Source organism: Erythrolamprus reginae, chromosome 2 (genome assembly GCF_031021105.1).
Source record: "Erythrolamprus reginae isolate rEryReg1 chromosome 2, rEryReg1.hap1, whole genome shotgun sequence".
Lineage (NCBI taxonomy): Eukaryota > Metazoa > Chordata > Lepidosauria > Squamata > Dipsadidae > Erythrolamprus > Erythrolamprus reginae.
The window spans coordinates 191,025,571-191,169,749 of NC_091951.1; the positions used below are offsets into that span (position 1 = coordinate 191,025,571).

The following is a 144,179-nucleotide window of genomic DNA, read 5'->3' on the forward strand; positions in this document are numbered from 1 at the left end:
TGTAGGAATGAAGTTTAACATGGTATGTATTCAACCAATAATAAGATCCACTAAGTCTTCACAATAAGCAATATAATTCTTGCATATGTTTCAATGAGTGACAATATCTGATGGCATTGCAAGAAATGGAACTTGTGTAGAAAAGGATAAATCATTTCTCAATTTTGTTTTAATACTCACCTTATGACCATACAAAGCATAGAGACAGAACTGCATTTCTGAAAATGAATGGTGAGTATGCCCTGCACAGTGGCTGCAAATAGCTTCTCTTCTAGTGTTAAGTCATAGATCATAATGGAATTACACAATAGAATAATGTCTAAAAGACTGCTCAGTCCAGTGCTTGAGCTGGTTCTCCCTTCATCAACGGAGATAAAAGTGGACAATTCTTATCCAAATGAATGATCGAACCAGATATATGTTTTCCTTTCCTTTCCTTTTTTAAAACTATAACTTATTAATTTAGGGATGAATATTCTGTTCGGGGTGGTTCCTCCTGGTTCAGACCAGTTTGCACAAACCAGAGGTGACCTGCTGGTAATGTCATGAAGATATTACTGAACCAGTTCTGTTGGTGCTGGTCCATGGGTCCCACCATCTCTTTTTTTTTTTGCATTTTTTGGGGGAGGAGATTTTTTCCTGGGGTTTTCTTCTTTTGCACATACCCAGAAGCTGAGTTTCTGGCACTGCGCATGTGCTGCCAACTTGTTTTGGGCTTTTTTGGGGGAGGTGGTGTTTGTGAACTTTTGGGACTGCATATGTCACCCCAAACAAGGTGGGAAATCATCAAAGAGTGAATTAGTTTTATTGATCCAGTGCTGGGGTGAAATCAGGTAGGTTTTGACAGTTTCTGGAGAACCGGTGGCGGAAATTTCGAGTAGTTCAAAGTAGTTCAGAGAAACGGCAAGTAGCACCCCTGGCTGGCCCCAAAGGTAGTTAGTTAGTTAGTTAGTTAGTTAGTTAGTTAGTTAGTTAGTTAGTTAGTTAGTTTATTTGTTTGTTTATTTGTTTGTCCAATACACAATACATATGGAAGAGAATAGACATGAAGTAATATATATAAAGATAATATGTAAAAATAGAGGAGAAGATATATGAAAGGAAGAAAATATATATGATATATGAGATAAAGGAAAGACCATTGGACAGGGGACGAAAGGCACACTAGTGCACTTATGTACGCCCCTTACTGACCTCTTAGGAACCTGGAGAGGTCAATCATGGATAGTCTAAGGCAGTGTTTTTCACCCAGTGTGCCGTGGCACACTAGTGTGCCGTGAGACATGGTCAGGTGTGCCGCGAAGAAGGAAGCTCAGGTTCTGGTCTCACAACTTTTTGCAGAGAGAGAGAGTGTGTGTGTGTGAGAGAGAGAAAGAAAGAAAAAGAAAGAAAGAAAGAAAGAGAGAAAGAGAGAGATAGAGAGAGTGTGAGAGAGAAAGAAAAGAGAGAAAGAGAGAGAAAGCAAGTGTCAGAGAGAAAGAAAGCAAGAGAGAGGGAGAGAGAGAAAGCAAGAGAGAAAGAAAGCAAGCAAGAGAGAGAGAGAAAAAAAGGAGACGAAGGGAGAAAGAGAGAGAAATGAGCAAAAAGGGGAGGGAAAAAAAGAAATGAGAAAATGATTCAGAGAATGAGAGGAAAGAGAGAGAAGCAAAAGAGAGAGAGAAGCATATGATAAAAAGTACCCAAAGAATAAGAGAGAAAAACCCCCCAGCCCTCACTTGTTTTTGGAAATGGTTCAAAAGTGTGTATACAAACATACACACAAGGGTGGGGAGGAGACAGGGATGGAAAAAGAGAGAAGAGTGTGCCCCAGGATTTTAAAATGTAAAAAATGTGCCGCAGCTCAAAAAAGGTTGAAAATCACTGGTCTAAGGGAGAAATGTTGAGGGTTAGGGGTTGACACTATTGAGTCTGGTAATGAGTTCCACGCTTCGACAACTCGATTGCTAAAGTCATATTTTTTACAGTCAAGTTTGGAGCGGTTAATATTAAGTTTGAATCTGTTGCTTGCTCTTGTGTTGTTGCGGTTGAAGCTGAAGTAGTCATTGACTGGTAGGACATTGCAGCATATGATCTTGTGGGCAATACTTAAATCATGTTTTAGTGGGGTGGGAATAGAGATTTTGCAGTATCCCCAGCCATGGCCACCAAGCCATGCCCCCAAGCCACACCCACAGAACTGATAGTTTTAAAAAAGATTGGATTTCACCCCTCCGATCCAATGGCTTCTAGGCTGCATCTGTTGTTATTATTTCCCTGACAAGGACACCCATGCTGGCAATTCACCCTTGCATAATTTTCCAACTGGACTATCCTGGTGAAAAGTTCCCCTCTTGCTGATGAAACTTTTTTAATAGAGTTTTCTGCCATGTTTAATCTTCAAATGGCATTATGTCTGAAACTGCGTTTTTTGTTTCTCCTATTAAATTACATAAGGAAGTCTACAAAAACTATTTGTACTTGTATATAGATACTCATGTATACAGTGCTGGGCTTTCACGTATAATATTAAAAACATATATATATAATTTAAATAAGAGAGTCATGTGAATCAGCTTTTATTTATAGCAGGAGACCATAGGCTGATAACAACATTTGTTCAGACTGCAGCACAGGTTTGGGGTGCACAGAATTTCTCATGGGGCTTAACCAGGAAATACCTGTCATGCAAGATGTTACAAATCGATTAGGTGCTGCAGGAATATAGTTGAAATTGAGTTATTCTGACCACCCGCTTTCTCTAAACTTCTAAGTAATGGCCCAGCCAGGAAGAGATGCATACAGTAAAACCTTTTAATCATCCTCACTGCTTACTCTTCCAAGAAACAGAACCATTTGGGCAGATATTGCAAAAACAGCAGAAATTAGAGGAAACACATGAAGATGTAACGCGAGCAGAAGTGCAGCAGCTTTTTTGCAGCAGGCAAGAATACAAGAGCAGAATAACTACCATAATGGGCAAAGAAGGTTCTTTTTTCTCCCAGATGGCTTGGACTAAATGAAGCTTTAAAAAGAGGTGATTGAGGAAAGAGAGGTAAAGTCTGTGTCCTGCTTGCAGGTCTTTGAGACATCGGGTAAGGATACTGAGGAAAACACCAGATAGAATTAATTAAATGGCCCTTCTTCTGATTCAATCTGGAATGATGATTCTTATGGTATTATGGGAAGCAGGGATGGGCCCCACCCAGTACAAATGGAATCGGGAATCCGTTAACACTTTTTGATAAGTTCCAGAGGCTGGCCCGGCCAGGCGCACACCCGACACTTGTGTGCGTGCCCCCACGTGACACTTTATTATCACTATTATTATTAGATTTGTATGCCGCCCCTCTCTTTGCTTCTGCGCATGCACCCGAAGCAAAATTTCGCATGACGATGTTTGCACGGGCAAGATTTTGGCAATTTTTGCCCTTTTTTTTGCTTCTGCGCATGCAAAACACATGTCAGGCGCATGCGCAGAAGCAAAAAAGGGCAAAATTTGCCAAAATCTCACCCGTGCAAGCATCCTCATGTGAGATTTTGCTTCATGCGCATGTACAGAAGCAAAATCTCATGTGGGTGTGTGCGCACACATGTTGGGTGCGCACGCAGCAACTCCAGCCTCAGAATATCATATTTCCTCTAAAGGAGAAATGGAAAAAAATATTAAGGGAGGCAGAAACCAGAAACCCAGTTTCCCTGCCCCAAAAGGAAACTGAGAAGGCCAGCTGTTAGAAATGCAGATTTGGTAATCCATTCAGAAAGATTGGGTCAAGACAGAAACTCAGATAAGTAACAAATAAAAGATTGACAAAATTAGCTCAGGCAAACACCTAGGATTTGCATTCCCTCTTTTGCCTATAGAGCCAGCAATGACCCTTACATGACCCCCATAGGAATCCAGAAGGTATAAAAACCCATCCACTCTAAACTCCATTTTGTCAGCTGCCCAGAATCACATGTGGTTGGTGGTTCTCTTCATCAATAAATGGAACTTTTATTTCCAATCAGCTTCCAGTGTCCATTTTGTTTCTATTTTTTATTTTTATTTATTTATTTATTTATTTGTTTGTTTGTTTGTTTGTTTGTTTATTTATCCAATACACAATACATATTGAGGAGAATAGACATGAAGTATTATATATAAAGATACGAAAATAGAGGAGGAGATATATAAAAGGGATAAAAGATATATGATATATGGCATAAGGAGAGATAATTGGACAGGGGATGAAAGGCACACTGGTGCACTTATAGTACCTTTCTCCCAATTTGGAACTGAACCAGATGGATTTTCCTTCCAACAGTATATACAGTGCAGTATATACAGTGCTGCATATTCAGTGTCATATTTTAGCACAGTAGCCATATGCTGCAGCATTAAACAGAGGAATGCAGGGCACTAAAAAATAATCAGTTTGACGACAGACAAGGACTGAGGAGGCCATGCTGAAACTGCTGCTCAAGAGTTACAGATAACTGAGAGAATTGGGGCCTCGGGATAATCTGCCCCACAGCATTGCTTTGAGCTATGCATGGAGAACACAAAATGGTACTTTAGTCTCCCTGAAGGCCAGTTAGATATATGTAACATACGTGTTATATGTAATTTAGATATTGTATTTGCATATAAGTATTTGGAAAGAAATCACACTCTATGGACTTTGCTCACCTTAGTAGTTCAAGAATGGAAGCAATGAAATGCTTTCATTTGTTAGCAAACCTTACAAAAACATCCACTGAATTTGAAAGGGTTTTGTACATCATGTGTGGACATATTGCAACAATGCTTAATGTTAAATCACTGCACCGGAGACTGCTTCAACTCAACAGGTTTATTTCATTAGGCATAATCGGAGGAACAGCTCTCTTTGACAATCAACTCCCAACAAGGGCAACGGCTAATCCGTTGCCCTATATATACATTCCTTTTACGCGGGAACATTTTCTGACAACCGTTTATTTTTGGCAGCATTCTAGCTCAAGCCGGGTTTTAACCAATCAGCAATTTTACCGCTTATTTCTTTTTTACAGACATAACACTTAATATGTAAATTGTCAATTTTATTATTGTCAATTTATTTACACATTAAGCATTATTTTAAAAATGTAACCACAACCTATTAACTTAACTCTATCCCCAAAAGGAGTTTGAGAACTACATTTTAATCATTTTACATATTTTTCATTGATATATACTTGATTCCCAAGAGATTAAAAATGTTAAAATGATCAAATGTTTACCTAGTAAAGACCAATTTAGTGCAGCTGGAATACTGAATGCTGAAAATTAAAAACAAATTCAGTAAAGAGCAAAATTTGAATATATAATGCAGGAAGTACTGGAGACTTAATTGGATAAATGCTTTAATTCTATCTATATCACATATAAGTATACAAATGTGTATGTCTATAGTGAACATATAAATAGTATAAATTGTTTGTGCAGAAAGGGAGCTTTACAAAACCTTGAAAGGAGATGTTTTGTTTGATTTTCTTTTTCATCAGCAAAGTGAAATGGCTATATACTGAATGGAGATGCATGTGAAAATTGCCATGAGCAGTTTAAAAGCAGTCATGTGAAACTGAGAAGAGATGCAACTCCTTTAACAATTGAAGAAATGTTTCATATGCGTTCCCGCACAGATACAAAACCTCATATTTGTACAGCTCGACAATGTGTTTGCACATTATGCATATTTAGAGAAAATGCATATGGTTCTCCAAGAGCCAATTTGGTGTAGTAATTAAATCACCAGGTAGAAATGGGGAGAGGGTGAGCTCTAGTCCCACTTTAGGCACAAAACTATATGGGTGGCCTTGGGACAATAATTCTTTCTCAGTCCTAGGGAGGAGGCAAGGGCAAACCATTTTGGGGGGGGGGGACTTTACCAATAAAACTACAGGGATTTTCCAGGCAGTTGCCAGAAGTCAGCTATGATATGAAGGTAGATACATACACACATAAATGACCTATCCAGATTCCTAAGAGGTCAGTAAGGGGCGAGTACAAGTGCACTAGAGTGCCTTCCATCCCCTGTCCTATTGCTCTCCTATATCTCCTATTCCTTTCTTCTATTCCTATATCTCTTCTTCTATTCTTTCATTGATATGTTCTATTACTATATCTTTTTTTCTATTCTTTCATAGATATATTTTACTATGAGTATCTCCTCTATAACCTTCGTCATGTATTTTACTATGTGTATATATATATATATATTTGTTTTCGTAAATTTTCACGGGTATATGTATGTAGATTGTTCTGAGTTCGGGTTTTGCCCTGTGTAATATTTTGCATGTCTATGCGACGTTTCGGTGAAATCACATTCACCATCATCAGGCTGAAGTTCCAAGCTTCGTGTTGTTGTAAAATGGAATGTTTGCAACTGTCATTTCTTCCTAGTATATAGTGTGGGGGTGGAGATTTGGTTTGAATGTAGCAAATAGATTGGGTGATTATGTTTTAGTGATCTGATTGGTTGGTGTAATCATAATTATTAGAAGGATTGACATGGTGATTTTTATGAAGTGTTTTTTGTTTAAGGCTGGTTTTCAAATTTCAAAATTCCAAAATCATAATTATTAGAAGGATTGACATGGTGATTTTTATGAGGTGTTTTTTTTGTTTAAGGCTGGTTTCCAAATTTCTGGTAGGCGGGACGTGTCATCTCTTTTATTTATGCAAAGGGGGCTCCTCTCAATTTCTATGGCTTCCAGAGCAATTCTTCTATATAAATTCTCTGTTTTGTGAAGTAATTTAGTTTTTTCAAAGTCAATTTCGTGCCCTGTTTTTTAAATGTGCTGGACAAGGGAGGAAGTCTTTTCTTCTTTTTTAACTGCATTCACATGTTCTGCAATGCGTTGGCTCACTCTTCGGTTGGTTTGTCCAATGTATGTGGCTGCACATGTTTTGCAAGGCATTTCATAGATTCCTTGGTATTCCAATTGGATTTTATCTTTGGGGCTCCTTAGGATATTAGATATTTTTTGGTTAGTGCAAAATGAAGTTTTGATGTTATGTTTGTGCAGAATTTTACTAATTTTGTCTGTGGTGCCCTTGATGTAAGGGAGGATGGTGGTACCATTGTCCTGTTCTTGATCTTGTTTTTTTGGGGGGGGGGGTGTCTCTTTTTTGATTAAGTTTGTGATTGTTTTCCCTTTGAATCCATTAGAAATTAATACATCTTTGAGTTTGTTCAATTCAGTTTTTAAGTGCTCATGGTCAGCTAAGCGTTTGGTTCTGGTGATGAGAGTTTTGGCCACTGAGGTGATTTGTGCGGGGTGGTGGTGTGAGTGTGCATTTAGATAACGGTTGGTATGGGTTTTCTTTTGGTAGATAGTGTGTCCTAGGCTGCCATTGGGTTTTTTATAGACCAGTACATCTAGAAAGAGAAGTTGATCATTGATTTCTGTTTCCATAGTTTGGGGGGTTTGTGTTTGTCCTGGATAGCTGTCAAGAAACAGAAACCCAATACAAGACAGACACACATAATAAAAAACTCCAAAAACTAGAAATACAGCAGAAACCCAGCCATCCACAACAACCCCCCAAATATATCCTAGACCTTACCAACCACTGCCTGACCAATACATACTTCATCTATAACGAACAAAGATATAAACAGATAGAGGGGGCCCCCATGGGATCACCTCTCTCACCGGTCATCGCCAACCTCTATATGGAATATTTCGAAAATAATGCATTAGAGCAATCCAAATACAAACCTAAACTCTGGCTGAGATATGTTGATGATACCTTTGTAATTTGGCCACATGGTAAGGAAAAACTAGACAATTTCCTCACACATCTTAACAGCCTACACCCCAAAATACAGTTTACTATGGAAACAGAAATCATCACCAGAACCAAACGCTTAGCTGACCATGAGCACTTAAAAACTGAATTGAACAAACTCAAAGATGTATTAATTTCTAATGGATTCAAAGGGAAAACAATCACAAACTTAATCAAAAAAGAGACACCCCTCAAAAAACAAGATCAAGAACAGGACAATGGTACCACCATCCTCCCTTACATCAAGGGCACCACAGACAAAATTAGTAAAATTCTGCACAAACATAACATCAAAACTTCATTTTGCACTAACCAAAAAATATCTAATATCCTAAGGAGCCCCAAAGATAAAATCCAATTGGAATACCAAGGAATCTATGAAATCCCTTGCAAAACATGTGCAGCCACATACATTGGACAAACCAACCGAAGAGTGAGCCAACGCATTGCAGAACATGTGAATGCAGTTAAAAAAGAAGAAAAGACTTCCTCCCTTGTCCAGCACATTTAAAAAACAGGGCACGAAATTGACTTTGAAAAAACTAAATTACTTCACAAAACAGAGAATTTATATAGAAGAATTGCTCTGGAAGCCATAGAAATTGAGAGGAGCCCCCTTTGCATAAATAAAAGAGATGACACGTCCCGCCTACCAGAAATTTGGAAACCAGCCTTAAACAAAAAAAAACACCTCATAAAAATCACCATGTCAATCCTTCTAATAATTATGATTTTGGAATTTTGAAATTTGAAAACCAGCCTTAAACAAAAAAACACTTCATAAAAATCACCATGTCAATCCTTCTAATAATTATGATTACACCAACCAATCAGATCACTAAAACATAATCACCCAATCTATTTGCTACATTCAAACCAAATCTCCACCCCCACACTATATACTAGGAAGAAATGACAGTTGCAAACATTCCATTTTACAACAACACGAAGCTTGGAACTTCAGCCTGATGATGGTGAATGTGATTTCACCGAAACGTCGCATAGACATGCAAAATATTACACAGGGCAAAACCCGAACTCAGAACAATCTACATATATATATATATATATACCCACTAAAACTCTCACTGTGTATTGGACAAAATAAATAAAATAAAATAAATAAATAAATAGGGATCCCCAAATGTTGTCAGGAAATGAATCTGGAATTTTGCAGGCATTTTCTGGCAATGTCTGTGGGGTTTTCCTTTTCATAAATTACTGGGTTACTAGGGGAGTTACTGGTTACTAGGAGAGACATGGTTGATGATAAAGCATAGACGTATCAAAGATAAATGAGTGAAGATGATCTCCCTTGCTTCTCTCTGATCCCTGTTTGTCATTCCCATCAATGTCACAGCAGCTACTTGACATTTTAATTTGTTGTTAAATGTCCCTGAGGTTTATATAGAATAGAAGATTATACTGAATATTAAGATTTTGCTTTGCTGCATAACAGTTTCCTGATTTTTTAAATTAAAATCCAGGCATATTGTTAAAAGTTCAGCTGGGCCAGAAAGCCCTACATGTATTAAGGGAGGTATCTCTTGGTACCTTGGTGCCAATGAGCACCGTGTTTGGGGTACATACAAGCCAGAGGTGAGTTGCTCCCGGTTCAGACCGGTTCTATGGAACTGGTAGCAGGAATTTCCCCCTGCTCGCCAAACTGGGAGCGATTGCTGGCTGGCCACACCCCTGAACCAGCTATAATGGTGGTACCATATTGTTTTTGGCTTCTGTTCATGCACAGAAGCTGAGTTTTCAGCACTGCGCATATGCACGCCCATATGAAATGGCCATGTGGTGCGCATATTACTCATGGAGCCACACGGTGTGGGAGGAAGGGAACTGTTGGTGAGATAAATTAGAACTCACTCCTGATACAGGCCCTTTCCTTATATTTTTAACTAAAATTCCAACTTTCAACCAAAAGTTGGAATTAAGATCTCTGGGGAAAATGTCAACAACTTCAGATATGCAGATGTTACCACTAATGGCAGAAAGTGGAGAGGAACTAAAGAGCCTCTTGATGCATGTGAAGAAGGAGAGTGCAAAAGTTGACTTGAAATTCAACATTAAGAAAACCAAGATCATGGCCTTTGAACTTTGGTGCTGAAGAAAACTCTGCAAGTCGTTTGGAATGCAAGGTGATCAAAACGGTCAGTCCTAGAGGAGATCAACCCTGACTGCTCCTTAGAAGGCCAGATCCTGAAGATGAAACTCAAATACTTTGGCTGCCTAATGAGAAGGAAGGACTCACTGGAGAAGAGCCTAACACTGGGGACAATTGAGGGCAAAAGAAGAAGGAGATGAAAGAGAATGAGGTGACTGGATGGAGTCACTGAAGCAGTAGGCATGAGCTTAAATGGACTTCAAAGGATGGTAGAGCACAGGAAGACCTGGAGAAACGTTGTCCATGGGGTTGCAATGGGTCGGATATGACTTGTCAACTAACAACAACAATTTCCACTGAATTAAGACTTGCATACTGAAACAAGAAAAGATTTTCAAAATAAGCAGAATGTTGTAAGAATATTTATTTCTTATCCTGCTGTTCCATTTAAAGGACAATCAAAATATCTCACAAAATTTGAAAAAAAATCAAACCATATAACATTAAAAAAGATACAAAAATGTTTTAAAAGTTTTAAACATTTAATGTTTTAGTAAATTTTAAAATAGTAAATCATATATTTTTTAGGGTTCTATTTATGACCTTTCCATTTGACTGATTTTCCCCCCAAGTAACTGGATAAGCAGCTGCAGAGTCAATTGTTTAAAAATCATGTGGAAATATAAAACTCTATAGCTACTGGGCTTATATAACCTCAGCTTATTTGTCATCAGTAATTCACTTTTAACGTATTCTCTTGCTATGATAAATAGGAGCATATTCACCTTTTATTCTTATAACTTACAACAAATTTGCCTAATGAATTATTTAGGTTTACAATAAGGATGTTGAAATGGATTAGGTGTACATACTTAATAAAAAGGCACAATGAATTATTAATATTATACAGGCATAAAAGATGCAACCTCTGTATACTGCACTTATTATTTGCTGCACTTGCAGCAAAGCAAGATTCTGCAAGATACAAGGAAGACCTGTAATTCTACTAAAGATGGGTGAGGAAAGGATAAAGACTGGTGAGATAACCATCACCATTATTCTCTGTTTCATGAATACCAGGCTTGGCCCAATCTATTTTGCAGCTCAAGGCTAAGAATTATGTGTTGCCTTCTCTTTCAATGCCCAGATGTTGGCTGGACCGGCAGATAAGTATTCTTCTACTACAATTTAAATATAAATATACTGCTCAAAAAAATAAAAGGGAATACTCAAATAACACATCCTAGATCTGAATGAATGAAATACAGTGATACCTTGTCTTACAAACTTAATTGGTTCTGGGATGAGGTTCTTAAGGTGAAAAGTTTGTAAGACGGAACAATGTCTCCCATTGGAATCAAGCGATTAATGCGGGCAAGCCCAAAATTCACCTCTTTTGCCAGCCAAAGCACCCGTTTTTGTACTGCTGGGATTCCCCTGAGGCTCCCCTCCATGGAAAACCCCACCTCCAAACTTCTGTGTTTTTGCGATGCTGCAGGGGAATCCCAGCAGGGGAATCCCAGCAGCGCAAAAATGGGTACTTCGCTGGCAACGGAAGTCCGGAGGTGGGGTTTCCCAGCGAAGGGCGCATCAGTGAAATCGCAGCATCGCAAAAACACTGAAGTCCTCGAAACCCCACTTCCGACCTCTGTGTTTTTGCGATGCTGCGATTTTACTGAGGCTCCCCTCGCTGAGAAACCCCACTTCCGGACTTCCATTGCCAGCGAAGCGCTCATTTTTGTGATGCTGGGATCCCCTGCTGGGATTCCCCTGCAGCATTGCAAAAACACAGAAGTCCACAGAAGTTTCCCATGGAGGGGAGCCTCGGGGAAATCTCAGCAGCTCAAAAACGGATGCTTCGCTGGCAACAGAAGTCCGGAGGTGGGGCATCCCAGTGGCAGCAGTGGGTTTGTAAGGTAAAAATAGTTTGTAAGAAGAGGCAAAAAAATCTTAAACCCTGGGTTTGTATCTTGAAAAGTTTGTATGATGAGGCATTTATAAGGTGAGGTATCACTGTATTCTCATTGGATACTTTGTTCTGTACAAAGTTGAATGTGCACAACAGCATGTGAAATTGATTGTCAGTCAGTGTTGCTTCCTAAGTGGACAGTTTGATTTCACAGAAGTTTGATTTACTTGGAGTTATATTGTGTTGTTTAAGTGTTCCCTTATTTTTTTTGAGCAGTGTTTATTTAAATATAAAATATTTTTCTCTAAGCCAACATTCCTTTTCATACAACTCAGAGCTCATCCTCAAATCCTGTCCTCCGTGGTGTGAAGCTGTCTTGCTAACCATTTTGGAGGAGTTGTTCTCATAAATATAGCCCTTGTCTCATCCAGCCCACTGAAAAGGCAGCCTAAATTTAACTGTTACACTTTAATGATTTGCTGTTTTTCTGACCCAAATCTTAGCATCCAAATTATCACATGCAGTCTTTGTGATGACATAGCCAGTGACTAGCATCTGCTGTGCTTCTATTGGGCATCTGAAACTACTTTGGGCAACCTCCTTTCCCTGGTCACTGTTTTGTGCTTTCTATGGCTATTTTTACTTATAGGAGAAACTTAATTGCAGGTATGTCTCATGTTTCACCCATGTTCATCAAATGTTATTCAGGAATACCCAGTGAAGGCCTACCAAATTTTTTACTACCACACTGTGGGTGTGGCTTATGCAGGACACCCTGCATTTTCTTTCAACATCTTTCAGTGCAAATTGGGTACTCTGGGGTGGAGCTCCATTTTCATTATCCCACTGTGCCCACCCACCCAATCCCGTCCGGGCAGTAGCCCACCCCTGGGTACACTCAAGTTTTTAAAATACAGTGATCCCTCGATTTTCGCGATCTCGTTCTTCGCGAAACGCTATATCGCGATTTTTCCCACCCGATGACGTCACTCTCTTCCTTCCTTTCTCATCTTTCTCTCTCTCTCTCTTTCTCTATCTTGCTTCTTCCTCTCTCACACTCTCTTCTTCCCTCTCTCATCTCTTTCTTTCCTTCTCTCTCTTTCTCTATCTCTCCCCCTCTTGCTGGCGGGCGGCGGGCGGCGGGCGGGCGAGCGGGGGCATCAGCGAGGAAGACCCAGGGAAGGTTCCTTCGGCCGCCCAGCAGCTGATCTGCTGGGCGGCCGCAGCAGCAGCGAGCAGACGAAGATCGGGGTTTCCCCGCCGCCCACGCAAAGGGGAAACCCCGATCTTCGTCTGCTCGCTGCTGCCGAGCAGATCAGCTGCTGGGTGGCCGAAGGAACCTTCCCTGGGTCTTCCCCGCCGCCCACGCAAACTCCACCATCTGCGCATGCGCGGCCATGAAAAAAGGGCGCGCATGCGCAGATGGTGTTTTTACTTCCGCAACCCTACATCGCGAAAAATCGATTATCGCGAGGGGTCTTGGAACGGAACCCTCGCGATAATCGAGGGATCACTGTACAGTGAAAGTAAACCAGCCTCCTACAAGCTACTAGGCCTGTTATTAAATATTTGTTCAATAGTTTTTCAAAAGGCAAATAACCCTGTCTGGAAAAAAATAATAAAAGTTTTGTGCTGATAGTGGGTCAATTGCATTTGGAAATAGATGTTTTGCTGATTCTGTCCTAAATGTGTGCATGAAGGTTTTCTGCTGCTTCCACTAACAAGGAATTAGTGTTTAACATAAATCTGGTACCACTTTCTTTTTGGTTTAAGATTTGGATTTGGAAAAGGCTTTTATACAAGATATCTGTATGTGCCTTTAAAAAAATCTCATTGTAACAATAACAGAGTTGGAAGGGACCTTGGAGATCTTCTAGTCCAACCCTCTGCTTAAGCAGGAATCATATTAACTGCATCATATTAACATCTGAGAGGCAAAATAACCTGCCCAGAACGAATAAAGCATTTCCTTTCTCTGAGCGGTAGGAGACGTTTATTCACTCTCCCAGCGCCCAGATAAAGGAAACATGTTATTTGCTCTGGACTGCCCAGAGCGAATAAAGCATTTATTTTCTCTGGCTGCTGGGAGAAGTTTATTCCCTCTCCAAGCGCCGAGAGAAAGGAAACACTTCGTTCACTATGTGAAGATTGCCCAGAGCGAATAAAGTGTTTCCTTTCTCTGGGTGGTGGGAGAAGCTGGGCAGTCCAGAGAAAGGAAAATTTTAAAACCCTGTGGGACAAATTATTAAAAAGCAGGACTGTCCCATTAAAAGTGGGACGTCTGGTCACCTTACTGTTGGTGCCATCCAGCAAAAGCGAGGAACCCATTCCCTCTCTGCCGAGGCCTCTGCTGGGGTCTCCATTAGAGCTTTTGCTGAAGCTGCTCACTGTAACTTTGGTATTAGGTGGCATAGAAGTCAAACAGGCAAGCAAGCAAGCAAGCAAGCAAGCAAGCAAGCAAGCAAGCAAGCAAGCAAGCAAGCAAGCAAGCAAGCAAGCAAGCAAGCAAGCAAGCAAGCAAGCAAGCAAGCAAGCAAGCAAGCAAGCAAGCAAGCAAGCAAGCAAGCAAGCAAACAAACAAACAAACAAACAAACAGTTAAAGTCAATCTACCAGCCTCCTGCCTCCTCAGTATTTATTTATTTATTTATTCATTCATTCATTCATTTTTTTAATGACTCCCTTCTCCTTAGACTCATGGTGGCTTACAGCACTTTTTTTTAAAACAGAGCCAGCAAATTACCCCCACAATCCGGGTCCTCATTTTACTCACCTTGGAAGGATGGAAGGCTTAGTAAATTTTGAGCCAGTGATGAGATTTGAACCATTGACCTGCAGATCTACAGTCAGCTTTTAGTGGCCTGCAGTACTGCACTCTACCTGCTGTGCCATCTCGGCTCTTCTTTAGCATCTCTTCCCCCAAAGAGTCCATCCAAGAGCAGTGGTATGGAGGATGGGTCAGGAGGAAATGACAAGGAGTATATGCTGGAGGAGAAGAATGTAGAGTTGGATTCAGAAGAAGTCTAAGGGAGAGGTTCCTGGGCCACATATAGCTTTTCTAGGTAATATTTAGCTGTTATAGCTTACCTAAAAAATCCAGTATGAGGCCCTGAGTGCTAATTCCACTTTAAGTACAAAGCCAGGTGAGCAACTTTCGACCAGTTACAAGCAAATGGCAAACTATTGCACTGATAAGGCCGCACTTGGAATACTGCATCCAGTTTTAGTCACCATCGTTACTACTATGTACAAGACAGTTGAGTTTGCAATATATAAATGAATGTTTGTTTGTATTGAATCACTATAGCTTTAAGAGATAGTGTTGCAGGTTGCCATAAGAGGGAGCCATAAATAATGATTTTCTCTCTCTCTCTGCTTTCTCTGTTCTTTCTGCTGATTCACTGTGACTAATGTAGTAGGCTCTACATGTGTTAAATGATAGTTTAATGTATTTGTAAGCTGTAATATGTGTCTGACATGTAAGACAAAGATGGGCTTGTAATATTATTATTATATTGAGAGATATTGACTGGTTTGAATGTGTATGACCAGACTGTTTAACTTGACTTTACTATTTCTAAAGCAAACACTATTTTATACACTTTAATGTATCTGTCTTGTATGACTGAATAATTACTCATATCTCCTGGATATCTGCTGGAATCCCACGTTTTTCTCTGTACATGTCCTTGATAACTCAAGAGTTCTGCACACTCATTGACAACCATGATACAAAAAAGATGTTGAGATTCTAGAAAGAGTGCAGAAAAGAATAAGAAGATGATTAGGGGCCAGAAGCTAAACCGGACAATGAATGTTTGTGAGAACTGGGAATATCGAGTCTAATGAAAAGAAATACTAGAGATGACTTGATACCAGTCTTCCAATATTTGTGTTTTTTCCAGAGAGGAGGGGTCAACATATTCCTCAAACCAGCTGAGGGCAAGACAAGAAGTAATGGATGATTAACAAAGAAGAGCCAACCAAGAATTAAGGAGAAATTTTCTGTCAATGAGAACAAAACAATTGGTGGAATGGCTTGCCTTCAGAAATTGTGGATGCTCCATCACGAGATGTTTCTAAGAAGTGATTGGACAAATATTTGTCCAGAATGCTATAGGTTCTCCTGCTTGAGCAGAGAATTGGACTAGAAGACAGAGAACGAGAGAGGCGGGGAGAGGGAGAGAGATTCAGATGATATACAGTACAGTACATCTTCTTCCAGACCTTTTAAATGATTGGAAAAATCATCACATTATTATTATTATTATTTTTTAAAAAATATTTTATTATTTTTCAGAAACAAACATAACATACAACATTTAGTGGAGCTACATTCGCTCTGCTCAAAGTGAAAGTCATCATTGTAATAAAAAGGAAAGAAAAGGAGTCATTTTATTATTTAACATCGTCTATAAGGTGTTGTGATTCCGTCTGAGGCTCCTCAGGGAACGGCTGAACCTCTGCCGGCTCCATGCTCAGAGGGGGAGGATGAGGAACAGGAGGAGGAGGAGGAGGCCCAGGCAGACGGGGAGGAGGAATATCAGGCCGAGGGAGAGGGAGAACAGCCTGAGTCCCCCGGGGTGGAGCTCTCCCCAGCAGCCTGGAGTCCTTGGATGAAAATGCACAAGCCATCATCGATCTCAGGCAGAGAAGAGCAGCACAACGAAGGGGACAATTAGCCAGGTATTTCCAGCCCTAAATAGGCAACAGCTGGGTTTGGGTGTGGTTCTCCCCAGAAAGGCTGAAAAGGCAGACCCACCCTTCCTGTATTGTGGAGTATTATCTTTGGGAGTCCTGGGACCTGGCTGTGATCTTTGGCGTTTCTGACTCTGGCTTGTGGCCCTGAAGGCTGAAACCTTGGGGGGGAAAGACGTGGGTCTTATTCTCTACAGTGGTGTGTGTGCCAGCAAGAAGTCTGCTGTATTGTCTGGCCGTCATGACTCTGCTGTGAAGCCTCATAGCCTGTCTGTTGGGAAGAACAGGTTTTTCTCTGTGTTTGTTTTTCCAACTATAAAGTGCCTTTGCTTTTACCAGTGTGTCTGGCTGCTTTTTTCAGTTGGTGTTGAAGTCTGGGGGCACCCAGACAGAACAATAAGGTATATGAAAATATCAATTTTCACATAGTGAATATAAACCTATATAAGAGTTTATATAGATATATATAGAAATTTTTAAGAGAAGAATTTACATTTATGTTGTAAATAGTCACCATCTAATACAGTTTAACTACTAAATTCAAATATTCAAAGTAATATAACAACACTTATCTCTTATTGTTTCCCACCAAGTGTATACCTTCTGCCAAATGTCATAAAATTCTGATTCTTCTTGGTTATCATCACATTATTTTTTATAAACCTTAATTATATTTGTATCTGGGGAATCCAGCACATGATACCATGGTCTTTCAAGACTGAAGGATGCCAATGCAATGCAAATTGTATTTGGTTTTTTTTTTTTTAATTTTTTTTATTTATTTGTTTTGGTCAAATACATATTAGTGGTATACAAAGATATAATATTTATATACATGATACTAGTAAAAGAGAAACATTAGGACAGGGGATGGAAGGCACCATGGTGCACTTATGCACGCCCCTTACTGACCTCTTAGGAATCAGGAGAGGTCAACAGTGGACAGTCTAAGGGTGAAGTTTTGGGGGTTAGCTGATGATATTAGTCTGGTAGTGAGTTCCATACATCAAATTGTCTATGTTTCTTGTCGAAGAATTAGGATACTAAATGAAAACTCAAGCGCAAAAATAAAAACAGAAAGCACCAGGTCATAAAGAAGGCTAATAATAGCCAATTACTAATAATAAAAACAGAAATCCTTCCCCCTCCCTGCCCCCCGAAATTTCTGATTTTAACTTTGATGAGAAGCTTCCTGTGTACTTTTGCAGTCTTAAATGAAAACAAAATTAAAACCAATTCTGGAGAAATTGCAGAAATTGTATGCTAAGAGGATTCCCAGTAACGACGGAACTGAATGTCCTTCATCCAAGCAATGGATGACTACCGTCTCTAAGACTACAGCTCCCAGAAAGCATAGCGCGGTAAAAAAAAAACCCCAGGGTCTTCCCATCGCATCTCTCGGTTGTTCTCGCGATACTTGTTTTTTTTTTTTCTTCCCTGCCTCTTACCGGCCTAGGTGGCTTCAACCCATCCCTGCACCTGGCTATGGCCGATCCCAAGTATGCGGACCTGCCCGGCATTGTGAGTGACGAGGAAGAAGCCCCTGCGGGGGAGGTGGTGCCGTTTTAAGGATGGAGGGGCATAAACTGTGTGCCTAGGGAGAGGAAAAGGGTGGGGTCGGATAGGCTAACTAGTAGAACTGGAGAGATGGGGCTGCGGGGTGAATGGGTGAAGAAGTGGGTGGGAGATCTGCTTGTAAGAAGAGGAGCTGCTGAACGTAAAGTGGGGCTTTTGATCCGCGCCGGGGAATGGAGCTCCTTCGTCTTGGCTGAGATTAGAGGGGTTTAGGGGGAAGCCTCAGTCAGAGCTCAGCCTGATCCCGAGGGAGGTTTTTATCTGGCTGCCGGGGTTGACGGGATGCCATTAAGAAAGGAGTGCCTCTGAGGTTGTGCAGAGAGGTGGAGGGATCCCCTGCAGAAAGAGCAGGGAGTATTGAGTAATATCTCTGGAGGGCAGATGTTGCCAGCTGCATCCCCACACTTTTCAGAATTGCAAGGTTCCCTCTGTGTTTTGATTGCCAGTTTGTATCTGCACTCATTAAACTTGTACTTGGTTACCAGGAAGAGAGCCATAATGGAAATTGGAGAAAATAATAATAGCATTTAGAATTAGCATTTAGACTTATATACTGTTTCATAGTGCTTTTACAGCCCTCTCTAAGACAGTGTTTCCCAACCTTGGCAACTTGAAGATATTTGGACTTCAACTCACAGAATTCCCCAGCCAGTGAATGCGGGCTGGGGAATTCTGGGAGTTGAAGTCCAGATATCTTCTAGCTGCTACGGTTGGGAAACACTGCTCTAAGAGGTTTACAGAATCAGCATATTTCCCCCAACAATCTGGGTCCTCATTTTACCCAGCTTGGAAGGCTGAGTCAACCTTGACTCAACTTAATAAATGTTAAATAAATAAATGTTAATAAATGTTACATGTGATTTTGTGCAAACATAGAAAGTACAGTATAAGCAAAATGTTTCTTAGTGTGCTCTCTACACTCTAACATTTTATTTTAAAAATATTACACTTCTCTCTGGCTTTTCCCCATCACTGCCAGGTAGTGATAAAACATGAAAATTAGATACTACCATCAAAAGCGATTCCAGAATCAAAGGGTCCATTAATGATAATATGCTGTGCAAATCCTATGGCAGCTTTCTCTAAAGACAAGTCTGATGACTGAAAAAGCTGAAGACAGAAGGATACATTTGTTCCAATGTCTTGAACGCAGGGTATGAGAGTATGAAAAGCCGCTGCTGTTGGTGGCTGACTGAACAATAATCAATAAATTGTGCTTGTTTCAGTTAAAGAAAGGGCAAGTGTCACATTGAAGGGTATAGCCTAAGGTGTGGATTGCAGATTCTTTATTGGTATTTTATCTGGAGTGGACAGAAAGCATTGGGATGGCACATTCCATGCCCTGTAGCAACATCTATTTTGTTATGTCATTGGAGTAATTCAGCATGTTAATAGGTCTCTTCGGAATCTGGAGTAATATTTTGATTTTCCCCTCTTATTGTTTATCAGGCCAGGAATGAGCCTGATGTTTATGAAACAAGTGACCTCCCTGAAGATGACCAAGCAGAATTTGATGCGGTAGGAACATATAACATTTCTATTGTTTTTTAAAATTATGAGTACATTAAATGTGGGTATCTATTCTTAGACTATTTCCAAACATGTCATTTCATCAAACTTGTATTGCCTATTATTGTTATATAGAGTGACCAAGTGAAAGGAAATATGGAAATTGGAAAGTGATATAATTTGTTCCTTTAAATCTTTATCAAAGAGACCTGGATTTCATTGTTTCTTTTAACCTGAATAAACTGAAAGAAACATTCTTAAAAATATTAAACTGTTAAACTGTTGATCTCCTTGACTGCCTCCCTCCCTCCTTGCTTAATGTGACCCCACGAAATAATTATGAATTGTAGATTTTCTAAGGGGAATATTTGTGGTTTTGTAATAATAATTTTCTAAATTTAGACTTTGGAATTTGGAAGATTAGATATTAGGCTTTGGAATTTTTCAAACCAACTCTTATTCCTTCTTGCCTGAAAAGAGTTGTTTTTTTGCTTTTGTATATGTGTTAGATTTTTTAATGTGTTTTTTTATTAATTACATATGAACTTTAGCCACTTTATACTAAAGTGCAAGGTTCTTTTGATGTTTTTTTAAAAAAATATTGGTTGAAAACCATCAGCAAAACTAAACTAGGCAAGCGTTAATTGACTTTGGTGATGAGACCTTTGCTGTAATGAACAATCAATTCATTTTATATTTGTTGTTTTATTTGATTGTTGCACGCTGGTCAGAATTGCTATTTATTAGATGGCAGCTATACAGATAAGATTAGTAAGAAAAATAAATAAATCCAAGCTTTTACAATTAGATGCAATAGTTAGTAGTCCCAGTCTGAAAGAAAGAATTCCAGAAGTTACAGCAAAAAAATAAATAAATCTTAAATGATTCAGAAGGGCTGGCATGGATTTTAAACCATTGTAATATATATAGTGAGTTTGATATCTGGAACTAGGCATGTATTTCTTTTCATTAAATATGTGTAACCAAAAATATAACTGAAAATATTAGAAGTGTCATTTGATTAAGCTAGACTTTTTAATACTATATGCACTCTTTCATATTTATATTCTATATTTAGAAAAGAAAAATACTTGAATTTCAAGAGACAATCTCACAAGTTTAAAAATCCTATTATTTCTATATGCCCCAAATATGTGAATGAAGAAGCTGTTTGTGAATTCAGTATTACAAAACTTACTTTTTTGCAGTTGCATAAACTTTCATTTACTTAACTGCACAAGTTGTTGTTGTTGTTGTTATTGTTATTATTATTATTATTATTATTTATTGGATTTGTATGCCGCCCCTCTCCGCAGACTCGGGGCGGCTAACAACAGCAGTAAAACAGTACAACAAAATCCAATACTAAAAAACAGTTAAAAACCCATTATATAAAAAACCCCAATCATACATACATACAAACATACCATACATAAAATTGTAAAGGCCTAGGGGGAAAGTGTATCTTAGTTCCCCCATGCCTGGTGGCAGAGGTGGGTTTTAAGCATCTTACGAAAAGTAAGGAGAGACCTAGAGGTCGACCTCTGACCCCCCACTAACACCGACTGCAACCGACCGGAGAGGTAGGAGGAGAACCACTGAAGAACAGTGCGTCCCACTCCCAACCCCTCTAGCCGGCGCAGAAGGATACCATGGTCGATGGTATTGAAAGCCTCTGAGAGGTCAAGAAGCACCAGGACAGAGGACAAGCCCCTGTCCCGGGCCCACCAGAGATCATCAATGCGACCAAAGCAGTTTCCGTGCTGTAACCGGGCCTGAATCACCACCTTCTCAACAATCTTCCCCATAAAGGGAAGGTTGGAGACTGGACGGTAGTTATTGAGCACGGCTGGGTCCAGGGAAGGCTTCTTGAGGAGGGGGCGCACAAGTACCTCCTTATAAGGAGCCGGAAAGGACCCCCTCCCCAAGGAGGCGTTGACAATCTCCTGGACCCAGCTCCGTGTCACCTTTCAACTGGCTGAAACCAACCAAGAGGGACATGGATCCAGTAAACAGGTGGCAGAGCTTACAGCTCCAATGGCCTTGTCCACTTCCTCAGGTGTCACCAAGTCAAACTCCGCCCAGACAGATGGACAAAGACGTTTAGCCCCAGTCACCTCGACTGACTCGTTGTCAGTCGACTCTGTTTTACAATTGGAGTCGAGGTCTGCTCAGATCTGAGCGATTTTATCAGTGAAAAATGTGTTAAAGTCCTCGGCACTACTCTGTAAGGGCTCCCCAACTCCCCCCTGGTTAAGAAGGGAGCGGGTCACCCTAAACAGAGCGGCCGGGCGGGATTCCACTGATGCAATCAAGGCGGCATGATATGCGCATCTTGCCGCCTTGAGCGCCATTTTGTAAGTCTTAATATGAGCTCTTACAAGTTAGTCCTTGTTTAGAAATTGTCTTGTTGCTAAGATTGCTTTTGATTACCATGGTGATTACAATTGAAAAGAAAGCTTATGACTTAATCATGACATTTACGACCTTTGCAGGTTTGTAAACTAAAGCTGAAGCAAGATCAGTTACAATTTTACTTAGTGACACTTTGCTTAACAACCAAATGGCCAATCCCAGTTGTGACTATTAAATGAGGATTACCTATGTTGTAAATATATTTAATTGCAAACACAACCAATAGCTTCACCAATACAAGTTTATTTCTTACAAATATAGATCTGGGTTGTTGTTGTCTTTTAATGAAAAAGAAGATAATAAGGCTGACCTCTGTGTTTGTTAACATTCCCCAGTTCTACTTCATCCATCCTGCTATATTAAATACACCCCCTTTCCGAATTAAGTGAATTGTTACAGTTAAGTGGGATTTTTTATGCATACATAATTAAATTAGTCAAATGTGAATTTCCTAATTCTCATTTTGCTTCAGGAAATAATTTTTTTTGTTATTACAAAGAATGTATAGTTTCAAGTTTCAAGTTTAATCAGATTTGTATGCCGCCCCTCTCCACAGACTCGGGGCGGCTCACAGCAATAGCAATACAATGGAAGACAAATCCAATACTTAAATTACTTTAAAAAACACCACAAATTAAAACCAATCATACACACTAGCGTACCATGCATAATTTTTTATAAGCCTAGGGGGAAGAAACATGTCAATTCCCCCATGCCTGACGACAGAGGTAGGTTTTAAGGAGCTTACAAAAGGCTAGGAGGGTGGGGGCAACTCTGATATCTGGGGGGAGTTGGTTCCAAAGGGTCGGGGCCGCCACAGAGAAGGCTCTTCCCCTGGGTCCCGCCAAACGACATTGTTTAGTTGACGGGACCCGGAGAAGGCCAACTCTGTGGGACCTAACTGGCCGCTGGGATTCGTGCGGCAGAAGGCGGTCCCGGAGATATTCTGGTCCAATGCCATGAAGGGCTTTATAGGTCATAACCAACACTTTGAATTGTGACCGGAAACTGATCGGCAACCAATGCAGACTGCGGAGTGTTGGTGTGACATGGGCAAATTTAGGAAAGCCCATGATAGCTCTCGCAGCTGCATTCTGCACGATCTGAAGTTTCCGAACACTTTTCAAAGGTAGCCCCATGTAGAGAGCATTACAGTAGTCGAGCCTCGAGGTGATGAGGGCATGAGTGACTGTGAGCAGTGACTCCCGGTCCAAATAGGGCCGCAACTGGTGCACCAGGCGAACCTGGGCAAACGCCCCCCTCGCCACAGCTGAAAGATGTTTCTCTAATGTGAGCTGTGGATCGAGGAGGATGCCCAAGTTGCGAACCCTCTCTGAGGGGGTTAGTGACTCCCCCCCCCAGGGTGATGGACGGACAGATGGAATTGTCCTTGGGAGGCAAAACCCACAGCCACTCCGTCTTATCCGGGTTGAGCTTGAGTCTGTTGATACCCATCCAGACCCCAACAGCCTCCAGGCACCGGCACATCACTTCCACTGCTTCGCCGACTGGACAAGGGGTGGAGATGTAAAGCTGGGTATCATCTGCATACCGATGATACCTCACCCCATGCCCTTGGATGATCTCACCCAGTGGTTTCATGTAGATATTAAATAGTAGGGGGGAGAGGACCGACCCCTGAGGCACCCCACAAGGGAGTAACCTAGAGGTCGACCTCTGACCCCCCACTAACACTGACTGCGACCGACCAGAGAGGTAGGAAGAGAACCACTGAAGGACAGTGCCTCCCACTCCCAACCCCTCCAGCCGGCGCAGAAGGATACCATGGTCGATGGTATCGAAAGCCGCTGAGAGGTCAAGAAGCACCAGGACAGAGGATAAACCCCTGTCCCGGGCCCGCCAGAGATCATCCATCAGCGCGACCAAAGCAGTTTCCGTGCTGTAGCCGGGCCTGAATCCTGACTGCTGAGGACCTAGATAATCGGCTTCTTCCAAGGACCGCTGGAGCTGGAGCGCCACCACCTTCTCAACAACCTTCCCCATAAAGGGAAGGTTGGAGACTGGTCGATAGTTGTTGAGAATGGCTGGGTCCAGGGAAGGCTTCTTGAGGAGGGGGCGCACAAGTGCCTCCTTGTAGGGATCCGGGAAGGACCCCCTCCCCAAAGAAGCGTTGCCAATCTCCTGGACCCAGCTCTGTGTCACCTCCCTGCTGGCCAAAACCAGCCAGGAGGGATACGGATCCAGTAAACAGGTGGCGGAACTCACAGCTCCAATGGCCTTGTCCACTTCATCAGGTGTCACCAGATCAAACTCTCCCCAGACAGGTGGACAAGTACGTGCCCCAGTCACCTCAACTGACTCGTTGTCAGTCGACTCTGTATTCCAATTGGAGTCGAGGTCCGCTCGGATCCGAGCGATTTTATCAGCGAAAATCGTGTTAAAATCCTCGGCACTACTCTGCAAGGGCTCCCCAACTCCCCCCTGATTAAGAAGGGAGCGGGTCACCCTAAACAGAGCGGCCGGGCGGGATTCTGCTGATGCAATCAAGGCGGAATGATACGCGCATCTTGCCGCCTTGAGCGCCACTTTGTAAGTCTTAACATGTGCTCTTACAAGTGTTCGATCGGATTCAGACTTACTCTTCCTCCATCGCTTCTCTAGACGTCTCTTCTGGCGTTTCAACTCCCGGAGCTCCTCGTTGAACCATGGAGCTCTACGGGGTCTAGTGCCGCGGAGAGGTCGCAACAGTCCAATTCGGTCAAGAGCCTCCGCTGCAGCCTTGTTCCAGGCCTCAGCCAGAGACTCTGCCGAACTGTGTACGAGTGTATCTGGAATAACCCCAAGCGCCTTCTGAAAGCCCTCTGGATCCATCAGGCGTCTGGGGCGGAACAGCTTAATCGGTTCCGCCTCCCTGTGGGGAAGGATTGGAGCCAGGAAGTCAAGCCGCAGTAGAAAATGGTCTGACCATGACAAAGGCAACACTTCTAAGCCCCTTAGTCTCAGACCATTACTCAGTTGCTCAGAGAGGAATACCATGTCGGGTGCATGCCCCCCCTCGTGAGTCGGACCCTGTACTACTTGGGTCAGGTCCATGGCTGTCATGGTGGCCATTAACTCCTGTGCCAATCCAGAGGTTTCACCGAGCAATGGCAGGTTAAAGTCCCCCAAGACAATAAGTCTGGGGAACCCCACCGCCAACCCGGCTACCTCCTCGAGTAGCACAGGCAGGGCTTGTGACACGCAGCTTGGAGGCAGGTACGTGAGAAACAAGCCCACCTGGACCCCTAAGTCCAACTTCACCAGGAGGGACTCGCAGCCCGCAATCTCTGGAGCAACGAGTCTACGTAAGCCAAGGCTCTCCCTGGCTATAATAGCCACTCCTCCCCCCCCTTCCCTGGGGTCGAGGCTGATGCCATATCTGAAACCCGGCTGGGCAAATTTCAGAGAGAGGAACTCCTCCCTCTGAGCCCAGCCAGGTTTCAGTAACACATGCCAGGTCGGCCTCCTCATCCAGGATCAGATCCCGGATGAGGAGAGCTTTATTTACCACCGACCTGGCATTGAGTAGCAGCAGCTTGAGCCCAGGGCCAGAATTACACTCATCACCAGCACCCAGGATTGGGTTCACAGAGCCGGAACAAGGAATCGTTATTAAGCAACGATCTCTCGTTCCCCTGGAACGGCTAGCTCTGTGGCCCCCGCCATATCTGCCTCTCCCCAGCAGGACCGGAATATTCCGACCCTCTACCACCTCAGATATCGGTGCCCCCTCCCCTCCTGCCTCTCCAGTGTCAGGTAGGCTAATCAAATCATTTATACCATTTCCATTTATTTCATCCATACCAAAGTTCCACCCAGCCCACCCATAACAATCATTCATTTCATACATATCATCATACCCACCCCAATAATTCATTAGTTTTAAAAAACCCTTCTAAAATTAGCTAAAATATTAATTATTAAAAATTCAATATAGATTCAATTAAAAAACAATATAAAAATCAATTACATTAAAATAGGATACCAATTAACACTAAGTTATTCTCAAGATCTTAATAGAATAACATATAATTATTAAAAAATCGTTAAAGTTATAAAGTGCTAAAGTTATAGAGTGCAAAAAATATAGGAAATAATTAAGATGATATTCCATCAGGTCAGCAATACTGCACCAGTTCTAAAGAGTGAGTTCTGGGGAGAAGAGCTCAATGACCAAGGAGAAGTCCAAGTATATTGTTTTTCAGGATCTTGGGATCTTTGGTGCCAGCCACTGCCACTGGCTGGCACTCTCAGTTCTTTCTCTGGATCCACAATCACTTTTCCTCCTCTGCTCCCAGTCTCCAGTCCCTCTACAGTCTTACATGGTTTTAATACAGACTCCATGTGGTCTCAGTAAAATGAGTTTCAATCCCTGGCTCTGACTCGGTCTCCTCCTTCCTTGTAAGTCCACCTATTCCGATGGCCCCTCCGATACCGGGCGCCCCCACCATCTGGCGCCACGGCTTCTCAGGACCATCCAGTTCAATGGGGAGGATCCGGCTGGCTTGCTCAGTTCCGATAATATTACAACCACTTAAGGCAGCAGCAGCAAGCAGAATGGCATTCAAATAATACAAATATTGTATGTTTATTACGAGGAATTTGGTTAAATCTTTCATATTTAATCATTCTATGCAGCTGCTCAAATTTGGCTTGATAAATATCTAAGATGCTTGGGCATTTCTGTATTGAAATATTTTGCAGTTCAGAAGGTGTTTTTATAGTGGCTCATTATTATAATGGAAAAATATTTTGGTCCTACTGTAAAATGTAAACCATTTCCCTGATTTCTCTTCCTAGAGGCAGAAGAGTCTTCCATTTTTATACCTAGTTAAGCAAATTACTGTCTGGACGAAGTAGGCCTTTTTATTATACTGATATCAGACTGAATTGAGTATGTGTGGGATTAGTCTGATATTTTCACCAAATCACAAAGCATTATGCATATACAGTATTTATTTTTAGTCTTTCACTTTTCCTTTGCAATGTATTATTATTATTATTATTATTATTATTATTATTATTATTATTATTATTATTACTATTTATTGGATTTGTATGCCACCCCTCTCCGTAGACTCGGGGCGGCTAACAACAGTGATAAAAAACAGCATGTAACAATCCAATATTAAAACAACTAAAAAACCCTTATTATAAATCCAAACATGCATACAAACATACCATGCATAAATTGTAAAGGTCTAGGGGGAAAGAGTATCTCAATTCCCCCATGCCTGATGGCAAAGGTGGGTTTTAAGAAGCATACGAAAGGCGAGGAGGGTGGGGGCAATTCTAATCTCTGGGGGGAGTTGGTTCCACCACAGAGAAAGCTCTTCCCCTGGGTCCTGCCAAATGACATTGTTTAGTTGACGGGACCCGGAGAAGGCCCACTCTGTGGGACCTAACTGGTCACTGGGATTCGTGCAGCAGAAGGCGGTCCTGGAGATAATCTGGTCCGGTGCCATGAAGGGCTTTATAGGTCATAACCAACACTTTGAATTGTGACCGGAAACTGATCGGCAACCAATACATACTTTGGTTCTGCGATTTCAAGACATTGTCTCTTATTCTTTTGACTTTGGGATATTTGTTATAATTATGGTCTTGCTTAATTGAGTTCCTTCTTTAGTCTAAATTCACCCAGAAGAGAATGAGTAGAACCAGAAAAGCCATGACAGCTCTAAGATTTAAACTTTACTGTAATAGATTCGTTTGGGATGGGGAATAATGAAAATCTCCAAGGACTCAGCTACTTTCTAATAGCTGAGTGCAACTAAGATACATTTGAAGAATATCACTTATTTTTAACAAAGAAGGAATTATAGTAATCCTTTAAGTAGCTATAGAACATTTGAAAGTAAAATTTCAGGGTGAGATTTAGCTATGGAAGCAAAAGTCCTAGTTAGAGTATCTGGATTCTATCGCACAATGTTGCCAGCCTGTGATAGAATGGCATTATGATTTGTCATGGTGTGATCCCATGTTGTTAAAAGTACTGGTACATTCAAATGATGGATTACTGTGCAAGTCCAGTGTAATTATATATTTTTTCTTTGGGGGGGTGCTAGTTGAATCTCCTAAAGGCTGTATAAAATGGATGTTATAGATTTTAAAGTTTAGAATCAAACAAGTTTTGACCCCTTGTTTTTGTATGTACCTGTTTGCACTATTATCAAAATACTTAAAACTCCCTCACAAAGCCTTTTCATATTGACTCTGACTTTAATAGTCCAATCTTGCATCCCCCCTTTTTTTTACAGTAACCAGAGCATTCATTAACAAATGCTGTGGCTCAAAAAATAGTGCCATAAACTGATTCCTGGACATGGCAGGCAATGCATCGTGGGCTCAAGTGATTACTCCTACTTTGGCTTCTGTGTCATTTGCCCAAGCATTAACAACTCTTGCAATTAATTCCAATTTTTTAAAATTAATCTTAGATTATTTGAAATAAACCACCATCAATCAATGTACTACTATGGAATTGTCAATACATCACAATTAAGATTAATTGCAATTTGGCCTTCCATCCTAACTTTTGATTAACTTGAAACTGATTAATTGAAAATAAATCTAAAAGCTTCAGGTCATTTTATTCTCATTAAAATAAACTATGATTTAACATGATGTCAACCTGCAGTCATTTTAAATTAGGCTCTTAGTACATCATGGTTGTCCAGAGGTTCTAATAGCAAATCAGTTTATATTCCTTTTTGGTTCGCCCTCAAATCAGGAACCTTGTTTTATCCCTCATAACATGTCAGAGTTGAAAAAACATTTTGGGGAGTGGGGTCCTTGGCTTATTAGAGAGGTAAACAAGCAATTCCAGTTTGGCTGTTCCACTTTTTGTTAAAAATAATATGTTTTGCATTTTTGTCTTAAAAATAAAAACCACTATTATTAAGGGAAAATAATGACTACAATTTAAAATAAAATTTGTGATCTATACAAGATTGGATTTTTCAGGATTTTGCAACAAAAACAAATGTCCTTGTATAAATGTGGCAGTTGAACTGTTACAATTTTTTTGATACATATAAAAACCAATATAATATATATGCCTATGATCAGGGGTTCTCAACCTTTCTTCTTCTTCTTCTTCTTCTTCTTCTTCTTCTTCTTCTTCTTCTTCTTCTTCTTCTTCTTCTCATCATCATCATCATCATCATTATTATTATTATTATTATTATTATTATATATTATTATTATTTATTAGATTTGTATGCCGCCCCTCTCCGTAGACTCGGGGCGGCATACAAATGTCGTGACCCCTTAATAAAGCTCCTCATGTTGTGGTGACCCCCAATCATAAGCCTAGCGCCAATTCTCCCAACAGAGCTTTAAACTGATTGGCAGGAAGGTCAGAGGGACACCCCCACTGTAAACGCCTGATTGGTCGGATTGTAAATATATACTCCAAAGCACCAGAATATAAGCTATAGTTCCTATCACCATGGGAAATTTGTCTTTTTTCATGGTCCTAGGCGACCCCTGTCCCGACCCACAGGTTGAGAACCACTGCTTTAGATCAAACTGCATAGATGGGAAAGCTGTTTCTCAGACAGATAAAATTTTAGGACAGCAAGTTTTGTCAGTGAAAATATATTTTTTTGTGTTGAAGAGAAATTATGAAAGATTCTGTCCTAATGTCTTAGATTAGAAGATGCAATAGGTTTGAACTGAAAAGTGGATCAGTTATTAATACATCTGTACTTTGATTCCTTACACTTTTTTACATACATACTTAACTAGAATAAACACCTTGTGGGAGTGTGCCTGAGAAAAGGGTTTGCTTTCATTTGAATCAACTGTTCCATAGTTTGAGTACATAGCACTGAGTCATTATATTAAATTATTGTGATAACCCGAAAAGAATCGACAGCAAAATAATGCATTGTCTATTGGGTTTCTGCTTTATCTACCTGGGCACATTTGCTCTGCTCTTGGCATTTTACCATATTTTCCTTCCAGCAATATGGAAGGAAAATATAGCAATGCATTTAATATGGCTTCAGAGAAGTTGCCTTTCATATATGTCAAGTTGCTGAAATAAAGGGCCTCTTATTAATCTCCCCCCTCCAATGGGAAAGAGATAGGACTCATGCAGTTTTTCATGGCTGACATTGAAAATCTATGCCCAGTTTCAGCATTTGGTATTTCTAGGTCCAAAAGGATCGGTTAATTGGGATGAAAAGCCACAGTGCCACATACTTTACTCAATATCTTTTCTTCAGGATAAGACAAACTGGAATCTTTAGGGTTGAACAGTATTGACTAGTTTAAGACGGTTTGAAGGAATTTTTTACCGAAGAGTTTCAGGCCTTCTGTCATTTCCATTTATTTAGATGCGTGAACCATTCATCAGCTGTAATTTGTGACTTTTGTATCTAAAGGTCGCAAATCTAAAAGCAACATTGGATTTGATTTCCTGAGATTATCCCTGAAAAAAATTTTCCACCTCCTACCATTAGTAAGCGTACTGTACTGTATCTGGATTGGGTGCTTCATATTAAGATCATAATGCAAAGCAATGGTGATAGGTATGGACATTATATGCCCAAATTCCTAAAGTTGCTTTTTGTTGTTGTTAAAGGATCTATTCTGACATCATTCCTGTTCAAAATACATATGATGTAGTCTTTAATATTATGAAAAATGGTGATTTTTCATAATATTAAATATTATGAAAGATAGTGACTTTTAAAATAATTTTATATCATTTATAATTTTATAAAGCCCTTATACCAGTATTTCTCGACTTTTTTCTTCATTACCCAAAAAAGAAAGGCATTTTTACTGCATATCAGAAAGGCCTTATGTAATGTATCCCTGTTGTAATAATGGGGTCATTATCATTACTAAAAAACAGTATCCACTTTTATCCAATTTTGAGTAATTTACCCAGTTTTAGGAAGCGCTGCTTTATATAGTCCTCAGTTGGACCTTTCCATAAAGTAATAGATAATAAAATGCACTGATGTAAATAAGATGCGTTGGTGCCTCAAATAGAAGATCTGCTCATAGTTGACTGAAGAAGGCACATTGCCACTGTGTTTTTCTGTTGGGTCCCCAAGTTCCTATGATTGCATGCCTTATCCTCTGTCTTTTTAGATAAATATCAAACTCAAAACCATATAGTTTGCATTTAACGTTTCCTCCCATCCCCTGCTAAAGGCTCCCCTGTTCCTGCAGTACAATATAAAGCATTGATGTACGCCCTTAAATGTTTTGCAGTGAGTTGCATAAAAGCTATTTTTCTTTCCTTGGCATGCAAGCCATTCCCAAAGGGAATTGTGGGAGGTACATTTAGTCTCATAGTAACGGGCATCGGGATGGAGGAGTAATCAGGTCAACAAAGCATTACCTGTGTAATACTAGCTAAAAGCATTCTGAAGTAGCGGTTCCTTTCTGTAGGCTTAGTAAAAATCTACAGCCAGTAATGGAAGTTATATAACAATTTAGCCAATCTTTGAGATTAATGGTGCCTGATATTCAAGCCTTAGATCTAGTGCCAAATGATATGAAAAATCTTAGCTCTGTGTTAATTTACATAACTTTAATTTGCTGCTCGTCACTGTGTGCTTTGTACATCTTTGAGCTTAATATATCATCTTTGGGTTTTATTTTAATTTAACCTTTTAAAAAAAATCAGACATTGAATCAGGATATGCATGTTTGTCAGAGGCAAAATAAAAGATATGCTGATAGAATAAAACAATAGAGACACAGTAAAAAGCAAAATGTAGGATTTGCACTTGACCTTCTCTTGGAGGAAGAGATTGTGGGTAAAATGGTCCTCATATCACATCTTCCAAATTACAACAGTCCTGACTCCCTAATTCTGGCATGAAGCATTTGTCGTATTATATTGTAATATTGTACTTTTTTTTCTTTTCACAAAACTTACCTTGCGTAAATCAATGTATGCAATCAGTAAGAGACTGGGATGCAGTTTAAAGGCTGCCTACTTCAACCGGCATATTCATTTGTATTGGATTATAGTTGCTGAAATTCCAGTCCCTGTAGCCTAGGCATTACAGATGGTCATAAAGTATGATGTCACATAACCTCGTTGCTTAGCAATGGCAATCCTGGCACCACCCCATTGCTGTTGCAAACTGAATCCTACCAGCTGTTAGCTGGGCACTACCCAGATCTAAGCCAGCGATAATTCGGTTAAAGATTAGGGTCGAAAAGTAAGTAGGAAGAGAAGAAAAAAATAAATAAAAAGAAGAGATTGTCTTGAAAACGTCAACATGAAAAGCAGTTCCTTATGTTCAATTCAAGCTTGACTAAGCTTATCTTTTAAATTTGGTTTAATAGACGCAGCCTCTACGTCAGTGGCCCCTAACTTTTTGGACATCAGGGACCGGTTTTGTAGAGCAGTGTTTCCCAACCTTTTTTGAGCCGCGGCACATTATTCATATTTTCAAAATCCTGGGGAACATTGAAAGGGGGGGTGGGGGGTGGGGGGTGGGCTAAAGAAAAGTTTGGACAAAAAAACCCTCTCTCTTCCTCCCTTTCGCTCTATTTCTCCCTCTTTCTCTCTTTTCCTTCCTTCCCTTCTTTCTCTCTCTCCATCCCTCTTTCTTTCTTCCTCTCTTTTTTGCTCTTTCTCTCTCCCTCCTTCCCTTCCTCTGTCTTTCTCTCTCTCTTGCTTTCTCTTTCTTGCTTTTTTCTCTCTTTCTTGCTCTGTCTCTCTCTCTTTCACTGTCTCTTGCTATATGTCTCTTTCTTTGCCTCTCTTGCTATCTCTCTGTCTCTCTTGCTATGTCTCTCTTTCTTTCTTTCTCTCTCTCTGCCTCTCTTGCTATGTCTCTCTTTCTCTCTTGCTATGTCTCTCTTTCTTTCTCTTTCTCTCTCTGCCTCTCTTGCTATGTCTCTCTTTCTCTCTTGCTATGTCTCTCTTTCTTTCTCTTTCTCTCTCTGCCTCTCTTGCTATGTCTCTTTCTCTTTCTCTCTCTGCCTCTCTTGCTATGTCTCTCTTTCTCTCTTGCTATGTCTCTCTTTCTTTCTCTCTCTCTGCCTCTCTTGCTATGTCTCTCTTTCTTTCTCTCTCTCTCTGCCTCTCTTGCTATGTCTTTCTCTGCCTCTCTTGCTGCCTCTCTTTCTCTCTCTGTCTCTTTCTCTGCCTCTCTTGCTGCCTCTCTCTCTGCCTCTCTTATATGTCTCTCTTTCTTTCTCTCTCTCTCTCTCAGCTGACTGCAAGCGGGAGCCCTGACGGCAGCTGGACGTGCTGTTGGACGCCGTATATGCCAAGCCCGCAGCGCCAGCAGTACGGCGTCCAGCAGCACGTCCAATCGCCACCGTCAGGGCTCCCACTTGCAGTCAGCTGAGAGAGAGAGAGAGAGAGAGAGAGCTCCCGCCGCCTGGAGCTCCCTCTCGCCGCCGCCATCTCCCCGCGACTGCCTGCGGCCGCTGCAGCCACCCCCCCCGCTCCCCCCGCCAGTGCCCTCCCGCCGGGCCCCAAAGGACACTTGCCGCCGACGCCAGGGCCCGGCGGGAGGGCACTGGCGGGGGGACCGGGGGGGGGTGCGGCTGCAGCTGGGAAAGGCGCAGGGAGGGAAGCTGCCTGCCCGCCTGCCTCGGGGAGCCGCGCTTGCAGCCGCAAACCAAAAGGGCAACCCCCGGGCGCTCCCCAGCCCCGGCCCGCCTCTGCGCCCCCGCCCGGCCCGCGCTCTCTCCTGTCCTCTCCTGCCCGATGTCGTGGTTTCCGGCGCTCTCCTGCTGGGCCCCAAAGAAGGAAGGCGGGAAAAAGGCGCAAAGAACGAAGCTCTCCTTCTTCTTCCTGCCTTCCTTCTTTGGGGCTCAGCAGGAGAGCGCCGGAAACCGCGGCATCGGGCAGGAGCCGGGGGACAGCTGCGAGCGGGCGCTCCAGGTCGGCACCGGCAGCGCCCCGCCCAGCTGGAGCTTCCGTAGCTCTGCGGCACACCTGGCAGTGTCTCGCGGCACACTACTGTGCCGCGGCACACCGGTTGGGAAACGCTGTTGTAGAGAAAGGTTTTTCCATGTACCGGAGGGGGCATAGTTTTGTGTACTACTTGCATCTTGCAGATAGGGCTTCGCTTATTTGCATGGCCAGTTTGCTGGCATGCTGCGGACTGGTGCCAGTCCATGGACCATGGGTTAGGCCAGTGTTTCCCAACCTTGGCAACTTGAAGATATCTGGACTTCAATTCCCAGAATTCCCCAGCCAGCATTCGCTGGCTGGGGAATTCTGGGAGTTGAAGTCCAGATATCTTCAAGTTGCCAAGGTTGGGAAACACTGGGTTAGGGACCTCTGCTCTAGGCAATCTTTGGTGCTATAACCCAAAAGTGGGGAATCTGGCCCTCCAGGTATTGGTGAACTATGGCTCCAAGCCTCTCTCATCTTTCAGTCCAGTTCAGCCCCATATAGAATTTTATATCTTCCCACTCCAGCTAGTGACATTGAAAGAGGATGTTAAGCTTCCCTAAAGGTCAGGCAGCTGTGCTACACTTGTTTATTGCAGAAGAATAGCGCTGTAGCTTCTAGCACTGAGTGCCCCAAGGAAGCTGAAACAGCTGCCTATCCAGCTTGAATGGGTAGCATCACGCTTTTAGCCTATCATTACCTGCTATGAAAATGAGGGAGATTTCTTTGCTTTGTGTACAAGCTGTCTAAGTGATGAAAAATACCAGATATGTGCAATTGAACTAGAAGGGTTATGAGAGAGAGAGAGAGAAAAAAAAAGAGAGATGTTTCCTTTGCCGGGGATTTTAAAAAGCTGCCATTAAGGATGTCCAAACGAAACATTGGAATAGATGACCAGTTTTGATGAGAATTATTATAAATATTTCATTATGTAACTTGTATATCTAAATGGTTCGTTCATTTGATTAAAGAAAGAAATATTGGTACTTTTTCAGTGAGGTGTGTGTTGAGTAAAGAAAAGGAGGGTTTCGGTTTTTTAAAAAAAGGGCATTTGATCAAATTTACTGAAATCCTCTGCCTTTGCCCTATTTATTCAAATACTTTCTTCACATTTAATTCGATTAATGCGTGCAAGCCCAAAATTCAACCCTTTTGCCAGCCGAAGCGCCCGTTTTTGCGCTGCTGGGATTCCCCTGAGGCTCCCCTCCATGGGAAACCCCACCTCAGGACCTCTGTGTTTTTGCGCTGCTGCAGGGGAATCCCAGCAGGGGAATCCCAGCATCACAAAAACGAGTGCTTCGCTGGCAACAGAAGTCCGAAGGTGGGGTTTCCCATGGAGGGGAGCCTCAGGGGAATCCCAGCAGTGCAAAAATGGATGCTTCGCTGGCAACGGAAGTCCGGAAGTGGGGCATCCCAGCGGCGGCGGTGGGTTTGTAAGGTGAAAATAGTTTGTAAGAAGAGGCAAAAAAATCTTAAACCCCGGGTTTGTATCTCGAAAAGTTTGTATGACGAGGCGTTTGTAAGACGAGGTATCACTGTATATATATATAAAATGTTTTTTTAGCTACATTTACATATATATATGTAAATGTAGTCTTAATATTACTTCTCTATATAATATTTTACTCTATAAGCATAAACAGAGGATCCTTATGCCAAAAGCATAAAACTTAAATTTAAATAATTTAAATAAGGGAACAGTAGAAAGATCTATATGTAAATGTTTACATACTACAAGAAATCCTTGACTTACAATTACAATTGGGACCAGAATTTCCATTGCCAAGCAAAACAATTGTTAAATAAGTTGCAGCGTATTTTATGACTTTTTTAGTGTCACAATTGTTAAAGTGAATCATTGCATTGAAGTGAATCATGCGGTTCTTAAGTGAATCCAACTTTCCCTATTGATTTTGCTTTGTTGGATGTTGCTGGGAAGTTTGCAAATGATGCTCACATGGCCTTGGGATGCTGCAATCATGCCGGTTGCCAAGAGCCTGAATGTTGATCATGTGTATGCTGCAGGGGTCATAGCTGTGAGGGATGGTCATAAATCACTTTTTCCAATGCCTTTGTACCTTTGATCACTAAAATGAATGGTTGTAAGTCGAGGACTACCATACCTCTATTCCTTTTTCTCAGTTACAGACCTTTGAATATTTAGTTCCTCTTATTCCTTTGACAAAGAGCCAAAGCTGTTTTTGCTGTAATGAAAGTTTGATGTACTAATATAGAAGCTGTAATTGTAAAGAAATGGTTACTTTATAGCCCATTTTCAGATGAACCACCCACTCCATAGCCATTACTCCGGTAATAAAAAAATCTTGTGAAAATAATGCTTAGTAAAATGAAATTTTGTTGCATTTTAGCTATACATATTACTGCATACGTATATCGAAACCCTATATTTTTTTTCTATGGAGGAATATGGATGAAAAGATGTTTATCATAAGCAAATCAAGGAGAATGAGAGATTCACCTTATTGATTGATTTGATTTGATTTGATTTGTATGCCGCCCCTCTCCATAGACTCGGGCCGGCTCACAACAACAATAAAACAATATACAACAAATCTAATAAATCTAACCTTGGCCCATAATGAAAAATAAATGACTTTTGCATTGTCTCAGAAGCTTTAACTGCTCAAGTGAGGTACACAAATATTTTGCTCTTTGTAGTGGTTATATTGAAAATTTTATTGATGCAATTACAACTGTACTGTGTAATAAATGTGCATTGTCATTGTTTAGATGTATTTTAGTTTTATAACATTCATTGGTAAGTCTGTATTTTTCCCATTTTAAGGAGTAAGAAATGAATAAGAAGTGAAGGATCATGTTTTTGCTTTGGCAGTTCTGAAACCCTGCTTTTCAAAAGCAGTTGAAAACAAAATGGAAAAAGAAAACATCAAATTATTCATGTAGATCTATTTTATTCACCTGCCCTGTATTCATAGTCAAAGACTTTCTACATGACCTATAACAAATAAACACTCTGCAGCAAAGGTCCTTTCCAAAGTCAATTAAAGGTTTTCTATTTCTAGATCTTACTCATTTTATTGATGTATTGATTATACCTGGGAGAATATGAATAGCCATTGAATAGTTTTTACTTAATTTATTTTGAGGTGTTATACCTGAGAAGAGAATAGCAATATGGTATGGATGGTAATTCTGTTCTCAGCTTCCTCACTTTCTGTACATTTGAAACCCAGTTAATAATGATTTTGATTAACTAAAATAAATGAATTTTAATATACTTCCACTTATGAACTCAGTTAATTAATTGGCAGTGCATATGTGTTAAATGAAAAACTTGCACAATCTTAATTTACATCCACATAATCAAAGTTTTTTAAAAAAATGTATTTTCATTTATATTATCAGTGATCTATATGTAGCAGTTCTATTAACTGATAGAAGTGTGAATGTTATCAACTTCTATTCAGCTGCGTTTTGTGATGGCCAAATTCTGAAACTTCCAAGCAATTTGGACACTGAAATCTTTGGTGCTGGTTATTCTTTTTTTTGCCGAAATGTGAGGTTTACGTAGAGGAGGTGGGCCTTTGGTGTCCTCCAGGAGCTATTAGATTCTAGTTCTAATCAGATCTCCTGTAGGCTAGAATCAGATCTACAGATCTTACTGTCATTTCTAGATTTCACCTCCCATACAGAAAAAGTGAGCCCCACTAAGCAGTTTGTTATAGAGTAGAATTACGAATATTGTAAATAAATAAATAAAAAGTCCACCATCTTTGCTAATTAATGCAAATCTGATTTAAAAAAAAATATTCAAATGCCTAACTTTACGTGTAGGCTGAGGTTAATGTTGGTTTTTATTCATGGGCTTCAAAATTAAATGGTATTTTAATGAATGATTTCCCGAGATGAATAACCAGGTTTGTTATATATTTGATTTTTATTATCTGTTATAAATATAAACCATAGGTCTTCAAACTTGGCAACTTTAAGCTATGCTGGCTGGAGAATTCTGGGAGTTAAAGTTCACAAGTCTTACCCTGATATCAGCAGTTGCCTAATACTGAGTTACATCAATAGTTTATGTGGTTCAGTTTTGTTTGCATTTTGATGGACAAAATTGAGGCAAAAAGCTTAAAACTTCAGAAGGAGGCTTTCTCTTGCCTTCCCTTTGCCCACAATGTCTACTTCTAAACAACTGAAAAAAAAATATCTTGGCAGCTATGTTTGGCTCAGGTATGAGTCAAGGTGCTCTGTTAGCTAAAATGGATGACAGCTTTAATTGATGATTGGCAATTTGCATCCTTCTTTGCTACCATGCCTTGGGCTTAGCAAGCGGGAGCCTAAGGCAACAGAATTAATAGTGCATGCTGGCATGAACATTAATGAACATTCAGTGTGCAAAAAACAGGGACGATGGTAAAAAAAGAACTTCCTTACCATTTTCTTAAGGATGGTTTTGTACCTGTTGGTTAGTTGCAGTACTGATTTTTTGCTTGTGTGAAAAAGCATTGCAAATTAAGCATTGCAGAGATTATATTGTCTGACATAAAGAGATCAGATGATAACTTCCCGGATTATCCCTTAAGTGGCCACTTACCCACTCTAGCCTCCAACCAACAGTTACTTAGAATCGTTTCTTGGGAATATAACGGGATATGGTCTTTTGGACTGTAATAAGATTTTCTTTTGAGTGTCATCTGCAATCCAACTGTCTCTATATAGGAAGAAATCCATTTGAGTGTTACGTGTGCTCTGCAATAATGAGCTATCTTGAATCTGAATTTTTAAAAGACTGTAGCTATAATTAAATCGTATGTTTTTACCCATAAATGCTTTAATCATTTTAGGTTCTCAAATAATGTTTATTATTAACATTAAATAATAATAATAATGTTATATTAATGTTAAATAATATTATTATTACAATAATAAATAATATTATTATTACTGGGAAGTGACCAGTAAAGTTGGATTACTTGACCAAATGCTCACGATAATGTTTATTTGTTCCACTTCTTGAGCTGAGCCTTTTTCTAGAGAAAGTCATGGAACAAAAAGCAGATTTCTGCTTTTGAATATTTTTTAATAGTAACCATGACACAAAAACACATTAGTATGTGCTGTAGAATAGTTTCTAGTAGACTTCAGATGTGAGGATAATTGGACAATGTAAATCTTCAAATCTTACTGGGAATATAATGCATCTTTGTTACAGGCATGGCTTTTCAGTGCCAAGCTAATTATACCTTCTCCATGTGCATTCTTCCAAATTATTCCAAGACTTTCTTTTCAGAGGCAAGCAATAAAAGTGTGCCTTCTTAGAAAGGGTGACGGGGAGAAGAAAAAGAGCTAGAATTCTCAGAAAGTGGAATTTATTGTATACAACAGTGTTTCTCAAACTTGGCAACATTAAGGCATGTGGGCGTGGCTGGCAGGGGCATTCTGGGAGTTGAAGTCCCTACATTTTACTTAAAATTGCTATGTTTGAAAACCGCTGGTATAAAAGGAGCTTTCCTTTCTATATTTTTGGTACTGTTGATGCAACTCCGGAAGGAGTTGGCCTGCTTATAAATCTAATAAATTTAATTTAATTAAATTAGCTTGATGGAATAAAATGTGGTGTTGTGTAGGACCGCTCATAATTAATCCTGGTTTAGAGATGTAGAAGGATAACAACAGGGGAAATATGAAGTAACCCCAAAAGTTATCACTTCAAATGATAAATAGAGAATGCCCATTTGGATTCTATGTTTTGAGCACCCAAACCAAGCTCCTCCCATAATACATCATATTTGCTAGTGTCCTCGTACCTAAAGTTGTAAATTGCTGTAGGGATGATTCACCAAGAAGATGAGTGCTAATATTCTTATATGTTTAAAGACAGTATTATTGATAGATTTGATCCATCTTTATTAAAAATCACATTTTTACCATCCACTGCTAGTTATAAGACCCTTTCTTTTACAGCCACTTTCAGTAATCGATTGGGATGTTGAGAAAAATGCCTAATTGTTTTAATTGTCTTTATATTGAATTATTGTACCACTTGAACTTATCTGAGTTTTCCTAATGCTCTTCCCCATCACCCTTCACACCACCTTGCCTGGATACTAGTTTGCACAAGTAAGACCATTAAAAATGCTATTTTGTTTCTTCTGCATGCTTCTAGAATCTGTGTTTGCATGGTACTAAATCTGCGTTATATAAAATTAAATCTGGTTTTTTTTTTACAATCTCTTATAATCTATATTGTTTGTACTTTAACAGCACTGTTATTTTTTTCATTGGGTCATGTCACAAAAGAGAGGAGAAAAACTCATTCTAAATTGTAAGAGAACTTACTTACCCAAAGGAGTTAAATTGAAAGACCAGTAAATATTTGCGTTATTAGGCCCTATTTTTTATACTTCTGAAAGTAAAGAAAGTCAGTGTGGCAGTTTCTGGAAGTTGTAGAATACCAACACTTAGTGCCCCAAGAACAAGTAAGGCAGCAACATTTTAGATTGTAGAATGACTTAGACACCCCATAACAGAGCACTGATGGAAATCTGTATTTTAACAGCAGTAATCAGCTCTGCATCAACCATGCAAAGTTATTATGACTTTTGGGACACTTACTGATGCTTGGTGCAATATTTAACTGAAATGGTCTAAGAAGGGGAAGGGGAGGTTTTCTGGAGAGAAGAGTATACACTTTGATAAGGGTAGTTCCTTATGAAAGATGCCAAGGGTGCTGAAGGTGCCAAGTCTATGGAAAGTGTAACAGCCAGCTCTGAATTTGGAGAATCTGGAACAAAAGTCTGATTAGAAGATTGCTGTACCTTGGTGTCTTTTGTTTTCCCATCTGATTTTATGTGCTTTATCAAATTACGACTGGAATTTCGAAGCACCCGATTTACAAAAATTGAATCATTTAATGCTGCTTCTTGGAAATTTAATTTGAATTGTGGGAAATAAATGATTGAGCGAAGTGGATGTGCTGAAGATGGGAGAGGCAACCCATCCTCTCCTAAACTGCTTGATTTCGGTTAATTTTGGAAAGCTATTGTCAACATCCAGCTCAAAAATCCAAATCAAACTCCAGATCATTCCATTTCTGAAAATCTTCCTGTTTATTGAATATATTCCATGATGATGTCAAAGCAAAACTAACTCTGAGGTTCCCAAAACACCAGTTCATAGACTTAAACAACAATCTCCCCAGCCAATTCCCCAATCTGTCACATAATCCATGTAAACGGTTTCACTTTGCTTCGGGACCCGTCTGCTTCAACTCCACACCTTTTATGATGTCCTTGAAAAAAGTTCCAGGCTCTTTCAGCCTCCAGCAGAACTTGTAGAAGTTTCATTTTTCCATCTCACCCATTCGAAAGCAACACCTCCCCTCCCTTTACCCTAATGGCAAGTTGAAACGAAGAGGTATGGAGCTGCCAAAAGGTTCACCCTCGACAATTATTTCGTTTTGCAGAAGCACAGAGAGGACTATCGATCTCTTAATCACCCTTGTCATTGCTTTTGTTAAAGTTTCCCCCCACCCCAAAGAAATCAATCGGGAAGTGAGTCCGCCGAACATTTTAATAAATATTTTAAAAGCTTAAAATGTGATGGGATTCACATTTAATGCCCGTAATGATTATCATGGCGGAGGGTCTGCTGGTAATATCTGGCTCCGTTCATGTTTTTAGTCTCCCATGTTTACCTGCCTTTCGTTAGATCCAAGTGGAAACCTTGTTCAGGTTCTGATTGTGACTCTGCTGAATACTTTGGGCCGAGGTGGTAGATGCTCTTTTGGTAACAACAGCCATCTAATTTGCCAAAGGAATTACAGTACTGTAACTAAGGAAAAATACCTGATGGCAACTAACGCATGAGATTCATTTGTCTGAATAAAGAAAATACGACCCCAATAAAATTAGACAGACAATAATATTTTCAATGTGAGAAAATATTATTTTACTGAAAGAGTAGTAGATGCTTGGAACAAACTTCCAGCAGACGTGGTTGGTAAATTCACAGAAACTGAATTTAAGCATGCCTGGGATAAACATATATCCATCCTAAGATAAATTACAGGAAATAGTATAAGGGCAGACTGGATGGACATGAGGTCTTTTTCTGCCGTCAATCTTCTATGTTTCTATATTTCTAATCTGATGATTTCAGTAGAGCCTTAATGTATTCATTGATTATTCATCAAGCTTATATAATATGCTGCTCTGATCAGAGTGGCTTGCTTTCCTAACAGTGCTGTTATTCAGTACAGTAGTAGGGTTCAAACAACCCAACCAAGCCAACACCATCAATTTCTCATCTACCTAACCAGGGGTGGGTTCCACTTACCTTCCGGTTTGCATCGTGACGGAAGAGCTCGCTTCGCTCGTGTGCTCACCTACATCATTTCACAGAAATGGCCCTCTGCACATACGCAGAAGCCTTTGCTCATACACAGATGGGTTTTCCCCCCTAGCCACGGGGACCGGAGGACCAGTTTGGGAGCGTGGACTACCGGCCATCGCTGCTTCTCAGTGGAGCAGATTTCTGCTACTGGTTCTAAAGAATTGGTCTGAACCCGCAGCAACCCACCACTGTATCTAACCATCCCAATCAAGCACAAAAGAACAAGTCAATCTAATTACAGACTCCTACTGGCTAGAAAAGGATTCAGGGTCAAAGGCATACATATGTATAAAAATTTGATGTGCCAGAATTCGACTCCGGCTACCTTTTACAACATGGACTTTATTTAAATGCACTGAATATAATTTTCAGTTCCCAGAATTTTCAGCAGGGAAAGTCTTGGGATTAAAAGTTCAAGTATTTGTAGGGTATCTGTGTAGGTTTCTTTGGGGTGGGGCACTCCCCTCCTTACTTGCCAGCAGATAGTATCTTCCATGTAAGACGACTTCTATTCTCAAGACAACTGTCTGCAGAATGCTGCAATTAGAAGAGGAGATGAAATGCTGATACAGTCTTGCTAGCACATCCATGCACACATCTATGAAAAGAAAATCCCATTGCAGAAAATAAGCATCTCTGAATTTTGCTGCACTTTTTGCTGTGCCGAAGATGGGAGATCCTCTCCTAAACTGCTTGATTTCTGTTAATTTTGGGAAGCTATTGTCAAGGTGATGTTTAATTAGCTAATTAATTCTCTAGTGTATCCTTGACATTTTGAGATCTGCTTTCTCGTAGATAAAGACTTTTAGATCTGCAAAATATTAGCTGGCTTTTTATAGCTCCCACTGATTTTACTTCTACCTTGAAAATCAGGTTTTTAGTAGAACTAGTATTACAAAAGGACAAATGTCTCCCTTATATAGGCTTTGGGGGGGAAATATTGACTTCTGTGTCTCAAATATGCTTTTTTCAAGAGGCAGCTGGACTTTCTGTTTTTTTCTTTGAAGACATTTCACTTGTCATCCAAGAAGCTGAAGAAGAGCTGAAGAAGCTGCTTGAATGAGAAACGAGAAGTCTTCAAAGAAAATCCAGAAAATCCAGTTGCCTCTTGAAAAAAAAATCACCTTTGGGACAACCATGATCTGGATGACCGAGAACCTCAGTAGACATTGATTTCTATGACTTGATTTCTATGTAAGTCAGTTAATCTAGGAGGAATTTCCACACAGCCAATGATACTGCCGTTCTTGTGCATTTCTGCAGGTTCGTGCCCACTGTTGCAGGAATGGTCCACTGTTGGTGTTTTGTCCTCTCACGTTGCCAGCTAGGGCCCCCTCTAGCTGTCAATGGCAGGAGGGCCAAAAAAAGCAATCAGACTGCCATGTCCCCATGTTCTTCTTTAGGAACAACTGGGAAGAAGGAAGTGTGATGAGAAGGGGAGAAAATTTGAGATACCAAGAAATGAAAGAGTTAGTCCTTGACTGACAACTTCAAGTGAGCCCAACATTTCTGTCGTTTAGCAAAACATTTGTTTAGTGAGGTTTGTCCCATTTTTTTTACGACTTCTCTTGCCACTGTTGTTAAGCGAATTACTGACAGTTAAGTTAATCAGAAGGTGGTTGCGCAAGTCTGGCTTGCCCGTTGACTTTGCTTGTAAGAAGGTCGCCAGAGGCGATCGCGTGATGCAACCATCATAATACAGAAATCAGTCCCCAGGCGTCTTGATTTTGACCATGGGGATGCTACAGTGGTTGTAAGTGTGAAAAATGGTCACAAGTCCCTTTTTTTCAATCCTGTTGCAACTTGGCACGGTCGTTAAATGAACTGTCAGAAGTCGAGGACTACCTGTAAAGTCAAATTCCTACCTATGAGAGAAGTGTTATAAAACCGTATTTGTAGACGAGCTGATTCAGCTCCCCAAGCTGCAACACAAGCCACACAGTTGTGGTGACACAGCAATGCTGGCTGGAGGGACTACAGGGAAGGGCCTTCTCAGTGGTGGTCAGTGTTCCCTCTAATTTTTTGGGCGGGTGGGCGGAAAAGTATAGTGTCTGAGCGGCAGTCCCTTCGGGACTGCGCGGCAGAGAAATAATAAACAAACAAACAAACAAACAAACAAACAAACAGCCAAAAACCCACCCTGTTTTGCTTCAGAGAATTTCAAAATAAAATACTGTACTGTGTGTCTATAACAGTGAGCTCATAATAGGGCAACTCTATCAATATCAAAATGCCACTTAAATAGTTGAGCTAGTTTCCAACTAGATTTTGATTTTCTTTCTCTCTTCCTTACTCCCATTCTTTTTCTTTCTCTTTTCCTTCCTCTCTTTTTTCTATCTGTTTCTCTTTCTTCCTCTCTTCCTCTCTCTCTCCTTCCCTCTCACTCTTTCCCTCTCGGCTTCTGGGCAGGTTTGGAAAACTCTGAGTTGATGATGATTTTTAAGTGAGCGATTGCTCACTGCTCAGCTTAGAGGGAACTATGGTGGTGGTTCCAGTCCTCTGGAACCAATTCCCCCCAGAGATTCGCACCGCCCCCCACTGGCCTTCTGAAAGGCTTTAAAAAGATGGCTTTGCCAGCAGGCCTGGGGGCATTGAGCAACAATGCTCTACTCCGGCCAGTAGCAACGAATGATAGATGGATGAATGTTTTTTAATAAACATTTTAATATTTAAAATTTTGTATTTTTGTTTTATTCTTATATGCCACCCTGAGTCCATCAGGAGATGGGCGGCCTATAAATATAAATAGATGGATGGATGGGAGTATTTTTTTCCCCTTTCTAGTTGCTTGTGGCCCTAAAATACAAGGAAGCCATTAACTTATTCCTTAGTTCTCTTCCCTGAGGTCTGAATTAAAGTTGAAATGTGCCGGATAATTTGGGAGATTGAATAGTAGTAATTTGAGGGAGCATCAAATAAAAAGAGGTTTCTGAAGGTAGCCAGAGACTTGTTTTGCCTTGCAAATAAATTGACAGTGGCTGTGTGGATTTGAACTTTCCACAGAAGTAATTGCTGACGCGTCATTGTTTCATCAGTGTGCTCCTCAATTTGAGAAGCAGCCTTCAAGGACAACGAGGGATTTAAAACTCCCTGCAACATTGCATGTTAGTATTGCTTCTTTCAGAGATTACAGGCAGGCCTTGACTTACAACAGCTCATTTAGTGACTGTTCGAAGTTACAACGGTACTGGGGGAAAAAAAGTGACATAGAACCATTTTTCACACGGCCATTTTCAGCATTCCCAATTGGTCAAATCAAAATTCAGGCACTTGACAGACACCGACTCACATTTATGAAGGCTGCATTTATCTATCTATCTATCTATCTATCTATCTATCTATCTATCTATCTATCTATCTATCTATCTATCTATGTATCTTATCTATATCTATCTATCTATCTATCTATCTATCTATCTATCTATCTATCTATCTATTATTTATTTATTTGATTTTTATGCCACCCTTCTCCTTAGACTCAGGGCCGCTTACAACATGTTAGCAATAGCACTTTTTTAACAGAGCCAGCATATTGCCCCCACAATCCGGGTCCTCATTTTACCCACCTCGGAAGGATGGATGGCATTGTCCCAGAGTCATGCACTCTCATTTTGTGACTTTCTGACAAGCAAAGTCAGAGCCACTTAACGACCGTGTTACCAATTTAACAACTGCAGTGATTCACTTAACAGAGGCGGTTAGAAAAGTCGTCCTAAAACGGGGCCAAAGTCACTTCACTAACTTTTCACTTTGCGACAACATAAATCCTGGGCTCGGTTGTGGTCGCAAGTCGAGGATTACCTGTGCTTGTTTCCTCCTGGTGGATCTACAGCATAAAAAAGCAGATTCAGTTGCAGACAGCTTGGAGTCTAGAACCTGCAGCCTTTAGACTGGCTTCAATTTAGTGAGAGTTGAGCAGGGTGATTTGGGTTTTTTTTAATTTGCCTGCTCTTAGCTGCCTCTTTCTTACGGGTAAAGAAAATGTGACCCTGATTGATTACGTATACCCTGGGAATATCTCTACAGCAGGAGTACTTAAATCAGGGGTACTTAAATCTGAGAAAGGACCATCCTGTGGTGCTTCCGGCAGCCAAAACAGATCTCCGGAGGGGAAGGGCCTGACGGTCTGCTGCACCACTTTGCTGGACAACACAGGGTGTGGGGATGGCCCCAGTGCCCCATTTTAGCCGGCGAAAGTGCTGCAGGGGTCCATCCGGGCTAAAAATAGCAATAGCATTTAAATTTATATGCCGCTTCACAGTGCTTTACAGCCCCCTCTAAGCGGTTTACAGAGAGTAAGCATATTTCCACCAAGAATCTGGGTCCTCATTTTACTGACCTTGGAAGGATGGGAGGCTGAGTCAACCTTCAGCCTACTGAGATTTGAACTGGGGAACTACAGCCATCAGTCAGCAGAAGCAGCTTGCAGTACTGCACTCTAACCACTGCGCAACCAAGGTGCTACCAAGGCGCATGGGAAAAGTGCTGCAGAAAGCATCTGTCCCATCTCCCCTTCCCTCCCTCCCGGCCTGCGAGGGGAGAGCTACAATACTGCTCTGGCCCTGGAAAGAAATCCAGTTTGACACCCCTGCCCTACGACTTTTATTCTTTGCCTTTAAAATAATCTAACTCTGCAGAACCATAGACCCTTAGACTTAAACATGGGAACTATTATCTGTTTATAAACGGTGGCCTTCTAAGCTAGAAGGAGGGAAATAACATCCTCTCCCCCCTTGGAGCGTCCAATTTCTGCTGTCCACAGTTTTACAGGGTGCTTTAGAAACCCTGAGCCATCGGCGTTTGGTCTAGCAAAGCTTCGTTTGGTGCTGCGGAAGAACCTCATTTGCCGATGAATTTTTTAAGGCTACTTTCTCACGATCTCCATCCAGCCTGCACCGCTCTCGGTGACAGGGGAATTTCAAAGCTGGAGCAGAAGGAAGAAGCGACAATCCCCCCCTTACACACACACACACACACACACATACATAAACACACACACAAGCTCTTTGCCACAGGCTAGTTGCTGCTCCCATACCTTTACACTCTCTTCCATTTTCCACATCAGCAGACATGGCGATGTCATCCTAACATCCTCCAGCTGCCATTTAATCCAGTAACCGCTTGGCAATCTTGCATGGTTGGTGGGAAGGCAATTCACCCTCTACTTTTCAAAACTTCTCCCTTTCATGGATGGGGGCCTTCCTCCCAAGGTGCTGAAAAATCGGAAACAAATTGGGCGTGGGGGCAAACTCAGCAGTAATTATTACCTTGATCGGTGAATATATTTGAATTTTTGGTGTGTAGTGCATGTGAAAGCCTTCTAATATTTTTTTTTTGTCTTTTCTTCCCTTCCTTTTCCTCGTTTCCTTCCCCACCCTCTTCCTCTTAACCCCCCCCCCCCAAATTCTTCCATCTCTGGTGGAAACGCAAGGAGCTGGTAAGAAGCCTCACTTTCCGTCTGCTTGGGTATTTGTGCTGAGGAGTGGTAGCTGCTAACTTCTTTAGCTTTGCCAGTGCTTGCTACTCTGTTGGACTGAACTGTGTGTATTTTTGGCTTACGTTATTCACTGGCTGCCAAAATATAAACAAGTGGTCCTCATTCAGAGACCAGAGTGAGGACTGGCAACTTGGTCATTAAGTGGACGTGGTCGCTAAGTTGAAACTGCCACTGTGCTGACATTCTTCCTTCAGCTTTCCTTGACTTTAAAGCAGTGGTCCTCAACCTTTCTAATACCGTGACCCCTTAATACAGTTCCTCATGTTGTGGTGACCCCCAACCATAAGTCTAGCACCAGTTCTCCCAACAGAGCTTTAAGCTGATTGGTAGGAAGGTCAGAGGGACACCCCTACTGTAAATGCCTGATTGGTCGGAGTGTAAAAATATGTTCCAAGGGGCCAGAATAGAAGCTTTAGTTCCTAACACCAGGGGAAATTTGTCTTTTCCCATGGTTTTAGACGACGCCTGTGAAATGGTCGTTCGACCCCCCAAAGGGGTCCCGACCCCCAGGTTGAGAACCACTGCTTTAAAGACTTGTGAAGATTGTAAATGCGAGGACTGGTTACAAGACTTACTTTTTCATTTGTAACTGCACAGTCAGTAAACAAGACGGGCGCTAAAGGAGGATTACCTGTATTGTCACCTAAGACTGAAATGCTTGTGATTGCTTCTTCCACACCAAACTAAAACAGTGCTAAAAAATAAACAATTGTTGCTTTGCTTGCAAGCTTTTTCGTGCCTTGTAGAAACTGCCACTCAGTTTTGATAAAGACCTAATAGGTGACATGCTCTTATATTGTCCCTTTCTGTATACCTTTTCATTAACCAAGTGAAGTGCAGAGCCATTTATGTTTTATGGCTATTATGCACTGCTCAAAAAAAATAAAGGGAACACTTAAAAAACAGAATATAAACTTCAAGTAAATCAAACTTCTGTGAAATCAAAGTTAGGAAGCAACACTGATTGACAGTCAATTCCACATGCTGTTGTGCAAATGGAATATTCAATGAGAATATTTCATTCATTCAGATCTAGGATGTGTTATTTGAGTGTTCCCTTTATTTTTTTGAGCAGTATAATTAGGCAAAGACTCCTTCTAGCCGACTGCCTCAAAATCGAAGATGAAACCCATTGCCATCTAGCTTAGTGTCAGTCTTTGCATGGTGGCCAGCTGTAGCTCCTTGAGGACTCACAAGCTAGAGTTGAGAGCAGTAGACCTCTTTGGTGGCCTTTGAACATGAAGATGCAATTATGATGAGGTCTGTAAAGAGAAACTATATATACCTTTCTCCCTTCTCAAAATTGGATAACCAGAACAGTGTACAGTGTCCTAAATTGATTGTTTAAGAGAAAGGGAAGAATTACTGGGGTGTAGGGTGGAGATCGTGGTAAAGCAGTCAGAAAAAAATCAGAAAATGATTGTGCAAACTCTTAGTGGCCCACAGACAGAAAGCAATAGGGTAGGGTAGGGTAGCTTCATCACAGGATATTTTTGGAATGATCAGCATTTGGAATATAAGACGCACCGGAGTATAAGACGCACCTTAGTTTTGGGGGAGGAAAGTACAGTGGTACCTATATCTAAAATTGCCTCTACTTAAGAACTTTTCTAGATAAGAACTGGGTGTTCAAGATTTTTTTTGCCTCTTCTCAAGAACCATTTTCTACTTACAAACCTGAGCCTCCAAAACTTTAAGCGGAAAAGGTAGGGAGAAGCCTCCGTGTGGCCTCTCTAGGAATCTCCTGGGAGGAAACAGGGCCTCCACCCTCCCTGTGGTTTTCCCATTCACACACATTATTTGCTTTTACATTGATTCCTATGGGAAAAATTGCTTCTTCTTACAAACTTTTCTACTTAAGAACCTGGTCACCGAACGAATTAAGTTCATAAATAGAGGTACCACTGTAGGGGTATTCAACTGGCTAGCATCCTTAGTTCTGGTCAGCTTCAGCACATTATTTTATCCCCTGGTCAGGGCTTTAAAAAACCTTAGAGAATAACAGTGAAAGAGCTTGCAAGCCAATAAGATCTGGGAACATCATTAGCACCTGATTGGGCCTGGAAAGAAACATTCGGAGCAAGTAGAGCAATGAAACAAAAGCCTGCAAAGACTTAAGGCTTTGAAAACATTCTTTGCAGAGAGTAACAATGAAAGATCTTGCAAGATAAGAGCTGGGAAGATCGTTAGCAGCTAGTTAGGGCTGAAAAAAAAGCTTAGAAAAAAGGTACATTCAGAGTATAAGACGCCCCAAATTTTTAGCCTCTTTTAGGGAGGAAGAAGGTCTTATACTCCAAAAAATGCAGTACTCTGGCAAGGCACCCAAGATAGAAGCTCTAGATTAGATAGTCTTTGGGCTGAATAGATCTTCTTTATAATCTTTCCAACCCAACAGATTAGAAATGAACTACTGCACATAAAGGGTTTCCGTCTAACAGCAGGGTAAGCTGTGTAAAAACGGCACATTTTGGTATATATATATAGAAAAATGTAGTTCAAAAGCGAACTGATCGGGTAATTGTTACTGGTAGAATTAAACAAATTTTGAGCCTGGAAATTTATTTTGATTACCAGATTCAAGGCAGCTTGAGGTCCTTTCATACAGAAATCTAGTCCTGGTTATCCAATTACCCCAAGCATTCTAATTTCACTAGCCACCTTATTGCAGCTATTGTTTAAAATTATGCATCAATAAACCAGTAAAATTTTGCTTGCAATCGTCTATCATAGAGCTAAAGCCATTGTCACTCCATAGATTGATGGATAATTAAGATTGTTAATTTGGCCTGGGGAGAATTTCATTTTAACTGTGGAAAGATGACTCGTAGTGCTCAGTTCATGAAGAAAGCCAGCCTATTAAATCAACTCGAACAATATTTTGGAATGCAACCTTTATTATTTTTTATATGTGGGTTTAATAATAGTGCACTCTGGGTGGTGTGACATCATAAAACACTGAAATGCCGTAAAATACATTGTAAATTACATGCATTGCGTAAAATAAATTGATGATGCGATATCAACAAAGGTGTAATTTAAAATTCTAGCTACCTAAAATAGAGAATTATCAGGCATCAAAATTACAGTGCATACAGATGGTTTAAAACACTAAGACAATCCAGGTTTTAAAAACCTGAGGAAATAGACCTATTCTTAAGTATAATAAAGGTGCCAGGCACTGTTATCACTGGAATGGCCCACAACTAAGGAGGCCCTGCTTTATTTAGCCCAAATCTGAACTCTTGAATAGATCTCATCAGGTAATATTTTTCATCCAGCTTTCTGTGTACAGTATAGTATTTAATTGGGATAATCTCTGATCTTCTACATTTGAGATGATCATACTCTACTCTCAAGAAAAAAAAAAGGATTTGAATTTTGCTGGATGGACTTAACTGTCATATTTACCCAAAAAGAAAATGAAGTGTATTTTTGTTCCACATAAATAACAGCAGTAAAATGAATCCTCTACTTTTGGGAAACATTTTGATATGGTCAGGTTGTTGGGTTGTATCTCAAATAGACACTTATATTCACACAACAGGATTTCTCTGCCCACACTCATCCCTACCCTTGGGGTTGGAATATCTTCTGAAGCAAACTTTGCAAGGTGTATTAAGAGGAAAAATGTATAGGAGAGGAGAATTGGCTCCTCCTCACCTTTCTGTCACCATAAAATTGCTTTCATTAATAGAAATATACCACTAGATGCCACTGCAGACACAAAATGTGAAAGCTAAAAATGTAAAATGTTCTATTTTCCCCTTTGCAAGTGAAACTGCTAATAAAATTGAATGAAATTTGGTAGAACAATCTGGGGCTAGATCAGTAGTTCCCAACCTTTTTTTGGCCATGCCCCATCTAAGCATCTCTAAAATTCTGATGCCCTCTTGCCCTATGACATATAATGCTTATTATTCAAAAAGTGAACTACCGGTACTTTTGCAGAAGAAACCTAAAATGCCATTAACCTGGTTTAAACACGGTTCCAATTGCCCCCATTAAAAATCAAACTGCCCCCCTATGGGGCGTGGGCCCCACATTGGGAACCTCTGGGCTAGATGAATTGCTGATTGATTTTCCAGAGAAAAATCTGTGTAAAAAGATATTAAACTCTCACCTCTGCAGCTCAAAATATTGCTGTTTTCCTTACTGGTTCAAGAAGATGGAAGCATTTTGTTTTTACTTCGTGCTTTCTTTATCAATGGGAGACCGATGTAAGGAATTCTGGAGAAATAGTTTCTTGCCAGTGTTTATAAAGTATTTTTTTTATTTCTTCATATTTTTTAAAGTTTGGGGTCTCCACTAAGCCAGCTGGCGATTACCACGTAGCTACAACTGGCTCTCCATTTCAAAACGTGTGTAATATTAATGTATAAAAAGTAATTTGCATAATTTATTCCATTACAACAATTTTCCAAAAACAAAAACAGGAGCACTGCTCTCGAAATTCCAATGGCCACAATTTTTCCGACTGCTCTTTTTATTAGTACAGGTAGCCCTTGACTTTTAAAAACATTCTTTTTGGCGATCGTTCCAAGTTACAACAGCAGCGGGAGAAAAAAGTGACTTACAACTGGTCCTTGCACTTACAATTGTTGCAGCATCTCCACGGTCACTCGATCAAAATTTGGGCGCCTGGCAACCAGCATGTATTTACGATGGTTGCAATGTTCTGCAGTCATGTCGTCATCTTCCCAACTGGCTCCTGATAAGCAGCGTCAACAGGGACACTGGATTTGTTTAACGATCATGTGATTCCTTCAACAATTGCAGTGATTTTCTGAAAAACAGTTTTTTTAAAAAAAGGTTGTGAAATTGGGTGTGACTCACTTTAACGGCCTTCCTTAGCAGTGGTGGTCCCATTTGTGGTCTTAAATTTAGGATTATCCGTACTATGGGCTCCCTTTTAACTTCAAAATCTGATTGCCTGGATATTGTAAAATAGACTTTTCCCATCTTCGTGCTCTCCACATCTGTTAACTGCAACCTGCGTAATTGGCTATGCTGCCTGGGTGTTTTACAAATTGTAAATAAAAATTTCTATTTAAAGTGGCAATGCTAAGGGGGTGTATCCAGTGGTGGGCTGCTGCATGGTCGCAAGGGTTTGGGCGAACCCTTAGCTCTGACGCTTGTTGTGCCCGCTCACTTACCCCTGTTCTGTGCTATCCATTTACAGTGTTCCCTCGATTTTCGCAGGTTCGAACTTCACGAATAGCCTATACCACGGTTTTTTAAAAAAAATATTAATTAAAAAATACTTCGCAGGTTTTTTTCTATACCACGGTTTTTCCTGCCCGATGACATCCTACGTCATCGCCAAACTAATAATTTTTGCAAATAAATAACAAAAAAAATAATTACTGTTAATAAATAATTATGTTTATAAATGTCAGGATCACTAAGTGTCTCATTCAATGGTGAGTACCAGTAATAATGATGAGTAAATGGTTGCTAAGGAAAAGGGAAATGGTAATTTAGGGGTTTGAAGTGTTAAGGGAAGGCTTGTGATACTGTCCATAGCCAAAAATGGTGTATTTACTTCCGCATCTCTACTTCGCGGAAATTCGACTTTCGCGGGCAGTCTCGGAACGCATCCCCCACGAAAATCGAGGGGACACTGTATAACTTACTTTCTGGCTCATTGGCTGGCCCAGCTGCATTCCGCGCCACTCCTCCTGTTTTCACCGGAGCTGATGCGGACCCTGTTTGAAACTCCATGTCTCTCCCAAAGGGGTACGTGCAGAGGTGGGCTACTGCCCAGACCGGGGGGACAGGGACGCAGTAGCAAAAATGGAGCTCCACCCCAGAGCACCCAATTTGCACTGAAAGATGTTGCCCCAATACAATTGGCATACATGTCACTAGGCTGCAGGTTTCTCCATATACCTATAAATGACTGTACAGTTTTAGACAGAAACAAGACAAAACTGTCCCCTTTTGATTATTCATTTTCTCCTTTTATGTTTGTGTGTGTGCCCTGTACTTCAATTTTTTCCTTCTACAACTTGCTTCCTATTTCAGAAAGCTCCTTGCAGGTTCTCCTAAACATTGTTTGAGAATTGTTGAAAGTTTGACGTTTCTGTTAGTAATGGCCCACTTCATGAGAAAGTCTAAGGAGGATGACCATGGCAAATTCTCAGAAAACTCTTAGAATAGGCCCTCCTTTCTTCTTCTATAAATTCATTAATATTACATTCACCGTATAAAGCTATTTATTCCCAAGCTTCTTTATTATTAATAATAGCATAAACGATTGCAATCGCAATTGAAAGAAATACGCATGCTTTTCTGCAGAAAACCCTGCTGGGAGATAACTCCATTTATACTCATTGGCTGCAGAAGTGAGCAGGGATGTGTGTGTTTGTGTGTCTTTTTTTGCCTCCCTTTCAGCACAAAAGTTCTAAAAATCTTTGATTATATTCAACTGAGCCAACTGTTATTAGACACCGACCGCTTTGAGGATGCAAGGGTTGGGCTAGAAATTAAACTGCTAAAGAGTGAGGTTTTTGTATTAACATGATGCAGCAACAAAAGGCTTTTAAGTGGGCAAAAACCTGGCACGGACGGCGTGCTTTTGAATGACATTGAAGTCCGCATGCAAATGCAAGTAAAATATTATTTTCCTTCAGTTTAGAATCTCTGGCAATCAATTCAAGGTTGACATGGCAATTACATGGCATTGGTACAAGCTGTTTGAGGCACTGTCTTATCTCAGTGGGACTGGCTCGCCCAACCCATGATGGCAGAGGAGGACCCCATTGGTCAGGGAATCCCACTGCTGCAGACCCCATTGGTCAGAAAATTTCGGCTGGCAGAGTCCAGGGCGTGGCATGGAAGATATCAACCTGTGGCGCTGCTGAAGTGTGATGGAATAGGGTGCTTCAATAGTGGCTTTCAACTCTTCTGCATTGTTTGGTCTCATGTCTCTCATCTTTCTCTTGGCAATGCCCCATAAATTCTCGGTGAGATTCAGGTTAGGCAAGTTTGCTGGCCAATCAAGCACAGTAATCCCACGGTCATTGAACCAGATTTTGGTGCTTTTGGCAGTGTGGGCAGGTGTCAGGTCCTGCTGGAAAACTGAAGTCAGCATCCCCATAAAGCTCGTCTGCGGAAGGAAGCATGAAGTGCTCCAAAATCTCCTGGTAGATGGCTGCGTTGATCCTGGACTTAATGAAGCACAGTGGACCAACACCAGCAGATGACATGGCTCCCCAAATTAACACAGACAGTGGAAACTTTTGCATTTCATTTGGAAACCAAGGACCCAGAGTATGGAGGAGGAATGGAGAGGCGCACACTGCTAAATACTTGAAGTCCAGTGTGAAGCATAATCTTGTTTTGAGGGATCCCACCTGCTTTTGAAACTTCACCTTTATTATTCTCTTTTTGTTTATCACAACTACCACCCATATTGTAGCACTAGACTTGCTTTAATCCAATGTGGTTGCGGGGTGGGTTTTTTGGGGGGGGGGCATTGGTATTTTGACAACAATTTCTCCAGAGGCATTTTTTAAATTATTATTATTATTATTATTATTATTATTATTATTATTATTATTATTATTATTATTAATTAGATTTGTATGCCGCTCCTCTCCGTAGACTCGGGGCGGCTTACAGCAATGATAAAAACAATATATAATGACAAATCTAATAGTTAGAATCTAAAATAACAATAATACATTTAAAAAGTCTAAAAAAGAAGAAACCCCAATATATATTAAAAAAAATAATAATGTGAGAAAGCCAAGAGAAGTAGAAGCAGTAGCTTGAGCATCTTTCAATAACTCTTCAAAAGCAGCCTGGCCTTGATGCAGCCATATATTTCCCCTCAGAATCCATTGTAGTCAAAAGGTCTGACATCTCTTAGCTTAGAGGAGGGGAATTAGGATAATAAAAGAACAGAGTTATGTTCCAATCCTGCAAGGAAGCTGCTTCTCCCCCCCGCCCCACTTTCAGTCTCTGTCTCTTCCAGCCCTCCCAAGAAGCTGCATAAATGCAGGGAGGCGGAATTAAGTTCTAATTGAGCATGCCTAGTTCCCCTCAGCCAGCATAATAAGGCCAGGAACAGGTAGTAGTCTCCGTACGACCACAGTTGCGGCAACATTTTTGCTATTATATGAGACATTCGTTAACTGAGTGTTGCCCCATTTTACGACAATTCTTGCCACAGTTGTTAAGCAAATCACTGTGGTTGTTAAGCTAATACTGTTCTGTCCCAGTGATGAGCCCCCCAAGAAATGGGCCCTCCCACACTGATTTTGCAAGATTTAAGCATGTATTTCTTATATTTTAGGAGCAGGGAGATTTGGATTTAGAAATCCAGCAGCAAAGCAAGAAATTAGTCTGTTTGGTACCAGCTGCTAATTAGAATCCAAAACAGAAACCAAAACTCACAAGCTCTCATTAACTGACTCACTCAGAGTTGGCAGAAAGCCCGGAAATAATGAGCCCAATCCCCAGTTTGTAATTCATCATTGAAATAGTAATATCCCAAGAGAGAAATCCAAGCGGGCATCTGGAAAATAACGAAAGTTGACTTCTGCACTGAAGCGTCACGTGGATCAACCTTACATAGCCTAAGGGCGTGCCCAGTTGTTCTAGAGATCTGTTCACGCAGAGACCTCCTCTTGCTTAGCCACTCGTGTCTTCTAGCAACTCTGTGTACCCTAGCATCGAGAAGAGGCTCCTCCTCATCTCCTGAGTCACTCATGTGCACTGTGGGAGGTGCAGAAGACCCTGGTTGTCTTTCAGCCTCTGACATCATAGCCTCTCTGTCCTCCTCACTATCAGACTTGGGTGCCAGGTACACGGGCCTAGGGTACCAGGCCACAAACGTCTTTCGATCCTTGGGATCCATGACCAGCTGCGTGGGACTTGGATTGGCCACAACAAATACCCCAATTGTTAAGTGATTCCGGTTTCCCCATTGATTTTGCTGGTGAGAAGGTTGCAAAAGGTGGGAATCACATGATCTTGGGAGGTAGCAATGGTTGCAAGTATGAACCAGTTGCCAAGCTTTCTGAATTTTGATCACATCATCATGGGGAGGCTACAAAGGTCATAAGTGTGAAAAATGGCCATAAGTCACTTTTCCTCGTGCCGTTGTAACTTTAAAATGAACTGTTGTAAGTTGAGGACTACTGTACCTAGGGCAGTGATGCTGAACCTATGGTACAGGTGCCACAGGTGGCACGCGGAGACATATCTGCCGGCATGCGAGCCATTGCCCTAGCTCAGCTCCACCATGCATGTATGCACTGGCCAGCTGATTTTCAGCCTTTAGACGGCAGGGGAGAGGCCCTTTTCGCCCTCCCCCGGCTTTAGGAAAGGCTCTGGAGCCTGTGGATGGCAAAAAATGGACCCAATAGGCCTATCAGAAGTTTCAGAATAACATATTTAACTTTCCTAGTCTCCAGGGAAGCCTTTGGAGCCTGGGGAGGGTAAAAAAACGGGCCTACTGGGCCGACCAGAAGTTGGGAAACAGGCTGTTTATGACCTCTAGAGGGCCTCCGGGGGGGGGGGCATTTTCTCCTCCCCAGGTATTGAATGTGGGCACTTGCCATGTGTGATAATGTGCGTGCCTGTGCTTTCGACAACTGAGGGAAAAAAAGTTCGCCATCACTGGAATAGGGCCTCACCCATGGCTTGATTTAGACTTGCTCATAATCACCTGTAGGTGGCGATATACAGTGGTACCTCTATCTAAGAACGCCTCTACTTAAGAACTTTTCTAGATAAGAACCAGGTGTTCAAGATTTTTTGCCTCTTCTTAAGAACCATTTTCTATTTAAGAACCCGAGCCCAGAAAAATTTCCCAGGAAATTTGAGAGCGACACAAAGGCCCGGCCAGTTTCCTGCCATTCCCCCTGGATTTCTCTCTCTGGTGCAGTGTATGGGAGGCAGCCTCGCGCCAGGTGCATGGGAGGTGCGTGCTCCTCCTCGCTGCCTCAGAGTCCCTCTATTTTTTTTTTAAGCCTTAAAGTTTTGGAATTTTTTGATTCCCCTCCCCTCACCTTCTTTCTTCGGCAGCAACTGTCCTCCTCCTCTTCTTCCTCCTCCTCCTCGTCCCACCCAAATTCCGAGCTTTTATTTCTTTCCTAATGAGTTTGCATGCATTATTTGCTCTTACATTGATTCCTATGGGGAAAATGCTTCTACTTACAAACATTTCTACTTAAGAACCTGGTCACGGAACGAATTAAGTTCCTAAGTAGAGGTACCACTGTATACTTAAATTGCAAAGGTTACAGATGGGCTGAGGCTCTCGGTTACAGATGGGCTGAGGCTCACACCTCCCAAATCTCAACTGTGCCCTCTATACATCCTTCCTGCTGATTGGTTGCTCCAACTTCCTGTTGGGAGGCGGGCAGAAGACAAGGCACTTAACATTGGCAGAAGTCTAAACGCAACAGCTACGAACAAGACACATAAACTCCCTGACATGTAATGATGCAGAAAGTGACGCAGAGCTTTAGTGAATGAATCCAACCACATTATTGATTTCTCATGCTTTTGTGGCAATGTGCCACCCTTCAACAGGGCATGAGCAGGGCACTGCCCTTCAACTTTGCCTCCTTCAGAGTAAGATGCCAGATTATTTAAAAGCTTGGGCCAGGCAGGCGATGCCACTGCCTTGAGGGGACCTGTTCCAAAGTGGGTGGGTTGTCACATGACACACGAGCCATTCCCTTGCAGCCTGCTCTGCACCAGCTGGGTGCAATTGCAGATTAAAAAACCCCCACTTTTTGTTCCCAGTTGGATTAACCCCCATGAAAACGTAGCCCCACCTTGTGTTTATTTTTCAGGGCATATGTTCCACTATGCTATGTAGAAAATGCCAGAAAGATTGGGGCCAAGTGGGAGGCATTTTTAAATTCCCATAAAAGGAACCACCTTAAACGCATGGGATAAACTTTTTACTGACCGTTTATGTTTACAGCCCTCTGGATGTTTCCATTATTCTGTAACCTTATGACATGTGCATGTCACTTTGTCTTCTGCAATTGGTACTGCTTTTGCAAGTTTAGCTTACTAACCTATTCTCCCTGCACCATAGAGTTACTTTGTGTACAAACTGCTTCTTGTTTCTAATATTTTGAGTGCGGAGATTGACTCTCATTGGAGGACTATCCTTCAAGACCCAGAGACAAGCAGGAGAATGAGGCTTGCTTATTTATTTATTTATTTATTTATTTACTTACTTACTTACTTACTTATTCATTCATTATTTATTTGTTTGTTTGTTTGTTTATTTATTTATTTATTTATTTATTTACAGTGATCCCCCGATCATTGCGAGGGTTCCGTTCCAGGACCCCCCGCAACGAGCGGGTTTTCGCGAAGTAGCGCTGCGGAAGTAAAAACACCATCTGCGCATGCGCAGATGGTGTTTTTACTTCCGCAGCGCTAGCGAGGAGCCGAAGATTGGGGGCGGCGCGGCTGTTTTAAAACGTTGCCGCTGGCATGGGGGGCTTCCTAGCAGCCCCCCAAACCCGGGTTGGGGGTCCAGGGGGTGCTGGCAAGCCCCCCATGCCGGTGGCGACGTTTTAAAACAGCCGCGCCGCCCCCAATCTTCGGCTCCTCGCTAGCGGGCAGGCAGGCGGCGGACAAGCCGTTCGCTGGCGCTCGCTCTCGCCGCTTTCCAGCTGAGTCCTGAAGCGAATTCGCTTCAGGTGTCAGCTGGGAAGCGGCGAGAATGAACGGCGTGGGCGGGCGAAGGGCGGGCGGCAGCGAGGAGTTTGCGTGGGCGGTGGGGAAACTCCTTGCTGATGCCCGCCGCTCGCCCTCCCGCCAGCAAGAGGGGGAAGACCCAGGGAAGCCGCCCAGCAGCTGATCTGCCCGGCGCCATCTACGCATGCGTGCCCATAGAAAAAAGGGCACGCATGCGCAGATGGTGTTTTGACTTCCGGGTTGAAAAATCGCAAATTAGCCTGTTCGCAATGGTCGGGGACGCAATAACCGGGGGATCACTGTATTTATTTATTTATTTATTTATTTAGATTTGTATGCCGCCCCTCTCCGCAGACTCGGGGCGGCTAACAACAAAATGAAAAAACAATTTACAACAAATCTAAATTTCTACTAAAAACATTTTAAAAACCCCATTTTCTAAACACACATACATACACACATACCATTCATAAATTGTATATGCCCGGGGGAGATGTCTCAGTTCTCCCATGCCTGACGACACAGTCTTAAGGAGCTTACGAAAGGCAAGGAGAGTAGGGGCAGTTCTAATGTCCGGGGGGAGTTGGTTCCAGAGGGTCGGGGCCGCCACAGAGAAGGCTCTTCCCCTGGGGCCCGCCAACCGACATTGTTTAGTTGATGGGACCTGGAGAAGGCCCACTCTGTGGGACCTAATTGGTTGCTGGGATTCGTGCGGCAGCAGGCGGTCTCGGAGATATTCTGGTCCAGTGCCATGAAGGGCTTTAAAGGTCATAACCAACACTTTGAATTGTGACCGGAAGTTGATTGGCAACCAATGTAGACTGCGGAGTGTTGGTGAAACATGGGCATACCTAGGTAGGCCCATGACTGCTCTCGCACGCTTGGACAGTGAAGGCGAGCCTATGGCACACATGCCGCAGGTGGCATGCGGAGCCATTTCTGCCGGCATGCGAGCCGTTGCCCTAATTAATCTGCAGTATGTGTGTGCGTGCCAGCCAGCTGATTTTTGGCTTGCGCAGAGGCTCTGGGAAGACGTTTTCAGCCTCTGAAGGGCCTCCAGAGGGTGGCAGGGAAGCCATTTTCACCCTCCCCAGGCTTAAAGAATGCCTTTGGAGCCTGGGAACTGTGAAAAATGGGCCTACCAGGCCCACCCAAAGTTGAGAAACATGGGAGCGGGGGTATAATGCGAGGGCATTGAATTATGGGTGTGGGCACTTGCACAGGAACAATAGCACGTGCACGCATGCTTTAGGCACCTGAAGTAAAACAGGTTCGCCATCATTGGGCTAGAATGAGAATTTTGACCTTACCTGGAACCTAGGGTGGAGGATTGGCCAAAATGTCTTTTCAGTGTGATTCCCTGCCTTTATCATCATCATCATCATCATCATCATCATCATCATCATCATCATCAGTAGTAGTAGTATAATTCTTTAAAACAGATGAGAGCTATAACAGTACCAGAATCAATCCCAGGTAGCTTTTTTTGTTTTTTTAAACATAATTCTTGTTTTTAACCATGTCCATTCCTTTGGTTTTAAAGGCCGTACAGATTTTCCAAGCTAATTCTCAGTAAATCAAACTAACGCTTGACGATAATCAACTGCTTTTCTTTTTTCTTTTTTAAATTTTATTTATTTTATTTTATTTTATTATTTTATTTATTAATTAGATTTGTATGCTGCCCCTCTCCGCAGATTTTTCCTCATCTAAAATTGTATCTTTCCTATAATGGGAGAACTAGCTTCCATCCTTTTATACCAGAGGTCCCCAACCTTTTTTGCACCAGGGACCGGCTTTAAGCTAGACCAATTTTCCACGGCCCGGGGGGGGGGGGAGCGTTGGTCATATGGGGGTGGGGTTATGGAGGGGTGGAGCTTAGTGACGCAGCCCTCCACTCTTCTCCACACGGCGGGGAGAATCAGGAGGCTCCTTTGGCGGCTGGGGGCTGCCTGGCTTTGTGATTTTGGCTGGGGGGGGGAGTTAGGAAGGTCCTACTTCTCCACCCCCCAGCCAAAAATTCAAAGCCTATCTGCTGGATACGGGCGATGAGTGGGACAGAGCGGCGCGGAAGCCTCTTGCAGCAGCTGCTACAGCCACCGGCTTCCGCGCCGCTCGTCCCACCCATCGCCCGTATCCAGCAGAAGCTGCTGCCTGAGTGCTCTTGGCCGGCGGGATTCAAAGTGCTGGGGTGGGGGGTGTCCTGACAGCCCCCCCACCCCAGTGCTTCGCCTCCCGCTGGGACACCCCCCACCCCAGCACTTTGAATCCCACCGGCCAAGAGCACTCGGGCAGCAGCTTCTGCTGGATACGGGCAATGGATGGGACGAGCGGCGTGGAAGCCTCTTGCAGCAGCTGCCACAGCCACCGGCTTCGGCGCCGCTCGTCCCGCTCATTGTCCGTGTCTGGCAGAAGCTGCTGCCCGAGTGCTCTTGGCCGGCGGGATTCAAAGTGCTGGGGTGGGGGGTGTCCCAGCGGGAGGTGAAGCACTGGGGTGGGGGGGCTGTCAGGACACCCCCCACCCCAGCACTTTGAATCCCGCCAGCCAAGAGCACTCGGGCAGCAGCTTCTGCCAGACACGGGGAATGAGCGGGACGAGCGGCGCCGAAGCCGGTGGCTGTGGCAGCTGCTGCAAGAGGCTTCCGCGCCGCTCTGTCCCACTCATCGCCCGTATCCAGCAGATAGGCTTTGAGTTTTTGGCTGGGGGGGGGACTTAGGAAGGTCCTACTTCTCCCCCCCCCCCAGCCAAAAACTCAAAGCCTATCTGCTGGATACGGGCGATGAGTGGGACAGAGCGGTGTGGAAGCCTCTTGCAGCAGCTGCCACAGCCACCGGCTTCCGCGCCGCTCGTCCCGCTCATCGCCCGTATCCAGCAGATAGGCTTTGAGTTTTTGGCTGGGGGGGGGAGAAGTAGGACCTTCCTAACTCCCCCCCCAGCCAAAATCACAAAGCCAGGCAGCCCCCAGCCGCCAAAGGAGCCTCCTGATTCTCCCCGCCCTGCCCGACGCCCCACCCTGTCCTGTATAATGTCCTCTGCCGGGAGGGCAGCGGCGCCGCGGACCGGCTGGAAAACCCCAACGGCCCGGTCCGCGGACCGGCGGTTGGGGACCTCTGTTTTATACCATTTGCGATATCTAAAATGTGCTTTCAGTACAGGTAGTCCTCAAGTTACCACCACAATGGGAGCCCGAAATTTCTGTTGTTAAGTGAAACATTTGTGAAATGAGTTTTGCCCCAGTTTAAGACATTTCTTGTCACAATTGTTAAGTGAATCACTGCAGTTGATAAGTTATTAACCTGATTGTTAAGTGAATCTGGCTTTTCCATTGACTTTGCGTGTCAGAAGGTCACAAAATGGTATCATGTCAAACACCCCCCCCCCCCCGGATGCTGCAACTGTCACAAGTATGAACCGGTTGCCACATGATCATGGAGATGCTCAGCATTCATAAATGTGAAAAATAGTCATAAGTGTCTTTTTTCAGTGCCATTGTGACTTTGAACAGTCACTAAGCAAACTCTTGCAAGTCAAGGACTATCCGTATTGTATCTTGGGTTCATAGGTGTTTTGCCTGACTGGGCTCAGGCAATGCGTAACAGTCCAAGGAAAAGAAATCAAACACACACGTGCTCTGCTAATCAGAAAACTTGTATTAGATAAACAAAAAAGGGTTACTCAAAAACAGTTCTTAGTGTCCGAAAACAATGAGAGTGCAAGGCTTACTTCAGCCGCATACAAAAACACAGGAAAAAACAAACAAAGACAACCTGGAATGAGCAAAGATGTTTCAGGAGTCCTTTTGAATCTTTGGAGCAAACAGCAAGTCCCAGAGTTTTCACCTCCCACTTGTCTGAAAAAGCTGGGTTGAAAACTCCAATGGAACAGAACAGAAACTTCAGAGCAGGAACCACAAAATAACACAGATAAACAGCCACAGTTTGCCTTGGCCTTTGTTCCCTTTTATCCCTTTAGCCCTCATTAAGGGAACCACACCCTGCCCAGGTGCTTCTTTAATGACTTGTAACATTCCTTAAAGCGATCCCTTCTTTGCATAGCTCTTCGGCTACGCAGATCGATATATTGATCTGCAGAAGAACCCAGGGACGAAAGACTGTCTGAGGGACTGCATGCCAAATCCCCTGGGCTGTCTGCTGAATCCTGCGTACCAGTGGCCTCGTCCTCCTGGCTGTCTGCCACGTCTTCCTGGCTGTCTGCCTCATCTTCCTGGCTGTCAGCCAGGCTTTCGCATTCATTTTGTGCCGCGTCTCTCCCATCTGTGGGAGCAACGCCTGGCCCAGGCCCAAACACAACAATAGGGGTACTCTTAAGTCAAGTGTTTGTTGTGATTGTTACCATCCTTGCATTAAAATTAACATGCCACTGTCAGACTCTTCTAAATGTGAACTCAACAGGACTTCTTCACTCACAGTGTGGACTTTCCCATTTTATTTATTGATAAATTTCTTTTTATGCCACCTACATTTAGGGCTGGAGGTGGTTTTTGCAAAATAGTTTTTGCAAAATAATTAAAACTGTCTCAATAATCATAATGGTTGATAGACATAATGCCCAGAATTAGAAAGAGTTTTTTTTCCTGTTCCTCTTCAAACCAAAACAATTATATGTGTCTATTCGTATATAGACAATATTTTATTTTATCCCAGGAATGGAACAACAAAGGCCTACTATGATGATGAATAACATAAACTAAAGGAAATGGCATTGTCCTTCCACCCACATATACAATAATTTCCTTTTCTCATCTTTCAAGGAAAAACAAGAAATAAAAGTTTATTCAGAAGCCATGTAGACTTGGACAATGTTAAACATCAGTGTTCATCTTGGTTTTGCAAATAGGATTCTGACCAACATTTGGAGACTTAAGCATGTAGACAGCTAGAATTGTGCCAATCTAAACACTTGAACTTTTTTTCCCAAAGAGAATGTGACAATTGGCTGTTTCCATATTCAAGAATCATTTGTGTAACCTGCTAATCTCCCACTTGTATGAACAACTCTATTTAGTTACAAGGTCGTAGATCTGAAAGGGAAACAAAGGACTGTCCAGTCCTTTCCCAGTCATGTATAAATCAGGTTGTAGTGGCATTTAAGCATGCACAGATTTGTTTGGCTAAAGAGAAACACTGAGTGGAGAGGACACCAAAATGATCCAAAATGATCACAGAGTATAGTTTCTTTTAGCAAACATCAGTAAATCAAGGTGTGTTAATGGAAGAGAAATCCTTTCCTCCCCCCCCCCAGCTGACTAATGCAGAGCTGATTTCAACCTAGAGTAGTGATGGCTAACCCTTTTCTCCTTGTGTATCGAAAGCACATGAATGTGTGACAGCACTTGTGTGCGCATGCTGGCACTTACAATGCAATGTGTGCATGACATAGATGCCACTGTGTTCCCCTGCACATGCACATGTAACCCCACTGCAACCCTCGCTCCCAATGACCCCTGCACATGCACGCATGCCCCTATGCTCCGCCTGTGCATACACTCGTTACCGCCCATGCTTCCTTACCCCCCCCCACACATGCATGCCTGACTCCCTTGCCCCATTTTGGGCCTAGCAGGCCTGACTGCAGCCTCCTGGGACCAAAAATGGCCCATGGGGGGTACGTTTCCCATGTCCCATTTTGGGCCTAGCAGGCCTCGCTGTAGCCTCCTGGGACCAAAAATGGCCCATGGGAGGTGTGCATTCCCCATGTCCCGTTTTGGGCCTAGCAGGCCTCACTGCAGCCTCCTGGGACCAAAAATGGCCCATGGGAGGTGTGCATTCCCCGTGTCCCGTTTTGGGCCTAGCAGGCCTCACTGCAGCCTCCTGGGACCAAAAATGGCCCATGGGGTTGCACATTCCCCTGTCCCGTTTTGGGTTTAGCAGGCCTCACTGCAGCCTCCTGGGACCAAAAATGGCCCATGGGGGGGGCGCATTCCCCGTGACCCGTTTTGGGCCTAGCAGGCCTCACTGCAGCCTCCTGGAACCAAAAATGCCCCATGGGGGGTGCTTTCCCCATGTCCCGTTTTGGGCTTAGCAGGCCTCACTGCAGCCTCCTGGAACCAAAAATGCCCCATGGGGGGGGGTGCTTTCCCCATGTCCCGTTTTGGGCCTAGCAGGCCTCACTGCAGCCTCCTGGGACCAAAAATGGGCTGCGGGGGCCCACCCTCCCTACGCATGTGCACGCATCTCCTGCATGCGCCCTGCCCTCCGCGCATGCATATCAGATACCTGAAAATCAGCTGCCTGGCGGGAGGCACGCGTGGCTGTGCGGTGGAGCTGAGCTGGGCGACTGCTCTCATGCCCGCAGAGAGGGCTGTATGTGCCATCTGTGGGACGTGTGCCATAGGTTCGCCATCACGGACCTAGAAATTCCCTTTTAGCATTTCAAATTATATATTCAGTGAATTGTTGTTTGGGCTGATTTTTTTGGGAGGGCGGTCCAATACAACATTGTTACTGCAACTTGATAGGGTGGTTGCTGGTGGAGCTTCTCCTCCTCTGTTCCGAGGACTTTTAAAACAAGTTGTTGGAAAGTGTTGGGTGCAATTAGGAGTGTGGATTGGATAGAAGGAGAAGAACCGAAGGCTTCACTGTCTAATACATGTGTCTTCTCTTTGCATAGGAGGAACTAACTAGCACCAGTGTGGAACACATCATTGTCAACCCCAATGCAGCTTACGACAAATTTAAGGACAAGAGAGTGGGTACGAAAGGGCTAGGTAAGTACCTGTCACCATGGAAACTTACAACAGATCCAGCGAAGACCAATAGCTTCAGATTCTCCCCTGAACCTGGAAAATGTGCCATGAAAAGGTGATGGTGGTAGTTATCATAATCCACAGAGAGGATCTAAAGGTCATGATCGAAAACATAATCCGATAGATCTCTGTCCATTAAAAGTATAATCTGGATTATTTATTGTTCAGGGTCTGTTCTGGGTCCTATTCTTTTTAATATGTTTGTGAGTGACATAGGGGAAGGTTTGGTAGGGAAGGTTTGCCTATTTGCCGATGACTCTAAAGTGTGCAATAGGGTTGATATTCCTGGAGGGGTCTGTAATATGGTAAATGATTTAGCGTTACTAGATAAATGGTCAAAGCAATGGAAACTGCAGTTTAATGTTTCCAAATGTAAAATAATGCACTTGGGGAAAAGGAATCCTAAATCTGAGTATTTCATTGGCAGTTCTGTGTTAGCAAAAACTTCAGAAGAGAAGGATTTAGGGGTAGTGATTTCTGACAGTCTCAAAATGGGTGAACAGTGTGGTCGGGCGGTAGGAAAGGCAAGTAGGATGCTTGGCTGCATAGCTAGGGGTATAACAAGCAGGAAGAGGGAGATTGTGATCCCCTTATATAGAGCGCTGGTGAGACCACATTTGGAGTACTGTGTTCAGTTCTGGAGACCTCACCTACAAAAAGATATTGACAAAATTGAACGGGTCCAAAGACGGGCTACAAGAATGGTGGAAGGTCTTAAGTATAAAACGTATCAGGAAAGACTTAATGAACTCAATCTGTATAGTCTGGAAGACAGAAGGAAAAGGGGGGACATGATCGAAACATTTAAATATGTTAAAGGGTTAAATAGGGTTCAGGAGGGAAGTGTTTTTAACAGGAAAGTGAACACAAGAACAAGGGGACACAATCTGAAGTTAGTTGGGGGAAAGATCAAAGGCAACATGAGAAAATATTATTTTACTGAAAGAGTAGTAGATCCTTGGAACAAACTTCCAGCAGACGTGGTTGGGAAATCCACAGTAACTGAATTTAAACATGCCTGGGATAAACATATATCCATCCTAAGATAAAATACAGGAAATAGTAAAAGGGCAGACTAGATGGACCAAGAGGTCTTTTTCTGCCGTCAGTCTTCTATGTTTCTATGTTTCTATATTTATATGGCTCTGGATTTGCTGAGTATGTTTTGTACGGTTTTTCATTAGGTTGTTTTTTGAAATTTGTAAATCCTACTAGCATTGCCTACAAGTACAGTGATATCTCGTTTTATGAACCCCTTGTCATACGAACATTTTGAGATACGAACCCGGGGTTTAAGATTTTTTTGCCTCTTCCAAACTATTTTCACCTTACGAACCCGCCGCCGCTGGGATCCCAAGCCTCTGGACTTCCGTTGCCAGCCGAAGTGCTCGTTTTCGCACTGGTGGGGTTCCCCTGAGGCTCCCCTCCATGGGAAACCCCACCTCTGGACTTCTGTATTTTGCAATGCTGCAGGGAAATCCCACCAGCGCTGAGGTGCGGTTTCCCATGGAGGGGAGCCTCAGGGGAATCCCACCAGCACGAAAATGGGCGCTTCAGCTGGCAAAAGGGGTGGGTTTGGGGCTTGCACACATTATATATATATATCAAAGCGCCCATTTTCGCGCTGGTGGGATTCCCCTGCTGGGATTTCCTGCAGCATCGCAAAAACGCGGAAGTCCAGAGGTGGGGTTTCCCATATATAAAGGACAATATATATATATAAAGGACAATACCCACATGATAATAGCAGTGGTACTGCATTAACTACACTCAACTACATCTACAAAATTTCTGTTGCTGAGACATTTGTTAAGTGAATTTTGCCCCATTTTGCAAGCTTTCTTGACACATTTGTTCAGTGACCCACTGCAGTTGAAAGTTAGTAACACAGTTGTTAAATGAATCTGGCTTCCCCATTGACTTTACTTATCAGAAGGTTGCACAAGGTGATCACATGACCTCGGGACACTGCAACCGTCATAAATATGAACCAGTTGCCAAGTATCTGAATTTTGATTATATGACCATGGGGAATACTGCTAGGGTGGTAAATATGGAAAATTATCATAAAGCACTTTTTCCCAATGCCATTATACCTTCAAATAGTCACTAAATGAACTGTTGTGAGTCGAGGCCTTACCTATATTTGGGCGATTATGTTGGTGATGTTGGTGATGTGTGATGACTTGTTTATGTCAGCCTCAATAGTGCAGCCAGGGTTTCCATACACATTGTGACAAGAGGAAATGATAGAAAACTTAGTCTACAAAGTTCAAAGTTCTGCTTTAAGTTAAATTTATGGAAATGTATGAGCCTGTGGTCTAAAATTAAACTTTGTCCCTTTTCTCTGTTCAATAGATTTCTCTGATCGTATTGGCAAATCCAAAAGAACTGGCTATGAGTCAGGAGATTATGAAATTGTAAGTTGTTGACCTGTTTGGACAAATTTGATTGAAAAGGGAGTCTTCCAGTCCAGTTCACACACACACACGCATACACACATACACACTCTTAGTTGATAGTGCGGGCAGAAAAATCCACGGGCTCCATTGAAAATGTTTCCATAAAGCCCTCTTTATTTGTTTGTTTATTTATTTATTTATTTATTAGATTTGTATGCCGCCCCTCCCCGTAGACTCGGGAATTGAAATAAAATGGAAGCTATTATCTAATCTTGCCTTACCATTACTGCTCTCCTGAAATCTTGCCTTTTTCATTAAGTTAGGAGAAGGACTCCATGTGAAAGAGACCCCTCAGCAGAAATATCAGCGACTACTGCATGAAGTTCAGGAGTTGACTACCGAAGTGGAGAAGATCAAGGTAAAAGCCCAAGATAAGACAAAGGAGATCTGGAACCTCCTGAGAGGGCCTTCCTGATTTGGACCTGCCATAAGGCTAAACTGGTCCAGGACTCGGTTTATTCTTTAGTTTCTGTGCGTGTAAAATTAAGTGCTCCCTCAGATCATATTCTTACATTAACGTAAATAATGGTGGATTATTAGACTTTTTAACATTTGTATTCCTGCTTCCTCAGACCAGCGTGAAGGAGTCCTCAGCGGAGGAGAAGCTGACCCCAGTCACTCTTGCGAAACAAGTGGTTGGCCTGAAACAGCAACTGGTGTCCACCCATCTGGAGAAACTGTTGGGACCCGAGGCGGCCATCAACTTGACAGACCCTGATGGTGCTCTGGCCAAGTAGGTTGTGGTAGGGCCAGGATTTTCCTAAGGGAATAGCCTGAATCACCAGCTTTTTACAATCATACCCTTTGCTTTCAAGGATCTGATGAGCTTGTGAGTGCCCCCTTCCAGGCAAGATCAAAGTCAATACTGTATTTCTTGGAGTATAACATGCACCCTTTTACCCCCCCCCCAAAAAGAAGGTGAAAACTTGGGTGTGTCTTATGTAGCCCCACCCAGCCACCTCCATCCTTTGGCCTCTGCCTCCCAGCAATTGACCTCCTTGCAGCAAACGCAATAGAACCTATTAAGCCAAGAAACTGATCATCAGCTTCCCGACCATGCTGACTGGGGAATTCTGGGAATTAAAGCACACAGCTCTCAAAGTTGACAAGTTTGGAGACCCCTGCTGTCAGGATGTATAATTACATCCACCATCTGTAATCTGAAATAAGATAGGAATTCTGGGAGTTGAAGTCCACAAGTCATAGAAGAGCCAACTTTGCCTACCCCTGCCTTAGCTCATGTGATCAGTGAGGGTGCAATTTTCCCATGCGTCCTGTAAGACTTCATGGGCTCTTCTGCCTTTGCAGGCGTTTGCTTCTTCAACTGGAAGTGACAAAAACTGCTAAAAGCGTTTCTGCTGGTGGGAAAGGTGCTTCCAAAGTCGCAGCGGGCCCAGAAAACACCGTGACGTACGAACTGCATTCTCGACCTGAGCAAGACAAGTTCTCTCAAGCTGCGAAAGTAAGAATGGGAAATGGCTTGTTCCCTCGGTCCTCTTCTTGAGACGGTGGGAACATACAGTGTTCTCTTGACTTTCACGGTCCGACATTCACCAAAAGTCTATACCACGGGTTTTCAAAAAATTTTATTAAAAAAATACTCCGTGGTTTTTTGCACACCAAGAGTTTTCCGGGACCGCCCGATGTACAGTTCTGGGCATTTTAACTCTCTTCCTCCCCTCCCCCCCCAGCCGTCCTGCTTCTTTAAATAAAAGCTCCGGCTCCGCCCCAGCCTCCCAATCCCTCCCCTTTAATTCTTGGAGCATTGGTACGCTCCACTTGAAGCCGAGTCTTACTGCTGCCCGCCACCGCTGCAGCGAGCGCAGCAAAGCCCCCAGCTTTCCGCCCCATTGCCCCTGCGGGTTCTGGGGATAAGTAAAACCAGGAATGGAGGAGGGAGGGGGAGGAAGAAAGGAAGGAAGGGAGCGTCTCTACTTCGTGGAAATTTGTCTTTTGCGGGCGGTCTTGGAACATATCCCCCGCGAAAGTCAAGGGACCACTATACATTAGAATGGTGGGATGTGAAATAGGTAGAACAGAGGTGAGTTATCTTTCCCCAGGACCATCTGGGTAACTGAGGTGGAAGGATTTTTCATGCTTATGAACTGTGTAAACGAATAAATCCTGCATTGATGGGCTGTTCACTATTTCACAAACAGCTCGCTCTCCAAAATGCTTGGACATGCATAAATGATGTTTTACTATATGTGTGTCATTTTATACATAAAAATATTTTTGTAAAGTAAAAAAAGGAATATTTATTTATTTTGTTTTTAAATTTAATAGATTTGTAAGACTGACCCTCTTCACAGGCATCTCTGGGTGGTTCACAACAATAATACCCTGAACTATAAAAACTATAAAGCATAAGAAAAACCCACTGCTTCAGTTATCCCCTTGGGATGCCCCAGCAACCAATCTAAAACAGCCCCAAACAACCTACACACACATACACATGTGTATGTATTTGTTAAAAACAAAATATGGCAGATAGTGGAAGTAACTGAATCATAAGGATTGACAAAAATTTACCTCTGAACAAGAATTACTATTACTTCTGTATGGAAACTGTTAAGGCCAGAGTCAAGCTGATAACACACACTTTGATGCTCTGCTTGCTGCTGAAAAAATAAGGTGACTTTAGAGAGAAAAAGTAACTGTCAGGGTTCCAAATTGCATCCGAAATTAAATCAGTCTGAGGCACAGCATTCCTCAAAGTCCCAATTTATTTCCAGAGCCATGTTGGCACATCTGTGAGAAACCTATGAAGGTTTCTTCACCCAGGTTAAAGTTCATTCCCTTGTTCCCACACCCACAAGTTCATCACATTGACCAGTCTTATTCTGCTAACGTGTCTGTTACTCCCATCAACTTCCGGGCAGGTGCTGAACAAAGGATGACCTTAAATATCTAGAATAAATTTGTTATGGCTGCATTTCTACATCTCTCATGCAAAAGCCCCTCCCAAATTCCCACAACATGGCTACATTCTAAAGTATAAAGTGTGGCAGGCCAAAGTCTCCATGTCCACAATGGCTTCATCCTGACAGTAACATTGGGAAACTGGGATTCTAGACTCTCCCGATTTGTGGGACCATTTCCTTATTGCTGGCACTGTGTCCATCTTAAACCAGAACCTTGGCTGATCCCATTTCTACTTAGTTCCATAAAGTTAAAGTGTATTTAACACTGAAGGGTTTGTTCATCTGTTAGAAATCCAAGATATTCCTCCGGAAATTGCTGAAGGAGAGCTTTCAGTAGCAGCAGCCAGCACAGATCTCTGGGAAAGGATGCTGGGGGGGGGATATTTCTGTGGCACATGTTTCCACTGCCTGACCCCTTAACTTGCTTTTAGTGGCATGAAACAAACAAACAAACAGCAATTCTGTTCTTCACAGTGCCTGCTTCCCAAAAGAGTCCTCTCAATTCAAACAGAATTCAAGCTGGTTCAGAAGTTGGTGATAAATTAATAGCTTGCCACACTATCTATAGAAGGCCTGATGGTTTTTTTTTTAAATATTTTTTAATTATTTTTCAAAAAAGACAAAGACAAACAACATTAAACATTTAAGGAGCTACCATTGCTCCTCTTGTCGTAGAAGTCTAACTAATACAGAAATAAAAAACTCCTAACTATTATCAGATCAATACAGAAATTTCACACGTGCACATTGCATTCTTGTTAAATTTAACTCTATATTCTTTATGTTAATTATGTTAATTAAATTTCTTCATCTATAAAATATCATATACTTATTCAAAAAGATAAAATATAAAAAATGTAAGAAAAAGGCCTGATGTTTATGGGAACTTGGGAGCGGTTATTTTGAGATGAGAACAGATGTAGCCACAAAGCATTCTTTTGAGTGGTTCAAGGACATCCTATGCCCACCCACCTGGGCGGAAGCGGAGGAAGGACTTGCCACGCTGGCATAATCTGAGTGGGCAACGGGATGTGAACTTTCAACTGGGTGGGAAACTCAGATTCAGATTTCCCAGTGTAGGTGCCAGGATGGCTCTGGAAATAAATTGGAACTTTTGAGAAGTACTTTGACTTGGACTCTGATTTAGTTTGGATGTTTCCGGGAACCTTGAAACAAAACATTAGAGGCAGTTTGTCTGCTTGAGTCCAAGCTAGCAGAGGTTTGTGGATCAAATGAGAAGAGGGGAGAAAAATATTTCAATTTATGTGTGTGTGTGTATTCTATCAGATAGCAGAATTGGAGAAGCGTCTGGCTGAGTTGGAGGCGTCCCTTCGTTGTGAACAGGATGTGCAGGTGAGAGACACAGGGCAGTTGACTGGTAGGTTACCTGACAAAGATGGGGATTTTAATCGGTTGTAATGATCCTATAGCCGTAAACCATTATTCAGGCCTGAGATTAGGTTTTCTTTTTCTTTTTTCTTATGGAGAAGCGTAGGGAAAATATTATCCTGTATGTCAACAGCTGAAACGCAGCAGTGGATGGATTGCATGAAGAAGAGCTTGCCTTGGGGTCTTTTTTTTTTTTTTTAATATTTTTATTGATTTAAAAAAAAATATGAAACAAGACAAGACAAACAACATTTAACATGTAGAGGAGCAGCTACCATTGCTCCGCTAAGCATAGAAGTCATACTAATACAGGAAAAAAATAGCTAGTTATTATATAGATCCGTACAGAAAAGTAAAAATTGTTCATAACTATTTATTAACATAATACTATAATATAAAATCTGTGTGTTTCATCATTTTCGTTATAAGATTGTAATTAAAATAATTAAAATCAGTTAAGAAAGCTTGGGGTCTTTCTAGGGCTATTCCCTTGCCTTACTAGGTGAATTCTGAGATCATCATTATGTCACAAGCGAAGCAAAAACTTGTCAGAGTTCAATTTTAATCCAGTGGAGGTGGGGAGAGGACCTCACATTGTAAGGAGGTTGTAGGGGCTCAGAAGGAGGGAAAAACTGACTCAATTCAGAGTCAGACTACCTGGCTGAGGATTTGGGGCCTCCCTAAACTCAGGGAATTTCCATCTTAGGCTCTGGATGGGGCTGCCCTACTCCGGATAGGCCAAGTTCCCCTTCAGTTTGAATAGCAGATGACAGCCATGGCTTAGAGCAGTGTTTCCCAACCTTTTTTGAGCCGCGGCACATTATTCACATTTACAAAATTCTGGGGAACATTGAGGGGGGGGGGAGGGGGGCTAAAAAAAGTTTGGACAAAAAAACCCTCTCTTCCTTTCGCCCTATTTCTCCCTCCCTCTTTCTTTCCCTCTCTCCATCCCTCTTTCTTTCTCTTTCTTTCTTTCTTTCTTCATTCCTTCCTCTCTTTTTTGCTCTCTCTCCCTCCTTCCCCCCCTCTTTCTCCCTTTCTTGCTTTCTCTCTCTCTCTTGCATTCTTTCTCTTTCTCTGTCTCTGTTGCTATCTCTTTTATTCTCTCTTGCTTTCTCTCTCACACACTTTCTCTCTCTTTCTCTCTCCCTTGCTTTCTCTCTCTCTCTCTTGCTTTCTCTCTCTCTCTTGCTTTCTTTCTTTCTCTCTTGCCCCAAAAGCTCACTTGCCGTCACCGCAAGGGAAGCTCCAGCCGGGCTGGGCTCGCGGCACACCTAACCATGTCCCGCGGCACACTAGTGTGCCGCGGCACACTGGTTGAAAAACACTGGCTTAGAGCATCTTTTGACAGTCTGTTTTATACCTCATATTGTCCCCATACTGACAGTCTCGTGCCTTAAGTCGCTGTCATCTGGATTAGCATTCTAGAATGTCCCCATCTAGCACTGGAGTCCATATATGTTGAGAGACACTGGCCGGTATTAATGGCATACCATTGTAGTGCAGACTAATGTCCTTGTTAGAAACTGAATGACATTGTATTAAATCAGCTTTTTTCCTTCCCTTCTTGTCTAGAATCCGCTGTCTGTTGGACTGCAGGGTGCTAGCTTAATGGTAAGGCATTGATTCAAGTCTTCTTATTGTGGGCCTGTTGGGACTAGGATGGAATTAAATGGGATGTCTGCTTTTTGGGAATAAGCACAAAGGAATATTGTAGATTGGTTTATACTGTGGACGGTTGCAAAACCGTATTGTGATTGTAAAAAGTCATTGGATATATATATATAAATTCCTGGAGGTGGAAGGGGTTGGAGAATGGAAGAAATTTGGGGGAGGGGCACATATTCGGAGAGGGGCGGCATACAAATCTAAGTAATAAAATAAAATAAATAAATAAATAAATAAATATTCAGCCTTTGCAAGATGTTCTAGAGCAGGCAGTCCAGATTTTGCTATGTGTTTTAGAAGCCAAAAATCAAGACATTGCCAAGAGCGTTTTAGTCTGGCAAAGTGTGCATTTTTTTTCTGATCTTGTGCAGAGGTTTGCATGAGAGTAAAATGTAATAAATTTATTGTTTCAGGAGTGTCTGCAGAAAATAGTCAAATCATAAAAGCGATGACCACAGTGGCGTAACCCAAGCTCTGCCTGTTCTTTTTATATATGAGCAGAGCTTTGAATGCGCATTCAGTTACCGTCTTCTTGAATTTTCTTTTATCCTAAAGACACCCAATGTTATTTAATAGTTTAAAAGGACCTCAACTTTCCTAAATGCTAGATAGGGATCGAAAGATTGGTTATAACCTCATACTTTGAATGACTAAGCTCTTGGTGACATAATTTCCATCATATCTGTATCTGGATATGTAGGCCTCCTCACGTTAACCTCAGACAATATTATCAATCGTAAGTATTCAATAGTATATAGCTGGCTATGGATGTGTGTGTGGGTGGGTATGGTGGAAAAAAATATACTTTGGAGCCATTATCTCTCTTTCTCTCTCTCTCCCCTTCCTTCTCCCCCTCTCTCCCAGTAAATAAATAAATAAAATGGCTCAAGGGCAGTGTTTCCCAACCTTGCCACTTGAAGATATCTGGACTTCAACTCCCAGAATTCCCCAGCCAGCATTTGCTGGCTGGGGAATTCTGGGAGTTGAAGTCCAAATATCTTCAAGTAGCCAAGGTTGGGAAACACTGCTCTAAGGCAGAGGTCCCCAACCTTTTTTGCACCAGGGACCGGCTTTAAGCTAGACCAGTTTTCCATGGCCCGGTGAGGGGGGGGGGGGAGGGGGGGGGAAGAGCTAGCTGTCAGCGGCGCCGTAAAAGGGGCGATCAAGAGAGGAATGGGTGAATGAATGGACGGAGGGTGGGAAGGAAGGAAGGAAAGAGGGAAGGGACAGGAACAAAAGAAGGGTGCAAAGGAAGCAAGGAAAGGTGTGAAAGGGGAGAGTAAGAGAGAAAGGAGTGAAAGAAGGGAATGAGGGAGGAAGGAAGGGAGGAAGGAAAAGGAAAGCAAGAAATGGAGGGAGGAAAGGAAGGAAAGAAAGAAAGAAAGAAAGAAAGAAAGAAAGAAAGAAAGAAAGAAAGAAAGGGGGAAGGGACAGGAACAGAGGAAGGAAGCAAGGAAACTTATGAAAGGGGAGAGTAAGGGAAGAAGGTAGGAAGGAGAAAGAAAAGAAGAAATAGAGGAAGGGAAGGTAAAAGAGAGAAAGAAAAAGAGCAAGAAAGAAAGCAAGAAAGAGAAAGAAAGAAAGGCAACTTCAAAGAAAGGCTCACTGAGCATCTCTCACTCTCTCTCTCTTTCTATCCCTCTTTCTTTCTTTCTCTTCCTTTCTCTCTCTCCTCTTCCTTTATCTCCTCTCTCTCTCCCTCTCTCTTTCTCTCCCCCTCTCTCCCCCTTTCCCTCTCTCCCTCTCTTGCTATCTCTCCCCCCTCTCCCTCTCTCTTTCTCCCTCTCCCTCTCTTTCTCTCTCTCCCCCCTCTCTCTTTCTCTCTCTCTCCCCCTCTTTCTCTCTCTTCTTCTCACTTTCTCTCTCTTGTTTTCTTTCTGTCTCTTTTGCTTTCTCTCTCTCTCACTCTTTCTTGTTTTCTTTCTCACGCTCTTTCTCTCTCTTGTTCTCTCTCTTGCTATCTCTTTCTCTCCCCCCCCTTTCTCACTCTCTCTTTCTCACTTTCTCTCTATCTTGCTGTCTGTTGCTCTCACTCACTCTCGTTCTCTCTCCATTCTTCTCAGCGATGACGCGCGCACGCCCTGCCCGCCTCACCTTTGCGAGAGCACTTTCGCCCCGGGCTCTCAGCAAGGGGGTTTGGAGGAGAGGCGGGGCCGGCGAAGGTGATATTGAATGTCGGGGGAGAACGGGCGGCTGCAAGCGCTCCCTATCCCCCTGCTAGCCCACTCGGAATATTCAAAATAAGAAAAGCCTTCGCCGGCAAAGGTTTTTCTTATTTTGAATATTCCGAGTGGGCTAGCAGGGAGATAGGGAGCGCGTGCAAATACCCGTTCTCCCCCGACATTCAATATCACCTTCGCCGGCCTCCGCTGAGGAAAGCCTTTGCCGGCATTTCCTCTCGTTGTCAAGGAGGCGCAGCGGCGGGCGGAGAGAGGGAAGGAGGGGGGGGCAGCGGCGTCCCTCCTGGCCTTGGCGGGCCGCCCAACCCTCCCCACCTCCTGCAAACGCGGCGGGCGGCGGGGGGAGAGCGAGGAGCCGGTTCCGGCGGGCGCGGGGCTTGGCTGGCTGGCGGGGGGAGCGCCGCTGGTGATGCGGAAAGGCCGAGGGGGCCCTGGCGCCGCGGACCGGCTGAAAAGCTCCAACGGCCCGGTCCCGGTCCGCGGACCGGCGGTTGGGGACCTCTGCAAGGTATATTATTTCCCACCACTACCAATCTGTTTTGTTTTCTAAAAATAACACAAAATAATAGACACTTGTGGGCATTGTGAGTTAGTGGCAGAAGAGAGTGTTATTTAGAAACAAAACAGGCTCTGAAAGGAAAGGGAAAACTGAGATAAATGTCATGTGAGGCCTAGAGACTGCAGGTAGATTTGATCAGAATGTTGGAAGCGGTTAAAGGACCTTTCATTCTCTGTTCTGCCAACTAAGTGATTGACACTCTTCAATTCCATCCATCTTTAGGAAACTGTGGAGCTCTTGCAGGCCAAAGTTAACTCCTTAGATGTGGCAACTCTGGACCAAGTGGAAGCAAGGCTACAGGTGGGCTTGATTCTAGGGTTTCTTTAAAAAAAAAAATTATTTTAAAAAAAACCTGAAAAGAAAGATTAGAAACTTATACAAAGTGTAATCTAAAGTAAGAAAGAAAAGAGAAAAAGAAAGAAGTCAAAGAGAAAGCTAAAAGTGAAAAAAAGTATAAATTAAAAATGGGGGTGGAGCATAGAAATGGTTTCCAATCTGCTTTACAGCAATTCTTACAATTATTAATTTATCCATTTCTCTAAAGTTATAAGGTGTCTCTCTTCTTTCTATTATCTATCCTATATAATTTTCAAAACCCCAAATTATAAGTTCAGCGCGTCGTCCCCCCCCCCGTCCCCCACTTTTCTGGAAAAAGTTTGTTTATGAGGTGTTTCCAATCAGCAATATTGCCTTTAAAAAAAATCAAAGATGATAATTTGGCCATCTTGGCCAATTCCATCCATTTCTCCATTGTAGGTATTGCTGGATGCTTCTATCTTTGTGCCTACAATAATCTGCATTAATCATATACAGAGAGCATTAATCATATACAGAGAGGAAGTTCTATTGCTTTTTTCCAACATACGCTGATTTAGATGGTTTTGGAGATGAATATATAGTTGAGAGTAGAGGTCTGTATTGTGGAAGTGATGGACAAAGAGTTGGAAACAGTTTCTTTAGGGTTTCCCATCAGGCAGTACATTTGGGATGGTATATTGCAGTGTTTTCCAACCTTGGCAACTTGAAGATATTTGGACTTCAACTCCCAGAATTCCCCAGCCAGCGAATGCCAAGTTGCCAAGGTTGGGAAACACTGGTATATTGGATGGGATATTGACATTGTGACAAGGTATTCTGATATGCTCTGTTAACATCAGTTTTTGGGTTTTGCTTTGCTTCCATTCCTAGAGTGTTTTGGGAAAAGTGAACGAGATTGCCAAGCACAAAGCCACAGTAGAGGACGCAGACACCCAAAGCAAGGTCAGCTTCTGTTTAGTTTTTCTAATACGGGACATGATAAATACATGAACTTTAAAAACAATTTTATGATAGGTTGTCCTTGGGTCACAACTATTTGTTCACTGTTCAAAGTTACAATGGTGTTGAACAAATGGTATAGGTTAGTCTTACAACAATTTAGCCCAACGCTTTTTTAAAAAAAAGTGTTTTATTTTTGTTCTCACACCGACGTTTTCACTTGTTTATCATCTCATTTCTCATTTCATTCTTTCACAAAATATTTATACATATATTCTATATTTGTCTTATAGCTTTGTTAGTTCAAGATTGCTTTTTTACCATCCTCCCTTCCCATCTCCATCCCTTCCTTCCTTCTTTCTTCTTACCTTCCCTTTGTCTTTCCCTTTCTAAACCTACTTTCCCTCCTTTTCTCCTTCTCCCCTTCCCTCCTTCCCCTCCTGCCCTCTCTACCCACTCTCTTCTCCCCTCTTCTCCGTACTGAAGGAGCGGGTCCAGCAGTCACATGGGTTGCTCATGTCCAATCCGGTGGAACTGAGCCTAGTATTAAAAAAGCTTGCCGGATCCGCCCCTTCCCCAGAATTCGCTCAGTTCGCATATCCTGCGGTTGTATTGTGATAGCTCGTTCAACATTCGTTCAACATTCTAACACCTTCCCTTCGATCTTTTCCTTCAAAAATAGTAAGACTGTTTATCCTTATTTGTTTTACTTGCACTAATAGCGCCAGCCGTTTGCGGCTCGGCTTTTTTCCCTTGGAGAAGTTGCGGTTTCGTTTTCCCCCGGCGGTTTTGCCGTGTACGATCCCCGCGGCCGCTTGTGGATTCCTTTAATCCCTTGGCCTGGAGGTTCTAGTGCAAGTATTAATTGATTGCCTTATTGATTCTAATTATTGCATATATATTAAAGGGCTTAAAATATACCTCCTGCGGAGTGAGACGGCTTTCTAGTCTCCTGGACTTAGTCGATCGCTTCCCCTTTAAGGCATATTCGGAGCGATTTTTAGGCGCGAAGGCCTTCGCGCCCTTTTTAAACTAGGCCTCTCGTGTTGGCCTCCTGCCAGCCGCGTAGGCCTCAGTCCACCGCGTGGATCCCGGAGCGGGCCTTGGGGGTCCCAGGCTAAATTCTCCACCGGCTAAGCCTCCAACCAGAGTGCCTTGGTTTACTTAATTGAAAAGTTTAGGGAGGCTGGCCCCGCTGGATTTGGGGGCACGAACTCTGGGTTTGCCCAGATTGTCCTCACGTCTCAGCAGCTTCGAGGCCTCGAAGCAGGATCCATTCCTCTTGGGAAGTCCTTAAAATTCTTCTCCTTTTCTATTCAGTTATTGGCTCAGCCTTGTCTTCTGTTAAATTTCAGACTATGGCTTCCTTTCCCAAGAGAGGCACAACTAAAGGTCCCAGAGAGGCCAGGCCTACAGGCGATGAGATTACTAGTATCCCCCAGGCCTCTTCCTCCTCTTCTCCTGGGGCCCGCCCCTCGACTAAGGTCACCAGGGCCGAGAAGAGAAGGGACCTAGCCCTACAAAGAATCCATGACAAATCAGCAAAACGTTTAAAAGTGCAGGCCCAAGTACTCAGTAGTCAAGACCCCCCAGAGGCTTCTAATCTACCTCCTTCTGGGGTCCCTGTGTTATCTCTGGATGAGCCTAACCTAGACAGACCCCAACCTAACCTATGGGGCATAGGGCCAGAGGAACCAGATATTATTGAAGATCCCTCCCAGCCAGGATCCTCCCAGGCCTTTAGGGATTCTTCTGCCATTCCTGCTGATATTTCTAATTTACCTCCTGAGTTCCAATCTATTTTTGCTGTGTTGTCTAAGGCCATTGATGCCAAACTCTCTTCCATCAATGAGCTTCCCTTACCTCCTCCTCCTCCTCGTCCCTCCCGCCCCTTGGGTTCTTCCCCAGCGGTTAGGGCTCCTATTCAGGATGATTCAGATTCCTCTCAGGACGAATATGAGGATATGGAGGATGATGAGGACCCTTTCCAAGGGCTATCAGACGATGAGGAATCCCAAATAAAGGTTCCTTCTCCAATTACCATTTTCCCTTCTCAATTATTCAAATCTCTCCTCCTCAAAGCTAGGATTTCTACGGGATTAGCGGCCCAGGAGAAACAAGCCTCCACTTCCACTGATCCCCCGGAGGAGAATTTACCTTATTTCACTGAGGAACAGGAGGATAACGAGGTAATTCCTATGCCTAAATTGTTTAAAGATGCCTTACTCAAACAGTGGGATTTCCCAGCCTCTAGTCTTAATCCCTCAACTAAAGACAGGAAGTTGTACAAACTTTCCTCTTCCTATGAAGAGCTTCTATCCTTTCCCAAACCGGATGAACCTGTCAAGATCCTTCATTCGGCAGCGGCTGTGCCGGGAGAGGCGGAGGAAGTCCTCCGCCCAGAGGACAAGCGCATTGAACAAATGCTCAAAAGAGGATTCACGGCAGATTCCTGGGCCATTAAAAGTTCTGCAGCAGCCTCCTTTTTCTCCAGAGCCACGCTGCTGTGGCTTCGCCAACTTCAACAGCATATTCCTCCCGATGACTTGAGAGGTCAACAAGACTTCAACAAGGTCTTTGCAGCTGCCCAGTACGTGGCTGATGCCACCTTGCAATCTACCAGATTTTCTGCTAAGTCTATTGCAGCTTCTACAACGGCAAGGAGACTCCTATGGATTCGCCCTTGGCAAGCGGGAGTACGCCAGAAGTGGCAGTTATCCCAGGGACCCTTAAAGCGCGACCTTCTTTTCGGTGATCTTCTGGATCCTCTCCTCACGGAAACCACGGATAAGAAGAAAGTTTTGGGTCCAACCACAAAAAAGGCTACCAAAACGCAGTCCTTTCGTCGCCCGGGGCGCCAGCAAGATCAAGCGGCGTCCTATCAGAGATCTCCAGGTCAGTATTCCCCCCGCTTTCGTTCCCAAAGTAGGAACTCCAGGGGTAGAGGTTTTCGCTTCCAAAGGGGAGCTTCTTCTAACAGGGCCTCAAAAAAACCTAGATGGTAATTTTCCCTCTATTCCCATAGGGGGCCGCCTAGCTCATTTCGCCTCAAATTGGCGTCTCACCTCCAAGGACCCCTGGGTCATTGACACTGTTCAAACTGGCCTTCTTTTAGAATTTATTTCTCCTCCCCCCAAACGTTTTATTTCCTGCCCTTCTCCCAGGTCCTCCTCAGATTGTAACCGTATGGAGGAGGCCATTTCTCATCTATTGTCCATCAGAGCCATTCAACCGGTGCCTTCCGGTCAGAAGGGCCTAGGATTTTACTCCATTTTATTTATGGTTCCAAAATCCTCTGGAGGTTGGAGAGCTATTTTGGATTTAAAGAAACTAAACCTATTCATCAAATATAGGAAGTTTAAAATGCACTCCTTATCTTCTATTTTGGCCGCCATTCACTCCGGAGATTTCATGGTCTCCCTAGACCTCACTGAGGCCTACCTTCACATTCCTATAGCCAAATGCCACAGGAAGTTTTTACGTTTTTCCTTTCAAGGCAGGCATTTCCAGTATAGGGCGATGCCATTTGGCCTTTCCTCGGCCCCTCGGGTCTTTACAAAGCTCTTGGGGTCCCTGGCGGCCTATATCCGGTCGTCTCCCATTCACATTTTATGTTATCTTGATGATATTTTGATTCATGGGAACTCCCTAGAGAAAGTGAAAACAGACCTTTCTGTCACCATGTCAGTCCTTCAGGACCATGGTTTTTCCATCAACTTTGAAAAAAGTCACCTCCAACCTTCCACATCCATTTCTCACCTGGGTTCCATTATCAATTCAGAATCTTCCCAGGTTTTTCTCTCTCCCGAGAGAAAACTCAGTATAGGGGAGTTAATTTCTAACATTTTATCTAATTCTTCAGTATCCATAGTAACTCTGTCTTCCCTTTTGGGGAAGATGGTGTCATGCATAGGCATCATTCCCTGGGCTCGCCTTCATGCTAGGGAACTCCAGTGGCTCCTATTACCCTTTCAGAGATCGGGGCACAGCAATTCAAATCGACGCATTGTCATCCCACCAAGCGTTCGCAGATCCTTCAAGTGGTGGAAGTCTCCGGCCATGGACAAAGGATCCCCGTTCAGATGCCCGGATCAATTTGTCATCACCACAGATGCCAGTCTATCGGGATGGGGCGCCCACGCCCAGGGGATGATAGCCCAGGGCACGTGGTCCCCGGAGGAAGCTTCCAGGCCAATCAATTGGCTAGAGTTAAGAGCCGTTTCCCTGGCTCTGAAGCATTTCTCTCCTCGCATTCCCAACCGGCACGTTCTCATTCTCACCGACAACATTGCCACAAAAAGCCATATCTGCAGACAGGGGGGCACGAGATCCAAAGCTCTCATGAGGGAGGCCCTCAAGTTAGGCCTTTGGGCGGAAAAACATCTTCGGTCGCTCCTAGCCGACCACATCTCGGGGAGCCTCAACGTCCAGGCGGACTGGCTATCTCGAGCAACGATAGACCCAGGAGAGTGGAACCTCCATCAGGACCTGTTCCATCAAATCAGCCTCAGATTCGGCCTACCAGTCCTGGATCTCTTCGCGACCAATGTGAACGCCCAACTCCCTCGCTTCTTTTCCAGATTTCCATCCCCGGGAGCGGAAGCAATCAATGCCCTCCGGAGTCCATGGCCTCCAGGCCTACTCTACGCATTCCCTCCAATTCCAATTCTCCCGGACGTGATTCACAAGGTTCTCACCGAGAGGGCCCGAGTAATCTTAATCGCCCCTCATTGGCCCCGCCGGCCCTGGTTCGCGGACCTCCAACAGCTGTCCGTCCAGGACCCTTGGCGACTCCCCGTTTCGGGGGATATGCTGCGGCAGGGGGCCTCATTTCATCCAGACCCGGAGTGGTTCCACCTCACCGCCTGGCTGTTATCAGGAGAGACTTAGAACTGCGTGGTCATGACCCCGATTCAGTGGAGGTCATTTTAAAGGCCAGAAGGGGTTCGACCAATCGAATCTACGACCACACGTGGTCCAAGTTTCACCAGTGGTGTCTACAGGAAGGTCTATCCCCTCTGTGCATCCCCATACACAGAATTATTTCCTTCCTTATGCAAGGCTTCCATAAAGGGCTTTCCACCAGCACCCTCCGGCGTCATCTGGCAGCCATTTCATCTGTCCTAGGGGGTCCCCGCAGACAGCCTCTCCGATCCTTCCCTGAAGTTCAGGAATTCCTCAAGGGCATAGCCAACCTCAGACCTTCCAAGGTCCACAGGTATCCATCCTGGGATTTGCCACGGGTTCTCCATTCCCTCACGCAGGCACCATACGAACCCCTAAAATCGGCGTCCCTCAGGTACCTATCCTTTAAGGTAGCTTTCCTGGTGGCTATTACCTCTGCCCGACGCATTTCGGAGCTGGCTGCCCTCTCAATCAGGCAAGACCTTTGTCAATTCCATCAGGACAAGGTAGTCTTGCGACTGGACCCCACCTTCTTACCCAAGGTCAGTTCCATGTTCCACAGATCTCAGGACATTGTCCTACCTTCCTTCTGCCTCCAACGAGATCATCCCTTGGCAATTAGATGGCACACCCTGGATCTCATCAGAGCGCTGAGAATCTATATCCAACGCACAGGACCCTTTCGGAGGTCAGAAGCACTTTTCGTAGCCTATCATCCCAGAGTCATGGGGGCCAAAGTGTCTTCAACAGTAATAGGCCGTTGGATCAGAGGGACTATATCTAAGGCCTATGAGTCGGCTTCCCTCTCAGTTCCAAGGAACATCACAGCGCATTCCACCAGGAGCGCAGCCACCTCGGCCGCTTGGGCGACTCAAGCCCCGTTGGAGGAGGTCTGCAAAGCAGCCACTTGGGCCTCGCCAAATTCCTTCATCAGGCACTACAAGATTGATTCTTACGCTTCGGCGGACGCTGCCTTCGGCAGAAGGGTACTCCAATCCGTTATCTCACACGATAGCAATCTAATCCCACCCTAGGGACCATCTATTGGGTATGTCCCATGTGACTGCTGGACCCGCTCCTTCAGTACGGAGAATAGGCGTTGATTGCTTACCTGAACGCCTCTTCTCGTACGGTGAGCGGGTACAGCAGTCACTTCCCGCCCTTGTATGTGTCTTCTTCACCTTTCTATAATCCTTTTTCCTCTAACAATGAGAGTTGAACACTACAGAGCTTCACAACTGAGCCTAGTCTATGGATTCGCGAATTCTGGGGAAGGGGCGGATCCGGCAAGCTTTTTTAATACTAGGCTCAGTTCCACCGGATTGGACATGAGCAACCCATGTGACTGCTGTACCCGCTCACCGTACGAGAAGAGGCGTTCAGGTAAGCAATCAACGCCTATTCTCCTCTTTCCTCCTTCTCTTTCTTCTTACTCCTCTCTTCCCTTCCTTCTTCCTTTGCTGTACTTTCTCCATTTTTCTGGGAATGGTATTCCAGTAACCTTGAATTCTTTCACAGTCTTACATTTTTTTCTTATTTTATTCCATATATATTCCTTTGATCTATTTCTTTTATGTTTATGTGTTTGTCTATTAATACATTTCAAATTTAAAATTTTCTCCCCCCCTTCTCTGTCCCCTCATCTCTTTCAAGTGTTTCATCTGGGTTACATCATTCACTTACATTCAAACGTCCTTATTTATATTCACTTTCTCATCTCTAAAACTTCCCCCAAATCTTGTAATACAGAGAGTCTTCTTTATCTTTTAATCTTACTGTTTATCTATTTCATTTCAGTGCAATCCAAAATTTTCTTTATTATCTGTTAATCTCCAGGAATGTTACCTACTTTCTAATTTTACATAAATATAATCCTAGCTGCTGTTACTGTATGTATTTATATATATACCGTAAATACACACACACACACACACACACACACACACACACATATATATATTGAACACACTTGAAAGAGATGAGGGACAGGGAAGGGGGGGGAATTTAAATTTTGGTGACATATGCCATCTATAAAACATTTTTCTTTATATGCTGTTCCCATGGTTAATTTGTAATTTCTTTTAGCCCAACATTTCTGTTGCTAAGTGAGACATTTGTTAACTGTATTTTGCCCCATTTTCTGACCTTTCTTGCACAGTCGTTAAGTGAATCCTGGGTGTTGTTAACCAATTAACAGAGTTGTAAAATGAATCTGACTTCCCCACTGACTTTGCTTATCAGAAGGTTAAAGAAGGTCAAAAATGAGCCTGGAACACTGCAGCACTGCAACCGCCATAAATATGAGTCTATTGTAAAATATCGGATTTTTGATCATGTGACCATGGGGATTTTTCAGCGATCATAAGTGTAAAAAACAATCATAAGCCATTTTTTTCAGTGCTGTTGTAATTTTGAACTGTCACTAAATGAACTGTTGTATGTCGAGGAATACCTGTAGTTAGGACTGGTCCTCAGATTTCCACCCATTGCAACATCCCTATGGTCACATGATCGCTATCTGGGTACCCAACATCTGGCTCATGATTGCATCATCACAGCAAGCCATAGTTACCTGGCTGTGATTTTCTTTTTAAGTGTTCCTTGCTGGCTTCTCACAGAGGTTGCTGTTATGAGAGGTCCTCATTTAATGATGATAAGCAAGGTTGCTGGAATTGCCATCACTAAGTGCCACGATCACATGACACCACATCTTATAACTGTGTTGCTTAGCAACCTAATGCACATCAGGAAAACCTACTGTATATCAATAAAACTTCAAAGCAATTGCTTCCCCCCCCCCCTCGACTCGAGGTGCAGGAGTATATGGTAGGTGGATTTATTTTATTTAGCTATTTGTATTATTATTTTTTCAAATCACTCAAGTCAGTGAACATATATCCATTGCACCTTCCTCCTCCTATTTTAAGGCAGGGGGTGGGAACCATGGCCCTTTTATGACTTGACTCTCAGAATTCCTGAGTCTGACAGGCTGGCTCAGGAATTCTGGGAATTGAAGTGTACAAATCATAAAGGGGCCATAGTTCCCCATCTCTGTTTTAAGGGGTTTCCAACTGATACTAAGTGTGTCAAATCATATTTTGCTTTCTGAATCTAATCCCTGCTCTGGTGCAAATGTCTAGCATCCATCAAGGGCAACATTTATTCCTGGCTGATAGTCTAACTATATGGGGTATATTGGTATCGGTATATATATATAGGTATGTGGGGTATATTGGTAACATTGCCTGTTACCAATGCAGCAGCTACACCTAATTCAGATTTTTTTTCTAATACAGTACCTTGAAATATTAATAATCTCTTGGGCCAGATAGCTTAAAACTCATTGGGTCCTGATGACCCTAAATTTTGGTGGTTTGCTGAGTTCATTTTGTCATCTCCGGATGATTGACTCCTTGTTCAGATTCTGCCTGTAAAAATTGGAGATTGCACTCTGTCCGTGCTCGTACGATTTCTAAGAAAGGAGGCAGGAGTGGCACATGACATGGCTTGCTGACACACAGGCAGGTGCACCATTTGTTTAGCACTTAGTGCCTCGCATGTGATTGCGTGATGTGAACTTTGCTGGATAGCATCATAACTAAAGCACAACTGAGCAAGAAGAGAGAACTAGGAGAATTTAAGGAAATTAAAACCGCAGCATTGGAAAGTGCTTAAGCGGTGATGGTATTAGGATGGAAAGATTCTACAAAATGGACCTTACAAAATTGGTACTGGTATATGGTGGATCACATACATTTTGAAATTATGGAAATAAGATTAAATAATTTTGATAAGAATAAATTGGAGGAGCTGATGGTGCGATGGAACAAGGTAAAAGACTATATGTTAAGTAGAATCTGTGATGTAAATATGAAAAATAAATTGCAATCACTCTTTTAGTAATACTAGAACAAGATAGAGCCAAGGAATAATAGATAAACAATTAAATTTTGTTTTGAATCCTCTTGTATGAGTGGTGGGGGTGATGGGGGGTGTGTGTTGTTGTTAGGTGATGGGCACATGCACTGTGCACTGTTATATGTCTGTTCTATGTAAACTATTATAAAAAACCAATAAAAATTTATTATAAAAAAAAAAAACTGAGCAAGAAGACTGTTCGGCCCATATATGAATATTTGTAATTTATGCACTAACTACAGCTAATCCTCGACTTACCACAGTTAGTTTAGTGACCATTCAAAATTAACAGCGGCACTGAAAAAAGTTACACATTACTGTTTTTCCCACTTACGACCGTTGCAGTATTTCCCCCCCCCCTGGTCATGTGATCAAAATCCAGATGCTTGGCAATAGCAGTAGCATTTAGACTTATATACTGCTTCACAGTGCTTTGCAGCCCTCCCTAAGCGGTTTACAGAGAGTAAGCCTATTGCCCCCAACAATCTGGGACCTCATTTTACTGACCTTGGGAGGATGGAAGGCTGAGTCAACCTTGAGCCTGGTGAGATTCGATCTGCCAAACAGCTGGTGATCAGCAGAAGTAGCTTGCAGTACTCCACTCTAACCCCTGCACCACCGGGACTCTATTTTGGTTCATATTTATGATGGTTGCAATGTCCTGGAGTTTGTGTGATCCCCTTTTGCAACCTTCCGGCAAGCAAAGTCAACGGGACAGCTAGATTCACTTAACAACCATGCTATTCACTTAACAAACCCAGTGATCCATTTAACAACTGTGGTAAGAAAAGTAATAAAACAAGGCAAACTCACTTAGGGTTAGGGTTAGGTGTCACTTCCTTTTCCTCCTCCTTCTTCCTTCTCAACCTCCATGAATCTCCATGATGCAAGAAGCATATGTTCTCCTGTCCCTCGAGACAGTCTTTTATTTGTTTTATTTCTGTTTTTTGAATAAATATCTTGTTTAAAGAAATGTTTGGGGCTTCTCTCCATCGACCTCCGGAGTTAAGGTCCTAACAGACTTCAATTTCTGTGACATCGAGGACTACCTGTATAGGTTGGTTGGTTGGTTGAATGGTTGATTAACAATTGATTAGCGACAACCAGACCATGAGTAGGGCCAAACTCGGTGAATTTTTGTCCCAGGTATGCACACATGCATTTGTGTTGTGGAGTTTCAGAAAGTCAAGGCCAGGGCCAGAGCCAGATCGTCACTCAAACTTCTCTCCTTGCTCAGGAAGTTTTTCCATCATATCGAAGGCAGAGTCCAGGATGGTTGTTCTGGCCTCATAACTCTTTGGATTGGGTTGAAATTTTCTGAGGGATCCGCTTCCCTGGTGAGGTTCCTCAGTTGTTCAATCCAGTCCTCAGTTTTTGGATGCAAATTTTACCATTATAGAGCTCAGGATTGGGTTGAACGACTGAGGAACATCACCAGGGGGCGGATCCCTCAGAAATTTTCAACCCAATCCATAGAGTTAGAAATATAGAAGACTGATGGCAGAAAAAGACCTCATGATCCATCTAGTCTGCCCTTATACTATTTTTTGTACTTTATCTTAGGATGGATATATGTTTATCCCAGGCATGTTTAAATTCAGTTACTGTGGATTTACCAACCACGTCTGCTGGAAGTTTGTTCCAAGGATCTACTACTCTTTCAGTAAAATAATATTTTCTCATGTTGCTTTTGATCTTTCCCCCAACTAACTTCAGATTGTGTCCCCTTATTCTTGTGTTCACTTTCCTATTAAAAACACTTCCCTCCTGAACCTTATTTAACCCTTTGACATATTTAAATGTTTCAATCATTTCCCCCTTTTCCTTCTGTCCTCCAGACTATACCGATTGAGTTCATTAAGTCTTTTCTGATACGTTTTATGCTTAAGACCTTCCACCATTCTTGTAGCCCGTCTTTGGACCCGTTCAATTTTGTCAATATCTTTTTGTAGGTGAGGTCTCCAGAACTGAACACAGTATTCCAAATGTGGTCTCACCAGCGCTCTATATAGCGGGATCACAATCTCCCTCTTCCTGCTTGTTATACCTCTAGCTATGCAGCCAAGCATCCTACTCTTGCTTTTCCTACCACCTGACCACACTGCTTACCCATTTTGAGACTGTGATAAATCACTACCCCATAATCCTTCTCTTCTAACACAGAACTGCCAATACAATACTCCGATTGAGGATTCCTTTTCCCCAAGTGCATTATTTTACATTTGGAAACATTAAACTGCAGTTTCCATTGCTTTGACCATTTATCTAGTAAAACTAAATCATTTACCATATTACAGGAATATCAACCCTGTTGCACACTTTAGAGTCATCAGCAAATAGGCAAACCTTCCCTGTCAAACCTTCCCCTATGTCACTCACAAACATATTAAAAAGAATAGGACCCAGAACAGACCCTTGTGGCACACCACTTGTAACCTGTCTCTGCTCAGAATACTTGCCATTAACAATAACTCTCTGATGTCTACACTTCAGCCAGCTGCAAATCCACTGAACTATCCAGGGATTAAGTCCAATCTTCACTAATTTATCTATCAGCTCTTTATGTGGAACTGTATGAAAGGCTTTGCTGAAGTCCAGGTAGGCAATATCCATGGCATCACCTTCATCCAACACCTTTGTCACATAGTCAAAGAAATCAATGAGATTAGTCTGACATGATTTGCCTTCAGTAAAGCCATGCTGATTTGAGTCCAATAAGTTATTGTTTTTTAGGTGCTGATTTATCCTCTTTTTGAGTAGAGTCTCCATCATTTTAACTATAACTGATGTCAAGCTAACTGGCCCGTAGTTACCAGCTTCTTCTCTACTGCCCTTCTTGTGGATAGGCACAACACTGGCCATTCTCCAATCCTCAGGAACATCTCCTGTTAACAGGGATTGGTTAAACAAATCAGACAGGGGGGTAGCAATGACAGATCTGAGTTCTTTAAGAACTCTGGGGTGGATGCCATCTGGACCCATTGCCTTATTTATCTTTAATCATTCAAGTTCTTCTAAGACATCGGCTTCTAAGATCACTGGAGCTGAATCCGTACAGCTGGAAGCAATGCTATATCCATCTATATAGTATTATATTGTAAGGTGTCTTTTGAGAAAACTGAACAGAAGTAGCTATTGAAATGGTCAGCAATCTCCTTATTCCCATCAATGCATGTATTTCTTCCTCTTTTGAGGCTTTAGCAGCATATATTATCTGTTTTGCCTCCTTCTGTCTTATTATATACACCTCTGTATCAGCTATACTTCCAGACTCTTTATACCTCCTATAGGCAGCCTTTTTTGCATTGACTATAGCCCTTCCTCCTTTTACCTTTAGTTATTTGCCTTACATACAGTCCAGTGGCTTTTAAGATGGCCTTTTTTAATACAGTCCACTGGGTGCTCGCTCCTGCCATTTTATCCCTCCCCTTTAATTCATTATTTAAATATTCCCCCATTGCATTAAAATGTGTTTTTCTGAAATCCAATACTTTGGTTGCAGTGTAGGATTGCTCACAATCAGTTTTTACATCAAACCACCAACATAGATGGTTCACTGCAACCTAAATTTTCTCCCACCTTGACCTCTGAAACCCAATTTATGAGGCTAGAACAACCACCCTTGGCTCTGCCGTGGATTCTCAGGAAATGGGCGTATCAGTTAAGAACCAATGCACTCTCTCTCCTTGTAGGTTCATCAGCTGTATGCACTTGTGCAGGAGTGGAGCCCACTGGCTAACACCCTCCCTGAGGTGGTGCAGCGCCTTGTGACCGTGCGGCAGTTGCATGAACAAGGTACGTTCTCGGGCCTTTTTTTGGTGGGGGGTGAATATGGGCAAGGACTTCTTAAAGGGAACACTATTCTTACCCTTTGGGCTTCTTGTGGCCCCAAGGAACAATCTTGTGCTGAGGAGGTTTTTCCCCCCTCCAACTGACTTGGGTCCGTCTTGGTTACAGCCATGCAATTCGGGCAGCTCCTGACTCATTTGGACACTACCCAGCAAATGATTGCTAATTCTCTGAAGGACAACGTCACCCTACTGACACAGGTGAGACTTGGAAAGCTGGGAATCCCCCCAGTGTTGTAGCTACTGAGACCTCTGCTGATCTGAATCTGCACAAATGATATTTGCACCTCCCACTACTGATTTAAGAGTAGGGGGCATCCGTTACACTCCCCAAAAGATAGGCAGAGTTGTTTGTCCTATGACTGTGAGCTCTTGATATGTAACATTTGCTCAAGATTATATAGTTTTTAGGCATTGTAATTGTGAAGATATGTTTAATGTTTTCTTAGAAATGTCTCCTGGACATCAGAGGTCAGAGGGTAAGATTTCGGAAGAGAGGTTGGTACCAAGTTTTGCAACAGTTCTGACTGATAGTGTCAATAGAGTCCTCAGTAGCTGTGTTCCTCCTTACAGAATCATAGAATTTAGGAGCTGGAGGAGATCTGAAAGATAGGTCCTCTGGTCCAGCCAGGAATCCACTTTTAGTGCAACTTCTTCCTTGCAGTGGTGAAACTGCTGGACTTTCTCTCTCATACAGAAGAGCCAGTCAGGTTTCTTTGTCTGCCATAACGGCAACTCTCTTTGTTTTACCGCTCTGTTTCTTTCCCCAGATGCTCAGTCAAGGTTCCAAAAATATTGTAATAGAATTAAAAGGGAAAATACTAATACAGTGTCGATCAATGAATCTGTTGTCTTTTATTGTTCTAGATCTTGTCTAAATTTAAAAAATGGGATGAGGCACCACATAGGGCAGTGATCACATTAGAAGATTTGGGGCTCAAGTAAATGTGTTAATGTTAGACCTTTTCCCTGGCATTCCATGCTCAGCTTGGGTGTTGGATGTTTAATATTATTAAAAAGAAAATTCACGAATAAATGATGATAGATTTGAGATGATTGAGATGATAGATAGATAGATAGATAGATAGATGATTAGAATAGAAATAGATTGATTGAGTGAATGAGAGAGAGGATAGAAATAGAGGAGAGATGGATGAATGATAGAAATGATAGATGATAGACAGATGATAGATAGACAGATATGATAGATGATAGATAGATAGATAGATGATTAGAATAGAAATAGATTGAGTGAATGAGAGAGGATAGAAATAGGAGAGATGGATGGATGATAGTAATGATAGATGATAGATAGATAGATGATGATAGATATGATAAATAGATGACCGCCTTCTGCTGCACAAATCCCAGCGACCAGTTAGGTTCCACAGAGTGGGTCTTCTCCAGGTCCTGTCAACTAAACAATGCCGCTTAGCGGGAGCCAGGGGAAGAGCCTTCTCTGGGGCGGCCCCGGCCCTCTGGAACCAACTCCCCCCAGAGATTAGAATTGCCCCCACCCTCCTTGCCTTTCGTAAGCTCCTTAAAACCCACCTCTGCCGCCAGGCATGGGGGAATCCCCCTAGGCCTTTACAATTTTATGCATGGTATGTCTGTCTGTATGTTTGGTTTTTTATATTAATGGGTTTTTAAATCATTTTTAGTATTGGATTATTACTGTACACTGTTTTATTATTGCTGTTAGCCGCCCCGAGTCTCCGGAGAGGGGCGGCATACAAATCCAATAAATAAATGAATGAATGAATGAATGAATGATAGAGATAGATAGATAGATAGATAGATAGATAGATAGATAGATAGATAGATAGATAGATAGATAATGGATGGATCGATGAGACGGGGGAGAGAGAGGATATGGAAGATACTTGATGTGCATTATATTGGTTTACTAAAGCAAAGCCCTTGGTTATTAGATATTAGCACTACCCTGAAGCATTTGGGGGTTCAGATGGTAGATACCCTCAACGTGGTGCTCATGGGGTCCTCACGGTATACTGTGGTAGGCGAGGGGTACCAGTGAATGAGCCTGGCTGTTTCCCCTTCATGTCTGACAACTCTCCACTCACCCTCTCTCCTCAGGTTCAGAAAGCCATGAAAGAGAATCTAGCTGCTGTTGAAGACAATTTTGCCAACATCAACTCGCGGGTACAGAAGCTGGCCAAATAAATCTCCTCTAACCAGAAAGGCAGGGCGGGAAGATTTGCCTCCCACCCCTCTTGTAAACACACACTAATTGCTCTGTCCTTCCCTTCCCTTCGTCCCTTTTCTTGCACATTCATAGCAGGAGTTGAACCTTCCTACGGGCCAGAGGACTGAGCGCTTCTATGTTAAAAGGCAGCTGTGCCCCTCCACCCCCTTCCAATGTTTCCATGTCCCTGAAGGTTGCTGGTTGCAGAGGGGAAAAGCTCCACTCCCTACTTGGGTGGGGAGGCTCTGCCCCAGGGAGGGAAGTCATCCTTTGGGCCATTTCTCGAGGAAGGCGTGCTGCCTTTTTGGCCTGGAACGAAGGGCCTTTTACATGGAAAGGTGTCTTACGCTCTCAGCATGGAGTTGAATTGTGTTGTATAATTATTTTCTGTCATTAAACTCTGATGCTTACTGCTTTGTTCTGCAGTCATTTTATTTTTAAAGCTGGGACATGATAAGATCTTACCCGCCGTCTCTTGCCTTCAGATGATTTGTTATACAGTGGTACTTCTGCCTAAGGCGCTTGGAGAGGGAATAAACCACTTCGCTGTGGTGACTTAAACTGTCCTTTGCTATTTTCATGCCGTGATGTAATCACTAGATATCAGTGAATGGTGATGGGCGAACCCAACGTTGCTCAGGTTCGGCAAGTTCAGACAAACTTTGCGCAAAATTTGGCCAAACCCGAACAGTTCGTGGCACCAAAGCTCCGCCCCCATCATTTTTAATTTTTATTTATTTTTATTTTTACGAAAAAGGACGCTGCAGCGGCATCGCAAGCAAAGGGAGGTCCTTTCACGTGAAAATAAAAACTTCTTATTTTTACATGAAAAGACCTCCCTTTGCTTGCAAGCCCGCTGCGGCGTCCTTTTTCATAAAAATTTTTTTACATGAAAAGACCTCCCTTTGAAGGAGCTGGGGAATCCCTCCCATGAAGAGATTCCGGGGACAGAGCTTTGACGTCACGTATACCGGCAGGTTGCTAAGGACGCCAAAGTGATCACTTCCTGGATTCCATGGAATCCAGGAAGTGATCACTTTGGCGTCCTTAGCAACCTGCCGGTGTGCGTGATGTCAAAGCTCCGCCCCCGGAATCTCTTCGTGGGAGGGATTCCCCAGCTCCTTTTGTGCCTCCCTCCCAGCCTCTGACCGGCTGACAGCTCCCCGGTGTTCGCCTTCCTCCGCCGCCACTGGCGCCTGGCTCCTCCTCCTCTTCTCAGCAGATGACAGCCAGGTGGTGGCTTTTGCGGTGTTCGGCCCGAACGCCGAACTAAAGCACGAATTTCAAAAATAATTTGGGTTCAGGTCCGGCATGCCGAACACCACAAAATTCGGTATGGACCCGAATTGTGCGAGTTCGGTTCGACCAACACTTTCAGTGAAAGACTTGAGCAGCAAGGCAGCCTTGCAGGGCCTGCCTGGGAGTATCCTAGTAGGCCAGAGAGGGCAATTCTCCAGCTCATTGTCTAAAGTTGGGCCTCATAAACTTGCCATCTGGCGCACAAAGAGAATGAGGCCTCACATTCTTTTCTTCTCTCTTGGGAACGAGTAGCTTCAGGGTACCTGGAATGTCTTGGAGAAGTGGGCCTCGGCGCGGGTATCAATAAAGGAAGACGAGACCAGAGCTTTTGGCCTGTCGCAAACAGGTGCTTTCTTTTGCAACGTTTAATACCGCCATTTCTGAAGAGCCCTCAGAGCTCTTTGTGTATCAAAACAGCACAAAGCATCAGAAGCAATCTGTTAATCCCACAAATCACCTCACAAATCAACCTCCTTTAAATTTCTGCCCGCCACATGTTAATTTCGGTATCTTCAGCAATAAGACTCTTAATCTTCCCCCTCGGCTTCCCGCCTAGCGGTTGCTATATAGTACATATCCAGTACTCCTTAGAGATACTGAATTGCAGTATTACTGAATTGGAAATGAATTGCAGCTACCAGACTAGTTTTGAAGATTTTTTTTCTAGGTTTCCAGTATTTCTGTATAATTTAGTAGCTTCTCCTGGAATGATAACGGAGTTTTGAAAATCAAAGCATCTGGAAGATTTGTTATCAGATACTGCGGGAGAAAGGGGAATCTTGTCTTGAATGTTTATAGGTCACTTAAAAATCAACTCTGGTAGTTTGTTCACTGAACTCTGCCCCCAACCCCACCCTGTTTTCCTTCCAGCATTATTTTGACATCTAGAAGCCTGCAATTACATCAATCACATTGCCCTAATCCAGTGATGGCGAACCTTTTTTTCCTTGGGTGCTGAAAGAGTATGTGTGCTATTGGAAAATGGACACCCCCCCAAAGCCCTTCTAGAGGTCTAAAATATCCCATTTCCCAAATTCTGGTGGGCTTGGTGGGCCCATTTTCTATTCTTCCCAGGCTCCAGAGGCAAAAATGCCCTCCCCTATCCCTCTGGAGAGTCTCTGGAAGCCGAAAACGCCCTCCCAGAGCCTCTGAACCAAAAATCAGCTGGCCGGCACACACATGCATATTGGCGCTGAGCTAGGGCAACGGCTCGCGTGCCAGCAGATATGGTTCTGCGTGCCCCCTGCCCTAATCAAATATCTGTTTGGGGATGGGGTGGTTATTTTTGTATATCAAACTCCGGGTAGTTCATCTATCCTTTTAGAGACAGAACCCTAGCCAATGGAATGCTACCAAATTTGTATACACAAGGTTCTATGTTCAATTCGACAGATGAAGTGGGAAATACCCGATTGAAATTCAGGAGCATCTATACTGGCTATTAAAAGAACCATCGCACAGCTTTTTCCTATTACATATGTTGAACGAAGAAAAAAAATGATTAGGCAAATGAGAGGGGAAAAAAGAAAAGAGAATTTGGTTGGAACTGTTAAAAGAGATGATCGGCAAGGTTGATTTATGGTGCATAATAACCTCTTTCTCAAGGTTATTTCTCATCATAACCTCACTTTCTCAAGGAGCTGGAATACGTAGCATTTTTAGGGAGTCTCTTAGCTCTTTTGAACTAGTTTGCTACTGCTGCTTCCAAGCTGATGACTGGCTGATAGGAGGCGGTCTCGAATATTCTCATTATCTCAGGAGGTGAGCTCAACTCAAGGCAATTCAGTAATGCCGCATTACCTAATGCGTTTGAAGTATCATTAGTCACGAAGACTTTCTAATTTAATGCTAGATCTGAATGAGAATTGAAAGATGCACAATGCAGGGAGGCAGCTGCCAATCGGCAAACCACCTGCTTGTTATTGCTTGTTAAGGCTGCCTGCCCAGTAAGGCTGTTTCTTCGAGACAAGGTGGTTTCAATCTCTCCCACCTCCTATGTTAAGAACATGGCCCTGTTCCACTACTAGAGTTTCAGCTGCCCAAAAACAATCGCAACCGTCTGTTTTAAATACATATTTTAATACTTGATACAAAACACCCCCCCAAAAAATAAACAAATAAACAGTAACTTCAATCTAAGCTTCAAAATATTTTCATCTGTTAAATTAAAAGTCGCTCCCATAGAAAAAGCTACAATTCACAATTGTGTATTTTTATTTTTACAAAACAAAATTTAAAAGCTCGAAAAAGGGAAAAAAAAAATAGTTCCCCCCCCCCATTCCTTTTTTTCCCCTCCCCTCTTCTTCTTTATACAAAAGAAAGGCCGAAGTTGGTTGGTTGAAGTGCATGGGAGGGAAAGGGAGACACAGCACAACCTGTACAGTATCTACACAGTGCTTTTGCATAATGTGTCGAGAGAGTTTTGCAACCAGGTGAGGGGGAAAGGAGGGGGTGGTGTGAAGTGATTTGGTCATTGAAGAAATGAGGATTGTAGTGTTATGTGTTTGGGGGATGAAGAAGGAAGGGAGCGGAGGACAGGGAGCTTGCTCGGGCAAAGATGGGCGCAAAGTGTATTTTTGAGCAGAAAATCTTCTTTCTCCACCCCACCTCAATATGCTGTGACCTGAGTGTTCTTTTGAGGGGTTGTTTAATTAAAAAAAGGAAAATGCAAGGAAATAATACATAGGGTTTAAAAAAAAAATATAGGGGTATTTTTGTGTAATGAAGAAGGGTGAACTTGAGACTCTTTAACAGCCCGAGTTCCAACAGGACTTGAGGCAGAAAACAGAACAGGCTACGTCCGCCATTCATATTGCCGCTGTCTTTAGAGTAGCGTATAAATAGAGGCTGCGTTGGGAGGGAGGGAAGAAATTTCTGGAAAAACTGAAAGGAGGATTTCCCCCCCCCCCCCCTTGAACTTAACGTGGCTTATTTTCCTTTATTGCTTTGTACCTTGCCCACTGGGATCAGGACCGAGCTTGCCTCTGTGTGTATGTGTGTGTGTGAGAGAGAGAGAGAGGGAGAAAAAGAGCATGTGTTATTGTATGGCAAGGCAGAGAGAAGAAGTGACTGATTCTTGTACTAAAACCCTGAGCCGGTTCTCACCCGCGTGCAAGTGCGCGCAGGCCTGAGGTAAGGTGGGAAGTGGAAGGGCGCTGCGGTCCCCCTCCGGGAGGACACGGCCCTTGCTACTCCTTGCTGAGGTTTGTGGGGCGGGGGGGAACCCAACCGTGGGGGGAATCTCACCAGGGGGAATGGGGGGAAGACACAAAAGCAAGGGCAGGAGGGCCTCCTGCGCCACCAAAGAGGAGCCTTACAAACATGGCTTCCAGAAGTGCTACGGGCGTGGCCCTCTTCCTCTTCTCCCCTCTCCCCCTTAGCCTCCTCCTGGCGGCAACACCGCTCACCCCCCCCTCCAAAAAATGAAAAAAATGCTGAGACCAGAGCTGCACCGTGTGCTTTTAGAGATCCCTCTGGCGAAACGATTCCGGATCCAGGCAAGTGGTGAAGCTAAAACACATTCATGGTCAAGATGCTCAGAGCTGTCAGCAACAACCAATCCTTTTTGCTGGCATTTCCTCCCCTCCTTTGGGCTACACTCATAGGCCGGGCCCCAGAGATGGAAGCGGGTCACGGATGGGGAGAGACAGATGTCCTAAGCTCTCTTTGCTTCAGAATGGAACAGTGGTGGAGACCCCCTCGGTCCAGGCAGTGTTATGTGGCCAATTTCCTCCTCCTGTTTTTCACAGGCCGGCCGGGCCGAGGCCGTCGAGCAACAGTGTAGTCAACCTACCAGGGGGAAAGGTGAGGAAAGGCAAGTTAAGTTACAATTCACAAGTTGGGATGACAGCAACGCTCCTTATTCCTTGCCTTACAGCAGTGTTTCCCAAAGTGTGGTACGCATAGGGATACGGGAAGAGTTTGGTGGAAGTGCGCGTTCAGAAAAAGTTCTGAAATACATCTTGCCTTTTCCAACTTCATATTTGTGTGAAGTTGCTTTCTCAGCATTTGTAGACATTACGTCAAAAAAAGGGCACAATTGGAAGTGGAACCACATCTCAGATTGAAATTAACAACCAGGGAACCAAATTATGACGGTCTGTCATCTCAGCACAATTTCATCTTTCTCATTGATCCAAATAAATGTTATTTATAACTTTTATTTATATTTTATTATGAATAATTTTATTTTTCATTTATTATTGTGTATGTGCCAAAAAAGAAAAAAGAAATATATTTTGATTGTTATTAAAATACATCCATTTTTTTTGACAAGGGGTACCAAGCATTACAAAAATTATAGAAGAGCTACACATACGTCAAACGTTTGGGAAGCACTGCCTTACAAAAAAGGTTGGGGGTGCATCCTCAGGAGTACATACTAATAACTTGAGCATCCCTTCTGCAGTCTTTGTAAATGGTCTTCCGCAGCCACAATTGCCAAAAATCACTGGCATTTTTTCCCTCCCCACTGCAGTAGAAACTGTAGTATGAGCCACCAAGCCATTTACCTCAATTTTAAAAGAAGCAAAACACATCAAGGCTGTGTAAATTAAACCTTAGCAATGGTTCTCAATCTTTCTACTGCCGTGACCCTTTAATACAGTTCCTCATGTAGTGGTGACCCCCAACCATAAGTCTAGCGCCAATTCTCCCAACAGAGCTTTAAGCTGATTGGCAGGGAGGTCAGAGGGACACCCCCACTGTAAACGCCTGATTGGTTGGATTGTAAAAATACTGTATGTTCCAAGGTGCCAGAATAGAAGCTTTAGTTCCTAACCCCAAGGGAAATTTGTCTTTTCCCATGGTCTTAGGTGACCCCTGTGAAACAGTCATCCGACCTTCCTTCCCAAAGGGGTCCTGACCTCCAGGTTGAGAACCACTGCTTAGAACAGTGATTTTCAACCTTTTTTGAGCCACGGCACATTTTTTACATTTACAATATCCTAGGGCATATCACCAACCAAAATGACACAAAATGACACCCTAAGACACTCTCCTCTCTTTTTCCATCCCTGTCCCCCCCCTTTTGTGTGTGTGTGTGTGTGTGTACACATTCTGGAACCCTTTCCAAAAACAGGTGAGGGCTGGGGTTTTTCTCTCTCTTATTCTTTGGGTGTTTTTTATCATATGCTTTAAATCAAGAGTCACTTCTCTCTCTCTTTTGTTTCTCTCTCTTTCCTCTCATTCTCTGTCTCAATCATTTTCTCATTTCTCTTTTTTTCCTCCCCTTTTTGCTCATTTCTCTCTCTCTCTCCCCATTCCTCTCCTTTTCTCTCTCTCTTGCTTTCTTTCTCTCTTTCTTTCTCTCTCTCTTTCTTTCTCACTCTTGCTTTCTCTCTCTCTCTCTCTTTTCTCTCTCTCTCTTGCTTTCTCTCTCTCTCTTTCTCTTTCTCTCTCTCTTGCTTACTTTCTCTCTCTCTCTCAGCAAAAATTTGTGAGACCGAAACCTGAGCTTCCTTCTTCGCGGCACACCTGACCATGTCTCGCGGCACACTAGTGTGCCACGGCACACTGGTTGAAAAACACTGGCTTAAGAGGAATCTTCTCCCAAAGAAATACTGGCTTGGTCTACTTCACATTATTACCCACTCATCCAGGAGGAAAACAAAAAAAAAATTACCAATGGGCTGGACCCTGGATCAATGCTAGGACCCCGAATCCGTGTAGTCTCCGGTCGGGCACTGGGCCGGACACCACTACAAAGAGAAAACAGTGAACTAATCAATAACCTCTGAGATATCCCAGGCTTGTTTTGAATTCTGCTATCTTTACGAATCCCATCCCTTCTGGGCACTGATTCTCACCTGCTTTTCCTCCTTCGACCACGTCGGGCTGGTCGTCTACCCGGAGGGCCCTAGAAAAAGAAATGGGTTAGAAGGTAAGTATCAATTCTGAAGAGGTCAGCTTTCTAAAAGCACTCCAGAGCTGGCGATAAGGCCCTCCGCACAATTCGCTTGATTGGCAATGCCTGGTTTCACAAGTATTCTACAGGGATCAGCTTATCCAGTCAAATTAAGGAAACAGTAAAGCTTTCCTAAACTTATTTCGTTTCAGTCTGGGAAAATGTTAAGTGTGTGGACAGAGACACCCATCACTGAACGCTTCCTCATGTAACATATGCACAATGTTAGATAATCTGGCACATCGCTACGTGGTTCTCCTGTTCTCTACATGCACAGGTTTATATTTAATATTGTTAGAATGAGGGCAGGTTATTGTGACAGCAACACATTTATTTATTTATTTATTTATTCATTCATTCATTTATTAATTTATTTATTTTGATTTATTTTAATTTAATTTTATTTTATTTTATTTGTATGCCGCCCCACTCCGAAGACTCGGGGCAGCTAACAACAATAAAAAAGACAGTGTAGACAAATCTAATATTAAAAATAATCTAAAAAACCCCAATTTAAAAACAACAACAACCCAATCATACAAACAAGCATACCATGTATAAATTCTATAAGCCTAGGGGGAAGGGAAAATTTTTCAATTCCCCCATGCCTGACGACAGAGGTGGGTTTTAAGGAGCTTGCGAATGGCAAGGAAGGTGGGGGCAACTCTGATATCTAGGGGGAGCTGGTTCCAGAGGGTCGGGGCCGCCACAGAGAAGGCTCTTCTCCTGGGTCCCACCAAATGACATTGTTTAGTCGATGGGACCCGGAGAAGGCCAGCTCTGTGGGACCTAACCAGTCGCTGGGATTTGTGCGGCAGAAGGCGGTCCCGGAGATATTCTGGTCCGATGCCATGAAGGTCTTTATAGGTCATAACCAACACTACATATTTCCCCCATAGTTTGAAGAGTCCAAAATTCTTCCTGAGCAAGCTTTAGAATAGTCTTTTACTTTAAAACCAAAGTCCTCTGAAGAAGAAGGAGCAATCAAAGGAAACAAAACAATGTTTGGGTTCATGCATCACACTAAGCCATAATATCAGTCTTATCCCACTAGAAGGAGGTTACATCTGGCAAGCCCTCTGCTACTTGCATCTATAATCTAACCCAGGGATGGCAAACTAGTGGCCTGCAGGCCGGATGTGTCTCATGTAGGCCATGCCCACCCAAGCTCCATGAAGGGAGAAAAATATCGCGAAACGTCACCTCACGGCAAATTGATGTGGCAAGTTTGACACCCGTAATCTAACCGATCTCAAATAGGCTTCAACCTATGACCAAATCCCACAAGGTCTCTTTATTAGGAGAGACTGGACCACTAGATATAGCTTCCCCCAATTGGTTTTATGTCGCATTGAGATGAAAAACAGCAGCTTTCAACTTCTAACAAGCAAAGCCACCTTGTCTGACCTTCATGTAGTGTGGAATCAGCTCTGTGTCAGAAGAGCCCACCCTGGTTTCCTGTGAAGCTCAGGGGCAAACTGTGCTTTTAAAGCAGGGTTAGGGAACCATGGTTCTTTTATGACTGGTGGACTTTAATTCCCAGAATTCCTGAGTCAGCCATGCTCAGGGTGACATAAACCCCAGCAATTCTGGGTTGCAAATGAAAAATGTAGCCTTGGTATTTATTATAGGTGAATCTTGCTAACTGTAGCTTACTTAACAAATCATGATTAAGAAAACCACGGCTTAGCATAATGTATGAACCGAATCAATACCATGGAATTGTAGTGCGATCAACCAGTGGAAAAGCTTGCCTTCAGAGGTTGTGAGAGCTCCAACAATTGAGACTTTCCAGATGAAATTGGACTGCCATTTGTCTGAAAATGGTGTAGGGTGTAGGGCAGTGATGGCAAACCTTTTTTCCCCTTGTGTGCTGAAAAAGTGTGCGCATGCGCTATCGTGCATGCCCGAGTGTCCACTCCTATAATTCAATGCCCGGGGAGGGCAAAAACAGACACACACACACACACCGTAGGCCCTCTGGAGGCCAGAAACGGCCTATTTCCCAACTTCTGGCGGGCCCAGTAGGCTCGTGTTTCACCCTCCCCAGGTTCCAAAGGCTTCCCTGGAGCTGGGGTGGATAAAAACGCCCTCCCCCAGCCCCCCCAGAGGTTTTCTGGAAGCCGCCCCCCCCCCCGATCCTCTGTGTGAACCAAAAATCAGCTGGCCGGCACACACATATACGTTGGAGCTGAGCTACGGCAATGGCTCGCTGCCAGCAGATATGGCTCCGCGTTCCACCTGTGGCATCCATGCCGTAGGTTCACCACCACTGGTGTAGGGACACCTGCTTGAGTGGTGGATTGGATTAGATGACCATAAGGCTCTTGGTCCAATACAGAAAAAGCAAAGGCACACTATGACGCACTTTTTGGAAGACTATGGAAAAACTGGGAATCTTCCTAGAAGATCTGGACTGATGTAAAAAGTGCACTTTACGGTATACAACTAGTCCTCGACTTATAACCATTCATTTAATTATCAATCAAAGTTACCACAGCACTGAAAACAATGATTTATGAGTGGTCCTTAGACATTGCCAGAACATCCCCCACGGTCACGTGAACAAAACTGGGGTGCTTGGCAATCGGGATGCATTTACATCCGTTGTCGTTTTTCAGGGTTGTGTGATTTTTCCCATTTGCAACTTTTTCAGCGGGCTCCCCACGAACGATCAGTGAGGAAAGCTAGTTTTGCTGAAACAACTGCCCTGAATTGCTAAACAACTGTGGCATGTACGCACGCACACAGCTTGTAAAATTGGGCATGACTCTCTTTAACAACTGCCTTGCTTATAGCAATGGAAATACACTGCTCAAAAAAAAATAAAATAAGGGGCACACTTAAACAACACAATATAACTCCAAGTAAATCAAACTTCGGTGAAATCAAACTGTCCACTTAGGAAGCAACACTGATGGACAATCAATTTCATATGCGGTTGTGCACATTCAAATTTATACAGAACAAAGTATTCAGTGAGAATATTTCATTCATTCAGATCTAGGATGTGTTATTTGAGTGCTCCCTTTATTATTTTTTTTGAGCAGTATATTAATCCTAATTATGGCCAGTGTGGGACCTAGGGCTCAAACTGGAGTTATCGTTCACCTAAAGAAGAGACCAACGTAACTGCTTTGTACACTAGATCAAAGGTCCATTCTGGTCCAGCACTTGAGGATCAATGGAGTTTTCAAATTAGGATGTACCCCCAGAAAGCAAGCTTTTTTCTTTTTTGAGTATCTGGACAATTGTGGCAAAACAATTTCCCTACAATTTCCTTGAACACCTTCCTTGAACCATCTAAGCCTTCTGCAACTGGGTACTTTTCAGTCATATTGAGACTACAACTCCCAGAATTCAGCCTGTTGGCTGGCAATTCCAGAGGATGCAGTCTCCAGACACCCGAAGGGTACCAAGTTGGAGAGGACCATTTAAACCCTTATCTACGTACCTTGATCTCCTGAACCGCAAAAGGACCTGCTTGGGTTTCTGCACTGCCGGCCACCATTTCCCCATTGCAACGCCAGGCGGGGTGCGACAGGAGTCCCGTGCCCAACTCAGGAAGCTGGCCGTTGAAGTGCCGCCTGCCCCGCCCCCGCCCGCCCCCACGCCGTCCAGTCTTGCTGCCCCGGAAGGATCCTCGCTGAAGGCTGCTGACAGGGTCCCCGTTGAGTTCTTCCGGGCTACATCTGAGCCGCTTGTGGGGAGAGTGAGAACCACTGGCTTCTTGTCCTGCGGGGGCCTCCTGTTCTCCTTGCCGGCCTGGCTCAAGGGCTCTGGGTGACTCTAAGGCACTTGTGAGGGCAGTGTCCGTGCAAGGGGGCAAGGTAGCCTGGTGGCTTGGCTCAGTCTCTAGCACAGGGAGCACGCTGGACAAGGCGGAGGCCGGTGGGTCACTAGGGAGCACCAGTTTCTCTGGGGCACCGAAACCAGTGCTTAGCTGGCAAACAGAGAGAGAGAGAGAGAGAGAGAAAAGAAACCTGGATGAGATCATTGGATCTTCTCTGCAACAGTCAAAGGTTGCTTCTCCACAAGATTTTCTGAATTTACATTTTGCCAAGTGGGCAGATGTTTATATTTATTTTATTTATTTTACTGGATTTATATGCTGCCCCCCTCCGAGGACTCAGGACGGCTTACAAGATATATTAAAAAATGCAACATCACAATCCGATTAATTTTAAACAGTTAATCTAACACACACACACACACGTAGTATTAAAGTCAGTCATTGCTTAAAGATATGTATAACCAAAAATCGGATAAAAAAATAACTCAATCCCTGTCTCAGTTCAATCCACTTGATAACTATTAGAAATCTACTAATATTACAACCTATGATTAAATTTTACTAACAAAAAACAATAAATATAATCCATCTAAGTCGTCACAACCAAAACGCCAGCTTGCTTGCAGGTACTACCTCTCATCTTGCTATCTCTCTTTTCTTTCTCTTTTCTCTCTTTTTTTTTATCTCCCTTTTCTACCCTTTCTTTTCCCACATTACTGTTGGATTATCAAATATTACAGCTATAAGATATTTAAATAAGAACTTTGAATACGAAATTTTTACATATGGACAAATACCCGAAATGTATATACAATAATATATATAAGCTGTGATATAACAATATTGTTTACCCCACTCCCCTCCCACTTTTCTTTTCTGTACTCCCATCCCCCTTTCCCCCTGTTTTATTCCTTTTTGTATAAATTAATAAAGTATATTTTTTAAAATCAGTCATTGCCATTCACACAACAAACATACACTACATTCGTTTGGCCAGGGGACCAGGGTCTATGGCTCCAAGCCTGGCGGCAAAAATTAGTCTTGAGACTCTTGCGGAAGACAAGGAGGGTGGGGGCAGGGCGGATCTCTGGGAGGAGCTGATTCCAGAGGGCTGGGGCCCCCACAGAGAAGGCTCTTCCCCTAGGCCCCGCCAGGTGACATTGTCTAGTTGACAGGTCCTGTAGAAGGCCGACTCTGTGGGATCTGACCAGTTGCTGGGACTCATGAGTCAGGAAGTGGTCCCGCAAGTAATCTGGTCCGATGCCATGCAGGGCATTTTAGGTCATAACCAACACTTTGAATTGTGTCTGGAAACCAATCGGCAACCAGGGCAGTCTGCAGAGTGCATGGGCATATCTGGGGAGGCCCATGACCGCTCACGGCGCTGTATTTTGTACAATTTGCAGTTTCCCAACACTCTTGAAAGGTAGCCCCATGTAGAGAGTATTGCAGTATCGAACATTGAAGTGATAAGGGCATGAGTGGTCCTGGGTTCTGTTTGTTGCTTTTGAAAGCTAGGCCTGCTCTCATCCACGAACTGACTTGATAGCATAGCAATAGCATTTGGACTCATATACTGCTTCATAGTGCTTTTACATCCCTTAGAAACATAGAAACATAGAAGACTGACGGCAGAAAAAGACCTCATGGTCCATCTAGTCTGCCCTTATACTATTTCCTGTATTTTATCTTACAATGGATATATGTTTATCCCAGGCATGTTTAAATTCGGTTACTGTGGATTTACCAACCACATCTGCTGGAAGTTTGTTCCAAGGATCTACTACTCTTTCAGTAAAATAATATTTTCTCATGTTGCCTTTGATCTTTCCCCCAACTAACTTCAGATTGTGTCCCCTTGTTCTTGTGTTCACTTTCCTATTAAAAACACTTCACTCCTGAACCCTATTTAACCCTTTAACATATTGAAATGTTTCGATCATGTCCCCTCTTTTCCTTCTGTCCTCCAGACTATACAGATTGAGTTCATTAAGTCTTTCCTGATATGTTTTATACTTAAGACCTTCCACCATTCTTGTAGCCCGTCTTTGGACCCGTTCAATTTTGTCAATATCTTTTTGTAGGTGAGGTCTCCAGAACTGAACACAGTACTCCAAATGTGGTCTCACCAGCGCTCTATGTAAGGGGATCACAATCTCCCTCTTCCTGCTTGTTATACCTCTAGCTATGCAGCCAAGCATCCTACTTGCCTTTCCTACCGCCTGACCACACTGCTCACCCATTTTGAGACTGTCAGAAATCACTACCCCTAAATCCTTCTCTTCTGAAGTTTTTGCTAACACAGAACTGCCAATGCAATACTCAGATTGAGGATTCCTTTTCCCCAAGTGCATTATTTTACATTTGGAAACATTAAACTGCAGTTTCCATTGCTTTGACCATTTATCTTTCTAATCGGTTTACAGAATCAGCCTATTGCCCCCAACAATATGGGTCCTTGTTTTACCCACCTTGGAAGGATGGGAGGCTGAGTCAACCTTGAGCCCTTGGTGAGATCTGAACTGCTGAACTACAGCTAGCAGTCAGCTGAAGTAGCCTGCAGTGCTGCACTCTAGCCACTGCACCATCCCGGCTCTTGATGAGGGCACCAACCTGGCATTATCACTGAAACCTAGGTGAGCTCAAAGAAATATACCCATCTTGATTGCAGGTTTTGCTTACTCTTGGGGCAGCAGGAAAGGTGGTGGATAAACCTCACCAAGCAGCTTCAAAGGGAGGATGGAATACTGAAAAAGAAGCAGCCTATTCTTGCTGGCATATTCCTCTTTTGATGCAATCCAGCTACGGCAATTTATGCAAATCCATATATTTATTTCTATGCTCCTTGGCCATGTAATTTACGATTTAGGCTGGAGCTGATAATAAGGATTGGCTCTAACTTCCTTAAAAGTTCTGTAAGAAATTGACTTTATTTATTGTTTATTTATAAACATGTATTAGTTCCCCATCTGACCATAGGGCAGTGATGGTGAACCTTTTTTTTGCTTGGGTGCACGTGGGTGATAGTCCACATGTGTGTGCCCACTGCCATAATGCAATGCCCTACACGTGCTACATATGTTCTCCGGGTTGGCAGCTGCTTCTCTCTGCTGCTGTCTTGTGCAATTTTGCAGCTGTGAGCCGCCTCTTTCCTCTAAGTCCCATCCGCAAAGCGCCGCAGCACAGAGAAGCAGCAGCCATGTTGAATGTTGTTTCTTTGAGCTCCAGCGCTTTCCAGATGGGACTTAAGAACTCTAAAATAATAATAATAAAAATTTATTGTCATTGTCAAAAACAACGAATTGTCATTGGCAACGAACGTCGTGTGACACCCAGAGACCAGTCCCACCATACACAAAATCAGAATAGATAAATTTAAAATAAAATAAAAAATACAATAAATGTCCCACTACAAATTCCCCATACAAATATTGAGTGCATGGACAAGAACTTGCCTGTTAGTTAAACACCAACAATATCTACAAAAAATTAACTAACACCATACAATGAACTAACAAAAATCAAGGGAAATTTACACCAACTGCATATTTAAATCAGAGGTCGTATATTACCAAAGTGCCAGCTAAATACTTCTCCTTTTTCTCATCTCTTTCTCAATCCCCCTTTTCTTTTTTCTTTCTCCTAACTTCCCCTTTCTACTATATCTTTCCTATCCCCTCCCTTTCTTCCTTCTCTCTTTTCTTCTATTTCTGTCATAATACAACGTATATGACTGATACGTCATGTATTGTATTTATATTTATCTCTGTTTCATTTTTAATGCATATATTTAATAAAGATTTTTTTTTAAAAAAAAAGAGGAAAGCCGTGGCCCACAGCTCCTAAATTGCACAAGACGCTCTCCCAGCCACTGTCCCGGAGAGCACAGATGGAGGGGAGCAGGCCCAAAATGTTGTACTCTGACAATAAAGGTCTGAATTTTAATTTGAAAGGCTGCTCGGTCAAGCCTCGCTGCGTGCCAGAAGCCATGCATGTGCAGAAGCCGTGCGTTCGGCGAGCGGGTGGTGAAATTATTTGAATCCCACCACTGGGACTCCTTATGCATGCTTATTATTATTATTATTATTATTATTATTATTATTATTATTATTATTAATTAGATTTGTATGCCGCCCCTCTCCGTAGACTCTTAGCTGGTTCACTTGGTTGTTTTCCTCCAAGGCAGGGGTAGGCAAAGTTGGCTCTTCTATGACATGTGGACTTCAACTCCCAGAATTCCTGAGCTAGCATGATTGGCTCAGGAATTCTGGGAGTTGAAGTCCACAAGTCATAGAAGAGCCAACTTGGCCTACCCCTGTTGCAAGCATTCTCCAGGCTTCTCATCTGACATTTCATCCTTTGGCGTTTCTTGGAAAACCTAGCTCCTCCCCATTCTTCCGCCAGGGGATTAGCAATAGCACTCAGACTTACATACTGTTTCAGAATGCTTGACAGCCCTTGCTAAATGGTTTACAGAGTCAGCCTATTGTCCCCGACAATTTAGATTCTTTGGAAGGCTGGATGGCTGAGTCAACCTTGAGTCAGTGAGGATCTAACTGCGGGTAGTTGCCAGAATTATCCTGCAATGCTACTTTGTACCCACTGTGTCACTATGGCTCCTTATTAATGCACAGTAAGAGGCTGCACAAGAGCGACATGGTCCAAGGTTCTCATCCAGGCACATCCAGAGATCTACAACTACTCTCCAAAAAGACCTTGACGCTGTTTCTGAGTGGTCTAACACATGGCAACTCCAAATCTCAACTAGCAAATGCTCTGTCCTACACATTGGGAAGAAGAATCTGAACTCCAAATACGAACTGAATAATCAAATTATCACAGATAATCCCCACTCGGTTAAAGACCTTGGTATACTAATAACAAAAGATTTAAGTGCCAAAGCCCACTGCAACAATATAGCCAAGAAGGCTTCAAGAGTTGTAAACCTAATCCTACATAGCTTCTGCTCTGGCAATCTCACACTACTTACCAGAGCTTACAAAACTTTTGCCAGACCCATCCTCGAATACAGCTCATCTGTTTGGAACCCATATCGCATCTCAGACATTAACACCCTTGAAAATGTCCAAAGATACTTCACCAGAAGAGCCCTTCACTCCTCCACTCGAAATAGAATACCCTATGAGACTAGACTTTCAATCCTGGGCCTAGAAAGTTTAGATTAGAACTAAGATGCCTTAAACAAGATCTAAGTATTGCCCACAATATCATATGCTGCAACGTCTTACCTGTCAGCAACTACTTCAGCTTCATCCACAACAACACAAGAGCATACAACAGATTTAAACTTAAGATTAACCGCTCCAAACTTGACTGTAAAAAATATGACTTCAGTAACCTAGTTGTCGAAGCGTGAAACTCATTACCGGACTCCATAGTGTCATCCCCAAACCCCCAACACTTTACCCTTAGATTATCTACGGTTGACCTATCCAGATTCCTAAGAAGTCAGTAGGGGGCGAGTACAAGTGCACTAGAGTGCCTTCGGTCCCCTGTCCTATTGCTCTCCTATATCTCCTATACCTTTCTTCTATTCCTATATCTCTTCTTCTATTCTTTCATTGATGTGTTCTATTACTATATCTTCTTTTCTATTCTTTCTTAGATATATTTTACTATGAGTATCTCCTCTATAACCTTCATCATGTATTTTACTATGTGTATATAGATATATACCCACTAAAACCCTCATTGTGTATTGGACAAAATAAATAAATAAATACAACAAACAACCCACCAGACTCTCAGGAAAAACTTCACATGTCCTCGGAAACGTCTTTTAGACAGCCCAATGAGAGCCGTGGTGGCACAGTGGTTAGAATTCAGTGCTGTAGGCTGATTCTGCTGACTGCCAACTGCCAGCAGTTCAATTCTTACCAGCTCAAGGTTGACTCAGCCTTCCATCCTTCCAAGGTCAATAAAACGAGGGCTCAGGTAGTTGGGGGCAATAGGCTGATTCTCTGTAAACCGCTTAGAGAGGGCGGTAAAGCAGTATATAAGTGCTATTGCTTATAGGTCATATCTTTGGAAGGGGGAAATTGCACAGGCACACCAAGATAGCAACCAACGAGTGATCTAACCCTGGCAAAGGACTGGTGTAATGTTCTCCATTTTAAACCATTTTCACAGCTACCCTAAGAACCAAAACCAGATTTAACGTGTGATGTCTGGTTCTTTGACGACTGGGTTGCCACGAACTCCTTAGCCAACCCAAATTCAATGCCATCAAGGGGAAGGCTAAAATCCTCAAGGACTATCAGCCCCAGGGAATCAACCACTAATCTGGCACAGAAATCAACAGTTTTAGTGAACTCCTCCGAACCCTCATATATTGTCCTTACAGATATTTAACATACTTTTTTTTGGTGGGGGTGGGGGGAGGCCTTCAAGATTAATTTACGCACAATTGCAATGTGCAAATGAATTATTCTGAGTACACATTTGAGAATGAAACACGCTCTTTTATTCCAAGTCTAGATTTTGCATATGAGAGAAGAGCTAAACCCTGCCCATTGCCCACCTACCTCTGAGGCTGATAGTGACACTATCAGGACTGCTTACCTGTAAGCTCTGGAGGAGGCAGGCCAGTGGGTTGGAGCCTGCTAGGAAGGGCAGCTGTCCTTGGAAAAGCTGGATTCCGAGAGGCCCTTGCAGACTGGGTGGCAAAAGAGGCTGCTGGGCCTGGAGAAGAGGACTTCCGATCAGTGAGGGGCCTGAGGCTGGGTTCAGGGATGGAAGTTCACCTTCACATGGGGCAAAAGGGAAGAGAATGTCAACTCTGCTGCTGGCATGCAGCTATCACCAGCACCAACCCCAAATATTTCTAGGGGTGCTAGCAGGAAGCCCTTGTACATCTCTTTTCTCCCCTCCAATCTAGTAATGGGCTCCAGGTTACGGCATTCGGTGTGTTGCCGTGGTAGGGAAATCTGGGATGCCTATGCAGCTGTGCATTCCCGATGTGCGCACACATGCCCCCGCAGGAGATTTGGCTTTTGCGCATACACAGTGTTGTGGTTAGCTCTGGCCCAGCTGCTGCCCCAAGGACTGTGGATGTGGGGGAGACATCCACATGCTGCAGGCCTGTTTTGCTCCCGGTGGAATCTGCTGGTGAAGGCTCCTCTGACCAAGAAGACATGAGTGACAGGGAGGAGGAGAGTGTGGCAGACAGTTCAGAAGGAGATCAATTATCTAGCTCATCCTTGGATTCAGAACAAGAGTTAATGATACAGCTACGCATGCGGAGAGCGATGCATAGGCAGCAACAACTGAGAGATTATTATCAAAGAAAATGAGGCCACCTGTGGTTGGGTGGGGATGTGGTCATTAGTGAGGCTGCTATAAATAGCAGCCTGTGGGTTTGGCCATTGTGGAGGATTATCTGATCGTTGTGTTTCGTGGCTGCCTTGCTGACTTTTACCTTTGGTGTGCTGATTTCCCCCAGCTTTGAAACTAAACCAGAGCAAAGTGTGTTTCACTTTGTGAAAGAAGAAGGACTGTGAATTGCCTCACAGCTGCAAGCTAAGTATCACAGAACTGATAAGGGACTTGTACAAATTACCAGCTTGTTTGGAGACGAGTGCTCTTTGCTATACCAAAAGAGGACTTAGGTTAAGTGAATTTTCATTATAAAGAACATTGTTTTGAATTTTCAAACGTGTGTGTGTCTGAAATTGTATCTGTGCATTTTCGGGAGGATTCTACCAGAGACCTCGACAGAACACGCAGCAAGCAAAAATATAAGGAAAAAAAAAAGCCGAAATCTTGCGTGTGCATCCTTGTGCAGTTGCACAGAAGCCAAATCTCACACCGACATGTGGGCGGCACCTGACAGGCGCCTGTGCACCCATGATAGCCTCAAAGGGGGCATTGGTAACACCAAAGACCAGCGGCCCTTCGCTGCCCCAATCTTATAGTGAAGTGCTGGAAGGTCAGGAGGACTTTATCTGTTATCCAATTTTGGCATGTTCATAGGGTACCTGGAAGAGGCACCTATTTGCCTACAACAGCTTTTGTTTGTCACAGCTGAACTGAAGAAACCATCCCTTTACATTACAACACTTCCTGCCCAGCCGGTAAGTATAACTCTATTCCTTCTCCACCCAATCGTATCAGCAGGGAAATGCCAAAAGGACCTGCATAGGAAGACGCAAGTTGTTGCCCTCCATAGGTGTTCAACTACAGGTAATCCTTGCTCACTGATGCCTCATTTAATGACAGTTCAAAGTTATGATGGTGTAAAGAAAACCAGCTTGTGGCTATGACCATTTTTCACATTTATGACTGTTGTACAGGGTGGATAAAAATAAATCTATGTTTTTTTTAAATAAAAAAATCAGATTTTTAAAATTTAAATCGGATTTTTTAAAAATCAAATTTATTTTAATAAAATGCTTTTGGGTAAAACTCTATCTAAAGATAGTTTTCTATTTAAGATACATTAATAATTTAGTTTATTCAGCCTGGAGCTTAATTATCTGGCATGAAGCTGTATATTCTGTAATATTTACATTTTTGGTAAACTCATTCAATTAATCCAATAGGAATCCTTTATTTTGTTTGCAAATAATAATATTAAAGATTCTAACTACCAGCAAGAATGAGTCTTTACATTTAAAGAGCATCTGCCATTTCAAATCCATCATGGCAGCACCTGTTAGTGGGCATTCACTCACCTGCTGTCCGCTACATCCCTCACCTCGTTGTGTCACTATCGCATCCCCAGACATCCCATTAAAGTGAATGGGATTGTTGGGTGAGAGGATGACCCAATGGGACAACAGGTCAGAGGAGGAGCCGGTGCGGGATAGGGATGACAGTTGTTCCTTAAAAGTTATGCTTTAAATCAAGTTGATTTAAACCAAGCCTTTTTATGAGCGATTTAAATCGACTTAATTTAAATCAAATCCACCCTGCTTTATAGCATCCCTTGACAGCGTGATTGAAGCGTCACAATCGGTGTACGACTGCTGCAGTGTTCCATGGTCCGATGGGTTAGCTTCTGATAAGCAGAATTAAGGAAGAACACAGAAGTAAAATCACAAGTCATGGTCCATATGACACCTTAAGGACTGCTGACTTACTTAACGATTAGTCTCAATTGCAACTACAGTGATACCTCGTCTTACAAACGCCTCATCATACAAACTTTTCGAGATACAAACTCGGGGTTTAAGATTTTTTTGCCTCTTCTTACAAACTATTTTCACCTTACAAACCCACCGCCGTTTTTGCGCTGCTGGGATTCCCCTGAGGCTCCCCTCCATGAGAAACCCCACCTCTGGACTTCCGTGTTTTTGTGATGCTGCAGGGGAATCCCAGCTGGGGAATCCCAGCAGCACAAAAACGGGCGCTTCGCTGGCAACAGAAGCCCAGAGGTGGGGTTTCCCATGGAGGGGAGCCTCAGGGGAATCCCAGCAGCGCAAAAACGGGCGCTTCGGCTGGCAAAAGGGGTGAATTTTGGGCTTGCACGCATTAATCGCTTTTCCATTGATTCCTATGGGAAACAATGTTTCGTCTTACAAACTTTTCACCTTAAGAACCTCATCCCGGAACCAATTAAGTTTGTAAGACAAGGTATCACTGTAATTAAGTAATGACTACTGCAGAACTCCAACCAGGAAGAATCAGGTTGGAGAAAACGAAGAACAAAATACTGGAGCAATAGGAAGTCTTTGGTCTCTTTTTGCTTAGGGACAGTCATTTGGGTTTTAATATCTTCGCCTTCCCAGGAATGTTGGCATCGGATAGGATGGCTATCAACTCACCCAGAAGTGTGGTACTCAGCAGCGGGTTGACAAGCTGGGGCAATAGGGGATTCAGACGCCCAGAGACACTGGGGGTACCCTCAGTAGTTGTCGGTGTGGTGTTAGTGGAGGTAGGTGCCACAGGAGTGCTAGCCAGGCCGGTCTGAGAGGGAAGGACAGGACAGGTCTGAGACAGGAGCAATAATAATAATTAATAATAATTTATTGGATTTGTATGCCGCCCCTCTCTGTAGACTCGGGGCGGCTAAGCCATCGGGACAAGTCCGTCAAATGATGTCAGGAGAGAACTCAAATCAGCCACCAGGTTTGACCCCAAACAGGGTTTCTTTCATTGAAAGCAAGCGGAGAGCTCTTTAAATATTAGTTCTTTGATTATCCAACAACTAGTTTGTAACTCTTAATGCAAAGTCTCCTTGGAATCACTTTCTTAACACATAAAGTCAACAGATTGGTATTATGTCCGTAGTAGCTGGATACATCGTGCGAAGTCTTTGCCAAAAAGCAACTACCATATTTTTCAGAATATAAGATGCACCTTTCCTCCCCTTAAAAGAGGCTGAAAATTTGGATTTGTCTTATATTCCAAATGTAGTCCGCCCCCCCCCCCCCCCAGCCTTAACAAGGTGCTAACCAACTAACAATCTTCCTGGCTTGCAGGCTTGTTTTCATTGCTACTCCCTCCGAAGATGATTTCCCCCCCCACCCCAGACCTATCCAGGGGATAAAATAATGTGCTGAAGCTGTCTGGACTAAGATGGCTAGCCAGATGAATTACCTGATGGGTAGATTATTCGCCCCCTATTTTCCTCCCCCAAAAGTAAGGTGCATCTTATACTCTGAAAAATACTGTAGGTAATAATAATAAAATAATAACAACAACCACAATAACAAAATAATAACAGCAATAACAAAATAATAATAATAACAGCAATAACAAAATAATAACAACCACAATAACAATAACAACAAAATAATAATAACAACCACAATAACAAAATAATAATAATAACAACAACAATAACAATAACAAAATAATAATAATAATAATAATAATAATAATAACAAAATAATAATAATAATAATAATAATAATAATAATAATAATAATAATAATAATTTATTTGACTTGAATGCTGTCCCTGCCCAAAGACTCGGGGCAGCTCACAACAGCAATAAAACAGTACAATACAAATCTAATAGTTAAAACTATGACTAAAACCCCGCTACCTTAAAAAAAACAACAATCAATACTATACAATCACAACCACAACCACATATAACTCTTAATGGTCAGAGAAGGAGATACATTAATTGTCCCATGCCTGGCGACATAGATAGGTCTTCGAGGTCTTGCGGAATATACCAGTGATAGTGAACCTTTTTTGGTTCACGTGCCAAAAGGATGTGTGTGAATGTGCTAGCGTGCGTGCACATGCCCACACCCTTTCTCTCCCCCCCCCCACTTGCACAGACACGCCCCTCCCGCGCTACACCCCCCTGCGCATGCGCGCAGTCCTTTCTGAAGCCTGGTAGGCACTGGTGGGGGTTCCTTCCGGTGTGGTCCACTCCATATGAACCCACTGGATTTTCGGGAATTTTCCTTATGGCCTTTCCATGTGGAAGAAGCTCGCCCGCCCTTGTCTTAATGCTGACCGTTATTCTTCGCCTGAAGCACAGCTGAGGGCTTCTTCCACAAAAAGACGCCGGGGGAAAAATCGCGGAAAATCAGTGGGTTCATACCGATGGGGCTCTCTGGACCACACCGGTAGGAACCCATCAGTGTCGATAGGTGAAAAAAAATGTCCAAACGGGCAAACCGGAAGTGCGTTTCCCCAAACCTCCAGTTTGTCCATTGGGGGATATTTTTTTTGGCCTCCGGGGCTTCAGGGAAGCTTTCCTAAAAGGAGGAAACTGCCTTTCTAAAAGCTGAAAATCAGCTGACACGTTGGAGCTAACACAGAACAAAGTCTGGCGTGCCCTCTCATAGGGCTTCATGTACCATCTGAGCAGTGAAGGGCTACAAATTTTTTTACTACCACACTGTGGGCGTGGCTTATTTTGTGGATGTGGCTTGCCAAACATGTGACCAGGTGGAAGTGGCTTTATGATCATGTGACTGGGGGTGGCTTAAAGGTCATGTGACTGGCTTAAAGGTGGCCAACTTGACGTCACTCACGTCAAGAGTTTTGGTTAGGGTGCCTGGCCTCTCCTTTTTACTATTACTGCACATCTAAAATATACTATTTAATTCTATGTCTATATGCCATATGTGTACATACATATTACACACAGGCACACAAAAATGTACATTATCTACTATATTAACTGTATGTATATGTACACACACACACACGCACACTTTCAACCTCATTGACTGCGATAGAAAAAAATATACCCAGAGCCCAGAAGGGAAAAAAAGAAAAAAATTCAAGTTTTTTCTACTGGTTCTGCGTTCTTGGCCAAAATTTTTCTACCGGTACTGCGTAGGTCCCCGTAGGAGCCCATCACTGCATCTGAGGCATGCATGCCATAGGCTCACAATCACGGGATATACACCTTCCAACCTCTCATGTTCCTAAGATAGCCTTCAAGCTATGATCCAATCCCGCAAGATCCTTAGAACGAGGGAGAGTGATGCACTTCCCGCCCCATCCCATCGCCTCTCAACAAAATGAAAAACCTCTAAAAGTAACTGGCCCTTTGGGCAAACCTCTTACCTGGGTGGGGCTGGGTCCTGTGTCGGAGGTGCCCAGGCTGGTTGCCAACAGTGCCGAGTTTAAAGCTAGGACAGCTGAAGGGGTGGAAAGTGCTGGGAAGAGCAGGGGCTGCAGAGTTTCGGGCAAGCTGGCGAAGGGCTCCAACAATGGCTCCGCCGTCAACGCTTCCCTCTGCCCTTCGCAAGCCGCCTCTGGCAGCGCCAACAGGGATGCCAGGAGCCCACTTGGCTGTTGTAGCAAATCCAGGCTGGGCAGCACCAGAGGCAACAGGGGCTGTCCGTCTGGCTCCTCCTGCAGGTTAAGAGGGGGAAGTGGCGTCTCCGGGCCCAAGGTCAGCGAGAAGGGGAAGGAGCCCAGGGGGAAGAGCCCGGGAGGTAGAGCATTCCCAAACGGCAGTGCTTGTTCCTGTGCCAGGAAGGGGAATGGATCGGTGCCTGTGGGCAGCGGGCAGCCCACGCCCCCACCTTCCACTGTGCTGGTGGCGACAGTAACCGGGCTGGGGGTGGGAGGGGCTTTGGGAGTCATGAGTGAAGCCGAAGCAGCAGCAGCACCTGGAGGGAAGAAAACAAAAGGCATCACCAATCACAGGAACGGCCACAACTCTGCCGCAAGGGATGCTTGTCCCCAGAATACACAGTGGTACCTCTACCTAAGAATGCCTCTACTTACAAACTTTACTAGATAAGAACAGGGTGTTCAAGATTTTTTTGCCTCTTCTCAAGAACCATTTTCCACTGAAACTGTAACCAGAACAGGCCTGGGAGGAAACAGGGCCGGAAAAGGCGGGGAGAAGCCTCCGTGGGGCCTCTCTAGGAATCTCCTGGGAGGAAACAGGGCCTCCAGACTCCTTGTGGTTTCCCCAATCGCACCCATTATTTGCTTTTACATTGATTCCTATGGGAAAAATAGCTTCTTCTTACAAACTTTTCTACTTAAGAACCTGGTCACGGAACGAATTAAGTTCATAAGTAGAGGTACCACTGTACTGTACTTCGAAGAGGCCCTTTTGAGAAACATCCAAGCCAGAGCACCTGGCCGGTGTCACCTGTAGCCAAAGTCTCAGCAGACACTTACACCACTTAATTCTTTACATAAGTATTTACAGTGGGCAATGTAGGCTGGGAGCAACTTTTTTTGGATGCCGGGCTTCCTGTATATTTGAAGGGCTATACAGAGGGGAAAATTCATCACAGAGCATCTTGCTAAAGGCTTAGGGCAGGGATGGCGAACCTATGGCACGGGTGCCACAGATGGCACGCAGAGCCATATCTGCCGGCACGCGAGCTGTTGCCCTAGCTCAGCTCCAACACGCATGTGAGCACTGCCTAGCTGATTTTCGGCTCACATGGAGGCTCTGGGAGGGCATTTTCGGCTTCCAGTGGGCTTCTAGGGGGATGGAGGAGGGTCGTTTTGCCCTCTGCAGGGTCCAAGGAAGCCTGGGGAGGGTGAAAAATAGGCTTACCAGGCCCACCAGAAGTTGGGAAATGGGCTGTTTTTGGCCCACAGAGGGCCTCCAGGGGGCAGGGGAGGCAATTTTCTCTCTCCCCAGGCATTCAATTATGGGTGTGGGCACTTGTGCGGGCACTTTCAGCACCCAAGGGAAAAAAGGATCACCATCACTGGCTTAGGGCATTGGTGGCGAATCTGTTTTGGTTTGCATGCCAAAAGGGTGTGTATTGGGTGCTTGCCCACATCTCTCCCTACCCCAACACATGCGGACTCCCCCTGCAATGCCCTGCCCACGAGCACAATCCCCCCGTCCCCATGTGCACAGCACTCACTGAAACCTGGGATGGTGAAAAAACAGCCAAACCGAAAGTTTGGAAAAGCAGATTGTCCCATTGTGCTGATTTTTGCACTCTGGAGGGTTTAGGAAGGCTCTGGAGTGTGAAAAACAGTCCAGCAGACAAACTGGAAGTTCGGAAAACGCCATAGCCAGACCCCCCAGGTTGAGAACCACTGGTATAAACCCACTTGACTGCAGCTTATTCAGCAAGCCTTTAATGAAAACAAAACGGGTTTAATATAGCAGGCGAATCCAATCCATGTTTCTTTTATGATATAAGTACTGTATTACTACGGCAGCACTGGTGAGCTACTTTTCCATTTTTAATTGCCCCTACTATGAATGTCACTAATAGGGTGCGAGTGAGTTGGTGAATGCACCTTCTACACCTGTAGAATATAGTTAGAATGGCATTATTTTAAGGGCAGGACTAACCACTCCTCGTCACTGCTCCTCTTCCATTCCACAATCTGTAATAATAATAATTATAATAATAATAATAATAATAATTTATTAGATTTGTATGCTGCCCCTCTCCGAAGACTCGGGGCGGCATACAAATCTAATAAATTGTAAGTTACAAGACGGGTAGATAAAAAAATTTAACTGGCACATCTACCAGTAATCTGGCAGTAAAAAACCCAGCAATTTATCTAACTGCAAAGGACAAGGATTAAACCACGCGTGGTTGTTCACTGTGCCCTTTGTGCCAAGGTGTAAGCCACATGTACCACAACAAAGGTTGGTGTCAGAAAAACTTTCACGGAATGGGGTACACCGCAGACCGTCTCCCACAGCTATTTCTGTCTGGGTAACATTGAACAAAACAAAAGCCCATGTTCAAATGCCTGATTAATGGGCACCTCTGATTATTCAATGCCCACCTCCTGAATTCCATACATATTTCTTTTGCCCAAACATTAACCTGTTGTAAATTATCGTCTGAACCAGAATTCTGTAACTGGTGAGAAGCATTGATTATAAATTTGGGATTGCGCAGCCTGAACTTTGCATGATGAAAAAGGATCAGATGGCAATCCCGCTCGGGCAGGGCCTTTCGGTTCAGCCGAGATAATATCTGGTTCCCTGGCCAAGGAAAAGGAGGCAAGGCGATCAGGAGGCGTGACTGCTATGGGGCCGGCAATCACCGGGAGAAGCGGCCCTCAGACGGCTGTCCCAATCTGGGGAAGGAGAAAAACACAATGACAGCCACCTCCCCGGCCAAACCTACCTGGAAGGGATGCAAGCGGGGAGGTGGGAGGTTTTGGCTGTGGGGAGCTCCCTGAGATCTGTTCGGAAGACGCAGAAGCCAGCTGACCAAAGAGGCTGAGGAGTTGGCTGTTGAAGTCCTGGAAGGGGGGCAAAGGGTTGGGACTGTCGGCCGCAGGGGCCTGGAGAAGTGGGGGCAGGCCTGGGGTAGGTGAACTCCCTGGAGGAGCCAGCAGGCTGAGCAGAGAGGCCAACGGCTGCACCGGGGGGGCTGAGCTTGGGGGTCCGTTCTTGGCCTCTCCTCCGGGGGGCTGGTCCCGAGGCCAGGGGTGCCGGGCCAGCGTCTCCTCAGGATGGGAGGCCCCTGCCTGCCCTGCGTGGGAATCCTTGAGCAGGCGCAGGACAGTGGGGGAGCGACGTTGCCGCCGAGGTGTCCGCCCGCCCACCACTGACAGCAGCAAGCGGTTGGGTAAAGTGCTGGCAGCCAGCTCGTCAGGACGCCCCCTGCTGGCCAGCTGGGCCTTGGCGGCTGCGCTCAACAAACTACTGGCTGGGAAAGAGCCTGGGCCCTGTGGAGGGAGGAGCAGCAGGCCAGGCGGGCCTTTGCCTTCTGGGGAAGCTCCTAAGGGCACTGAGGGCAGGTTATTGCTGCTTTGGTTGGTTAAGGCGTTGGTCGGGGATGCTGCGTCCAAGCTGGAGGGCCTGGAAGCCAGGCGGTGTCCAGAGGGGCCCTGCTCGGAGGAGGCGGAGGAGTGCCGTGACCGCTGCGGAGAAGGCTCGGCGCTGCCCGCTGACGAAGAAATGGAGGAGAGGCTGGTGGCGGCAGGTGAGCCGACGGTACTCGCCTGCGACCCAAGAGGGATGGCACGACCACTCCAGGGGCTTCCCTCTTGACCAGGCCCCATCTCGTCTGGCATAGGGAAAATGAAACTGTTGGATGAAAAGGGCCGGGGTGATGCATCTGCTGAGGTCTTGCTGGGCAGGAATGAACCCCCGGCAGCATTCAGTTCAGACGGGAAGGTTGGGCGGGCACCGCCATTGACAGTGGGCGGCAGGCGGCCCGGGAAGACGTCCCCAAAGAAAGCGTTGTGATGGCGGGGAAAGGAAGAGCTTGGACCGGACCAGGTGCTGCCATAACGATCAGAGGGACATTGCAAGGAGAGATCCAGCCCCTTGGGCAAGCTGGTTGGAGCTTTGCTGGAAAGAGTCTGCTGCAGGCAAGTGCTGGGCCCTGGCATGGCCGGGTGAGGTGGCAGAGTCATTCCAGCCCCTGTAAATAGAGGAAAAGGTGATTATGTTGGAAATGTAAGAAAGAAATAGGTTCATACTATCATCAATGATGAATTTGTAGTAAAATTAAGTCATACTGGAAAATGATAGAAAGAATAATAAAAGAAATAGTAAAGCAAGAGATAGAAAAAACCCCGGAATTCTATTTACTGGGCATAACTAAAGAGAAATATAAGAAAGATATTCTTCATTTAGTTATTCATATTTTGACTGCGGCTAGAATAGTATATGTGCAAAATTGGAAAGGGAAAAATATTCCCAAAGAGGAAGAAGTAATCAAAAAAATATTGGATTGCGCTGAGATGGATATGATGACAAGACGGTTAAACAACCAAGAGGAATCAGAATTTTATGTGATTTGGAAGAAGGTGTATATATGGATAAACAAAAAGAAAAATTAAATGCAAAATTTATGTGAAAATTGCAAATACATCGCAATGACTTACCTTTTCTTTTTATCTTGTTTATATATGAAGTTTTTTTAGTATAAGGTTGAATAAAATTTCTTCTTTTCATTTAAATTACTATGTAAACTTAAGGTATTAACAATGTATTCTTTTTTCTGTAAAGAAATTTGACTTCTATGATAAGAGGGGGAATTGCAACCCCAATTTTATGTTAAATGTTTGTTTGTTTGTTTGTTTGTTAGTTAATTTTTATGAAAATCAATAAAGTCTATGAAAAAAATAAAATAAAGGAAAAGTTGATTATTCACCAAAAGGAAGGACAAAAAGGAAGCCTCAATTTACAGCAAAAGGCTGACTGGCAGCTTGGATGGATTGACAACACAGAAGATTAGATAGGAGGGGCAAAAACATTATCTAAAATCAAGCTTCATTTAAGCAACTTTTAAAGCCTTTTAAATCATAAGCAACAGTTTCTCCACCTTAGCAATAAGGTAGAATCTTCATCACATTTCACACCTTCAGAGGCATATTTGTTCCCCGTTTTAAGACAATTGTGCCAATGATGTCATTATTGTGGAATTATTACTATCAGTGGTATTATCATTGTTATTTATGTTTTTTATTTTTGTTGCTTGATGCTGTTAATCCTATGCTTGCCATTCAGAACCACTGTTGCAGGATGGGCAGCAAATAAATTTCATAGATAGAGATGATAGATAGATAGATAGATAGATAGATAGATAGATAGATAGATAGATGATAGACAGACAGACAGACAGACAGAAAGATACATAGACAGACAGACAGAGATGATAGATAGATGGATAGATAGATAGATAGATAGATAGAGATAGAGATAGATATGATAGATAGAGATGATAGATAGATAGATAGATAGATAGAGAGAGAGAGAGAGAGAGAGAGAGAGAGAGAGAGAGATGATAGACAGACAGACAGACAGACAGAGGTAGGTAGGTAGGTAGATGGATATGGACGGATGGACGGGCAGACAGTCAGACAGAAAAATTGATAGATAGATAGATCTTGACGACTTCTATTTAGAAAATTAATCCAGAATTCTTATTCAGATTTGATGAGCAGTAAATAAATTAGACAGACAGACAAACATATAGACTGACCGACCATCCGACCTTGACATGGCTTCTATTTAAAAGGTTAATCCAGAATTCTTATTCAGACTCCTGCTCACCCCAAGCAAAAGGCCAAGTGAGAAGCAAGGGGACAAAGAACAGATGAGGGAAAGAAGAAAACAAACCAGGCCGTTCATCAAACAATACAGTTACCTGGCCCCAGGTGTGGTAGGCCCAGCGGTCCATGGCTCTCCATGCTGCGATAAAGTGTTGCCATTGCCACAATTTTCCGCCGGTGATTGCAGAGCTTGGTCATGTCTTGGTCTCCTTTGCTGCCTTCACTCCCAATCACCATTGCTGCGGGGTCGAAGTTGAAAACCTAACCATAATGGGGAAAGGTTTAATGACTGAATACCCCACCTTCCCTCATCTGACAAAAGGCGCTAGAGCAGGAATTTACCCACTCTTTGGTTCTAGTAGGAATCGGGACTGTAACTGAATATCAGAAACCTCACGAATTTCTCAGAAGGACTTTCCAGATTTCAGGGGGATTTAACTGGATGAGCCTAACCCTAACCCTAACCTCCAGCTCCAGATAATACATGCTATGATCATTTAAATCTGTGTTTAATCTGAGTGAACTGAAACCCAGTTCATCATTTTCTAGGCTTCAACTCTTAACTTTTTTTGAGCGCAAGCCACAGCAAGCTACTCAAAGACCAGGTATGGTGCCTGGCTTGGAAGAAGTTGCCTTCCCTGGGTTTAAGGGTGTGCAGGACCACAAACCAAACCATTCTGCCTTTCTGTACATGTGTGTACTTATAGAAGCTAGCTGTAATTAAAATGCAGAGCACAAAAGGAACGACTTTAAAAAGGAGATTAAAACTGATAGTTAAAAGACAAATGGAAGAGTGTGTTTTGATTGCTTTTAGAAAGAAGTGGGTTTTAAAAGTAATCGTTCAGAATTGCTTTTCCATTACCTGGAAGGCTCAGCCTTTTTTTGGCCATTTAAAGGAAGCTAAGAGTGTGATGTGGTGGTGGTGGTGGTGTGTGTGTGTGTGTGTAGAAAAGCCTCTCCCACAGACCTTAATTGCCGATGAAGTGTATAATGAGTGAGGGAGTCTAGCCTACTGACAATAATAAGACCACCCAAAGCACATACAATAGTTCCAAAGGGTTACAAAGCTTTAATGTATTTTTCTTGTTTGTTTGTGCATTTTTTTAAATTATTATTATTATTATTATTATTATTATTATTACTACTACTACTACTATTACTATTATTATTATTATTATTATTATTATTATTATTATTATTATTATTATTATTTAGATTTGTATGCCGCCCCTTTAATGTTTTGTCTGTACGGTTTTGTTTAAAGTCTGTATTTTAATGTCTTAAATGTATTTTTTTTAATGTTTATATTCAATAAAAATTATTTTTTTTTAAAAAAAAAATAGTTTGGCAGCCTTCCTCAAACTGGTGTCCTCCAGATGTGCCACATATATTCCCAGCCAGCCTAGGCAAGATTACAGAAGCTGGAAAGCTAAGGCGGCAAATCATGTTCTTAGTTGATCTGTCACCTGAACTAGTAAGAAATAATGCCCCAGTGATAAAGCACATGCTTTGTATGTAAATGTCCCCAAGCTCCATTCCTGCCACCGGCACAAAGACTGAGAAAGACACACCTGGCTGAAACTACAAAGCTCTTATCAGCCAGCTAGAAAACCTAGAAGGACCCACTGATTTGCTGTGAGAGTTTCCTACATTTCTTGTTACGTGTTATTAATCTCTTACGCTTGTGGGGATTTTTTATTATTATTATTATTTATTTATTAGATTTGTATGCAGCCCCTCTCCGTAGACTCGGGGCGGTTCACAGCAATAATAAAAACAATGTGCAATAACAAATCTAATATTTAAAAATATCTAAAAACCCCTTATTTAAAAACAAGACATACACACAAACATACCATACATAAATTATATAGGCCTGGGGAAGACGTCTCAATTCCCCCATGCCTGACGGCAGAGGTGAGTTTTAAGGAGTTTATGAAGGGCAAGGAGGGTGGGGGCAATCCTAATCTCTGGGGGGAGCTAGTTCCAGAGGGTCGGGGCCACCACAGAGAAGGTTCTTCCCCTGGGTCCTGCCAGGCGACATTGTTTAGTCGACGGGACCCGGAGAAGGCCGACTCTGTGGGACCTAACCGGTCGCTGGGATTCGTGCGGCAGAAGGCAGTCCCGGAGATAATCTGGTCCGATGCCATGAAGGGCTTTATAGGTCATAACCAACACTTTGAATTGTGACCGGAAACTGATCGGCAACCAATGCAGACTGTGGAGTGTTGGTGTGACATGGGCATACCTTGGGAAGCCCATGATTGCTCTCGCGGCCGCAGCTGCATTCTGCACGATCTTTCTGAACATATAGCCTGTTTCCACTTGGGCAAATAAAAAAATTCTACCCCCAAATCTCTCAATATTAGCTTCTCTCTTCGGTCCTCTCTACCTTGTGCACGTTGAGGGGACACTCCAGTCCACACTTGCAAGTGCCGTCCGCCAGCAGATACGCACGAGTCTGCTCCAGTGAAGCCAAGCTTGTCCCGCTAGGACTAGGAGAAAGAAAAGACAGGCCGGATGAGCGTGAAAGCAGCAGCGGAGAGTAGAGGAGAAAGAAGTAGGTGGGTCGGGGGCAGCCTGTACCTGATGTAGCACACCCTGCCCTCTTCCACCCTGCGCTGCCAGCCCACAGGCACAGGTGTGACTGCCGGGCGCCCACCTCGATCCACACCAGAGCAATCATCGCCGCCATTCATTGTGCTCCCTCAGCGCTTGGGCACCTGTTAGGATGGAAGGCACCACAGTGGTTAAAGAGCATCGAGAGCAGCAGCAGGAGAGGATCCTAGCTACCGTAGTATTTGTGGGGATGGAAATGTAAGAGATGGGTAACTTGAGTTCACTGAGCTGGGGCTATATTCTAAGCCAGTGGTGGCGAACTTATGGCACGGGTGCCACAGGTGACACGAGGAGCTATATCTGCTGGCACGCGAGCCGTTACCCTAGCTCGGCTCCAATGTGAATGTGTGCACCAGGCAGCTGTTTTTCGGTTCTCCTGGAGGCTCTGGGAGAGAATTTTAGGCTTCCGGAGAGTCTCTGAGGGGATGGGGGATGGTGTTTTTGCCTCTGGAGCCTGGGGAGGGTGAAAAATGGGCCTACTGGGCCCACCAGAGTTTGGGAAATGGGCTGTTTGTGGCCTCCAGAGAGTCTCCAGGAGGGTGGGGGAAGCCATTTTCGCTTTCCCCAGGCACTGAATTATGGGTGTGGGCACTCACACATGCACAATAGCACACGCGCTTTCGGCACCCGAGGAAAAAAATGGTTCGCCATCACTGTTCTAAGCTGAGAAGGATGAGGCCTACTTATACAGGCCCGACAGCATTGGAGGAGCTGTGGCGTCTTTAGGGCGTCTGCTCTGCTACCTTGACAAACAAAACATGAGCTTTCACCTTTAGCCTTGTTCAAAAACCTGGCGTCTGAAACTGTGTCCCCACCTCTAAAGTCTCCCAACTCCCCAGGTAAACCCTCTGGCAGAATAAACAGCCTGCCACTGAGCCTTTCCTATCAGGGAAAGGTAAGATTAGCTCCAGGACTGCGAGAGGCTTTGTGTCATGGGTGAGAGTTATTATTAGCTGAGCCAGCAACAGAATGGCTTTGGGCCAAGCTACACAAACCGACAGAACCACACTTTGGGGACTCCACTACCTCAACTTCCAGGTAGGAGTGAGTTCCATTTTCTTTTACGATGGATTAAAAAAAAAAAAAAAATAGGATAGTAAAATCTCCCAATATAATTCCTTACTAATTTATACTGTCCAAAGTAGCAGAGTCATAAAAGAGCTAACTCCCAAGATTCTATTCTAAGATATTGGGGGAGAGGCAGAAAGTTGGGGGGTCATTCAAAAGAAAGAGAGCAAACAGGTAGCTGGAGACAGAGAGCGTCTAAAACAGGGTGGGCAGAAGGCTGGGCACTGTCTGAACTAGGACACTAGTAAGACCAAGGCTTAAACCAGCAGAAGATAGATAGATAGATAGATAGATAGATAGATAGATAGATAGATAGATAGGTAGGTAGGTAGGTAGGTAGAATGATAGGTATGTATGTAGGTAGGTAGATAGATAGGTAGGTAGATAGAATGATAGATAGATAGGTAGATAGATAGAATGATAGGTATGTAGGTATGTAGGTAGGTAGGTAGAATGATAGATAGATAGGTAGATAGATAGATAGAATGATAGATAGATAGGTAGGTAGGTAGATAGGTTTGTTTATTTATTTAACAAGATTTGTATGCCGCCCAACTCCAGTGGATTATGGGCTGCTAACAACATATAAAAACAGTGTAAAAATTACAATATCCAATAAAATATAAAGACAATTAATAACCTTTGTAGTAACATTTGTATACCCAATCATTCATTGTCCCAGGCCTTAACGGCGTTCCGGAAGGCTGGTAGGTTAAGGAGCTGAAGGGAGTCAGATTTGCAAGTCCCCTCACTCTCTCCTCTCCCAATTGAGTGGGCAGCTCTGCCCTACTAAACAAAACCAGGAGTGCCCCATCAAACAGCAAACAGCTGGCTGATCCTTTAATCCAGCTCAGCCATGCAGATGGCTCCTACCTGCTCATGGCTGCAAACCTCGCGGCAGGCGATGTTAAGGCTGGGTGTGTTCTCTTGAGGCACTCATAGTCAGTCCAGTGGGCCTCTCTTCTGAGAATCCAGGTGGTGACCTGTCCAGGAAGCTCACGCCACTCTGGAGCCACACTAGCCTACCCCTGGAAAGGAAGAAGAACATGAGGTTGAGGCTCCTCAAGCGAGGAGGAAGAGGGAGATAAGATTCTCTGCAATTGTTTTGATAGAAAATATCTGGGTCAAATATTTTTTGTGGTAGTGGTGGGCTAACATACTGCTTAAAAAAATGAAGGGGAGATAGTTTGTGTCTCTAACGAAACAAAAGGTTAAATGTGGTATTTGGGGTACAGGCATTTTTAAGGCTTTAAGTCGGGAGCAGGTGCATTTATTTACTTGTAGACTATACTGCTCAAAAAAATAAAGGGAGCACTCAAATAACACATCCTAGATCTGAATGAATGAAATCAAATCAAACAGGGTTGCTTCCTAAGTGGACAGTTTGATTTACTTGGAGTTATATTGTGTTGTTTTAGTGTTCCCTTTATGTTTTTGTGCAGTGTATTAGCAGTGTATTAGGACACCATTCTAATGTGCTGCTACTATTCTAGTCTGGGTTAGTAAAAGTTCTTGTTACTTTAAAATGAATCACACTTTATTATTTGGTGTCGTACAAGGAAGTGATAGACAGACACCCAAGGAAAACAAGGCCTACCTACCATTAAATTCCAAATTATTACAGAGGATTAAAATATCAGGTTAAAGGGGGATGGGGGGGAATTGGAATATTTGCCAACTTGACTGTAAGAGCAGAATAGAGCTTAAAATACTGTATAAGGCCGTGGCAACCCTTGGGTAACTGACCTGCATGGATTGATACTTATGAAACGTATTGTATACCATCGGATCATGCTTTCTGAAAATAATCTGCACAAAAGTAAATACTTAAGAGAGAACAGTCTAGAGTAAGGGTAGGTAAAGTTGGCTCTTCTATGACTTGTGGATTTCAACTCCCAGAATTCCTGAGCCAATCATGCTAGCTCAGGAATTCTGAGAGTTGAACACGTCATAGAAGAGCCAACTTTGCCTACCCCTGGTCTACAGCAGTGATTGCGAACCTATGGCATGCCTACCACAGGTGGTACACAGAGCCATATTGGAGGGCACATTGCCATGTTTCAGCTCCAGCGCGCACCAGCTGATTTTCAGCCTTGGGAAAAGCCATCTCATCCTATGGACGCTTCAGGAAAGCTTCCCTGAAGCCCCGGAGGCCAAAAAAATCCCCCAATGGACAAACCGGAAGTTCGGAAAAATGCATTTCCAGTTTGCCAATTGTGCTGTGTTTTGCACTCCGGAAGGTTCAGGGAAAGTTCCTGAAGCCCCACAGTGCAAAAAATCCAGAATAACATGCAAACTGGAAGTGCATTTTCCGAACTTCCAGTTTGCCTGTTTGGGCATTTTTTTCACCTACCAGGCTTCAGAAAGGCCTGTGGGCATGCGTGTGTGTCAACATTGGGGGGTGCACGTGCGTGGGAGGGAAGGGGTGTGAGCATGTGCACGCATGCTAGCACACACACACACACACCCCTTTTGGCACGTGAACCAAAAAAGGTTAGCCATTACTGGCCTATGGCCCATCTCCATATACACAAATGTGTTAGCCCATACAGACAGCTAAGCATTTATTTTTAGAAAGCTCTTTGGCTGATTGGCTGAAGGCAAATCTTTGTCACCTAAAAGGATTAGAATAAATGCTTATTTAGAATTCTGAACATTATTTATTTTGTTTTTATCCCTCCTTTATTATTTCTACAAATAACTCAAGGCGGTGAACACATCCCATACATCTTCCTCCTATTTTCCTCACAACAAAAGGAAAGAACCCTTCATTCCTCCACTCGAAACAGAATATCCTACGAAACTAGACTTACAATCCTGGGTCTTGAAAGCTTAGAACTACAACGCCTTAAACATGATCTAAGTATTGCCCACAAGATCATATGCTGCAATGTCCTGCCTGTCAAAGACTACTTCAGCTTCAACCACAACAACACAAGAGCACGCAACAGATTCAAGCTTAATATTAACCACTCCAAACTTGACTGTAAAAAATATGACTTTAGTAATCGGGTTGTCGAAGCGTGGAACTCATTATCGGACTCTGGAGTATCATCCCCTAACCCCCAACATTTTACCCTTAGACTATCCATGGTTGACCTCTCCAGATTCCTAAGAGGTCAGTAAGGGGCGTACATAAGCGCACTTGAGTGCCTCCCGTCCCCTGTCCTATAGTCTCTCCTACATCTTGTGTTTCTTCTCTACTATATCCTCTATAACCTTCATTGTGTATTATTGTGTTTGGACAAAATAAATAAATAAAAATAAAAATAAAATAACAACAATTTTGTGTCTTGGGATGAGAGACAGAATGAACGGCTTGGGATGAGAGACAGAATGAACTGCTGGCTTTTATGGTTAAGGCAGGACTTGAATTCATAGTCTCCCGCTTACTAGCTTAGTCTAACCTGGCTCTCACGTTAGCTGAAAAATCTACACGCATCAGGCCAGCCAAGGATTAAACAATAGGGAGACAACATATTATATTTCTCTTCACTGCAGTCATAAAAAGTGACTGAAAATGATAGCCCAATTAGAATTAATTACTAATGGAGGGGGGGGGGGCAGATTAATTTCATGTATTGTGTTAGGCCAATATTTCTTTAACCATGGTTACTACATCAACCACAATTAAGCCAAAGCCAAACGAATCACATGTATATAATATAAATATGTTATGAACCAGATCACAGCTGGAACTGCTCTACTCTTAGTGCCTTTTAACAGTAGCCTGGCATGCAGAAAGCAGAAGAGAAAAAAGAGAATCTGTACCAATTCTACAGATCAGGTGAGTATAAAAAGAAAAAGACAAGATCAGCCATTAAAAAGTTGGCAGTTCCTCTCACCACACATAAATTGATTAAAACGTATCTAAAGAATTCAGAAATCCAAGGGAAAAACACTAGGAATAGTTAACAAACCGGCTGACACATTGATCGGCTCCTCCCATTTACTCACTGACAGAGCTAAAGGTAGACTGGTAGTATAAAGCAGTATAAAAATAGATTTCTTATTTCAGACCAGGTGAATGTAGACAATTTTTTTGGTGTCTAGGTTTTTTTTTTTTTGAGGAAACATCTGAAAAGCAATGCTGAAGCGATAGGGAAAAAAAATCTTTTTTTGAAACCACATGGGTGTTCATCTTACACCTATATTATACACCTATATTTTTTTACATTAAAAATTACTATAGGGTCATTCTTTGTTATGTGGACCAGGTGTCCCCACTCGACCACCTTCAATTTCAATGAAACTTTGCACATCTATTCTTTATGGTATAAAACTGAGGTATGAAAAATTTTAGACAGCCACTTTAGATGTAAGTATTTTAGGCCTAAAATTTTGCACACCTCAGTTTTATACCACAAGGAATACAATGTGCAAAGTTTCATTGAAATTGAAAGTGGTGGAGTGGGGAAGATTCTGAAAATTGATCCACTTGACAAAGAATGACCCTATAAACCACAGGGAAAAATCAGAAGGATGTTCATATTAATCATCCACTTTAGATGTAAGTATTTTAGGCCTAAAACTTTTCACACCTCAGTTTTATACCATAAGGAATACAATGTGCAAAGTTTCATTGAAATTAAAAGTGGTGGAGTGGGGAAGATTCTGAAAAGTGATCCACTTGACAAAGAATGATCCTATAAACCACAGGGGAAAATCAGAAGGATGTTCATATTAATCATCCTTAAAGACAGCACTATTCCAGAGACTGGGCCCTGTCATATACTAGTTGCTGCCCTGAGTGAAACTTAATACCTACATCTAGAGTGGCTGTCAATGCAACGATGAGGTAAGGACAGTTCCGCATTCAAGTTAAAGTGCCCAGGCACTTTATTGTCACTAAGAGTTGGGTAGTTCTGATTCTGTTGCAAAGAAATCAACAGTATATAGCCATGATGGCAAACCTATGGCACATGGGCCAGAGATGGCACGCAGCGCCCCCTCTGTGGGCCAAGTTCAGCTCCGCCATGCATGCGCACATACCTCCTGCCAGCCAGCTGGTCTTTTGGGTTTTTGCCGCGCATGAGCAGGGGTGGGGTGCATGCGTGATATGTGTGCATGTGCAAGGTCAGAGTGCATGCGGGTAGGCGAGCACGCATGTGCAGGGGTGGAGTGCATGCAGGGTATGTGTCCATCCTCGGGGGGCAGGGCGCATACGTGGGGGCTACACATGCATTGCATTTTGGGGGGGGAACGCATTTGCGCATACTCACTCACCTTTGGGCACTCAGTCCGGAAAAGGTTAGCCATCACTGGTATATAGGTTTTAGTATGTATTTTATACTAATTATATACAATTATATTCGTTCCATGACCAGGTTCTTAAGTGGAAACATTCTTAAGTAGAAGCAATTTTTCCCATAGGAATCAATGTAAAAGCAAATAATGCGTGCAAACCCATTAGGAAAGAAATAAAAGCTCAGGAGGAGGAAGAAGAGGAGGAGGACAGTCGCTGCCGAAGGAAGAAGGTGAGGTGAGGGGAATAAAAAAAAAATCCAAAACTTTAAGGCTTAAAAAAAAAGAGGGACTCTGAGGCAGCGAGGAGGAGCATGCCCCTACCATACACCCAGCGCGAGGCTGCCTCCCATACACTGCGCCAGAGAGAGAAACCCAGGCAGGCGAGAGGAAGGAACCTCCTGCTCCTTTGACCGAAAGGCAGCAGCTGCTGCTGCTACCTGCTGCCTCTTCCCATGCTGAAGGACTCCCCTCTCCTCTTGTTCGTTCGCTTTGTAGTCAGCGCCTTTCCTTCACTGTGGTGACTCCTCGGTTTGGGTGATCTGTCCGGGGCAAAGCACCTCCTTTTGCCTTTCTGCGCCCAGATGCTCCGGGATGCAACCTCGCGCCGGGTGTATGGGAGGCAGCGCGAGGGAATAACCACAGTGAAGTGGTTTATTCCCTCTCCAAGCGCCCAGAGAAAGGAAAATGCTCTGTTCGCTCTGGGCTGCCAAAGCCTCCTTAAGCGCCACCAAAAGGCTCCTCTGGCAGCCCAGGAAAGCCTGAGATGGGAGAATGGCAGGAAACTGGCTGGGTCTTCGTGCCACTCTCAAATTTCCTGAGAAATTTTTCCGGGCTCGGGTTCTTAAGGAGAAAATGGTTCTTAAATAGAGGCAAAAAAAAAAAATTGAACACCCGGTTCTTATCTTGAAAAGTTTTTAAGTAGAGGCATTCTTAAGTAGAAGTACTGTACCACTGTATTTTAAAATGTAGAGGTACCACTGTATTTTAAAATATTAAGTAGAGGTACCACTGTATTTCAAAATATGTTCAAGTCATTCGATTCTTTGGAGGCGACTTTTTAAAGCAGCATAGAAAAATATGCAGAGGATAAAAAAGTCAAAAATTATACTGCTCAAAAAAAATAAAGGGAACACTCAAATATCACAACCTAGATCTGAATGAATGAAATATTCTTATTTAATACTCTGTTGTGTACAAAGTTGAATGTGCACCACAGCATGTGAAGTTGATTGTCAAACAGTGTTGCTTCCTAAGTGGACAGTTTGATTTCACAGAAGTTTGATTTACTTGGGAGTTATATTGTGTTGTTTAAGTGTGCCCCCCCCCCCTTTTTTTTGAGCAGTGTATATTTAGCAACCCGACTGTCACAGTTTAACGGAAGCTGACAACGTGGTCAGGATCTTGTCATGCAGGAAAGAAATCCTCCCTCGGGATACAGGTAGTCCTCAACTTATCATAGTTCATTTAATGACCATTCAAAATTACAACGGCACTGAGGAAAGTGACTGACCGTTTTTCACTCTTACAACCATCAAAATTCAGACACTTGGCCACTGACTCATATTTATGAGTCCTGAGGGTCATGTGATCCCCTTTTGTGATCTTCCGATAAGCCAAAACCAATAGGGAAACCAGATTCACTTAAACAAATGTGCTTCTTAACTTAACAACTGCAGTGATTCACTTAACAAGCGTGACAAGAAAGGTCATAAAGCAGGGCACAACTCATTTAACTCATCTTACTTAGCGATATAAATTTTGAGCTCAATTGTGGTCATAAGTCAAGGACTGCCTGTAAATCAAATTTATGCAGCAAAAAGATTAGATGGCTCTCTTGATTGTATAACCGCACACTGATTAACTTTAAACAAGGCTAGCATTGTTTATGTTCCGCGAGGTATGTTTACCTAATTCAGTTATTTTCAACAAATCCATATGGCACATTTTGAACAATTGGTAATACTGTAGAATCAAACCTAATTCTTTTTTTGGAGGGGTAGGGAGGGAAATACAATACTAGGTGCCTTCCAGTCGTTCTCAACTTCAGCTTTTCTGATCCCTAGCTACATAACAATTGCATGTAATTCTGGGAACTGTAGTCCAAAATCTCTGAAAGGTAGCATATTCTCAAATGCATCAAAATAAAATAAAATAAAAATCAGAAGACAAACAAGCCTGGCTGAAAATGTATATTGTGCCATTAATTAATGTCACAATAATTAATAATTATTACTGTTTAGATTCCTGCAAGTTAATTCCCTGCACTAGAATCACTGGCTCTTATCCAAAATAATGAGAACACATGGGGATTTTGCATAAGAAGACTGTAGTTTCAAACATTTTTAACAATTGCCAAGGAGTTACCCCTACCTGATAAGCCAATTCCTACCAAAGAAGATTAAGGGTGCTATCTACTGTCCAATTTATTTTCTTCTAAAGATAGTAACTGATGCATGCATGGGAATAGCCAGAGCAATTCTGTAATCTGAAGGATTCTGAGAGAGTTATGTTCCACTCTTGCCTTTCCCAACCTGGTGCCCTCTGGATCTGCTGCGCCAATATTCCCACCATACTCTTTCACACAACACTCCTGGAAGGGGAGACTTTCTGCACATTTCGTCTCCGACTTTCCTAAACCGTCACGACAAAGTTTAATTAACCTCTTTTTATTTTGACTCAAGTCGGGAAATGGTACCAACCACTTTTCTGGTGTCTTTTTAACCTTTCAATCACATTGGAGGAGAGGAGCCCTCCTTTTACTCCCCCCCCCCACACAGTCTGAACACAAGAAATGGGAAATTCAGAAACCAGATTCCAAGCAGAACCCTCTTAAAAAGAAATTTGTGGGGAAATAATATGCATCTGACATGCATATTTTCTGCCTTTCCCTTTTTATTGCCACCTGCAGTTGGTTGGGAGAGCCTGAAAACAGGAGCTGGAAACTGTCCCAGTTACTGCCCCTTCTTTCTTGGGTCACAGACACCCCCTCCCCCTAATCCTTGAAGGATGGCTAAACTTTTCTCACCATAGCATTTAACCCGTCTTTCTTAGCAACATAATTTTTGAGCTCCACTGTGGTCGTAAGAGCGGGGTTTGCAACCCCCCCCCTTAGCTTTGTGCAATCGGGGTTTAAAAGGGGGGACACCCCCACCCACCCACCCCGTTTCCCCATTCCCTTTCGGTACAAGAAGATCAATTTAAGAGGTGGCGGCCAAATCGCCCTTTGCCAGCAGCTCCTCTTTTAACCTTAATGGAAAGGCTGGGCAACTCCGGCAAGAAGTTTGAACTGTCAAGAGAAGCTTGCAAAGCGGGAGATCGGCTCGACTCCGGCCGCTGGCGACTCCCATCGCCTATGCCAATTGCACCGACTTCGGAGGGTGCCCGGGGGGCGGGGGGTCCCTTTGGCACTTACCTTGGTTCATGGTGCCCCCTCCCCAGAAGCAGCTTGCAAGCTCCCAACTTGTGATCGCGTCTCTCCCGGGGGACGGAGCGGGAGGGGGGGTCCTACGGGCGGCCACCCCCCCACTTGCGCTGGGTGCCGGGTGGGGTGCGTTGGGGGGGTCAGGGTGCAGAGGATCGCGGGTGCTCTCCACCCCCACCCCCCAAGTGCCTACCTCACTCCCTCCCTCCCCCCTGGACTCGGTGCCAGGAAGAGGAGGGGGTAGAGCAAGGGAGCTTCCTCCCTGGCATGCGCACTGGGGGCCGGCCGAGGGTGGAGGTTGGGGGGAGTGGGGGAACAGCCCTGGGAATTCCGTTCCCGACCTCCTCCGCTCTGCGCTTTAGGGCGCAGGAGCTGCGCTTTGCGCGCAGGGCTGGCAGTAAAATCCGGCCTGGGCAATTTTGGGTTGTTTCGAAGTCCCGGTGCGGGAATCGGAGCGGCACTCGCGGCCTGCCTTTGCCCACTAGCTCTTAAGAAGCTCGGAAACGAATTGCGTTATCTGGAATGCACTGCCTTTGGAAAGGACCCGATCCCGGACCGCAGGGATCTTTAAACAGGGGAATGAAGGATGAAGTCCTTCCATAGCCATCCTTGGTTTTGCCTCCGAATGGATCAAATTTGTGTGTAACTATATGCAACGACATTAAGTAAAGGTGGTCTATAAGAGGATGGGAACTGTAGTTATTCTAGGGAATCTTCTCCTCATTTTGGGGAGAAAAGTAGAATCCAAAGTTGTTCTGCTACAATGGGCAGAAACTTTGCAAAGAAGAATTCAAAACGAATTAATGTAAGTTGCTAAAGTCACAGGTAGGAGATTGGGAGGGGAGAGGGGCTATAGAATAAAATATACAGATTAATTTAACTATTAATCTGTATATGTTCTGTAAATGGCTCAAACTAATTGACCGTATTTAGATAGTTTGCTGGATTAAGTACCTGGGTGACAAACAGCTTTAGTCTAGCCCTTTGTGTGGAGGAAGTATTGTGTTCTCACTTGGACAAAGTGGGGGATAGCAGGAAAAACTCTGGTCTCCATGCCTGTGCTGCTACCTTTCCAGAGGCATTTTACTGACCATGCTGCAAACAAAACCCTGAATATATTTCTCACTTGATGCAGCAAAGAAGCTCTTTTTAAGTAACATTAAAAAAATTACTTATTTGGACAAATGAAAATGTTACACAATGCAGCATTCAGTTTCAAACTCAGAGAGGAGTTTACAGATTTTCAAACAATTTGTCTTGGCCTCAGAGGTTCAGGTAGAGAATTAGATGTTAAGCAATAATTGATAGATATCCCATGCAAATAATTTAGCTTCTTTTCTTAAATGCTCTGAACTGACAATTGATATGGCTGGGCATTCAAGGGATGGTGCAAGTGAGGTGTTTCTACTACCAGATACTGGTAGTATCAGTTAACATTGTTTCCTCATTGCTTATTTCAGTGTTGGCTGGGGAATTCTGGGAGTTGAAGTCCAGATATCTTCAAGTTGCCAAGGTTGGGAAACACTGGCTTATTTGACCCTTATGACAATCCTTAAGTGTTGTACCTCATGATTCTTGACAAATGTATCTTGTCTTTTTATATACACTGAGAGCATATGCACCAAGACAAATTCCTTGTGTGTCCAATCATACTTGGACAATGAAGAATTCTATTCTATACAGTTTTATCTGGGATTTCAATAGTGGGATGCTCTTCAGATATTTTACTAATTAATTTAACAGGACAGTTTAAGGTTCTGGATTTTATTCCCAAAACATGCTTTGAAGGCAAGAACATAATAGCCATCCAAAGTGTTGCACAGCCTATGGTGTGTGTGACATAGATGTGATAAAAGGCTGTACATACTCAGCTAATTATGTCTGAGCACAATTGGATGTTGAACACAAACTGATGTGGAGATCACAGCAATACATATCTTAATTATGAAAAATTTAACTACGTAATAGAAATGTATGCAAAATATACATTCAGACATTGGAATCAAGGTAAGGGGTTTCTCATACAAAAAAATATATGTTCAAATGGATACATAGGCAATTGCATTGGCTTTGGCATTCTACTAAGCATGGTAAATTATGATTTCTGGTTCTCTGGAATGGAGCAAAAGCTGACAAAAGGTTATTTCATATTAAATAATTCACAGGATAATTATTTCTACAAGACTTGACAATTTATACTCCATAAATCACATGTAGGTCCAATGCACTATCCTTCATAGGCATCCAACAACATTCTGACCAAAATCAAAATATTGTTTCATACAGGTAGTCCTTGACTTACAACAGTTTGTTTAGTGATCATTCAAAGTTACAATAGCACTGAAAAATGTGACCTATGACTATTTTCATAGTTACCACCTTTGCAGGATCACGTAAACAAAATTCAGATGCTTTGCAACTGGTTCGTATTTATGACTTTTGCTGTGTCCCAGGGTCATGTGATACCCCTTTGAAACCTAACAGTCAATGGGAAAGTTGCTAACTTATCAATTGCAGTGATTCACTTGACAATTGTGGAAAGAAAAATTGTAAAATGGGGCAAAACTAACTTTACAAATCCCTCGCTGAACAACAGAAATTTTGGGCTCAATTGTGGTTGTAAGTCAAGGACTATCAGACGCAGGCATCTGAGTTGGTCAGTGGTCATATTTGTGAAGAGATGTCAAAAAAATATACAGTGTAAGTTCTATGTAGGAGAATGGTGGTGGTGAGACATTAGATCTAGTCATAATCCCAAAGTTCTTCAAAGCATATAAACTTTAGTTGGCAATTTATTAAAAAGCATGTTTTTATTAATAACGACTGATCTAATTTTCTAATTCTAATAATGTTCCCAATCTGCAATGCTGTAATTATGATAGAAACAGCCATAATTTAATGTGGATTTGTATGCTAAAGTTTCAGGCCCAAGTCTATAAAATTTTGCAGTTGTGTGGAAGTGTACATGAGGATTCTTTAGATGTTCTTGTGGGAGCTCTGAAAGCTCGTTCATCCTCTACTAGACATCCCCTTAAGCAACATTGAGAGAAAATTCTATATTACAGTCTATTTCTAGGGGTTATAAGCTGTGCCAGGCCTGACTAGCATTTCCTCCAAACAGAATGTCATGGTAGAATGTTTTGCAATTCAGAGCTCCACTTTCAATGCTTTGTTGTCAGTCAAAATGATATATAGAGGTTTGCTGATAGGAAACTGAGATTCTGGCTCACAAGCATAACAAATGAAATATCAAGTTATTCAAATTTCATTGCCAATAAAATAAAGGTAGCTTCTCAAATCCATTTTCAAATTAAATAATCATAATATTCCAGTTTAAAAATTCAAGTCCTTTTTCTAAATCTGATACTTGTTTATATTAATTACTTGCATTACTTGCATTCATTTTTATGACTAGATCTGAGGTAGGAAGAGACACAATCCCTACATACACTTTTTAAAAGTGATCTGTTCCCCAAGAAATTGCTTGCTTTTTAAAATTTGAGGTGCAATGTTTACATGTGGACAGTTAAAACGGCCGGTTTAAAATCTTCTGATTAAGAACTACTTATTACAGACAGCAGATTTCTTTTCAAAACAGCAATGGGTTTACAGGAGGAGTTGAGCTTTCTGGAATTCCTGCATGGCATCATTAAAAACCAAGGGAAGAGAATTTTTTCTTCTTCACAACTCTCGTTTTTATTCACAAGCAAATGCATAACACAGCTTTTACTCCTTTCAAACCCGTGCTATTTAATCCAGTTATCTTGAATCGATCGGCAGTTGTATTTAATTTCATTTACATTCTAAAAAAGCCCTCCCCGTTTTTACCCCCCAAGTGATGATAATAATAAGATAGAGTGGACTAGAGCAACAATGGGCCATGTACCATATGTGCAAAGGGGAAGGCCCTGCCGCTGTTTCCCCAAGGGAGAACTGGCCCTTTAAAGCAAACGGTGGGCGTGTCGTGACGTCATAAAAGATGATCGGGGCCTCCCAACGTAATTCGGCCTAGTTGCTACTGGGAGACTTGGGCGCAGAGGCTGGTTGGAGCAGAAGGGGGAGGGAAAAGAGCACATGAAACCAGGCAGGCCCTGTGAAGGGGATACTAGCTGGGCCAAGGTCAGGACTCCAGCCTGGGCTCTCGCTGCCGTGACCGCCGACGGTTGCCAGGACATTGCATCATCCCCCAGCGCATGACTCACCCACTTAAAGACTCGTGACCCTGAAGGGAGGGGGGAACATTTCGGGAGGAGTCATTTCCGGGTGCGACGCGGCAGTATCCTCCGCGGCGGAGCTGCGTCACCCAACACTGGAGGAAAGGCGGGGCGCCGGCGAAAGGACGACGACGGCCCATTGGGCGGCGTCTCCCCTTCGTCCCGCCAATGGGAAGACGCGGCATCGCCCATTGGGCAGGCATGGCGCAAGGGTTGCGTCATGCCGAAGGGGTGGGCGGGGCTCTCTCCGAGATTCTTGGTGACCATCCCGAGCAGGAGGCGGGCGGAGGCATTTGGGAGCCGGCGGGAGAAGAGAGCGGAGGACCATGAGCCACGAGAGGAGAATGAGCCGCAGCCAGCAAGTTGGAGAGAGGATCGCGGACGAGAAGGGGCCGCGTGGGAAGGTGCGATGCCCGGGAGGGGGAAGAGAAGCGCCTGGCCAACTCGGGCTGCCTGCGCTTAAAGGAAAGCCCTGTTCGGGCGCCCGATGGAGGAGGGCTTGCATGACTAGAGTGGAAAAACCCGGAGATGCCCGGCGGGTCTAAGCGCTCTAAGCTGGGCTCCACATTGCAAGATGCGCGGGACTTTCGTTGCCCCCCCGGCCAAAATTGCCCGGTTCATTTTCTCTTTCACTGCCCGACTACTAGTTGGAAAAGCTCCTTTTCTTCGCCCCTTTGCCTGCAGGGGAGTGATGGTGCTTAGGTCCTGGCTGGTGCCGGGTCTGCTTTCTACCCAGAGAGAGAGATCAGGGATCGAGGGAGTTGATTTGCTCATCTCACGTAACGCTCGGTTTAACATTTTAAACTGAACGGGTTGTAAGATATGTGTATGCTGTAGGAAAGTGAGGGAGAGTTTGAGTCTTTATTTATCATCATCATCATCATTATTAATAATATTAATATTAAATAAAATTTCATACGAAAGGCATGAATACGGGGCTGGAGGGGGCATGTTGCAAAGCCGGTATACAGTAACAGGGCGTTGTTGGATTTCCCCCAAGCAGTTCCCAACTTCCTTCCTAGCAAAACTTGAATGAGGTGCCCAGATTTCCGTGGTGAACTTAAGGATGGTAGCCTGGCGCTTTGCAGTAGAGCCAAACCTGCTTTTCCTGGCTGGCTTCTTAGTTTCCAGTGCAGAAGGAGGGAGAGCTCTGGTGGGGCTTGTTTTTCTCTCTCCTAAAATAATTTGATGCTGTGGGCGCTTGGCCAGCTTGGAGGATACATCCTTTCCCACAGCTGCGAGTTGGCTGTGGCCTGGCAAGTGACCCTGAGGACAAAGTGTGGTTTTATAGCAAGCTTCCCCCCCCATCCCATTGGAAGTGAAATCCTGCCTCGCTGAGCACGTTGAAGTTTTTATCAGAATTTATTAAACTATTGGAGAAGTCTAAAAGGGATGGATTCTTGCTGGTAGCCAAGGACAATGCTGCAACATTTTCCCTGTCAAGTTTGGAAAGTCCCCGTTCTCTCCTCGCCCCCCCCCCTTACTTGGAATGCCTGTTTCTCTAATTCCTCAGGGACCATCCTCCTGCGCACGCATAAACATACATCTTTTCCACTAAGCTGCATAACAGTTCTTGGATCCCTAATTCTCCTAGTTTCTTGCATCACTCGGGGCTGATGAAAACCAGTGGTGTGTCCCCAGTGCCTCCTGCTGCTCCTGTGGGGTTCAATGTCGTGTTGCTGCTTTGCTGTTTCATTTGGGGCATTGCAGAAATCTCTGTAGGGGATGCATGGCTAGAATGGACGGCAGCTGTCCTTGTTCCTGCCCTGGGTGTTGACAGTACAATCACATACGCACACCCCGTGTCACTATCTGTGAAGCTCATTGGAAATTTGAAATGGCATATGAAACATGGAGAGCAGTGGTGGGCTGTAAATATTTTTGTTGCCAGTTCATGCATGTGCCGCTTCTGTGAAAGCTCAGAAGCATCCCAGGTCGGGGGGAGGCTTCTGCTAATTGCGCTACCGGTTCTAAGAACCGGTCCAAACCAGAAGCAACCCACTGCTGATGTAGCGAGTATCAGGTTGTAAGGATAGAAGGATCCCCCCCCCCCAATAATCAAATGAGATTTCTTTTGTCCGTATTTTACTAAAAGGAACCTCTAACCACTTAGATTTGGGAAGTGTAGATTCTGATTCTTGCAAGTGTAGACATTGTCTTATTTGGTCTGCTTGAAGTGTCTTATCAGCAGTTTAGCTTGTGACCCCATGTTACTTTGGCCGCCTCTGCTTTACAAGGTGGAAAGAAAGTGAATATAGTTCTTTCTGATACCAAGTTCAGTGGAAAAAGAGTGAGCTGCATCCAGGTATTTTTCCATTTGGATTTGCCCTTTTTAACAACAAAAAAAACCCATTAGAAATGATGCATTTAAAAGATAAGAGATTTGGCCAACTCCTGTTATTTAGAAGCATTTCTGAAGGTTGAGGAAAAAAGGAACTTACACGTAACATATAGATATTTATCAATGAGCTTGGAGAAGAGGATAATGCTTTGATCATTACAGTGCATTATATTCTCTTTTAAAGGATAGGAGTGGTGGGGGGGGAGAAACAATAGTAAAGAAAATTTGTGGTGTCCCCATTTCATTCTGCTGTTTAATGCCAAAGGGCAAATTTAGGGGGGTGGGCTTTCCTTGGATGGGTGTAATATGTCTATGCTACATGGCATCCTCTTAATAATAATCACAGATGTTTCTTTTATTCTTTCAGTTACGAACAAAAAATCGCACGCTAATACATCACCACACTTGAAAAAAAAAAGGTAAGAATCCAAGAAAAGCAGTTGCATGGAAGGAAAACCTTGAAATAAATTCATTTTAAGAAGTCTGCATTTTTGAGAATGAGAACTGTTGAATTCAGTGGATTTGCTCCAGAATAGACATGATTTAAGATTGGATTGTAGAGTCTTCTGGCTTTCAGGCCTTCAAGGTCAGTTTAGGGTAAACAGACTTAAGGCTGAGTCATTTCTCATCCCTTTCTCCCTGGGTTTCAGTAATTGTTTTTATGAAAGTCATCCCCCTTGCACAGTTTGCTCATTTCTTCTTCATTTCTTTATGTACACTGCTAAAACAAAATAAAGGGAGCACTTAAACAACACAATATAACTCCAAGTAAATCAAACTTTTGTGAAATCAAACTGTCCACTTAGGAAGCAACACTGATTGACAATCAATTTCACATGCTGTTGTGCACATTCAACTTTGTACAGAACAAAGCATTCAGTGAGAATATTTCATTCATTCAGATCTAGGATGTGTTATTGGAGTGTTCCCTTTATTTTTTTGAGCAGTATATATAATTATCACTAACAAATTTGTAAAAGAACAATACAGATTGTGAATGACAAACTAGGGAAAGTAATGTGGATGAAAAATGCAAAGAAAGAAATAGAGAAAAAAAAGAAGCTGTAAAGAAGTGGTTTTCAATCTTCCTAACAACTACATTTAGATTTTGCCCTTTCTCCATAAGATTACATCATAATGTCTTCTTTCTATAGTCTACACTTTCTAATGATCAGTCACAAGTTCTTTTTTTTCCAGCAGAAAGTCCAAAAGGGCTTTCCAGTCATTAACAAATGGTAGTTGTTGATCTTTAACCAAACAAGTCAACCTCTGCTAATTCTATCATTTCTACATTTCATTGTGTGTATTTCAGAGTCTTTCGATTTTTGTGCCTGTAATAATCTCCAGTATTCCTTAAGTGGCTGTGGGTTTTGCCTCCCAAGGACAATTCCATCTGGCTGTCCATTACCCTGGGGGGGGGGGATTATTGACCCCCTCAGAGAGGGTCTGCAACTTGGGCGTCCTCGTCGATTCACAGCTAACATTGGAACACCATAGGAGGACATTTGCCCAGGTTCACCTGGTGCACCAGTTGTGGCCCTATTTGGACAGGGAGTTTCTGCTCACAGTCACTCATGCCCTCATCACCTCGAGGTTCAACTACTGCAATGCTCTCTACATGGGGCTACCTTTGAAGAGTGTTTGGAAGCTTCACATCGTGCAGAATGCGGCCGCGAGAGCTATCATGGGCTTCCCTAGGTATGCCCCATGTTTCATCAACACTCCGCGGCCTGCACTGGCTGCCGATCAGTTTCTGGTCACAATTCAAAGTGTTGGTAATGACCTATAAAGCCCTACATGGCATCGGACCCGAATACCTACGAGACCACCTTCTGCTGCACGAATCCCAGCGGCCAATTACGTCCTACAGAGTTGGCCTTCTTTGGGTCCTGCCAACTAAACAATATCGGTTAGCAGGACCCAGGGGAAGAGCCTTCTCTGTGGCGGCCCCGGCCCTCTGGAATCAACTCCCCCTGTAGATTCAAATAGCCCCCACCCTCGCCTTCCATAAAATGTTGAAGACTCACCTCTGTCGCCAGGCGTGGGGGTGATTAAGGCCACCCCCTTTTGTTTTTCTGACTTAATTGGGTTGAGTGCATGATTGCGTAGTTGATGATTTTACGATACTGATTATGTTATGTTAATGCTTTTTAAATTAACTTTAAAAAAATAGATTTGTATTGTATTGTACTGTTGCTATGTTGTGAGCCGCCCTGAGTCTTCGGAGAGGGGAAGCATACAAATCTAACTAATAATAATAATAATAATAATAATAATTATTATTATTATTATTATTATTATTATTATTATTATTATTATTATTATTAACACTTTTCTAATTGTCTATCCA

At 43.2% G+C, this 144,179-nt stretch overlaps 3 protein-coding genes across 6 annotated transcripts in view; 2 read left to right on the forward strand and 1 right to left on the reverse strand.

Annotated features, from left to right (window-relative positions):
* Positions 1 to 17,908: 17,908 nt before the first annotated feature.
* On the forward strand, positions 17,909 to 93,930 carry DCTN2 (dynactin subunit 2). The gene is made up of 14 exons (XM_070740921.1): positions 17,909 to 18,014; positions 19,518 to 19,586; positions 66,069 to 66,165; positions 68,563 to 68,624; positions 68,926 to 69,024; positions 69,239 to 69,399; positions 69,975 to 70,128; positions 72,878 to 72,943; positions 74,555 to 74,593; positions 77,609 to 77,686; positions 78,575 to 78,646; positions 91,159 to 91,261; positions 91,424 to 91,515; positions 93,412 to 93,930. Exons 1-14 carry the CDS (start codon positions 17,979 to 17,981, stop codon positions 93,496 to 93,498), a joined length of 1,215 nt encoding a protein of 404 aa, XP_070597022.1. The 5' UTR covers positions 17,909 to 17,978; the 3' UTR covers positions 93,499 to 93,930.
* Positions 93,931 to 96,879: 2,949 nt separating this feature from the next.
* Positions 96,880 to 127,567, reverse strand: MBD6 (methyl-CpG binding domain protein 6). Its single transcript, XM_070740922.1, has 12 exons — positions 127,480 to 127,567; positions 125,506 to 125,642; positions 125,312 to 125,414; positions 123,015 to 123,180; positions 120,036 to 121,283; positions 117,019 to 117,569; positions 114,303 to 114,444; positions 111,100 to 111,281; positions 104,179 to 104,667; positions 100,627 to 100,676; positions 100,443 to 100,518; positions 96,880 to 98,608 (listed from the first exon to the last, which is right to left on the reverse strand). Exons 2-12 carry the CDS (start codon positions 125,616 to 125,618, stop codon positions 98,534 to 98,536), a joined length of 3,195 nt encoding a protein of 1,064 aa, XP_070597023.1. The 5' UTR covers positions 125,619 to 125,642; positions 127,480 to 127,567; the 3' UTR covers positions 96,880 to 98,533.
* Positions 127,568 to 139,329: 11,762 nt separating this feature from the next.
* Positions 139,330 to 144,179, forward strand: part of DDIT3 (DNA damage inducible transcript 3) — a 12,038-nt gene continuing 7,188 nt past the window's right edge. Inside the window, exons 1-2 of one of the 4 annotated variants that reach the window (XM_070740926.1) lie at positions 139,330 to 139,892; positions 142,197 to 142,248. The gene's annotated coding sequence lies outside the window, so the exon portion shown is untranslated. Of the gene's footprint in view, positions 139,893 to 142,196; positions 142,249 to 144,179 lie in introns of those variants that run through there. The other 3 variants (XM_070740928.1, XM_070740925.1, XM_070740924.1) reach the window with 3 other exon arrangements.

What these genes read in the sequence shown, in the direction of transcription:
- DCTN2 (XM_070740921.1), top strand. Translation starts at nt 17,979, where the DNA reads ATGGCCGATCCCAAGTATGCGGACCTGCCCGGCATT. An exon ending in CCTGATGGTGCTCTGGCCAA is followed by an intron (nt 69,400 to 69,974) that starts GTAGGTTGTGGT and finishes CTGCCTTTGCAG; the next exon opens with GCGTTTGCTTCTTCAACTGG. An exon ending in TGCAGGGTGCTAGCTTAATG is followed by an intron (nt 74,594 to 77,608) that starts GTAAGGCATTGA and finishes ATCCATCTTTAG; the next exon opens with GAAACTGTGGAGCTCTTGCA.
- MBD6 (XM_070740922.1), bottom strand. Translation starts at nt 125,618, where the DNA reads ATGAATGGCGGCGATGATTGCTCTGGTGTGGATCGAGGTGGGCGCCCG. An exon ending in CCTACCACACCTGGGGCCAG is followed by an intron (nt 121,284 to 123,014) that starts GTAACTGTATTG and finishes CTCTATTTACAG; the next exon opens with GGGCTGGAATGACTCTGCCA. An exon ending in GCTGAGTACCACACTTCTGG is followed by an intron (nt 111,282 to 114,302) that starts GTGAGTTGATAG and finishes CCCCATGTGAAG; the next exon opens with GTGAACTTCCATCCCTGAAC.